This window comes from Etheostoma cragini, chromosome 8 (assembly GCF_013103735.1).
Source record: "Etheostoma cragini isolate CJK2018 chromosome 8, CSU_Ecrag_1.0, whole genome shotgun sequence".
NCBI classification, from domain to species: domain Eukaryota; kingdom Metazoa; phylum Chordata; class Actinopteri; order Perciformes; family Percidae; genus Etheostoma; species Etheostoma cragini.
In genome coordinates, this window is record NC_048414.1 from 15062582 (window position 1) to 15189653 (window position 127072).

Consider the following 127072-nt stretch of genomic DNA (forward strand, 5'->3'; position numbering starts at 1 on the left):
TATTAAAGCATTGTGTACCTGCTCCTGCCTGCCTCCGTCTCTCTGCGTTTGGGTCCTCACCGCACACCCCCCACAACACAATGAGGTTTATGTGTGCAAACATGGCAGATGAAACAATTCTGGCAAAGCTGTATGTCCTTTGACTACATTGAGATAGAGTCTAACATAACCATGTATCACCACCCGTTACCAGCTATTTACATTTGGCCATACACTCAAATGCCAGGGATGCTATGCAACCATAATGGCTTGCATTCTACAACACCCTGTCATAGGGAATTGCCACATCTGAAAAATAGGCAATTATATTTCTGTGGTGACAGTTTAGCCATATACTGTATGTAGTATGCCAAACACACATCCTGCCCCCTGAGGTGGGGAAAACAAACATGTTACTCTGCTCTAGCATGACACCTTTGGGGCATTGCTTAAATAAATGCATTTTCTGTTTCAGGGAGAAGATAAAACTGGTCTATGAGATGTCTATCAGCAGAGGCTTCCCCACCTTTGTACGGAAAGTGGTAAAGGCAGTGGAAATGTCAGTCAGAAATCAAAATCGACACTCAGAGCTAAATGAGGGGGGACAAAACATGCAAATTATATTCCCCTGTCCATCCACATGAGTGTGATCCTGTTTTACTGTCTACATCAACATTCCTTACCACATTATTTAAAGACTACAAGAACGGCATGCCAACTCTTTTCAGACATGTTAGTCTGCCTACAGTCAGCGGTAATTGGTGAGGGCAGATTTTTTTCCCTTTTTGAAAGGATGCAACAACATGTGCAGTTGCCTTCAAACCATTTTCTGAATTGTGATAGCATATTATAAACTTAGTAATATATCTTTATTAGCAAACAAATCATTTCTGACCTCGAGTCCCCCCTCCCATGTCTTCCTGGCTCCTCAGACGTTGCTGTCTTGCCTTTCCTGCTTCTTTTGGCAAACCTGGTGATGTGATTCACAGAACCATAGGTTTAGACGGTGAGGTTTACAAAAACTCTTTTCAACGATACTCTTTGAATCCTACATTAATAATTTAAGTACAGTGACAATTTCCGTAATCTATACGGTCAGAATGGCAACTGGCACTTACTTCAATACACAGGTACCGTAGTTTTGCCAAAATAAAGTCAACCATGTTGTGAGTAGCAAAATCCATTCTGGCTTTCTTTGATGAAATGCCATAAAATATTAAATTCAGAAGAGCTGTCTCGGGCGTTTCGTTATTTGACTTGAGCTGTCAGCCTTCTAATAATCTACCTGGGTTTTGTCTCATTTGTGTGTCCCCATTGAGGTGCCTGTAATCTCCTTCATTATTAATCTCAGAGAGCAGAAATGTCATGCCGGCAGCCTTGGTGCACACTCTTCATCATTTAATTCTTGTTTACCAGCCTTCCTCTTTTGCCCAAGTGAAGCCGCCCGCAACCGCCACAGCAGCATGCTTTCCCCTAAAGAATAGGCTTTTCATCCTGTCTGGCGACAGAGAATTTGCATTGAGATCTATACTCTTCTCCCTGCCGCACGCCCCTCTTATCATTCCCCTAATGAAACAGCCATTGTGCCTTACATCTGTGTGAGTGTGTGTGTTTGTGTGTGAGCGTGTATGTGTGAAGACACCTTCAGAGTCCCTTGAGGACATTTTCTGAGCTGATTTTACCCTCTTTTTGCATGTTCTACTTACTGATTAACGTGACATCTCAGGGTTGTGTACCTGGCTGGGACCCCCAGTTGGAGTGAATACAGATGGAGCCTGGCTGTTTGGGTTTTTTGTGTGATTTATCTGGGTTCTACGGATATGAGCTGAGATACAAGAGATATAAGGTTTAAAAAAGAAATGTTATGCAGGCTACTGGAATTAACCTTTAAATTGATAGTGAATGCAATCAAGATTGAGCTCCTTCACCTTACCCTGCATCAAAAGTGAAATAATATATTATTTCCACAATGTACATGATAAACAAGTTTTCTCTGGTGTCAATCACGTCTATTTTCGGTCGTATTTTAAGCTGGACTAATCAATATTAACAATGGCTCTAATGACTATGTTTAATGCCAAAGTGGTGAAAATTGACATGCGCGCCTGAAGTGCTCCTAAACGCTTACAAAGTCAAGGCACATTTCGGCTCCTAGTTTTGGTTTATCTGCCCGTAACTTTACTGTTTGGATTCACTCGCAACTGTTTCCAATGACAGCTGTTTTTAGTGAAGAAGCACTAAACCCCACAGTGGGCTACCTGACAAACCTGATGTTTTTCTCAGGAGATGGAGGAGACTAAAGCAGAGCTACAGGTTATTCAATTGATTAATTGAATAAGAAATACTTTTACTTTGCAGTAAATATACAAAACAAAGGTTTCCTTTTCACAAAAAGCAACATTTTGTATTGCTTAAATTGTACACAATTTACAGGGATATATACGCTACTATTTTTAAGCACTGGCTTCCACTGGCTTTTTTACACTGGATATGCAAATGAGCTGTTCTCTAAACCCAGGTAAATATGAGTGTACAACACTTACAGCAGGGCTATAACTACTGCTCAGGGGGACACATTTTATGATATAATACACTGTATATAATGATGTCACTGACGTGCCATGTGCCGCAGGCTGAGAGAGGGGATGGTTTTTCTCCACCAGCAGCTTTAAGTTTAAAAGAATTTGTCACAATTTTACAATTCGTGGCAAACTAACATAAACAGTTAGACTACAAACCGACAGCTTCCCTTTTAGCTTGTTTGTAAGTTTTTTTTTTTTTGCAGCTTGTAATGACCCCAGACTTTCTGTCCTTTTCCTCCGCCTGTCTCTTGTCTAAGCCCTTCACTATTTTCACTCTTTCTTCATTTGTAATCCGTGCCTTCAATCTTCACGGCATGTGTCCACATGCCAATATTAATAATCATCTGTGCAAAAACAGTGAACTGTACAATGGGACATTTTTCAGACCTAATCTAAACCCACATTAGGTTTATGTCTTTGCTCAGTGGAAGTGTATTAGAGCAAAAGCCCCTTCAAACTGTAACATATTAATGTACAGTATGTAGCTCATCAAGACTTTTTCTCACAGCCTATTTTCAGGATAACTACAACAGTTTCATATACTCATCTATTTAGTTATCTTTTCTACGTGCAAAAACCATTACCAATAGAAACGATTCAATGTTATTAACATGCTTCTCAACAGTCAGAAGCAGTTAGCTCTTATTTATGAGAGGCCACCTGTCATGGTTTGGTATTTTGTTAAACTGTATATGTTGTCCTTGTGATTGCTATTTTTTGGTCTCATGTTCTAGTCCTCGGTTGCTCCCTTGTCTTGTCTGGTTGTGGTTTCTGTCTTGTGGTCTCTTGTGAGTGTCTGTATGTTCTGTTTCCTTGTATTTTTTGATAGTCTGGTTGTCTGTGCTCTCTTGTCTTTAGTTTTACTTTGTGTGTTTTCCAGCTATTGTGATTACCTGACGTCTTCTACCTGTTTCCCAGCCATTGTGTCACCTGCCTCTTGTTATCTTGTTACCCTCCGTATTTAGTCTTGGTGTCCCCTTTGTCTGTTGTCAGATTATTTTAGTGTTTTTGTGTGTCAGGTAGCCTTTGTGTTTATTCCTCCCGTGTTTGTTGTGTCTCTGGATTCCCTTGTTCCCTTTGTCACTGGATTTAATCACCTGCTACTTATTTGTTGTTCTCCTTTTGTTGGCTTGGACGGTACCCACCAGCTGCTTTCTTGTGTGAAAGACTCTTTAAGTTTGTATTTGCATTTTGCCCACCAGACCAGTTTACCTGTTTGTAAGACTTCAAGTTCATGTTAAATTATTATTTATCCTGCTGCAATCTCCTTGCTTTCCTGCATTTGGGTCCTACAGTTTCCACTAATTTCCCTCACTATGTGTAACAGAGGCTAGGAAATTATTCACACTTCTGTCTTAAACACACTGTCAATCTTCACAATCAGCACTATCCTCAGAACTAAGAAGCGGAATTTGGCTGTGGTTTTGCTCTAATAGACAGAGGCTAACTAAAGCTTTGGGTGTTCTAAATAATATTTTAGGAAATGATGAACTGTTGTCAATGATGTTTTGCGAACTGGTAATTGTCTGACTAATGCATCTTTAAAGTGTCGATTCTGAACTGGCCAATGCAGGAGATTAACAAGTCACATGGACTTCTGTAGTGAGGAGATCTGGGGTCTTCTCTTGCACATAAAGTCCCATAACTGATGGCAAGACAGTCTCGTGCCCTTTCAATGTGACAAAAAATGTACAGTTAACTCAACATTCACATTGCATGTCTCCAGAAAGCATAAAGAATGTTCTGAAAGAAGTCTAGTTGAGTCCATAGCAAGTAAAAGCAGCGCTAGTGACCGGAATGAGGGCTACGTTACACAGCTTGAGAATCCCTGTCAGTCCAGTGATGAGGACATGGATGTCTACCCAGAAAGAGCAGAATAAGGGGAATTTGTCAGACATTTGGCCTTGTTTTATTAGAAATTACAAGCTAAATTGCTCCTTCCATCCTCGACCATTCAAACAATAATTGAACATTTTCAGGAAATACATGACATCAGTCTCACCTACTTTCTTACTAGTGCTGCTGTAACACTGTAATTTCCCATTTTTTGGGATCAATAAATATCTATCTATCTATCTATCTATCTATCTATCTTTCCAAGCTTAATGAGAAGTTGACAGGGCTAGCAATACCCACACACTGAAAAAACTTTTTCTTCGGAAACTTTTTTAAAGTAACTTTAATTATGTGGAGCTCCTGTCCATTTATTTTGGTCAGAATGAGTCCGGCCAAAACCAGAGTACAACCTGATGTGAGGGATTGTACAATTATTGAAAAGAACTTGCTGCTCAACCACACGGCCCCTTCATTAGGTATAATCCTGTATCAGGATTCCTTTGAAGTTGTCAACCCTCTAGGGTCCGGGAGGAAAAAAGCACAAGATTTTGGCTGTGTATCTGACCCTAGCAAATATTTTGCCCTACAACAGATTAAGTATTTATCACATGCAATCTGTGCTGCTTTGTCGAGAGAAAGACTACAAATATTTTGGACAGGATCTAGTGTTTGGCCCTCTTATGAAAGATTTGAATAAAGTTGAGCTAAATAGAGGAACTGCTGGATGGCCAGCTCTACAAGGAAACCCTGTGTGCTACAGCAGGAGACACTTTGGGTTCACACAACATTGGGTGCTTCACTGAAAATTTCAGCAAGAGCACACATTTTTGCAGATATTGTGAGATTGACCGGGAAGCATTTCAGGCCGATCCTCTGGCTAAGGGCCTTGACCGCACACCACAATTGTTGCATATTTTCATGTATGTCGGCCTAGATTACCTCCTTGTCTCGGGCATGACCGTTTTGAGGGCATTGAACCTCAACCACCTTGTTTTAAAAGTTTACTCATGTTGACTTGAATTGGCGCATTAACCAGTTTAAATATATTGGCAATGACGCCAACAACAAACCTTGTGAGGAGAACCCCGGGGCTGGAAACTCGCTGGACATGCAGTTCAAAATTGGTGTTTCCTGAGAATGTTGCCATTATTAATTGGTAATAAAATAAAAAGCCCTGGAGGAGGTATGGCAGCTTATTTTACAGCTGAGAGAGATTGTGGAGCTGGTATGTGCTTAAACCATTTCCACAGGCCAGGTAATATATTTAAGAGTCCTGTACATCAGAAATCAGAGTTTTGCGGGTCATCCACTCAAACCTAAATGTATCTACCTCAATCATTATACAGAGCTCATTGTTTAATTTGGGCCACTCATTCTACGAACACTAGGAATAGAAAGTAAGGACACTTATTTTAAAGTGCCCAATTAAAATCTCTGTGGAACCCTTGCTGAGAGACATCAGCTTTTGCAGTCTTTTCTATGTCCTGGAACACTGTTTCCACGATCTGTTGTGGTAGTAAAGTGTGATAGCCATGGCCACACAACCAGCTTAAGAGTGGTAACCTCATGCACTTATATTTTTCCTTAGGTTGAGTTGATATACTTTTGTTTAGACATCTTCATTTGTTGCAACCATTTGTTCAGTTACAAATAACTTACAGGACACTGGTTTCATTTCACATGCATCATACTTTATTTGATTTATACAAAAGTATCTTTTAGCAAGCGCACACTATTAGTTACTTTTGGATGGTCATGCTGTTTTGAGCTTACCAGTTGGAGTCCACACCGAGGAGGGATCCAGGTCTGCTGGCTTAAAAGGGGTTGCACTTGGACAAGGAGCAGCTTCATAGGGGAGGAGGCCTAATTGGATACTACCACTGATTGATATGTCCAGGGGGGTAGTTTTATTCTCTCTGCAGGGAATTCTGGGGTTTAGATTCATATAGAGTAATTTTTGTTGAGTTAACGTAAGTAAAAGTGTATTTTATTTAGAACACATTTTTAGGTAGGTTTGGCATTATTTGTATTTCTATAGTTAGTTTGTAGTTATTGTTAGTCTTCCCCTGTGTGTTTAAATTGGTCTGATCAGCCAATATATGTCACTTTTGTTAGCACGTCAGGGAACTGAATTTATTGTGGGAGACTACAATAAAAGCAGTCAGTTGCGAAGCTTAATCTTGATCATCTAAATATTCTCATTAATCATCATGTGACAGTAAAAGGGACAACATTCAGTATAAGAGCAACATGTAGGTTGTTGTAGGTCACAATGATGGGCTTGTAGTAGGAAGAATCAAAGGCTGTCATTCACAAGAATTCATTAATGCTTTATCACATTAATGCTTATCAAACTTCACCAATGCAGGCAGCCTACCACTGTGTCAGTTAAGCAGAGCTCCTTAAACACCACCCACTGCCTGAGTATTCAGTTAGGGGTATGTCTTTGCTAACTCTTCATCATTCTTTCCCAACATTTTAGATTCATGTCATCCATTAGTGATAAAATAAAGGTCATCATCCTCAAGACTTTGCTTAATTTGTCTGACAATAATATAATATAATAATTGTCTCAAACAGATCATCACAGCACTTAAAGTCTCGGGTGTGGAATCAACAGAGGACCTCAAATGTGCAGCAGGATGACCTCAGATCTCTTGCCTGTTATCAAGCAAAGGAAACTTCTGGAAGAATTCCAAATGGGTATCAAAAGTATTATCAATATAGTGTTTTCCTGTCCAGTTAAAGCTGCAGTACTTGGTCAAAAACAAAACAGTTTACACTCAGCTGGCATATTGAATAAAGTAGTGATTTGGGCTGGCCACAGACTACACAATTTCTATTGTACTGTAGCTTTAAGTCTATTCAAAACAATAAACAGAATTACAAATACAAATTCACAATTTCTAGTGTTTATGACATGAATTTGCATGCATATGTGACAAATATTGTGAAACAGTGATGATATATTTTATTTCCATGTGCTCTAGAATACACTACAGTCACACTTGATCTACAAATATTGCCAGATGACTCACCACAAGTCTGACTTTGCTCTCTAGTCCATTGCCATGTTCTTCATCTTCACTGTCCAGCATTTCATCCCAGTCAAGCTCTTCAGAACCATCAACACCATGTACTTTGCTTAGCCTAAGACAATCAGCCAACGTATCCAGTAAGAGTCTTGAAACCTTTGAAGTCCTATGGGATAAAATGCTTGAGGAAGTGCAGTTAGCCATTGCCAACAGAAAGAGACCTGCTCCTGACAAGCGACTCTAGATGATACGAATTCTTGTTGATGAAATGAGAAGGTATGAGGTTAACCCCTCATGCAGCGAATGTCTTGTCATCTGCCAAAACCAAAACCTTGTCAAGCAGCACCCCAGAAGTTTTGCTGATATGACAACAGGAGGCGTCATTGTAGCAGGTGGTTTTACGTCCCTGCTTTGTCCAGGGACATTCAAAGGACACCAAACATCAAGATCGTCTAGACAACTCCAGAGGCCAATGGATTCTTACGGAGGCACACAATTTCAGCCGGACCCTCCAGGTGAAGAAACCAATGAGACAATGGAGCAGAAGCGGCAACAACTGGTGAACACCTACAGGCATGAAGGTATTCAAGGTAGTGAGGGGGCAGAAGTGATAAACCTCATGCAAACAGCATTCTGTCTTCAGCGTAACCACAACAATCAGACTTCAGCCTTCCATTGAAGATTTAAAAATCCAGAGGCACTACCTTTATCCCCAAGGGGTCCTTACTGTCACTTTGAGTTACTGACATCAGCGTTCTGTGTGCCTTGGAGCTATCCACTGAAGAATGTGACCAAGGAATAGTGAAGTATTTATGAACGGAACTGAAAAACAAAGATGTACAGTGTGAAGATGGGGAATTGACTCTTTGTATCATCCATCTACTGATGGCCTACTTTGATGAGAGAACAGAGGGACTGATTCTCTTAACGGAGTTAAGTTTTGTTTAGCAATATTTTCTGTGTTTACAATGACTGTACATGCAATTCCATTCTTAATTTGGATACCGTCCATGTTCTACAGATGTCTGCCACAGCAGCCGATGTTGAGCGCACCTTGACCCTCCCAACCAGTCCACGACTGATTCTCCCGGGTTAGTGTCTTAAAAGCATGACATGGAGTACAGAACAAAGTCAGTCTTTGTGTCTCCATCTGTCTAATTTCTCTTTCTGTATCCGTCTCCTAAACTTAAGTTTTATCATGGTCTGTCATGTATGTAGTTCTCTCATCCTCTCATCATTCTTTTTGCTATCTCAAGTTGTGGAAACTAATGATTTGCAATGAGAATTTAGGATACTTGATATAAATACAGTAGAAATTGGGTGGATAGGTATTGCTTGAACAGAGACGCAACTTTTGGTTTTTTCCTTAGTGTGTTATTCTGCGAAATACACAGACATTGCAATGTATACATATTTTGGTCTAAGCACCACAGTTCAGTATGTGTGTGTGTGTGTGTATTGACCTAAATCACCACTTAAACCACGAAAAATAGCTTTAATGCCACACAAACACATCAAGTTGCACAAAACACATACTGTTACAAAAATAAAACAATAAGGGGTGGATTTTTCTGTAAACTACATATCCTCATAAAAGGCCCTTATACCCGTATTTATTTTACATAAATGTTGTCTGCATCAACTGCTGGTGATGGAGTCACATTGGGACATTGGATGATCACCATCGAAAGCCAGGTGTTCTGTGAAGGAATTCAACAAACCTTCATCACAGGGCTTGCTGCAGTTTTTGCCACGTACTGTGTTCAACCCGCAATACTAAGAACGAGCTGCAAGGACACTGGGGTTTGTTCAGTGGTAAATTTTCTATTGGAAACATTATGTTACCCCTCTTCCCAGCTCTGTTCAGAAATATATAATTGACTGGTATGTTAACTTTTACAGTTGTTGCACCTATCTCCTGCACATTTAAGCACACCCTGCTTCATTTTGGCACCCATCTTAATTAAGGAAAGGGGCTGTTCAGACTGGCCATGTCATGCTCTGTGGTGCTCTCATTGAGAAATCTGTCTGTTGCTAACTGCCCAAAGATAAAGTTTCCCAAATATACTGTAACCATGTTTCCTAATGCCACCCTCAAATCAAAGTTTAATAGATACAGTAATAATAACAGCTGATCTGTTGTAATCTTGAATCAAGACTGTTTTGTTTCTCATGAATATTTCATCAAAATGAGATAATTCTCTCATAATTATGAGACACAGGGGTCATTATCATAAGACATCTTAATTTATTATTCAATTACTGTGATAGGGTTCCATATTAAATGCAAATGATCTTCACTTACCATACCTAGTATCTTACATACTTCCTCTATCATTACATTTAGGCATCTCATTGGGATTGATCCTGAGAGGTTAAGAAAGACCAGCCAAGGGAAGGGGGTATCAAAGAACACAGGGAAGGTGGTCCACAAAAAGGCAACAACAGTGAATCCCCATGTGGCCCCTCTACTAAAAAAACGTGATCCCCTTTGAGCGTGGCTTTAATTAGCCAGTATAGCTCAGTCCATCTGTCTCGGATGTCCAGGTTTGTTTTTGGACTCACCATTGTTGAGAGCCAGTTTGATATGTTCAATTGTTATTGTTAATGGAATGTGTGTAATTAAGTTAGCTTTTGCTCAGTTTTCTTAGCTTCTATGCATTTAACGCAGTGATTTTAACCCAAGTGTTGTCTTTGGATGAAGGGAAAAAAGAAAAATAGCAGTAAGGTTAAATGAAGTTGAATTGTCTGATAATTTGCACTCTATGCTTTGCAAACAGTCAAACCAGCCCTATTTTGACCCGGGGAGGAAATACAAAGTTAAAGGAATATAATGTTAGCCATCACTTGTCGTAGTTAAAAAACATTTTCTGACAACCAAGTAGTAATGGTGTTTCATGTATATATACTGAAAATGTGCAGCTTCAATAAGTGCCTAATGTTGTGAGGCAAATTCTTGTCTGAGCCATTTCTGTGACTAAAATAGGGTTTTTTGTTTTTAAATGTAAAACTTTAAAATCAGTAGTTTATCACTGTGAAGATCACATTCTACAGATATACAGTAATAAGTTAATGGTGAATACTGTAAAATGACAATAATTGCAACCAAAGAGCTGGCAGTACAATACTGTAATGTTTATTTTCCACACAGTTCTGTAAAATGTTTACAGTAAACTGTTGTGGATCACAGTAGGTTAACCGTGGAATAACAGTTTCAAGCTGACAACTGTAGCTGCCAGTAGTTTACTATAATTTAAAAGGAAATTTGGTTAGTGTAGGGGAATGAGCAAGCAGCAGTTATGGAAGCACAGTGGTAGGTCTAGTACCCAGTGCTGCACTCCTTTTATACAAACATTATTAAGAATAATAAAACAGAACATGCATGTAGAAGAACATCATGTTTTAGATAGGCCTTATGTTTTAGATTTTAGATGAACTGTCATGTAAGTCTTCCCTTTCATGTGCTGTGTGATAATTTATCCAATTTGAAAACAGATGTAAATTCTCATGATACATTATTACAAATTCAAGCAGGGGATGAAGACCCTTGGTGTTATTGATGCAATAAGAATGCACCCAGATGCTTTAATCCGCTTTTTGTCACGAGCCATTCCCACTCACAGCTGATGTACTAGAACAGCTTTTTTAAATTCGACTGTCAGCAGTGGGCAGCAACAAAAAGGGCAGAGGAATGTGTGGTTGCCTTTTGGAAGGACTACCCGCTGGATGTTGAGGGTAAGTATTATAGGGAATATGTGTAGTCATACTGTACTACTACACTACTATGCCCAATGTTTTGTCTCTTGTTAAATTGCCTTCCTTCAGTTGTGGTTTGAGTTGTATTTAGTTTCATCACCTACCTTTGTACAGTAGTTTTAACTTTGATTACTCACTTTGTCTTTCCCTCCTTTTTAAAACCTTTTCTGCATGCTAGGTTTAATTTCATTTTTGGTGTTCTTTGGTGTATTTCTTTTTCAGAGCAAGAGGGACCCTTAAAACTTGTGGGTATCCTGGCCTAGGCGACAAGAGCAAATGCAATTCCACCCCTGGGCTTCTCCCCAGGACCTTCAGACGATTTTCTCCATGAGCTGCCCCTCAGACAAGGCCGTCATTTAACCACTGCAAACACATGCATTTACTGCCTGCAATTGCAAGTCCTGAATGAATTTGAGGATTTCAAGGAAACTAAGGATTTTGCATTAAACAACTCTCCGGGATTTGGTCAGGAATGCCATCACAGAACTCAACATACATTATTCAAATCTGTTGCCTGCTGAACTTAAACTGATGAGACATTGTTGTCAATAACATACATTTCCTAATACATTAATGGCTTGTTTAAACAATTGACAATGGAATAAGCACTTAACTAAAAAGGAAACCATTTTATTTTTCAATATTGTAGAACAGAACTTGTCACTTGCCTTTCAGGACCGCCACTTAGTGTCCTAATTGCCTTGACACTAACAAACTTGCTCACTAATAGAGTTCACTAGGCCAAAACTAATTGTATGCCATGGTTATTGTCAGTGGCTAATGGGTCTACAGTTTGCAGAATTCTGCTCATAACTGGTCTAAATTCATTTTAGATTTGTCACTTGCAACTGAAATGTTCTGCATTGCCTCTGCACTGTTGAGAACAGCTCTCAGCCACAGTTGAAGAGGCGTTTGTGATCTGTGTGTTAATCTGTGGTTTTTCCACTGATTTCTGAATTCTGCAGTTGCCCTTTGAACTCTTGGCCATTAAATGTAGTGTTGATGAAGTAAGTGCAGTTCATTTGCAGCGTTCAGTATGCCCTCATTTTCCATGAAGGAACAGAGATCCCTGCAATAGAGACAACCCTGTTTAAATCTGGCCACAACCACTCAATCCTCTGGTTGTGAACACTGCATTCAGTGATGATGTCCCTATTTAACCTTCTTCTTTCCAGCATACACTGAGCAACCCCGGTGTTCTCCATGCCATGATCACAGCGTATTCTCAAGGGAAGGCCAACATTCTCTACACCTAGAAGAAAACTACTGACAGAAAATTTGATAATTCATTTTTTTACCATGTGATAAAAAGCCCCTAACAGTTTGTTTAATGTAGTATTGTTTTAAACAATTCTTACGCTGATTCCAAAGCATGCAGATTTTTTTCCCAATTCATGCCAAAGCCCAAACGTAGCCACTTTGTTGATGTAGTATGTTGTATGTGGGGGGAATACGAAGACCAGTTCTGATAGTTGGTACTCCTAAGGTCAACATTATCTTTTCCACTAACCACGAGTTTTGATAGAAAATTATGATGTATTGGAAACATGCATGGCACATGCTTGAATATACTCTCACATACACCACTATAGTCTCTTACATACACTAGTATACTCTCTCACATATACTACTATACTCTCACATACACAACTAAACTTACATACATGACTATACTCTCTCACATACACACACTCTACTCACATACACAGCTATACTCTCACATGCAATGCTATACTCACACATACATTACTATACTCTCACATACACAGTTATACACTCAAACACTACTATCCTCTCTTATACACAACTATACCCTCTCATACATAGATGTAAAATGATTATATAGTGTGTGTGTGTATGAGTATGGTGGTGAATTTGCAAGATCCTGATAGTGTGTATAAGACAGAAGCATGAATTGGTTCCTAGGTGGCCTTTCATACTTATTGTCTAAAATTACCTTATTTCATCATATGTCAAGATTTGGCTGCTGAAGAAATGCCTCATGCTGCCCGTCAACATCCAATAACATGCTAGCTATAGCTGTGTGTTTTACCTATATTGGCATTTGGAAGTATGGCAACACAGCTGGTGGAGGTATGAACCCAGATTTAGGATTAAGACAGCGAGGCTGTCTGGAGGTCCTGGAGGTGCTGAAATCTGAGGTTGAGCATGTCTCTGAGAGTGCACATATGTGTACCACAGAGGCCTTGGCAGTTCAGTGGGTCTGTATATTAGCACTCACCAGCTGTTCTTTCTTATGCCAACTACTCTTTTGTTATGCTGACAGGCTCATTGGCAGCTGCATGTGGGATGGGGAAAGGCACCTGTCAGAATTATACATGGGGCCTCAGCAGCTCCACAAACATCACAACAGATGGAAAATGCTGAAGAGGGTGGCCTGTGTAGACCAAATCTTTTTTGACATTTATTCTGCACACACAGCATTGGCAAGTGTCACTTGGATCTGGGAAATGCAGTTTGCACAGTTGGTCAATGAGGCTGATCTTTGGAGTCAATTATCTATTACTGAGTGTACTGATTCTACTGTAAACCATTGCTGATATTTAATAAACTCCCCCATATTATGTTGTTTTAATAGAATGACTACAGTACTGGAGCTCAAAAATTTGATGCTGCTCTGGCCCCAAAAAGTATGCTCTTTTTCTGTAACCCTGAAACGTTATGATATGACCACAAAAGGTGTGGGGAAGAAAGGTTTTCCCAAGAAATGTGTATGATAGTAAAACTGCATGTTTCAAAGTACAGTAAAAAGAGGGAAAACAAGCCTAGGTAAAGCTGAGATCTTTCAGGTCATGTTTTGTCATAATGTATCATCATAGAGTAAGCAACATATTCTACTTGAGTCTACACTGCTGCATGCTGTTGCTTTCTGGGTGCTCTGTACATCCACACACCGTGGTTCCTGTTTATGCTGATTACATCCACACACAACTGTTTGTAACTGTGTTCATGTCTCTCTCTACCACCAGACTTCTCCTGTCTCTTTTCTCATTAAGTATACTATCACAGCATCTCTTCTGCACAATGAATATTCCATATCTCATATGATGTGTCTGCAGACTCTGCTCTGAAAATCTTTGGGGAATTCAGTCACAGTCTTCACTGAATTTTTGAATGCTGGTCGGCTTAATATTGGGAGCAATACAGAGAACAGAACTTGTACCGCCAAATGAAACTGGAGTAGTATATACTAAAAGATTTAATTTTGTATGTTCCTGACTGGCAGTTTCTTTTAATTTGGTTAAGCATTGTAAATTCAGAAAAACATGCTGATCAGAAGTGATATTTGTTGTTGAAACACAATTTAATAAAATGTTTTTGAAGCATAATCTTCGTTTACACAGATAGTTTCAAAATGATTTCAACCACTTGCCAATAGCTGATTTTTCCTCATTGCATTAATTAATTGTGTTTGTAATTAGACTGCTAACTTGTTAAATAAATGCATAATTAATACTATTTTTTAAAAGTATAATGGCTCTGGGTTTGTTAATCAAACTTTACTTCAGGTTAAAAGCTCAGGGGAGGAGTTATTAAGACATTGCCTGCTGACAAGGCTTGTGTTGCAAAGCTACTGTCAGTCTAAAACAGTACATAAGGATAATCAGCTCTCCCATCAATATGCAGATTTGAGTGATGTTACAGACTTTGAACACACCTCTCTAACACCACAACTCAGAGAGATTATACTGTCCTATTTTCACACGGAATACATGTAACTTTCAAGTTTGATATGTGCATGGCTACATACATTAGGGTGTGCAAATTGATGTTTACTTTGAAATGGTTCATAAAGTATGTAAACCTATCTTAATGAGAATTACCATAGGAACCTTTATGTGATTCATTTGTGTTTTCTAACCTGCTGTTGCAATAATAGTAAATGCTTTCTCCACTCTGTTGTGATTGGTCAACAAAATTCAAACAAGCCACTGGGCAGGCTGTGCTTGCTCAGGCAGCACCCAAAGGCATCATGTAGAAACTGGGCTGGCATTCTCAATCAGTGACTAATTGAGGAAGTTCAAACAGGAATTTGAGCATGGCGTTTCAGGCTATAGAGTTTCTATTCATCTATCACTACGTCACAGGCGTGTTTTCACAAATAGCAGGCAAACGTATATCTGTCTCTTTTACTGAATTCCATTTCAGATGTTGAAAAGAGTATTGTTTTATGTCGACTTACAGCATATTTTGTTGCTCTTCCACATGCACCTCAAAGCTCAAAAAGAGCATCTATACAAACTTCAGCTTCTTTTGTTTTCTTCTTTCTTTTACAGATATGTATGCCTTGCAGGGCAAATTGACAATACACTTCTCATAGATACTTTACTTTTCATGTTATGTATGGTGTGGATTAGTCTAATCATAACCCTATTATCCCATTAAAAGGCTTTGCACTAGGGTTATTGACTGGATGAAAGAGAAATATTATGGCCCTTGTGAATAGGTCTGCAGCTATTTTAACTGACTGCAAGACAGCAGAACAATACCCCTAACGCAGGGAATAAGCGAGGGAATGAAAAAACGCTGCAAATAATGAATGTGCTGAAATTGTCTGGAATAATGAGCCTTTTGATGGGGGGATGTGCTATCATTTGTTGTCAGACGTGGCCCTCAGACGGAGGTACTATTTGAAGATATCATCATTTCATTCAACCTGTCTATTCATATTCAAAAGACCCAGGCGGCAAAAAGAGAAGGGAACATGTGTATGAAGTAGAATATGCAGGAGCGCCATTGTCTGTAAGAAGCAAATCTTTTTGAAATGCATTATCTGTCAAATTACTCTGATATCAGAATGTAATGAGACAGACAGCCAGTGCAATAAAAATCAGACAATAACCTTGTCACATCTGACATCTAGGTGGGTGTGCTTAGGTAAATATGGTAATATAAAGGATTTGATACAACAAACTCTCTCTGCTTTGATATCAGTGTGCATCAGAAGAGCCCTGCATCAGATAAAATGTGCAGAGCGTTGGCCCATTAACTCAGTGGTAATCTTTTGAAAGGTACCACTGATGATTACACTGTGAGTCTCACAGATGGTCTGCTCCTCTCTCTCCCTGGGAAGCCTACAGAAATACTAGTAGTTAATGAAAATGAATGGCCAGGTCCATGCTACTTGATTGCCAGAGCTGCTTTCATCAATACATATAATAAAGGAGTCACACGTCCTAGTGCAACAGAATGGACCTGTGATGTAGAACAAATGAAAATAGTTTTTATCTCATCTGCAGCGCTATATAGCGTCTACTTCTGTTTTCAGTGAAGCAGTTTAACCAGAGAAGCATGATGGGTCATCTGGGACTGGAATAATCCAGCTCACTATGGATTACAGAGTGGGTTGGATTATATAGTTTGAAAGTTTCACAATTTCAACATTTGACTCTGTTTTAAATTTATATACAGTAGCAGATGTTAATAAATAGATTATTATGTTATAATGATTCAGTTTAAACTGTCTAATTGCCCAACAGGCAAACACTTTCAATCAAGTCTTGCATCTTGCATCTGCTGAACATTTGCATGAGTGTTTTCAACTAGAGGGTCCTCTCGCAGAGAAGCCTGCTTCCATGGCCTTCCACAGAGATCTTAATTAGGGTGAAACATAGAGTTTGGATTAGCTCTTTCCATGGTAAGCTCATTCACATACCTTAGTATAGAAGCACAATCTAAATGCAAATTTCCAGCTGATTTTGTTGTACCTCTGTCCTTGGGCATTATGAGGTGAATTTAATAGGTTTAAGGTTGTTTTGTTGCTGAGAGCAATAATTGGAGTCCTACCTGTTGTTCTGATATGTCAGCCATGTCTTAAGTGAGCATCTCAACGATCATGGACTCCTTATGTGGTCTAAGTGATCATTGAGTGAGTTCCATGTTTTGCACAGAGCTTGCTGATAGACCTTAGTATTATTGGGCCGACATTTATTAGGACTTTTTCAATGTAACAAAAGTCATTAAATGCCCACACTATGGAGAGCCTTGTCACTGTATGCCATTTAGTGGACATTGTTTGAATATATGACACATACTGTATGGGACATATAATCGCAGTGTGAATGGCCTTAAATGGACATAAATCCTTAACTCCGGCTGTTCTAATGCCATGCTCTGCCCATAAGGACATACTATGTCAAACTGTCTGAAAACCGGAATTTTCAGGATTCAGTCATCAGATATAATTGGTGATAGCGGTGACCAAGAGACCATCATTATTCCTGCATTCTGTAAAAATAAGAATTACTGAAAATGTGTCTACGTTTTTTTTTTTTTTATTCAGATGCCTCCTAATGGTGAAAGCTGAATTTTTTTAAGGACATAGAGTGGTGTACAATAAATGATCATTATCTCTCTGAAACTTAAAAGGTGGGTTGATTTAAAATAAAAATACAGTTTGTTTATTAATTATAAAGAATTATTAATCATCATTTCACTGAAACTCAAAAATTACTTGTACCTCGAACTATTTTTTCTCATTGTTTTATACAGGAGACTTACATATTGGGCACAGGTACACTCAGTTGCCAGTTTATTAGGTACACCTCGCAAAACATGCAGTCAAATACATCTGTCCTGCTGATTCAACTACAAGGTCAGTTTAAAGGAATTAGTTTGTGTTGCTGATGAACTGTTACACAGGGAGGTATTTATGTTGTTTAGTCAATCCTCTTTATGTAGTGGACAAAGTGATGGAAACACCTTGCATACCACAATGTAATTCAGCCGTCACAAACTAAACCCTCCAAACCATTTAGTTAAATCAACACCTTTTTCAAATTGTTTCAGCAAAAACTGAACATTACAACCTACATGAAGGTAGTATTTATTGCCGTCTGTTGTATTAGACTGCGTTAGTTTTAGCCAGCTGTGCCTAATAAACTGGCACAACGTGCACATGTGTACATCTGTCTAACGTTATCTCTATATGCCACCTTTGAAATCCAAAACAACACAAACCAACAAAAATACAGAATCAACAACAAGTGATCAGAGGACAAAAGAATGAGTTAGTGACAAAAAAAAACAACTGGCAAAATGAAAGACTGGTCTCTTTCTGCAAGGGTTTCACGCTAAATTTTAGGTATTTAGGGGACTTGGAAAAGCTGAGGACAGAAAACATTGGATAAATGTTACACCTGGATGAAAGACACAATTTATTGCTGAGATGAATTGCTATGTGAAGAGGGATTAAGCCTAGTCATTTGTTTAAATGACTTAGCATCCAACTGAAACACCCACAATCTGTTTGTTAATACTGGATATTCATGTTTGCTCATCTGTCTGTCCATAATCCACAGCTTTTTTTCATTTTCTGGTAAAATGGCTCTATAAAACCATATTCATGTATCATCTGATGATGTCTGCTGTTGGTTACGTCTCATGACTCAAGTTAATTACCTTTCCAATCAATATGAGGCTTTAACCTTTTGTGACCTAACAAAGATAATCAGAAAACAATACATCACTGAAAACACCAGTGAATCACTCATTCAGCTTTTCCCCTCCACACCCTTCCACTCTGGGGTCTCAATCACTGAGCTTGTAGATACTTTTAACTGTAAAATTACAAATGTTATTGATGCCAATGCTCCCACTAAAAAAAGTTGTCTTTGGTAAGAAAAATTGCCATGGTGAAATGTCATACTGGTAACAACTGAAAAAAGAGAGTGTCAAAAAGCTGAACGCAGGGGGTGAAAGATTAATCTCCTGGTCAATTTTAACACCTATGAAGAGAGACTTCGCATTTATGATTTGGAACTAAGGAATGCAACGAGGTCCTTCTTTTTATTATCTTTTAAGTATTGTGTGTTGAAAAAAATTGAAAAAAGTCATAGTATAGTAGTTTAAAAAAATCATAGAATAGCATAGCAAAAAAATTGATAAAAAAAGGCATAGTATAGTATTTCAAAAAAAGTATTAGAGAAGTAATAGCATGTCGAAAAAGTAATTTTATAGAATGTTTAAAAAAAATCATAGTAGCGTGTAGTGGAAAAAGTATAGTATGTCGACAAAAGTGATAACAAGGTCATAGTATAGTGTATGTTGAAAAAAGTGATTAAAAACGTCACAGTATAGTATGTCAGAAAAAGTCATAGTATAGAATAAAATAAAGATTAAAGGTCAAGTTAAGTGTGTTGAAAAAAAACATCATGAAGAAAGCCAGCCTGGACTGGGTTTCAAACCTGGGTCAAAGCCTGCAGTGATTACTAAAAAGTCATATGTCATACAAAACGATAGTCTGCAGTAAGTACTGGGTGGTTAACTGTTCGAACCACTACCGTGACCTAAAACTAAAGTTAACTGAAGGAGGGAAAAAACCTCCATCTTGACTCCAGCCTGACTCCCACTCCACTAATGCTTGGAAGTTTTGGATTAGAGTGAACAAGTATTTACTAAGAGGACTGTGCATGTTCCTAAAGATGGAGATTAAAACAAATGTAAAACAAAGATGTAAATCAGCAAAAGAAGTAAACGTGGAATATTATTGATGAGGAAATGAAAATGTGTAACACGTTACAAAAAATACTAAAGAAAGAAGATGCTAAAAAAATGTAATAGTGAGGCCTGTGTGGCATTGTGTTTGGGAATGGGAATTTATTTTGTATTGTTTAATATCTTCTGCACGTAATATGGTCAGAGTAGTATAAGAAATCTAAGTCCATAGTAACGGGCGCATGGGACAGACATTTAGATTTTTGGTGATTTTCAATGAAATCAAACTGAGAAACGTCCCTCTAAATAAGCTGTCCAACATACCCTCAGACTGGGGGAAATGAAGCTTCACATACCATTACATTGGATGCTATTTTCTTATTGCCTGGAATATGGATGCTGTAGTTAGTTTTTTTAAGTCAATCCCACAAACACCATCTTAATGCTGCACTTTATTATGGCCTTAGTCACACTGTATTTGCATGTTTAAATATGCTTGTGTAACCGGTAGGTTACGCACTGTCACGTGAGACGTGAGAAATCACGAGAGGCACACAGAAATAAATGCCCGTCCGGTAAACTCTGACTTTTTTTTGTTGCTATTGTTGCTGCCTGGTTTGCCTTGTGTGTCGTTATCTCTTCCGTGGTTCGAGAGTAACGCTCTGTCTGGTTTGCAGGTTTGCTGGAGGGGACAGCCATAGTACTTTTGCTCTATGTTTTGCCATGCCGGGACAGATTTTGAGCCTTGTTTCTTTCTGTCCGTGCAGTGCATAGCGCCCTCCTACTCACTTAGCTTACCTGTTTTGGTATTTTTAATTTACAGTTGTGTTCAAAATAATAACAGCCCAACATCACTTACCTCATAAATCATATTTTTTGGTAGAAGTGATATTTCTACATGGCAAATAATTTACTAGTAAGTGTTGTAGTAAGAGTCATGGAAAACCAACAGACCCAAAAGTCATGGCATGCATGCTGCTCATTCTGTGTAATGGAATCTGTAATTGAAAGGGGCATGTTCAAAATAATAGCAGGGTTGTGTTCAATTAGTGAGGTGATTGATTCTGTGAAGAAACAGGTGGAAGGAAGGAAGCGAATGTTGTGCATGCTGGTAATAGTGCATTTCACACTGAATACAAAATGGGTCGTTCCAGACATTGCTCTGAGGAACAGTGGACTTTGATTATAGAGTTGATTGGAGAGAGGAAAACATATGAAGAAGTGCAGAAAATTATAGGCTGCTCACCCAAAATGATTTCACATGCCTTGAAAGGGTACCCAAAGCCTGAACGACTTGGGAAAAAATGGTCAACTAGCATTCGCATGGATCAAAGAATAGCCAAAATGGCAAAGGCTCAAACAATGATCAGCTCCAGGAAAATCAGAGAAGACTTACAGTTACCTGTGAGTACTGCTATGATCAAAAGAAGGCTGTGTGAAGCAAAGCTATCAGCTAGAAGTCCCCGCAAAGTCCCATTGCTGAAAAAAACGCAATGGGACAAGTACCGAATAGGTTGAAATTTGCCAAAGGACACATTGATCGGCCAAAGGAGAAATGGCGCAACAATCTGTGGACTGATGGGAGCAAAATTGTTCTTTTTGGGTCTAGGGGCATGAACTGACTTTAAGCCACAGTACACACATCGTATCAATAAACAGACAGGCAAAGGTGCCGGTACAGGTACAGTTGTACCGGCACCTTTGCCTGTCTGTTTATTGATACGATCTGGTTTTGTGTTTGTATTGAGGGGAGTTCATTTCTTTTGGATATTGAGCATATGTTTTAGTGACTTTTAATCCAGCCTGAGTTTTTAGAAACCTAGTGGTTGCTTCAGTTATTTTTAGAGATGTTGACGTATAACTGGCTCATTTTACCAGTAACATTGCATGTTTTTAGTGTGTTATTTGGATTTATTTTGATATTTGCATGTTGTGTTTATTTGCAGTCCCTGTCTTTTATTTTACGATCCACCCATGATGACCACTGCAACCACTGAAATGGTTTCCACTTCAGCAAAATTCTCCTCTCCTACTGTGTTTTGTATTTTTGGTTGTTTGGTCTTTTATTGCATTGGTTCGTAGTTTAACTTATTTGTTTAAGTTCAAATGAGCATTGTTTTCGGGTTTATAATAAATTATTTTGAGTTGCTCAAACAAACCTCGTCTCTGATCATTTATGTGAGCTTTCCTGTGTCCCCGGGACTGGTACCTACTGATATCAAATTCAACTTTAAACTGTTAGGGTGAAAGTGCCAAGGTGGCGTTTTTGATTGTGATACATTGCTAAATTTTGGCTAAGCCTTCCATTGGGCCCTGGTAAGACATGTAAATGTGACCAATGACTTCACAGCTATCTTCACCACATTCTCCCCTCTGAAGCGTTTTGAGTGTCTATGATAAAACGCTATATAAATGTAATGAATTATTATTATTATTGTGCTCCATCTGATTATCCTGAAAAGGCTACTGTTGTTCAACAATACTAGATGAAAGTTTTCAGTCAATCGCTATGCATGTTGTTTTCATAGACTGCAAGAGTGGCCAGAAGGAAAGCAGAGAGAGATGGTGTTTATTTGTATTCATTGTATAATGGAGGAGTATACGGAAAAAAACAGGAGACGCAGCCTCCGATGGGAGGATGTCTTCTTTAACTCCATCACCTGAATAATAATGACACAGAGAAGAGAGGAGTGGTTTCTGTAAACCAACCCTGTCACAACAGAGCCTAAATAATAGTATTTTAAGTAAAAGGGCTTATAGCTTTTAGTCATTGTGGGAAGATTGGTAGTTTCCAAGAAGGCACACGGGTAGAATAGAGGTCTCAGAAGTTGTGGATCTTCTTTTCCTTCACACAAATCTGAACAAAGTGACAGGACAGAGGGGCACAGCCGAATGCAGATACGCTAAAACATGATTCATACTTCTGCGTAAAATCTACGCCTCGGCTACGTAAGTGGAAGACTCAAACCTACGCTGTAGCCTGACATACACTTCTCAAAAAATGGAACTACATGTTTCGGTGACGCATGTCGGTGCGACGCACGTCGGTGCGACGCATGTTAGGGATTGGTATCGTTGCCTTTCCCCCTATTCATTTCCTGGTTCTCCTTCTCCATAAACAACATGAAATCAAGGAGAGGGTTAACTTTTCTTTCTGCAGATTTCCCACCGGGGTCAGAGAACACAGGGGAGAACCTTTGTTTCTCTCACCATGACTTCAGGGTCACTGCTCGCTCCGAAGGTAATCACTGTCCCTCTCTCACTTCTTCCTCTCTCGACCACACACTCCCCCCACACACACACACACACACACACACACACACATACATGCCGGGTATAAGCTTAAGGCCACTTGAGTAGGCTACGGTGAAAGCTCTGCGTGGAGCCTCCGCAGAACCATAAATCACTCTTAAGAGTTTCAGTTCACATTTTCAGTAAATTCTAATGATGAAATCTATATTAAACTCCATTTGCTCACGACTTTATTTCCTCTCTTTATGTAAAAATGTGTTCTGAAGCAAGTCATTTGCGGTTTCATGAATAATGCAAGTGTAAGAAATCAAATTGCAACGAAAAACCGAATAATGTTACACAAGGATGAACATAATAATAAAGCCTCTAGTGTTCATCATCAAGTCTGTCTATTGTTGGCTTCACCTCAGCTGTGTTTTTCTCTGCATTTCACACCTTAGTCTTAGCTGATGGAAACAATCATATTATATCAGCTTACTGATTGCTTTTAACTTGTAAGGAGTAGCATCAATGCAAAATGTGATAGTACAAAGTGTTGTGGAAGATTAAATGAGACTATGTTCTCCGTGAACAAGCCATATAAATGCCATCCCATATAATTATGATTAGGATGAGACATCTCCCCAAAATGTTCATTGAATTAGGAATTTTGATAGAACCCTGAATAGCTTGTGATGAATTGTGGTGAGGATTTATACCTTACATGTTTTACCTTATATATGTATCATATGTATCTGGTGCTGAACAGGGCACATGCTGGGCTTAATTGGATGGAAAGCATGATTATGTTAAGTAGCTACACCTGCTGAGTTGTTCTATTTCCAATCTTCTTGCATTTACACATTTTCTAATGAAATTAAAGGAAAGTGCAGTGGCATGAAAGGTTGCTTAAAGTGTTAGCATGAAGCCAATTGATGCCTTTATGACTTCCTGCTCTGGTACTCAAAAGTGCTGTCCATTAGAAAGCAGAGCAGGAAAGATTGTAGCAGAAAGCATTGGAGAAAACGCTGCTATATTATAATGCATAATCAGAAAGAGTGCCATCATTTCATAATGCAGGCTGACACCTAGAATGTGATGTGTCTCTTCAATCTGAATTTAAATTAATTTGCATTTCATTTATAAAGGCCCAGTCAGGTTTCCTCTTCTATTTCTTCACCTGCATGCTTCATCATGTCCATTACTGGCTTGTTATGAGAATGATCATGTTGCCAAACAAGGATCTTTTGCAGGTTCTCAAACAATATTTACAAGCCATGTTGAACATCAGGTCGTGCTCATAACACTGAATGTAGCTAAATGTTTGTGTGCACTCTAATCAGCTTTACACAAACAAACCACCACACAATGGTATCACTACAGCAACTGTACCAAACACAGTGAAACATGCCTTGCTAAATCAGTTTTTTTTTGTCTATTTTCTAATTTTTCTATTGTCTGATGGGCGGGTCTTTCACTTTCTTAAAACTCTATTTATGATCTACAGAAAATATTTAAAATGGGTATTCAACATTTCTAATAATTATAGACTTTTGTTTGTATTCGTTGATTTGTTTGCTAGGGTGCTGGCTTGGTGGAATAATTATTCAACTTTAGAATAAATTTAGATCATGTGCTGAGTAAATAAAGATGCTTTTTGGTCCTGTGGCTCTTTGGCCATTGAGCCTGACGTGTATATGCCAATGTATGGTTGGTATTTAAACACCTTAATATAAATTGTCAGTCACAATAATGGCAAAAAGGATTGTTATATAAGCATTTGTGTGTTGGTGAGATAATCATTTGAGAAGCCTAGTGGATTATCCTCCGATTTCACACTGTAGACCTCGGTGATCCGCAAACAGGATTAGAACTTAATCTTATTAAATTGTCATTAACCTGGTATATAAAGTTGCAACCCTACTGAAAAATAAATCCTTTGTTCATTAGAAATGTCAAATGTTACCTGCATTCTGCATACATGTCTCCGTGGACTATGTATTGCTTCATCCCATATGTCCAGAATGAGGCCAAGCACAAATAGTTGATGATGTCTGTCGTGTGACAATACACTTTACAACATCACATTACACACCATACACACACAGACATTATACAAAATTTGGAAATATAAATCCTATTTAAATCTTCCAGTAAACACAATTAATCAAAAGACAGACATTACGCTACTCTGAATAGATCTGTTTTAAAAGGTAAAATACAACAGAAAGCCATATAACAGAATCTCTCTAACTGATATTTAAATTTCTTTGAAGATAATATGTTTTAAGGGATTTTTTGTTTGATAGTATTTGGGAGAGAGTTCCATTCACACATTGCTCTGTACCTAACTGAACGTTGATTTGATTTGATTTTCACTACAGGTAAAATAAAAGGACCTCCTACTTTATGCCTCGTTACATAATGATTTGTATCAACACTAAAGGATAGTTTTGTGTATAAAGTAAAAGGTGTCATTTTTTGTTATAACATGTAAAAAAACTGTGAATACACAAATACATTTTTATTTTTAAACCATGACAGGCTTTCATGCATTTGATCAATATGTGACTCATCGATATCCCAGGTTTAAGTTTATGCAATCTCTCAGCAGATATAATTTAAAGTAACACTTTTTGTGTACAAATTGAAAAGTCATACACAGACTACCTCCACGCATACATAGACTACCTCCAGGCATACACAGACTACCTTCACCAATACAAAAAAATCCCTAAACAATGGCCGGTCCTACTACCACTCAAAGCTCACACTCTCCGGCTCCAACACCTCCAAGACTCTCTTCTCTACAATAAACAAATTCTTAACCCCCTGACGACATTTCTACAACCTTCACAGTGGATAAATGCAACTCTTTCTCTCATTTTTTTCCATCCAAAATCAACTCCTTCGCTCTGCTGTCCCCTGTGGAGCTTTATGAACAGCTCCACTTACAGCCGTGATCCCATCAGCTTTCATTAAGACCTGTCTACCATCCATCGCCCCGCTCATCACTACTATCATCAAGTCCTTTTTTCCGATCCGGATCAGTCCCTACAAGCTTGCAGTCAGTCATCGCCATCTTCAAGAAATCTGGTCTAAACCCAGACACCATGTCCAACTTCCTATCAATAATCCTGGAACGTGTTGTCGCTGATAGTTACTAGTTTTGTTGTTTTTAATTGCTTTTAATATGCTTGTTGTATGTGTTTATTGCTTATCTGTTTTTGATGTGTTATATGTGCTGGTTTTGCTGTAAAGTGTTTTTGAGTAATGTAAAGCTCTATAAAATAAAATGTATTGTGATTATATTACATTGTAAAGGGTGTTACGGTAATACAAGTAATCACATTGTTAAATCTCAGAGCACCAAGTGTAAATGTTTCACTCAATGTAACAATTTAGAATTGACTCCACATCACAGCCCTTCAATTGATTTCTCTACACCTCTATAGGTAGAATATTGAGTGAAAGGAACATTAAACGGCTGCAGGGTAAAGGTGAAAGGAAATCCATACATGCAGAGTGGAGATAATGTAATAGCGTAAAGTCAGACCCTTAAGGTTGATGCCGGTGACTCGCTTTAGGTTCCCCTTTAATTGAAATCTGGTTATTCTTTAGTCATTATGGAGTAAAATACATATTCCTGACACAGTAATGACTGCTCCGTTTTTAAAGTCCTTTGACTTTTCTGTAACGGCTGCTTTTCTTTCATCTTACAATAGTTTTTGTGTGATGTTTTGTGGACACAAAGCAGTTTATTATTAAAGGGCAATATACTGATTGAGCCAGTTGAGTTCAGTTACTCTGGCTAAAATAATACTGGTGGCTTCGGGAGAAAATATGTCGCAGAGTACAAGATGGTGGACTAACAAATTCATATATCAATAGCCCTTAGTCCTTTGGTGAAGCAAGTTGGAGCTGAGTCGTAACAGAAAACACAGTGTTCACAACAGCAGCTGCTGTAAAAACTCACGATCCAAGTGAAGGGTCTTCTTGGAAGAGGTTAGGAATTGTCTTCCCATTCAAAGTAGTTCACTTTACAGAAAGATATATATTTTTTTGTCTTTTTGGCATTTCAGGTCTTTGTTTTTGACAGGGCAGCTTAGACATGAAGGGGGAGAAAGAGATGGAACGACATGTAGCAAAGTGACCGCTGTGTCAAGGATCAAGCCTTCGTACATGGGCCCACACTGCACCAGGTGAGCCACCCAGGCACCCAGAAAGAGGTTTTCTTCAGAAATATTCCATCACATTCTCTTCATGTAACCTACACTCACCTACTATCAGTCATATCACTGTAGAATTAGACTTCCCGTTGCCCCAAGCATGCATAAATAATGATAATGACTTACAGGAGCTTTGATGAGGAACCATCTCTGGGTTTTGGTGGTCAAAGTGCCCTTGAAATTAATAACGGGGTCTGAAAAATGGCTTTCTTGTAGCAATTTGTACTATATCCCTTATTTGAAACCATACAGCTCATTATGCAGTTTGCAGCTTGGTAACCCTAAATTGCATAGCTGCTGTAATGTGTCTGATTAATCTATTTCAGTGTTACATGCCTTAGAGTGCAAGAAATAGAATGCTAAATTAGTTTGGGATTAGGTATTTATAATAGGTTTCACATGAGGGGCATGTCTACGTTTTTTTCTCTTCAGAAAACCCAGCTCATTTAACACTTTCATCACAGCCAACAGTTCATGAGGTGGAGAGAGATTTGTGGTTAATTGTGGCATTTGTGGGACAGCCCATTTAGCCCTTGGGATTTACTTTGAATGTAATTTCAACTCCAAATGAGACACACTTCTCCGGTCTGAAACCAAGCTTGGAAATCCACCCATTAAAAAGTTTGTTTGCACTGACTCCTTTGACCATGAATGTTTTTCAAGGTATACAAGCCTTGTCCTTTTCCGTGTTAGAGATAAATGTTGTGGCAAATCCATCATGTGTCGACGGCTGTCAGACTCCGGAAAAAACAATTAAAGTTTCCAAGCATGGGTCGAGCTGCTCCAATAGTCAATGAAGCAACCTCTGTGTGTGGTACCAGGGACGGTACATTCATTAGGAAATGCCATTGAAAAAGGGATGCATGTGGAAGACAATTAAATGACCTACAGTATACAAGATTGAGGACTCAAGCAACTAAAAAGATGAAGGGAAAAGACAACTGATGTGAAAAACAAGAGTACAGAACAAAGTTAGCTAAGTTCACTGTAATTATTTAGCAATAGAAACAACTTGGGTCTAAACAGGAAATGACAGACACCTAAATTGAAGTCACTGTAGTGAGAGAAAGTCACATAGGCTGTAGGAGGTCCTGAAGAACTTCAGTAAACAAACCAAAACTGTGAGCCAAAGCTAGCCCCAGGTCTTTGGCATGCCTCCCCAAAAGTCAACAGTCACACATACACATGCATAACCATATATTAATTTCCATGCAAACAGTCAACACACACGTTCCTGGCACTTGGCCAAGTCGCAGAGACTTTATTGCCACTTATGCTACTGTCATGCCGGTGCATGAAAGTGGATGCCCGTAATAGTCTGTGCAATCAATCAGTTACTATGAATCACATGCTTGGCCCATCAATGTTGCTTGTCAGTGGTGTCTACAATGCAATCAAGAAAGTGCGGAGTATTGAATCATGGGGCATATTGGTCACTAACAATACTTGGCATGGCATTGATTTTAACCAATAGTCCTTTAGCCCTCAGGCACTGGGATCTGGCTCATTGATGAGACACTTTATCAGGGGGAAAAAAGGTCAGTGGAAGTGATTGAAACCCTCTTTTATGAGTGGCAATACAGATGGTATTACTTGTGCATTTTGAATGCTCAATCTCAATGACATTTGCTGCAACTGGGCCGTAAAAAGCCAATATAAGTGTTAGACTGAGTAATAACATCCTTATTTTTGTATGTTTGAATGTTATGCATCTATAAAACATGCCGTGCTATCTTGTATGTGATGGCAGCGGAGGCAAGAGCCCTTGGGGTCTATGTGGAAGATCTTCAAGTTTTTGTTTATGGCTGATGAGTGAGAAGAGAAGAGCTGCCACCCATGGGTAGCCAGAGTATAGATTATTTCTTGAAACATTGATCCACCCAATGTAGCTGTTAGGCAGTGTGTCATTAATCTAGTTTACCTTCCTAATCTTTGAGGAATAGATTCAACTAATTTGCTAAAATGGGCTTTGCAAATTTAGAAAAGTAGATCAATGAATAACTTGGCTAACAGCAGGCCAGACAGTGCAAGCTAGCATGAAGAGTTCTTCCCCTACGTTAATAACTCTTTATTCGATAAAATGATGTCAAATCCTTGGAAAAAAAGACAGTAAACGGCCCAGTACAGAGGAAATACCGAAGAAGCTTGGAGAGCTCTTGGGACTGACTAGTATGTTCCCAAGTTGCATGCACGTCAGTCATTAGCTCTCCAACTACATTAGTTCAGCAAATATCATTTTTATTAATTCTGCATTGCAATTATAATTTTCAACAATTTAATTTTGTCCCACTCCCAGACACAGTGCATCCATGTTCCTTTAGCCTCACTGCATTTAAAACAAAGGTCAGGTTTATCAGTTTAACAGGAGTTGTGTATGTCAGCATCAGCCAATTACATTGAAGTAGCTTCTGGAGTGAACCGTTTTTTTCGTCACAAGTTTTCATTCAGTCGTTTTCTGAACTGTCCTCTTTTAAGTCTGCCCTCCATGTCTTAAGTCTGGCTGTCAATGTTTCTTTAGAGCCAGATGCAAGCCAGTTGTACAGTATGTTGATGAACTAAATCCCCTCTTGAAAGTGCACGAGTCTCGACTGATTGGTTTTGCATAGAAGAAATAAATATATTTGGATTGGAGATATTTAAAAAAGAAATGTCTCCTTGCAATGCCATACAGATTTCTCCAAAGGTCATTAGTATCCCTTCTTTAAAGAGGTCACCGTTACTTATTCCTTTCTTGGTCATATCTAAAATCCCGCATCCAGCTTGCCTGGTTTGAATGAAACAACTACTTCACGCTGGGCTGAATTCTCCAATATGTTCATGTATCCTTTTACCCCATATAATACATAAACCATATTAAGAACTATTGGATGAGCAGTATGTGTTCTTTAGTACTTAAGCTTGGCTGAATACAGGTACAAATGCAATGGTGGCATTTTCATCTCCAGAAGAAAAATAGAACATTATACGTTCTCTGTTGAGATAAACGGATTCAAGGACATTTCTTATCCATTTAAATTTCCTGAGGACTGCTGTGAGTTTCTTAAACAATCCTGCAGGTGTTGGGAGAGGGATATTTGAAATAAATAGATGCTGTTGTGGAGGTTTCTTGTTACAGCGAGGGAGGAATTTGTGTTGGAGAAGAGAACTTGTTGAAACAAAATAAAGACAGGCTGCAAACTGAATTAAAGGTTTAAAGTATTCGGTGAAAAGGTTTAATTGTTTTCAGCAGAGAACAATCACATGACAAGAACAGTCTTCACAATGAACAGAGTTACAGAGTGACCAAAGTTCTGTGCGAATACAATCAGTAATTCACTTCTTTATATCCAGTGCTCCCAGAGGAAAACCAACCCTTGTTTGGAAAACAGTTTAATCTTAGACATGACAATTAGTGGACCTCAGGCAGACAGTTGGAGCTCTTACGTATTTCTGAATCTGCCCCTCCTTGCGTAAAGTTTCTTGACCGGTAATTCTATCTTAGCTGAAAAAAGGACACCTTGTCTCTTGGATAGGCAATGGTCTCTACCTGGGACCTGCTATGATAAACACCGCCCTAGGCAACTGTTTCTGTCAGGCTCCACGACATCTATTCTTCAAGGAAATGGTGTGGAGTCATAACAAACCCAGTTGTCTCCCATCAAGGAGAAACACACAGATGCCAGTTACAGAAGTCATATACTCTGAGAGGCATTGGAGATTTTATTATGAATAATTAATATGAAAGTCATTGGTTAAATGTAATTTTCCATTACAATGGATTTAGGCAATATGTTTATTTTTTAATGTATTTATTCTCCCTATGGATATCAGTAAAGGCATCCACTTCTCTATAGATTTATGTACTGAGTTCATTCTTACTTCATAGTTTGTAAGTGCTATAGTTTCTAAATATATTGTGATTTTGATGCTCAAATAGGTAAAATTAGATAAGAGCTTGAAAGTAAATAAGTATTGGTTAATATATTTATACATTGTGAAATCCTTACCTTACCTTTATAAATCCATTTTAGTCATCCCCCACAATACTTGGGAGCACACCCTCTAGCCTTTTCGCCAAAATTTTACTGAGGATTTGTTGATTGAATTTGTAGGTGGAATAACTTTTTTTTTTTAGCTCTAATTTTTAGCTCTTTTTTTAGGCTCTAATGCCGGCAATGCCAGTCTGCCAGTCAGTCGGGAAACCAGTTACAGTATGTGGGCCAGACTGAAATATCTCAACAACTAATGAATAGATTGCCCTGAAATGTACATGTTCATTCATGTTTTGTAATATATTTGACTTTTCAACTACCATGATTAGTAAAAATGTCATACTTTTGTTTTCCAAACGCCAAACTAATGCCACTTCCATCTTTCTCAAAATGAAAAAATAGAAAAATCTAAATTTGCAATATATCAATATATCAATAATTATATGAAGATGATATCCATATTTTCCAACTATAGGCACTAAACTAGCTATTTCATTTAATTTTCATATGCGTATTCCTCATATTTTTCTGCTTACTGTGGCCAATTCCTTTCTCAGCGTGATACTGAAGGATCCATGCATGGGTAAAGCTCAACCATATATTACATTAATTGTTTTAACCCCTGATACATCAGCATAAAATGCTTGTCTCAGCAGTGCATGCAAATGCGTTATTGATCAAAATATTCACTAGGTAAATGATATCCTTTGTAGCAGGAAAGGTAGAGAACAGAGAGATAGATGCACAAGGTGAAAACAGATTTTCTACCTGGTCCATTTGACAAAGTTAAACGTCTCATTCTGCTGTCATCCCTGTCCTGGTTTGATACTTTGTTCAGTTTATCAAACTGACAAAACACATGACTCACTGTCTTGACTAACTGGAGCCTTATACTAACTCAATAATTCTGTTTTGCAAAACGATTCTTTAAAAGTACCCTTGATGATTAAAACTACTGTGTTGTCACGTATTGAGTAATATGTTTAATCTATGAAAACCTCAAGAGCCCTTTCATTTAATCATCATGTCTTCCTTGCAGCCCTTAAAACATATCAAGCTGTACAGTATGTATGAAGGCTTCCTTTAACTCTGATTATCTCTGGATGCTGTTCAATAGCTATCCTCAAATTCTAAGGTCTTTCAGACCTACACTTGCACAGTCCAACACTCCTGTTCGCCACTCATTACCTGTATTATCTGCACCTGTTTGAACTCGTTACCTGTATAAAAGACCTGTCCACACACTCAATCAAACAGACTCCAACCACTCCACAATGGCCAAGACCAGAGAGCTGTGTAAGGACATCAGGGATAAAATTGTACACAAGGCTGAGATGGGCTTCAAGACAACAGGCAAGCAGCTTGGTGAGAAAGCAACAACTGTTGGTGCAATTATTAGATAATGGAAGAAGTTCAAGAAGACAGTCAATCTTCCTCGAACTGAGGCTCCATGCAAGATCTCACCTGGTGGGGCATCAATGACCAGGAGGAAGGCGAGGGATCAGCCCAGATCTACACGGCAGGACCTGGTCAATGACCTGAAGAGAGCTGGGACCACAGTCTCAAAGAAAACCATTAGTAACACACTACACCGTCATGGATTAAAATCCTGCAGAGAACTCAAGGTCCCCCTGCTCAAGCCAGCGCATGTCCAGGCCCGTCTGAAGTTTGCCAATGACTATCTGGATGATCCAGAGGAGGAATGGGAGAAGGTCGTATGGTCCAATGAGACAAACATAGAGCCTTTTGGTCTAAACTCCACTCGCTGTGTTTGGAGGTAGAAGAAGCCTAAGTACAACCCCAAGAACACCATCTCAACCGTGAAGCATGGAGGTGGAAACATCCTTTTTTGGGATGCTTTTCTGCAAAGGGGACAGGACGACTGCACCGTATTGAGGGGAGGATGGATGGGGCCATGTATCGCGAGATCTTGGCCAACAATCTCCTTCCCTCAGTAAGAGCGTTGAAAATGGGTCGTGTTTGGGTCTTCCAGCATGACAACGACCCGAAACACACAGCCAGGGTAACTACGGAGTAAGAAACATCTCAAGGACCTGGAGGGGCCTAGCCAGTCTCCAGACCTGAACCCAATAAAAAAATCTTTGGAGAGAGTGACAGTCCGTATTGCCCAGCGAAAGCCCCAAAGCCTGAAGGAGTGGGCCCAAGTCCCTGCTGCAGCGTGTGCAAACCTGGTCAACAAATGCAGGAACTATGTTCTGCTTTTCTGATGCATTAAATACTTATGTCATGCAATAAAATGCAAATTATTTAAAAATCATACAATGTGATTTTGGGGATTTTTCTTTTAGATTCAGTCTCTCACAGTTGAAGTGTACATATGATTAAAAAAAATTGCCGACCTCTACATGGTTTGTAAGTAGGAAAACCTGCAAATTCAGCAGTGTTTTAAATACTATTCCCCACTGTATGTCCTCTGCACATAACTGTTGATGATGTAACTGCACACTCTCCTCATGTAATAAGGATGTTGATGACTTTGCATTGCCTAATATTGCATAATCATTTCTTTGTGACCCTTTTTACTGTGTTGGGCAATTTGCCTTCGACTGTTTTAATTTATGGCTGGGTTTTAAATCGTTATGAAACATTACGGAGGCCAAGTGATGCAAGCAATAACATGAATAATCCATTGGCAGTTCCTGTTAGACCGAAAGAGAATGAGACCTCAATCACCATTATACTTAGGGGGAGTGGAACCAGGCAGTACCAGCATTTACCGTTCCCTCTAAAAACTGAACATGCTTTGCATATTGAAGTTTTATACATTGATCTTACCAAGGATTGTGCTTGAGGGTATTCAATAATATCATTGAGCAATTCTCTGCAAATGTATAATCACTTCAATGTAATGTATTGGCCTCCAGTGTTTTTAGTAGGAATCTTCTGTATCCCCACAAAAAAATAAAATATATAATCCGTAACCCCTTAAAGACACAATTGTGAGAGTAGTAAAAGTAATACTAAAAGCTTCTGTTACACAGCTTCTCTATCAAAAATATGAACCAGAGCCAACTTATAAGCCTTTCCTTATAGTCAGATACTGTAACCGTTGCTCGTTAGCTTACAACCCCGAATTGCCTAATGTGCTAATCTTTTGAAACTACTGCTAGGTTTCTACTGGCTTCTCAAAAATCAAACTTTAGATGTAAGTTATAAAACATGTGCAGTCTAAGAATACAGAATTGTGTCGCCCCACTCACTGCACACTTTGTAATTTCTCAGGTTCTCAACAGCTTCTTAGAATAGAGACCATTTTAAATTCCTCATGCAGCACAATTGCCTATTCCAGGCACGGCTGTCAATCTGCCTATGAAATGAAGAGCCAGAGGCTACTGACCCAGACACATCAGCTTTTTTTCAGCCATTTCTGAAGTCTTCCCATTCACACATTCATTTCTTATTTTTAGCTTGCTGCTGCCTTCTAGGACATGGCTCGTGCTCTGTCGTAGTGTGGAGTGAGTGGGCAACAAGAACAGTTTCTGCGAAGTGGTTATCATTACTGGTGCAAAGGCTTAACAAGAATAGGAAACTGTGAATTGAGCATTGAGGAATTTCAGTCAAATAATTTAATAACACCATAATTAATTTGCCTTATTACAAACACTTGTAAGTATTTCCTTTTTGTACAAAATACTAGGGGTAATATGCAGCCCAAAATACTGTATATTTACTCAACACAACAACAAGTAATTCCAATCCATATTATATACTTTAGAGCAGTGTCCAATTTAAAATTCTGCAACTTTTTCCCAATTTAACCTAATTACAAGCATACATATTTTAGAGATACTAAATGTTGCTTTACATACACCATTGGAAATGCTTTTTGATCAAATATTTACTTCATTCGATATATACTTCAGTGTCTGTACTGGATTTTGAGTAATACATTCACGTGAAAGATATGATTCTGTGTTACAATCACCCATTTTCTCATATCAATTGTGCAAATGTTTTGCTAAACCTGTCGGGCAGCAAATTTCATGACACTAGCTGGCTTGGTTGAAAACAAACTGCTCGCGAGGAAATTGTTCCAGTGACAGGAAAACATGCTCATATTGGTAAAGTTACTGAAATTACTTCAATGCTATTACAATGTACAGTAAACAATTCTTTGACAACTCCCATAGCAGACTATATGAAACCAAAGCCTCATGTTAACGTTTTAAGGTAGAGAAAGTGCATCCTTTTACAGACGTCCAAAAATAATAAATAATGATCATATTTTTATGTTTTAAGTATTCTTAATGAACATTTGTTTTGTTTAAAAACAATGTGAAACATACATAAACATGATGAAAATAACCCTTTTCCATGGTATACTGCACTGACAAAAACTCTAGTACAAAACCTGTATGCAAAATTATAAACTATTAAAATAACCTTGATAACATACATACATAGTACATATGTAAGTACCCTGCTGCATTCATCTTCCCCCAAAGTCCTTTTTCCAAGACAATTGTACAAAATGATTGTAGGTTCCTTCTAAAAAGTGTCTGTGCATCTTCCCCCAGGGCGAGAAAGCATGTGCGACCTGATTGTTTGTTCATTGGACAGATATGTACCAACATTGGCTTCACTAAGAATATAAAATAGAACCTGTTCAACAGATTACCCTTCCCCCTTTCCAATCTTGATATGCAGTTTGTGAACCGATAAGGGTTCAGAGCTGACCTGAGTCTGTTTGTCATCCAGCTCACGGTCTTCACCGGAGTGTCTTACATTTAAATATTCACTTCCAGGGAGAAATGAAGACACTAATCATGATATCAGTGATATAAAGAGTGCTGTCCTGGTCATCTTTTCCGTGCAGCATCTTGTTGAACTGACATGATGCTCTGTTTTAACTTCTTTGTAAACAGGTGACTGGCTCTGCCACAGTAGGTGTTTGTGGTTGCCTGTAGCGACGCTTCCAGTGGTTGAAGCAGTGAGGTTTCCATGTCCTCACCGAATGTGTACTGTGACGAAGAGAAAAGTGTGCAGTTATTATATTTATGATTTCAGAATAAAGAGTAGATTTTATTACAGCTTTTTACATCTGGTTGTGTCTTTTATTAAGCCCTTCTCATAATCCTGAAATTACTCAAGAAAGACAGAAAAAACATTTTTTTCCTTTATCTTTTTATAAAATCAAGCCGAGGTAGGTGCTTTTATGCCAGTTGCCTGCTGTGACAGCCATGATCGTAAATGTAACAACTGCATTCAAATCACGAGAATTAAGTGCCACATTTATCACTGTCACTTCAAGACAATTCCATTCTGGATTTGATTCATAACTGTCAATTCAAAGTGTGTTTGGATGATGAATATCTGTTACCACAACTATACAAGAATGGACTCAGTAGGGCGTAACAGCATTGGTGAATTCTAACAGCTGCAGCATTCTAGATATGCTTCATTATTGGATGCTTTTGTGTCACCAAGTGAACCCGCAAAGATAAAAACGTCAAGCTCTTCAGCCAGTTAATATAAGCAACCAAAGTGTTTGTCACATACAGTGTGTAAATAAGGATGCAGGCCTGTTGTTTCTGTATAGAGGTGCACCATTCATTTACTGCTTTAGTAAATAAGAAGAAATCACAATTTTACAGCATCTCATTTGACTCCAGTTTGGCCAAGCACTAGGTAACTCGAAGCACACTTTCTTTATTATCTTTCTTATACTGCATCAGGCAATAAAACACCATTAACAGCCTCCTATCGATTTTAATGTGGATGCTGCTGGTGCGTTGTCCACACAGCCATCATGATGTCTCAAACTAGCATCAGCACTAAACCTTTTACAACTCTTCTGTGGGCATGGCTGCGTAATGGTAGTGCCCTTTATTACAAGCTCCTCAGCTGGCTGGGAGAGCCTGCCTTGGGACCAGAGCTGACTAAGGAGCTCTTGGTGGGATGGAAATGAGAGTTTCCTCCAGAATTGCCTGCTCCAGGCTTTAGGATGCTGTCCTCAAAGGACTGAGTTGGAACAAAGTGGGAGGGGGCCTGAGGAGCTGGAGCAACAGGAAGCACTGATAAAAGCTTTGACAAAATATCACAAAGCTTATGACAACAAAGGATGAAATGCTGTTCAGTAAGACCGGGCTTTTTTTCTAATGAGCTAATTTTACAACAAAGCCCTGTATCTTACGGTTATCTACCTAATACAAGACACATGTTATGATGATTACTAATGACAAACCACAGGACTCCTCCGCCTCCTGAAATCAGAAGTCTGGTATGTGCTGTCTGGGATGCTGTATGTGTGTTTGTGCTGTCGGAGAGACTGAGTGCCCCATAATGAAGCCCGCTCGTTTACTTAATGGCTGAGAACATTGCCCGCACTGATAGTGGCCAGGCCGAGCCCTGCTGAGGTAATGGATGGAGACCAGCTAATGAAGCTTCCCTTACTCTCCTGATTGCTGCCTGCATGTTGACCGGTGCGCTGAAATCAACAAGAGCAGATCGAAGGCGAGCCGCCAGCGCAGCAGTGAGAGAGCTCTCCGGCTGGATTGCTCGCTCGTTGATGACGGATGTGTAGTGGACTTTTAAGCTATAAAAACTGAAATTAATAAATTCTTCTTTTTCTTATTCAAAGTTCTGCATTCTTTTTGTAGTAACAGTAATGCACTGGCAGTGCTCTGCAGGACATCATACCAGCTTAAGGATGCTACAATTCTGAAAATGTTTAGACTTTACAGTATGTGTAAAGAGACAGCCAGAACTCACCAGCTGTTCCAAACAGGCCTCATACAAACCCAAGAGGAGGATATTTAAAGGATGAGGATTGTGATTAGATATCTTTCTTATTATCAACAACAATAGATTGCTCACACTAACAAATACTGTCTGGATCCCAATTCTGAAATAGTTTATCCATCTGTGCCATTGACAACTTTACTTGTGGTTAAAAAACTTTTAAAAGCACATCAATTGGCAACACAGTTTCACTAGCTGACATGTTTCTTCACTTAGTAACTCTAGTTCTTCACTTGATTTTAGTCTTTCAGATGCAAACATTTAAAGCAACCATCCCAGTGGTCAAAGTAGGGTGGGCGGATTTGTCTGGTTTGGAGCCAAGACAGGATGACGGAAATGTTTAACAGGCTATTGATTAGGGACAGGTGGAAGGAAGCGTCTATGAGAGGAAAGCAATGGCCTGGAGTGCCTATTGATAATGTAATGACAAGAAACTGCCCACTGAAGAAACAGGAGACACCAGAAAGAAAGTCAATAAAAATGATTGCTCCTTAGTAAATAAACTAAATAAACAAAGCCTTTTCAAACTTCACTACTGCATACATTAAGTTATCCTGTTAGCTGTGTCTGGAACTCTCAACATTTTGGGATGAATAAATATACTCCATTCAGGAATCTTTTACAAGACATAGAGATTGTTAACACATATTTGTTTCTGTTTAACTGTAGGGGCTCAGAGGAACCACAGACTTCTAGTTAGAGAGGCTGTCTCTACCTTTTGGATGGCCTCGTAGACAGCTCGAAATGCAGGCTGCTTGTCATCATGGTAAACTCCCCTGTTACCATGGAGAATGAAGACACCTTCTTGATCAGCCTGTTGACAGTTGCTGCCATAGATACAGTGATCTGGACGGTAGTTCCACTGGCAGGGGAACACATATAGGCTTTCTGTAACATAGCAAGAGATAAGTTTGGATTGATTAGGATGGTGAATAACTGGGTTACAAACTAGGGCTGTTGGAACAAACTCCGGCAGTCAAATATAATAAAAAAAATAAAAAATAAATCAATCAATCAATACTATTCAAATGTGATTTTTTTATAAACAGGTTGGCTAACATTAGCCTATCTCACTCTTCTCATGTCACGTCTGATGAACAATAAGTTACGAGAGTGAGAAACATAAGGCATTGGGAGCTAACGTTACGTACCGAGTAACGTTAGTCCCGGGGGAGTGACAGGCCGTGGTTGGAAATCGAAACAAGGGAAATAGTTTTAACATGACTTTAAAATGGACATGCACGAGCCAAAATAATTGTTAGCAATAGTTAGCTCATTCTGGTTTCTTAAGTGCGTTGCAAGTTATAGGAGCTTAGCTGGGAGCTTCATGAAGACACCTAAAGTCTATGTTAGCTGCTCTACAGCTTTCAGAGTTTAATTCCACGTGATATATTAGCTTCTAACAGCTGTATTGTCAGTAATGTGACAATCTGGAAGAAACAGGTTGCTTTTCAATTACTAAAATAGCAATGGCACTACCGTTTAGCTTAGTTATCAATGCCGCTAGCATCGTAGCATGTATATGTGACAGCACAAACCTGGATTATGGTGAAATATGATATTAAGAAGGTCCTGGTCACCCCAGGTGATATTGAGTTTATACTTCTGGAGAAGGGGCATCAGAATTTCCTCCCACTTCAGTGCAAGTATTGTCATGTCATTCTAGAAGATAAAATTACAGTAATCAAAAGAGCATTTATATCATTTTGCATCAGGAAATCATAACTCTGCAATTCTGAAAAAACAATTCCTTTTGTCAAAACTTCCCATCAAGTCAAATAACAATTTTTTTGAAATTACAAGAGCGACCTCCGCTGGTCAATCTTGGTGCTACAGCTACTAATAATAATTTCATAATAATACCAATTTCAGACGTGGACATAATACAACTCACATTTTAGATGTTTCAAATCTGCTTAGTACTTCTTGCCATTATAGGTGAGCACTTAACCTTAGTTTTAATGTCACAATGGCTACCATGCTACACTGGTTATATATTAAATTGGCAACGGTACTTAGCAACAGCTGAAAGAAGTTATCATGCTGCAAAACACTTGCAAGAAGAAGATATTCTACCTGCACGTTACCTTAAAGGATTTCTCCCTGAGGCGCGTCATGTTCATGAGCATGACCCCTGAGTTGATTCCCGTCTTGCCATAGTAAGGATGGCGGGCAAAACGGTTGTACCAGCCAATGCGTGGCTCCTCGTGCTCTGGAGCCATGCCTGCTATGTGGCTCGATTTGAACTGAGCAAAAAGGGCCCAGATGTCCTCTACTGGCTGCAAAAAAATGATATCTGTGTCCACGTAGAGCAAAGAATCCACCTCCTTTAGGATCAGCTGAAAAACCGACCACAATAAAACATATGAGAACATTTTGCACATGTGTAATTGTTACAAGTTCTACACAGGAAGGATGACTTTAGACGCACTGGCAGGAAGAGCCTCTGAGAGGCACACGGTTTGAAGAGCTTCTTCCACTCCTTCACATTCTCCTTGGGAAAAGTGATGGGGTAGATGGTGAAGTTAAACTTGGTCTGAACAGTCCTGGGCCAGGAGTCCAGCTTTGAGAAAAGATAAGCACATAGAAACATTTAACCTATCGATATCCACATATTGTAAGAATTTAAGTTAAGATTTTCTTTAAAAAACGATGCATCTTAGCCTTTGGGCCCAAAAAAAATTACAACTGTGTAAAAAAGAAGGCTGTACTGTAAAAACATCCATAAATTCAGAATGGCAGACTGTTTGTCAAACATGCCATGAGTTTACTTTGTACATTTGTGCAATAGTTACAAGAATGCTTTCTTAATGGGATTCTGTATGCCAGTTGACAACACAGATGTAATTATAACAAGGCCATTGCTTTAGTTAACTTTACATCAGAAAATGAATTCAAAACTACAGTACATAAAAATTCTGGTGTTGTTGGGAAGACACTTACAGCATTTCTGAAGTGGTCATGTAGATCATCCTCAGCAAAGATGTAAAAGTGCAGAGGCTTTTTGCTGAGGAGAACAGCAGACTTCAACATGGTAAGAGTCTCCTCTAGCCTGGGGCCACAGGCCACCACAGCCAGGTGACTTCTTTCATTACTATGTTCCTTGAGTGCAGAAACAGACCTCTCTCTAAGAGCCAAGACAAAGTAAAAATGAATCAGTAATTAATCCCAGTTGTTATTGGTACAACAGCACGGATACAAAAGTGCAGGGGGCTCTAGTTATCACCCAAATCTGCATCTCATGATGTTATTAAACTGTAAAAAGACAGATTCGTGAAAAGCCCCAAGAAAAACTAAACATACTACTCCACCTATAAACATTTTGTGTAGAATTAGAAATAAAAAAAGTACAATAGGCATCTCAGGTAAAAATGTAGAAGTATTTGTATTTCAAAATACTACAGCCTCTATCCATGATGATCATAATGGCTTTACACCAACAACTCAAAGTGTTGTCGCTAAGGTGTCAACATGTTTGATTTCTGAGAACTACTTGTACTGTGACTTCAAAAACTCAAGAGTTGCTAGTTTCAATGTATGAGTGCAGGAACAGAGCATTTGAGCTCTGAACTATGAACCTAGGAAGTAGGTGAAAGTTGTGAGTTATAAAGAACAGTGGGATCTATTTATTCAGATGCACACAAAATCTGTCATACCTAAGAGATGATTCCAATAAGCAGTTCACTCCACAAACATCAGCAGGTAGTCTCCGATATGGATTCCAGTAAGAAACTGAGAGTGATTTACACCTGACAGAATAAAAACATGATCTTTTGCATCCTCAACGTTAATTCTCTCTGACATCAGACATGTTTTGGTATTAGATCTGCATTTAAGAGTTAGTTGTTTAACAGGTGGCCGTCTTTTAAATCAAGCCAAAAGCTAACGAGGCACAGAATTAGCTAGCTAGAGAGCTAGTTGGGGAGCAGAAACGTTAATGGTAAATCAATTATCTCGTAGGATAGCTGACAGGTGTAGCTTCTAGAGTTATACAAGAAAGTCATTAGTAATATGTAACACATAAGGTTATACCGTGGGTGTAAAAAAGCACAATGAATACGCTGATTATATTTTCAATTAAATTATTATCAGCCTGATAACCCAGCTAAATTAACCGGGTAGCGTTAGAGTTACGTGTTGACGTCATTTAGCATCTCAGTTAACTAGCGTTTCGACTGCAACGTTAACGTTATTATTTTAGTCCAATTTAACAGTCACGTTAGCTTCAGAGCAACTGCAAATGTATGTTAAGCAAGCCATTAGCTAAGTTAGCTACTAATGTGATCAGTAATTGAATTAAATTAACGCTAGCCAAATTACCTGTCAAGCTCTTCTTCGCGGTGTGGAAGGCCTGTCAGTCCTGGATTTTTCCTGAGAAGGTGCCCATAGTCATGACTGCGCTTGTCGGTTATCTCCTGTTCTTTCAGGTTCCAGTCGTCTCTGTCCTCCAAGGTGGAGGCGAGTTGGTTGAACACATACAACAACGACAGGAAGGTGAAGACCATGCACAGGAGAAATGCTTGAAAATAGCATCGCATTTTGCGTTTCAAGTTTTATGCGCTAACGGAACATGTTTGTTGGTCTCAGCTAGCTACCATCTGTTGTGCTACCAGCTAACAATCTGTCCATAGACAGTTAAATTAAGACCGAAGCTAGAATCAAATAGCACAGTTGGTGTTTACAATTTTCCGCCCCACCCACATCGGTTATAGGGCCCGAGCACTGAAGTGCTAGGGCACTAACGGTGTCCTAGCACGAAGTGCAAGGAACCTATCGTTTTGTAGGGATTCATTTCTAATATTCCGGACCGGCGCTGTCATTTTGGAGGGCTTTAGCATGTAGAAAAACTAATAAAAACTTGCACACATGTCAGACCTATGAAACATGACAGAATTCTGCATTGATTGGTCTGGGCGATGACAGGGTGCTCCATAGCGCCCCCTAATGTGCACCTTGGGTTCGACAAAAGTATTATTTCATCATTCAAACTTTCAGGGAGGCCTTAAGTTGGACATAGTTATTCCGATCTTTACCAGATTTAAAACGCATTGTTCTATTCATTGCTGACATATTTCCAATTTACCTTCATTAGCTCCGCCCAACTGGAAGGCGGCCATTTTGAAATTATGCATTGTCATTAAAAATTCAAACAATTATCCAAAGAAAAAAATCTGCAAGTTACATAGGACCAACTTCTTGTCAGGGCTGTTAAAAGAGGAAGTTGCATATCTGGCAAAGATTTCTGATTGCCAACAAACATGACATCTGTCGGTACACGATCCGTCCTGCCAGCACAATCTTTTCTACGCATGTGCATGATGTTCGCGCATGCGCAGATGATATCACGATGAATGCGGATTTACGACACTGCACGATCCGTTCACAGAGACATTTAAAGACAGTCTGTTCGCCTCCACCGGAAACCTAAAGTTAGTTTAGCTAACCGGGAATTTAGCTAACCGCTAGCTGAGCATGTAAAATTAATGAATGAATGAAAATGACCATTTAAATATGTAACAGCTAGCGGACGGATTGGGTACAGACAGCATCCATGCCAAATTTTGATTGAATTGGCCTTCAGATGGCACTGTTAGAATTTTTATTTTTATTTTTTTCTTTCTGTCTGGGGCAGTAAAAGAGGAAGTTGTGCATCTGGCCAATATTTATTGCAGCTGCCACCAAACATGACACAGTTGTTTCGCATAGCAGCTTGAGCATCCATGCCAAATCTTGAGTGAATCAGCCATGAGATGGCACTGTTAGAATTTCTTCTTAATTTTTTTCTTTGACATATGGGAACCGTACTTTGTTTGACTTCTCCTGGGCTGTGAGTCCAATCTGCACAAAAACTTGGATATAGACTCGGTGGACCCTTGTGACAAAAAACACAATGCACAAGTTATAGAGAATCAACTTCCTGTAGTTGACTGTTGAAACAGGAACAGTTGTGTCTTGGCAAATGTTATTCCAATTTATATGAAACTTAGAATGTGTGGTCTACATGTGACATTGAGCCGCCCCCTATAGACCACGCCCCTTTCATAACTTGCAGGTTAACCACCACTAGGTAAAAAGATCACTCAAGATATGTACGAGAGTTGGGGAAGTCTCCTGGTGAGTTGCTATTATTTAGCAACGCAGAAGTGCCAGCGCAGAAATGCATACAATAATGACTTTTTTACTGTCAGTGTATAGCACCTGGTGAAAGTCAACGTTTTCTTTCTACCTAGTGACAGTGATTATGTTGTTAGTTCAGATTAGTACTGGTAAACTTATCTAGATCTAGGAATAGAAGGCATCATGCTCTCTCCTTTTTATTTGATAAAAACAGAATTTAAAAATACATCCATTTGGAAGCTTTTTAAGTAAAGAGCAGATTGGGTCACACGCAGACAGAAGCACACACACAGATGCACACACACACGGATAGCTGCAGCAAAATCAATCTTTGGCTTTGCAGTGTCTGATTGTCACGCTAATGCATCGCTGCAAAGATTAGCATCTGCCAGTATCCCCGACCTGCGAGGAGGCGAGGGCCCGTTCATCGCTGCTTGCAGCGTTTATATTGACCACAACCAGACCAACCAGACCAATGCTGGGTAAAAGTCACATCACAGAATGATCAGCAATTTATACTTTTAAGTATTAAATGTAAAATTGATGGATGTGTAAAGTCAAAATCAGTTTAATTTTGTGATAACTGTTATTTAACCTACAACCATGCATTTGTTTTATATAATTGAGCACATATGTAGTTTTATTTAGTTTAGTGGTGAGTAAAAAGTACAAAGGTTTCCCTCTGAAATGCTGGGGTATAAGTTAGACAAAAGACTTGTTTGCCTTACAACAAGTGTAAAGCAAACAGTGCAGTGAAGTGTGTAACTCATAGTAGTGAGTGTAACACTATGTGTGTAACTTAAGTTAAATACCAAATCAAATGCCTTTTCACGTCTTGCCTTCATGGAACATATCAGTCATGATGAGAAAAAAGGTTGTTAACACATTCAAAAAAACAAGCTATTAGTTGTGGAGATGCTATAGAAAATCATTGAGGAAAATTGTATTGTTTTACAAACTATTCCAGTTTGTATTGAAAAATGGAAAACATATCCAAATATCTACAGCTTATTTTATTTAACATTATTTTACAATATAAACCATTCTATAGATTAAATCATGCAACCAAGTGAATGAGAAGCATACTTAGAATAATCATTCAATATTTTTTCTTACATGTTACAGTTAAAAAATGATTGCATCCAGTGGTATAAAATGAGAGCCAGATAAGGCTATTAACCAACAGCGTTATGGTTTACTGATAATGGCAAAGTGGAAATAATGCTAAAAAAAAAGATTGTTATGAACACAGGATGCCATTAAGTGCAAATAATGATAACAAAATTCAACGATACACTACAATTCTGAGATGACTTCTTCCTATTTTCTTTCATAATGAGTCATTTATTCTGTGCAGCAAAAACCAGCTCAGTGTGACGCTAACACAGAGGTGTTAAAAACACAAGCAACCACAACATGTGGCACAGTTCCACTGACATTCAGGATTTAATGCTACGGTTACTTTGTCAGTTCATCGTGATGGATCTTCCTGCAACAGTTCTTTGAGTTGAGCATACAGCTTATGTCCTGACTCCTGAATTCTTTATCATCATGGGAAGGCAGTGGAAATACAGTCCCAAAGGAAGCGAATGCTATCATATCAGCATGTATAGGATTATTAATGCATGTTCAAAATTAATCTCTAGTCAAGGCTGTTGAGAGTGCAGAAGAATGGGTTGTGCTGCCTGGGAGTGTGAAGGTTAGTGAGTCTCTCCATTAACCGGCGATTCTTCCACGCGGGGCGAAGAGCACCTGGAGACCCCTCGTTCAGTGTTATCAGAGCTCGAGCCACTTTGGCTGTGTGGGTCTGCTGAGGCAGCACTTGTTGAAGTGGACGTGGGTTTGACCTTCTCCTTAAAGTCTGTGATTATTACAGTCAGGTCTCCAACTGTGACCTCTAGATGCTGGGCGCTGCTCCTGTCTATGTTTTTTAACCTGGGCCTGGTGAGGAGACAAACACAGATAAACAAACGAATTTGAAAACTGCTTGGCTGATGCTAAATATTTTAGGGATGGCAAAGACCAGCAAAAATATCAAAAACCATTGAATATGAATAGCTATTCTGCCATTTCATTTGAAAACATGAATTCATTACCTCGTCTTTTTATAGCTTTTCTTTTTTAGTGTTAGTTCTTTATCACTCTTGTCTTTCTCTGATTTTTCTTTCTTCTCCTTTTTGGGGAGTGTGGGTGGTGCAAACTGCTGATTTGTTTGCTGTGCAACCAGCTGAGAAACAGGTCGTGGTTTTCTGAAAAAAAACAAAAAAAAGGTTATTAGCATTATAGCTACATGTATATTACTGTAAGTAGAGTGAGCATGTGGTTTGCACAACCTTATCTAACAGAATTCTGTGAAATGAACACTGCCCCTCAACTCAAAATCTGTGGCAGTTTCACGGGGGCGCAAAAAATGTTTTCCGGTCTTTGACCCATCCACCACCCCCAACCAACCTCCTTATGCAGATTTTCGGGCTTTCAGACTACTTGCTACCATAGTCGTCCTAATGCTACATCATCTTCTCATTGACGTTACATTGCCATTGTTTTCCGTGGTGGCCACACAGACTTTTTTACACATTGCGTGCCACCATCACATAATGCGGTGTGAACACTTTGTGATCATTTCACTTTTTCATTCTGTGAGACCAGGCTGGGTTTGCACTACTGAACTGTGTAACTATTCAATATTACCAGGTGGAGCAGGGGGGCTTCAACAATTCTTAAATTGGAAAATCCTGGCTGAATGTTAACTCTCCAAAACTCTTAACGTTGAAGGATAGGTTTCAAAATTGTTCAAGGCCATCTTAAAATAGTAATCAGCTTCCCAGATGTGCACTGAAACTTGCTTGCTGTAATCCTTCCTCCTGGCCGTGAAGAGATCTGCTCCGAGGCCAATTCCAATGTAAGTGATGGAGAACAAAATCCACAGTCCTCTTTCTGTGTTAAATTAAAACTAAACTAAGGTTGATCTGAAGTTAAGATGAGGTTGCATAAGTGGGGGTGCCTTCACAGACCTAACTCTTTGCCACCTGCTGGCAGTGAGTTACCTTTTCCTCTATTTAATACACCTTTCCTGGATGGGCTTTGATATAGTCATAATTTTTTGAATGATTATGATACCCGATATGATCTATCCTGAGGGGGGTTACTCTCATCTAGTCTATATGCACAACATTTCACTTCCGGGATTGCTCCGTGCTGCCAGAAATTCCGCCTGATGTCCCTCACTTAGGCCAGATATCCTTTGCCTTGGGCTTTCTTTGGGTTGGCATTCATAACTCTGGTAGATTATGAAGAATATGGTTAACTGCTCCTCAGATCTCTGCAGGGTAAATCCAGACAGCTAGCTAGACTATTTGTCCAATCTAAGTTTTCTGTTGCACGACTAAAACAACCTTTGAACATGTTCCACCAAAACAAGTTCTTTCCCGAGGCTATTTTGCAGTTGCTCCGTACAAAGGTTAGTACCACCCAAGACGACTGCGAATGGTTTAAAGAAATTCGAAAAACCAGAGCACGTTTTTTATTTTATTTTAGAACGCGATGTAGACTCTCCAGACCTTTCTCCGCATAACTGTGAAGGACATTCTGGCAAAGCAACACTACTCTCATAACTCGATTTCCAGTTCACTAGATCCCCTAGCTAAAACTGATGTAGTCTAATACCTGCCCTGCAATACACCCAACCTGTATCATGTTCCGTTTTTAAAGATGTGTTGACTCAACTCTATGGTAATATTGGAGGCTGTGGATTGTGATCGTTAATTGTTGTAGTTTTTACACAGATGTTTTCTATTCAGTCAAGTGTTGAGCTGGATTTACTGCATTTAACCTCCACATTGACTTATTCATTTTCCAAGTTTTCAAAGGCTTCTCCCCCTGACTACTCTCAAAAATCCACAAAGTTCAACCACAACAACAACAACTACTACTACTACTACTACTACTACTACTACTACTACTACTACTACAACAAAAAACAACATTAAACCCATCATGAAGATTAGATTTATTGCAGGGCTGTTGATGATAGATGTACCTTAAAAGTATACTTTTATATCGTACAATTACAATAGTGCTGCAGTGCTTTGTTCCTTAAAAAAATAACAGCTGCAGTTATTCTTACCGGGTTGACGTCCCCTTCCTGACATCACACATCGTGCACTTGAACGCCTCAGCGGTGTTCCTGAACGTGCAGACGCTACAGTCCCAGTACCCATCGTCGGCGGAGGGCTTCGATTGCCGCTTTGGCCTTCAGACAAAAACAAAACAAAACCACTGTGATAACGCCACAATTCAAATGAGCGCAATGATTTCACGGTTGTGAAATGATTTTCACAAAGACACCGCTCTAAAGTTCTTTTCTGCTTAGAAGTCAGTCTTTGAGGACAAGGGAGCTTTCAGCTCACACAGGCAGTTGCCCCGTATTCAACCAGCAGCGAGCCGCCATGAACACTTCTGTAAAACAGCTCCATCCATTGACCGAGCTTTCTATCTCAAACGGCCCGATAAAGTATTTTTTCATAGAAACTAGCGACAGTTTTACCTTGTAGGGCTTTTCTTGTCTCCCATTTTACGAAACTTCGACTCACTGGAGTTAAAAATGATCTATGTTACAGGTGAACGTAACGTATTTATCTGCTATTCAGCTGTCGTGGAAACTCCTGTCGAATGGCGGTCACGTGACACGGGTTCACCCAATCACCTTTAATGTAATCACAACAGAGGCAGAAATAAATGTGATACATTGATGAAAGGCGCTTTGTACATTTTGCAACGTGGTAAGAGGAAGGTGTACGCACGCTTTAATGAGGATTTGGGAAGTAGAAAATTATACTTAACTGTTTATAAATCTGCACTTCAAAACACTGACACATTAGGGTTTTGTGAGCTGTTTTTTGGTTGTTTGTTTGAAGACTTGATAAAGTTTTACTTGCCTACAACAATTTGTAAGAGGTAAGTGAGACTACTTTACCTGTGGGGGTATTTTCATTTTTAAGATAAAGTTAACCTCATTGGCAACCGATGAGGTTAACCTTATCTTAAAATGGAAACTGAACAGTCACAACAGCAAAAAGAATAACAGATGCATGTGACCTTAAAAACTTAAATCACTATCTTAATTCTGACCAACGGTGTGAAGCTTGAAAACAAAAAAATTAAAAGGTATACACACACCATACATCAAGTGAAAAAAATCTATTGTTACACAAATAATCACACACAATGTGGGGAAATAATAAAATTGAAGTAAAAAATGTATCTGAATTACATTATATCTTTATTCTTATTTTATATTTAATTTGTTTATTTGACAGCCAATTTTAGATACATTTAACAGTTAAGACTTCATATAGCAAACCTATGATGACTTTAGAAACTATGACATTGTCATTGATTAAATTTCCCAACTCAGTATTATATATTATTTAGTCAGACTTAGCTCCACAAATGCAAGCTACAACATTAAAACAGTGCTTTTACCCTTAGATTTTTACATTCGAAGGCTAGTATGTTAATAATGTTGTTTAACATTTATAGTTCTAAAAATCTAACACTGAAAAGGGCAGTTTTGCTTTCTAATGAGTACTTTAATGAGCACTACTTTTGATACTTCAATTGTAGTAGGGTAATACTTTTACCTGCAATTGAGTGTTGTTTTTTAAAATTATGGTATTGGTACTTTCACTGAAGTGAACCATCTTCCACTACAAGTCAACATGAGTACGTTTGGACATTCCCATCAACCGCCTCCAGATGGTGGCAGCGCATTTGTTTCCGGAAGTAGCCCATGTTGAGCGAAGAAGAGCAGACAGGAAGATGGTTGTATACTTCCTTTCACTGGTTTACGGATGTTGTTATGGTGCTCGGGCTTGAAATTCATGGCGGTGCTGCTGTAGCTTAGGTTGTCTTGGTTTCCCTTGCTCGTGAACATGAAGAGAAACGTCTGACTGACGTGTAACTTGGATTGAAGTCAATTTCCTTTATCGTTAAGATAATATGTAAAACTGACTCAGTGACCAGGACAGTAATTCAAATCATATGGTGAGTGAGTAGTCTCTTACTTCTTCCTCTGTTGTGATGCTAATAATGTCGCTTTGTTAACAACATTGCAGAGGTTACAGGAATTGTTGGGTACTTGTAAACGATAGCGTCAGTGTGGTCTAGACCTACTCTATCTGCAAAATAGCTCAAATAGCTCATGTTATAATTTGATACTATAATAAAATTGAATTGAATTGCTTGTACCGTGGAGTTTTCTCTTCCAGTCGTACATTTTAGCAAAACGTTCCATTTCACTCCTTGTCATCAATATATTGAGTTCAAAGAAAAAGAAGAGGTTAAGCACTGCATAAGCCACCGTTTATGAAAAGAAAGCAGATCCTTAACAATGATGGGTAAGGTCGGGGACCCATTAGAAGTGTATATAAACTCTTTATTTTAAAGCAAACAATATTTAAAAGAGCGGCTTAATTAAACATTTGTATAATTAATATATACAATTCATTTATTGTATAAATTGAATTTTTAATGTGTTTATTGATCCCCAATGGGGAAACTACAATTTGTCCACACTTTGTTAGTAACCACACAAAGTCCTAAACCCCACACACACACACACGCTCAAGATCTATACATGCACTAATGGAGAGATGGCAGAGTGAGTGGGCTGCCAGCTGAATCAACGTTGAGGGGTTGGGGGGATATAGTGCCTTGCTCAACAGCACCTTGCATTGCTAAGGAGGTGAAGTGGCATTTTTCCAGCCCCCAATCCACTCTCCCTACTTTTTGGTCCACACGGGGACTTGAACCAGTGACCCTCCGGTTCCCAACCCAACTCCCTATGGACTGAGCTACTGCCACCAATGAGGTTTTTTCTATGGTGTAGAGATGATGTTGAACTGAGGTCAGTGTGTGTGCGCATTAGGGGTGTGAATCTTCACTACTCTCACAATTCGATCCCGATTATCCTGTCAACGATTCGATCCGATTCAATATCAGGATGCATCACTATGCGTCACCTCTTTAATATTATTATTTATTGCTAAACATGGTTTTCATCAACAAATTTAAGCAGTCAGATATATGAACTTCCTTTTTTATTGTATCTGCTTTTAAACAAGACACTTCCGTGACTGCAACGGAGTCTAAACACAACAGACAAAAAAAATAAAAATAAAAAAGCAGCGACTAGAAAATCAACAAGTATCATCAATAGGTAATAATTGATCATGGCCTGTCATTGCATTAATGCAGAATTGTCCTCCCCCGCATCGCGATGCAGCGGTGCAATGATTTATTTCGACACCCCTAGTGTGCATGCGTGTGTTAGAAGGCTTTATTTTCTATGTATTTAGGTAAATGTCTAAAATTGTCTGTGGTAAATATGCCTGATGCCTATGTCAGATAACCAAGGCTTTACCCTTTTCCTTTATAGGTTCATCATTCTCTACTAAGAAATTGAGGATACCAGACAGAAAACCTAAATCATTCCAACAGTAAGTTAAAACGACAGCATTTGGATGTTTTATAAGCATAGCAATTTGTAGTCTTTCACACCGATTTCAATGTCTCTTTTGGCTGTGAAACTTGTTTAAGCACGATCAAATGTTGACTGCATATGCTAAGCAATTCCCTATAAAACATTGTGGTGCTTTGTTCTTTGCACAATTTCCAATGTCTTAAAGTTGTAGTCTGTAAGATTTGAGTTAGGTTGGTTCTAGTGGCAGCTTTGGCATTAAGATGTAGTGGTAGGCGCGCATTTGGGATTTCCGGATTTCCTTTAAAAACCAAAAAGATCAGAACGACTGAATGACGTTGGTAGATTGCAGCTCTCACCTGCGCGATGCCTTCACACAAATGCTCCAGTCCACACAGATAGCAGTGTAGTCTCAGATGAGCTAATACATTCATAAAAATGCGAGCAGCGTGGGGACATGCGCAGCCGTGGAGATGATAGCCTAACACGGTCAAACGTGCTAATGCAGCTATCACATTCCCCCCTGGGGCTATTCCAGCACTGTGTGAGCACTTAGCTTTAGCAGCCAAACTAGTGGAGATGTTACCCAGTGAACCCCCAGCCAGGGTAAAGTTAGTGCATTTAGCCAAGCTGCAGCGGGCATCTCACCAATGTGACACAAACACAGTACTAGCCACTGAGGCAGAATGTGACATAAACTTCAACTGATGAAGTGGAGGCCGAGGAAGAGCAGGCAGCAGACCCAGCTTTCCCCTTATTTGTCTCACCCGGGGAGGAAAGGGCCTAACGTCCCCTGGACCAGAGTTGGGTGCCTTACATTGCTAACATTAGTAGCTGACACAACATGGCTAACAGTAAACAACTAAACCCACCTGAGCATCAGAAAGGGCAGGAAAGAAAAACTTGAGCCCATACAGTATGTACTCCCTTTATTGATAAAATGGGGGGGGAAACGTAATGTTACGGGCCGGAGAGAGCCCGAAGTTCCCAATTTACAATGGGAGTACAATGGAACACAGCATAACGGGGAACTGTCAATCTCCACCCGGGCAGACGGGGAGAGACCAACCCCTGCTGACTGACTTAAAAAGCCTAACTAACTGTACACACACATTTGAATTTAGGGTGGGAAAGTCGCCATTGACACTCAGATCATGTTACTTGACAAAGCAGCAAATACAAGTGCTTTCATTAGTGGGTCACAGCACCATTGTTTTAACTCACTATTTCATAGATTTGAAGATAATTAACTGGATGAAAATCAGGGGACCTGTTTTCACCATAAGCCTTTAGTCTGGAAAACATCCAGTGCCATAGCTGTCATTTGAACTAGTCTGACCAACACAAAAACACACTCCTTTTTTCATTGTAGTGCCATATCGACGCGGTCGATCATCAATTAGAGAGGAATATGAAGAGCGCTTTTCAGCAATGGACTCAAGAGAGGTAAGGGAATATGCTAATTTGCATGGTCAAAATGTTTGAGTTGGACTAATTACTGGGGAAAAACTGGTTCTTTAACAATCTTTGGTTTCATGACGCTGTTTCTTATTTTGCAGTCTTGTGATTAGCTTTTCATGACCATGGTATAAAATTGTTGATTGTTCATTCACTTTTTTTTTTTACGGAAGTCACTCCTTAAGGGGACGTCAATGTTTCATGTAGGTCTGGCAATGCGAGATTACCTTTAACATAATGTAATAACTGCAAATTTCTAGCTGTTGATGTAAAGTAGCCATAAAATGCAATGATGCATGACATTTTGTTTACCATCAAGTACGTTATTCTTCAGTTTCTCCCCGCGTTCACGTCTCTCCCTCCATGTATGCCAGCTAGCTGAAATTATGTCTAAATGATGTATCAGGCAAGTGTATATTTAATATTTCATAGCTCTTTCATGATGAGACAATTTGTATCTGTCGTTAGAGAGCCTTGAAATATTGTGAAGTATGAATGTATGCTACATACGTGTTGCCCCAGTGTTGTTCAGGCTTGAATCCAGAAATGAGTTTATAATCAAATGCATTAAAAATATGACCATAACCAACTGTTTGAGATTGATAAAAGTTGCTGTTAATTTTCATTCAATAATTAACATTTGGAGTAAATTACATAGTTCTGTTTGGGCTATATAAGTTGTGAATGGTCATTCAAATTTTATTATGGGTCATCTAAAGCTTTTGATATTTTATCTATGATTAAGTGTGGGAACGCTGATCATAACATACTTTTAGACATTGAAATGTCATAGGAATAGGTAATTGTTTGATTTAAAATGATACTTCCAAACATTCCGTCTACAAATTTAATTTGTTTAAAAAGTAGCTATATTATTTAAAAAGTAATAAATGTGTCATTTCAGGTAAAGGTCCATCGAGTTGTCAATATTGTTGAAAAGAGGAATCCCATGCCCCGGCCACTTGTGGAATTTGACCGAGGTTTTAGTGATGACCAGTGGTACGGTGGTCCTCGGAATTACCCGGATCCAAGAGAATGTCCCGGTGAAGGCAGTTACCCACCCAAAGATCGCCAGTACTTTGATGGCAATTTTCGCAGAAATGCTTCACCCTCACGAAATGTAAGAGAGGCTTGGTATGGCTAATTTATAAAGTAACATCTGTTTTGTGTTACAGGTTGGGAAACAATAAGTTATAGGGCCACAGCCATAGTGAAGTGTCTGTTTAAGTGTTAAGTGTTTAAGAAAATCATTTTTAGCTGATTAAACAGAAACATTATAAAATGGCATACCAATGTGTATGACTCCAAATAATGTATGTCAGAAAGTTAACAACAGAATGGCATGCATTACTTTAATTGGGTTCTTGTAGGCCTTTCTGTAGTTCCCAACAACATCATCAATCATCAATTTGCCGACTTTTCCAATTAAAAGTTCCCCGTGGAGTTTTCTTAACAAATGTATTTTTATATTGAGTATTACTCACCAAAATGTAGTGTTTATCCTTGAGGTCTAAAATATGTTGATTGCATTTCCATCGTCATTTAAGACTTTGTACATTGTTAACATCCATGTCTACAAGGAAACCTCTTCGCAGTTGCTGGCATTGCAGCGTATTTTTATGTACTTCTGCAGCTTGTTGATCAGTGTAAAACCACTGGCAGGCATGCTAAAATGCATCCACCTGGACATAAACCAGATAAACAAAAACAAGGATCCACTCATAGATAACACCTCCATAAACTTCTAGAGGTCAATATCGCCATAGGGAACCTTAATGATTATTGTGATTGTGATTTTGTTTTTTAGGAGGGCCCGCACTCCCAACAGTCTTACGGCAGAGACGATTTGAGGCATCAGTTAGGTTCAAGGTAATTAGTATTGATTCTTCTACTAATTGACTGTTTGTTGGTCACGTCATGATTATCTCAGATTGTCAATTTCTTTACTGAATTAGTTGTGTAATGCATCATACTGCCCACAGGGTGGAGGCAGAGAGCTGTCTTTTAAAGGTGAATATTATTAGCTTGATAAATATTGATTGAAGACCAACATGGTGTGACTTTTTTTATGTAATATCATTGCGAAAATATGGGTTTTGAGTGTTGAATTATCTTTTTAAAGTATGTACTGTTACAATCCACCTTATAGTAAGTAATATAACATCTATCATTACAAAGTGTTGCTTTGGCCTATGCCTTGCTAGAAAAGCATAGCTTTGGAAATTATGATAAAGAAGCATAATTGAATTATCTGTGACCACACTGCTCTTGAGATAGTCTTGAGAGCTTAACCCCACACAGAGCAGCTAAATCCAGCGGGTATAACTCCTACATTAACAGACTCTTCTCACCCCAGCCACTTGAACATACCAACCGTTTACGGGCCCAGGCTCCCCTTTCCAGACTAGAGAGGGGGACAAAGGGCACTAGTGTCTACTCACTCAGCCAAACAACCCCATCCCCACCCCTTACTCCACCCTGAGAGGAAAAACAGCTGGACCACTCCCTCTTCAGTCCAAAACACACACACACACACACACACTTCTCAGAAATTCTGAGCAGTGCATGTCTTGTGTCTCTTTTGGTCCAATCTGCATTCACTTTAAACTTAGATTAAATTTATGTGAGATATATTCAAGTTCCAAATTACCCTAAAATCTGTCTGTTTAAATTTGTTTTCTACACAGAATAGGACTGAGGATTTGTGCCTCCATCACTTTTATTGGAAGTGCATAATGAATAGATATTTTGACAGCCAGGAGGAACAGGAGGAAGGATTACAACAACCAAAATCGGTGACTTTAAACGTGACTATTGTTTAAAGACAGACTTGGAGAACTGTCACAAACTTAAACCATCATTTAGTGGCACCCGTGTAGTAATTGTCCATTGTGTCATCAGAACAGTACAATAGCAGTGTTTATGGTTTAGGAAAAGTTTATGCTGTAGCTTCTCCTGTGACGAGGCAGCTGGTTGCGCACAACAAGGCAGGAAGTCTGTCCGTAGGATCCTTTCTTGCACAAGGTGCTACAGTTGTGATGGAGACGAGGGGAGGAAATATAAACCGACTCACTCTAGCCAAGCACAAGACAAAAACTTCAGGCTGTGTAAGCCCAAGCAAGCTTCTCAGTAATTTCAGTGCGGCCTGAGCAATGTTCATCCATCCCTCCAGTTAATCCAAGTACTCTTATTTTTAACGACGCCATGTTTTTGCTTTGTTGAGTTATCAAAAGAAGGAAAATGAAGACAAATGGTGTTTGTTTTGTCTCTTGGGACCCACAGTTATTTTTAGGCTTCATGAATTGATTGTCAGTATGACAAGTATACTTCATAACGTATATCTCTTCTTCTGCAATAGGGTATGGCCTTTTCAATATGTGTTATTTCTGAATGAAGGTCTGTCTGATAAATGCTTATTTTACTCTAATTAATATTTATTTTTTTCCAAAATGAACAAAACTTTTTTTTCTTCATTTGTAGCCGTCTGATGTTAGTTTTTTACTGCATGGATGGCAATTTAGTGTTTGGCAGAATGCAGGCTGGGTCTTGGCTACTTCAAATAGACCATGAGTCGTAAAAGTTTGAAGCCTTGTTAGACCTGCTCTTTATTTGAGATGTGGCTTGAGTTCAGGCAGAGGCCATGACAACCAGGTGCCTTTGGGTCATTTACACCTCTGGACCTAAAAGTTGTTGTTTGGACACAAGCTTTAAGCCTGGAAAATCATAAAAAATGTAGGTGCACCTAACACTGACTCAGTTCTTGTGCTAGGCCTATCACACGTTAGATACATGCATTTTACATTGCATGGTTGAATAACGAGTTTGGTGACAGTACTTTGTGACTTCAGGTCCATAGTTAGGCTTAACCATGGCTCAGCCTACAATTACAGACAGATAGGAGTAAAGGAAGACCAAAATTGGTCCAGCTGTCTGCCAACAGTTACATGGGCCAAAGTGGAAGATTGCCTCAATTCCACAAATTGATCAGTGCCCCACTGAGACTAAATTTAAGTCTTTGTGGTTTTGTTTTATATTTATTCTGTTTCAATTACTATCGTAAGGCGTTCACTGATGAATAGTTTTTCTTAATGAACCAGTAATGGTGAAAATGGATCTCTTTGAATTCACAATTAAAATACTCTTAATTTTTTTTAATCATATTTTCCTTGGACCCTTTTTTTTCTTTCTTCCATACAGATATTACCAGGTTGTGGAACAGCTTTGCCAGTGATTTGTCTGAATCTGTATTTCTTTTACGTTTTTTAGGAACAGTGGCAGAGGTAGTCCCTATTTCCGCAGCAGAGGTCGAGGGTCAGGCCCTCCTTTAAGGTCAGTGCCAAACAGAAAAGCCGAGTCACTGCCCCCGCATGGTTTTCTAGTATAAATGTATCAAACTGCCAAGAAGGGAGCTTCCAATCAAAATTTACACAATTATTAAAGGGCATATTATTATTATTATTATTATTATTATTATTATTATTATTATTATTATTATTGTTGTATTAAATGACATTCAAACACACCATCTCACTCAATGTGCACATGTGTTTTAAAACCATATTTATGAACAACCTGGCACTGCGAAAAGGTCTTTTTTTTCTTTTCTTTTAAAAATCTCACTCATTAGGAAAGTCTAAAAAGTTATGAAAGCTAGCTAAGTTTTTTTTCAGGTGAAGCTCCCTCAGAAGAATTAATAGCAAATATATCTGCAAATATTCGATAATTACATTTTAAGAAAGTAATATAAATTCACACATCCAGTATTATATCCTTTTTTTTAAGTGAAGGACAATTTTAAAATTATATTTCTTCCTCTTGCTGTCATACCCACACACAAATGGATACATACATGTATAGACATTGTCATCTAAAGCACTCAGGACTCCTACATTTGTTGATTGTTGCTTATTTCCGTAGAGAAGACCACGGTGACTACCGGAGCTCTCTATCTGTAGGAAAGCGGGATCGCTCTCCGGGAAGAAGGGACGCCCAGCCACTAGTACCTGCCCGCTCTGGATCAAACACCAGTAACAGGAGCTTCTCCCCCGACAGGGAGAAAGTCTTCAGCTACCAGCAGACGCACCAACGGCGTAAGTATTTAGCGGTCCATGGATCTCGTAAAGCCAAAGTTTACAGATTTGAAAAAGCTTCAGTTCCAATCTATCTTTCAAAAATAATGAAAGGAAGTGCTATTAGACAAACAGGAAGAGTTGTAGCAATGCTTTATTAATCATGTATGGCATTGACCCTTTCTTATGAAATTGATTTGTTTGTTGAGTCTATTAGCTTTTTTACAAAGCATGTTTATGTCGTACATGGATCCACCCTTCTAATGAATATCAATAATGAAACCGTGGCGTAATAGCCAAGGCGGAGAAAACACTCTCAACCTCTGTCTTACATCTTTGTTTTTAAACTTTTTGCAAGAAACTAGCAGTGACAGACTTGGCTCTCTGACTTGCTGCCCGAGTGGAATGTACGACATCCAATAACACGGCACCACTCTGAACTACCTGGCACTCTGTGATAGGCCACAGCCTGCAAAAACCTGAAGGAGCACCTATAATGGGAGCGCAACAGTGGAGTTGTGAATTTACCCATATCTAGTACAATGTTTGTCCCTGCAGCTGTTATACCCTCTGTAATGAGTACAAAAGAGGCCATTTTCCCATTTCACAGGGGCATACGTATAATTATAATGTCTAAAAGTTTTAAGCCATTCCAGGTGAAGCATCTGTTTTCAGAGGTGGTGTGTAATGCGAAGGGTCAGGGTGTGCTGAAACACGTTAAGATGTTAATTGCACTAACACCACACACACTTTCAAGGCTGGTAAAAAGGATACTCTTGGTTTATTGGGGCGGTTTGGCTTTGGATTCAGAACCTGACCCTTTCTTCTGGGAGAAAGCAGTTCATGCACTAGCTTAACGATGCCTTCAAAATCAAGTCAAGTCAGCTTTATTGTCAATTTCTTCACATATACTAGACATGCAGAGGAATCCAAAGTTTTTTTCCTCACCGTCCCCCATGACAAAAACAGATAAGACAGACACTCTTACCACAAGGTAAAAACAAAAGTGCTCAACAGAGAGGGACATTTTTAACACCAAGACCGTAAAAGGCAACAATATTTACAAGACAACAAGACAAAAAACACAAGAATGTTATGAGCAGAAAATGCAACAGTTCAACAGAAGCAACTCCAGAAGATTTTTTTTGGAGGGGGGTGTGCTGAGTGAGGGGGTAGAGAGAGGAGTAAATTCAATTTCCTGACAACCTGGTGGATAAAGCTGTTCACTAGTCTGGTGGAGCGGGCACTGAGGCTTCTATATCTCCTCCCATGGGGCAGGAGGCTGAAATGAGTTTGTGCAGGATGGCTGTCATTGCTCACAATCATCACTTTAGGTCTGTCATTTGACACGCTTTCTTTTGTGACTTCTACAAGCTTTAGAAGTTTTAATGTATTTATTTCAAGTCCCGTCTTAGCAATGTTGAGCTCCTAAAAAGTCATGGATTCACATTTGATAAAAATGTAGTTTAAAGTGATCTGACATTAGCAATATTATTAGTCTTAGACAAGGCAGTGTGGACAGTAATTTCTTAGGGCGATGATGACGTGCCACTTTGAAGATGCAATAAAACTGTGAGAAAACAGTTGTACTTCCCAGCTCCACTGCCATCTGGGACAACAATTACACCAGCACAGCAAAGTACACACAAATAGACTTTTAGTGATTGGGTATGTATGCTTAGCTTCGTCATGCACACAGTCTTTTTACAAAATCTTGGTCAATGATGACTGAGTCCACCACCTGCAAGGCTTGGTGTAATGTTCTGGTGAACTGTCAGTGGAAAACCTTTGTGTCCTTGTGGACTGTCCTTGTGAACTCCATTCACAAAATTAAAGTCTATTACAACGTGGACTGTCACCTAGAGAGTGTTTTCAAACTAGTTGTGCCTCTGGAATCAAACACGTGGATGTGTGTTGGAATCACCCCTCTGACTAAAACATTTAGCATCTATAACCACCTCCCCCCACATATTTCCAGTATCATAATTAGGCTGGCTACGTCCAACAGTTATTGTCTAAATGTGTCCACTGTTATACCCATTTCAACAATTTGAACATCAAGACCCTCTGTACTACAATATGATTCTGTAAAATAATCGATTGTCCAATTTACATCGATCTTTGGTTGAGTGATCGGATATCCATTAATAAAATCTAGAAATAGATCTTTTAATATATGCCTTTTCACCACGGATATATAGCTAAAAAGTACAGGTTACTTCTTACTTGCAAAATTTACAGCATTCGTTCTCTGGGATTCAGTTTTACATCCAAGGAACATTGGTATTGTAACTGAAATTCCCGCAATCTAATTGACATCTGAGTGTCCAGCTTTTTTGGAGTCTTTGTGGGTCCCTGAGAGAGCACCACCTGGGTTCTGCATAGTCCCCACTGAGACTGCCCATGAAGTGCCCATATTATTAAAAAAAAAAAAACATTTTTCCTGGGATTTGGGGTGTTATTTTGTGTTTCCGGGGCTTCCACACACATACAAACTTGGAAAAAAAAATGTCCATGCTTTTTGAGTGAGATGTGGGTTTCTGGATGTCCTCTGCCTTCAGTCTCCCGGTGAGCTGTGCAAAATCTGCATGACTTTCTACGTCACTAGCTGTGACGAGGTGGCTAATTGTAGCAAATGCTAGTGCTAGCATGCTAGTACGTTCTCAATGGCAAAACTTCTACAACACACACTAGTTCACCATAATCTACAAAACAACAACTTTCATGTCCCTGTTCTGCAGGTCTTCCACAAGTGCACCCTCATTTAGAAGAAGTCTACCAGCTAGTCCTGCCTTGTACTGACCAAAGTTGGAGAGAGAGTGCTTTAAAGGGTGCTTTAAATTAAGATGGAGGTTTTATCTTGTCTTAATCATTGTGGAGATAGCTTCAGTGAAACCAAACAACTTGGTCACATTTGTTTTTTTCCAGACAGATCGGAACCAGTAGAGGACAATATTTCAATTTCGGCACAGCTGAACTCCTCAACCACTATTTCGGGAGAGGATTCAACCAGGGAGTATTAAAAAAAAACATTGATATATATATACTTTCCAGCTGCCTCATGAGGCCTTGGCTTCACGATTGTGCACAATGACGAGAGTAATTGTTTGATGTCTTACAGTAGAAAGGATGCTCCCCCAGGTTTTATTTTTAATACAGAGCAAAATAAGATAAAAGACTGCTGTGGTCGCCCACATGTATTCTTTAAATAAACCCCTTTTGGTGGTCATGGTGGTTTCCCCTTAGCCAGACCTTTTTATTTACAATAGTTATCTGAGGAGAGTCATCTGCATGTTTTCTTCCTGTTCTTTCCAGTAATGATACTTTCTCCATAGATAAGACCAGTTTGCCGACGAGCCACACTCCTAGCAGCTCTGTGGAGGAGACTCCTCACAGCTCTGGATCTTCAAAGGTAAAGCAGCATGTGATGGTAATCGCAACCTGCTCTTACAAGAAACATGTTGCAGTGGGTAAAGAAAAGAATGAAATGGAATATAGCAGCATCTACTGAATTTGTACCGTTGCACCTCATGCTTGAAGCAATCTCAATGACGTGAGCTGTGCAGAGGTGTGTCTATATATATATATATATATATATATATATATATATATATATATATATATACACACACACACTACAATTACCTACAATTATCATCTTTACCTTTTTAATAAGCATAACAACACCTTTGGTAGAACGTATTTTCTCCCTCAGCAAGACAAATGGAGTTTCATATTACATAATCGTTTTTATTGTAATTAACAAAGCTCACGTATAAAACACTTTTCGGAAGCAAATTCGCAGGTCTTAGAGTGTCTTTACTTTATAACTTTATAGCAGTGACAGTGTAACTTTTACATATAACTGTACAGTATATTGTTACCGTATATACAGAACATGTGTCGATTTTGGGCCTAAAACAGGCAAAAACACCAGTATGGTACTGGAAAGACTAAAATTACATAAAAAAAAAAGAATGTTCCTTGATTCCTGGACATTTAGGTCAAGTTTCCTGAAACTGTATGTATAACCAATTGATCTATTTGTGTCAGTGGGCCTTTAATAAGAGAGATGTACTGTATATGTTACCCCTCTTCTGTTTACTGTTGACATGCGGTATGCATAATGAGACATGTACCAAAACAAGAACTTAACACCTGCATGAGAGCAGGGTTGTCTCTATTATTTGAAACACTTTGAAATCAGAGCCAGCTTCTAAACCTGGTGACCTCCGTTCTAACCCTTGACTTTTGACCCGCCAGGAAAGAAGTCCTGCATTTGCTACGGAGACAGAGGAGGTGGTTGCTGCCAGCATGGAGCCAAAGCTGACACCAGAGGAAGACCTCAAGGCTCGCCGGTTGGAGGCCATTAAGGCTAAGGCGCTTGAAATTGAGAAGGTAGTAAGATTTTCTTCATAAAACAAACCTAACTTATATGGATTCTCCATATTGTAACTTGTCTCGCACTGTACCGCTGGGACATTGTAACCCCAAAACTGAGGCTCTGAATGGGTTAGCTTTACTTTGTGGTACAGTGTGGTGGCTTTACCCTGATTTCAAGGTGCATCACGTATCCAGAAAACCTTTTACACTGGCTTTATGATTTGGCTGAGAGTCAAGGGGTTGTTGTAAAAGGTGTACATGTATAAATGTGCCCTTGGCATGCTGAATTTAATAATCAACAAACTGAGAGCTATTTTTTTAGTGTAGACAAGGTGGATAAGTCAGCAGAAAAGTCCTTAGCACCTGAGGTTGTGATGCCTTTTGTGGCCTGCTATTTGGAGTTGCACTTTTTTCCCTCCCCTTCATCGCTCTGCACTACAGTACCACTTATCTGTTCCCGTTAAAGCAGGGCAGGAATTGCCCTGCAGGATGCAGTTGGCCCACCCACAGTGTGGTACGTCTCTTGGCATTAGCACACATATGCTTACCCTGCCATTTCCAACTGCTTCTACAGACGTGGTGAGAGGCAGAAACCTCTACCGTGTCTTTACTGTAACATCTGCCCCAGGCTCAGTTAAACACACACACCGATCCATCGCCGCTGTGTATTGCCAAATTGAGCCGACCAGGTAGTGGGCAGAGCTTTATTAATCTCGCACTGGGGAAATTTCTGCGCTACAGGAGCTCAAAATAATAAAAAAGTACGCACGGAACGGCTGCACAGCAGTTAGTGCTAAACAAGTTTGTCACACCTAAATGAAGTACTCCGTCAATTTCTTGTCTTTCCTGAATGTGCTATATGTCTGACGAGCAAGGTCTTAATACTGTGTATACATCGCTGTTAGCATGGACATTATCACATTTGAAAATCAAACAAATCCTTTTGACATTGTCAACATCCCTGCTTGTGACATTGATTGTCATGGCATTTAAAAAATGTAATCACTACAGGTGCAATGTTCAGCATGCAGGTTTTTTTTGTAAATCTTGTGAAGCAACAAGATGAACAATGGAGCAATTTATCGTATTTTTGGGACTGATGAAGAACAAATTTGAGCATGTACAATAACAACAAATATAAAATCAAAACTTAGCTACCTTAATTGCCTGAGAGTCATCTTAAGAGAAGTTCGTTCATTCATTCATCATCCCAATCAGCGCAAATGAAACATATCCATTTCAACTCTTAGCCCCTCCATTGAGAGGTCCGGTTTGCAACTTGAGTGATTAAAATGGCTCTTTTAATATCCCCTAATGTGTACCAGCTCTCAAGTCATTACCCCACTTCCCTTATTATGCAGGACCCCTGCTTGCATCAATGCTCATTTAAACAGAGCCTCACTAAATGTCCATGTGAGTGCCTTATGTATAATCACACTCTAACCCCCAACCCCCCACCCGGTACCCCAGCACACTCATGTCATGTTCACAATTTCGACCTCCACAAACATCCGATTTGGGCTGAAGCCCACTTTTTAGGGCTTCTCCTTAGGGCCCCCAGTGTTGCTGTTTCTCTTGGGGCTCCAGCCCATCCTGTGTGGCCCCTTAGTATCTGACTTAAAGATCAGCTCATGGCTCCCTCTCTGGGGGGGGGCTCTCTTCAACCTTTTCACACAACAAGCAGAGCTTTCTCAGGTCAAAAGCACCCTTCTGGTTTGTTTAAGCAACATGGTGGCAATTTCTACAAACATTGCAGGCTGATTAAAGTAACTCAGATTGTTCAGTGCTCTAATACATGTGGAGTAATGCTCTTCATCTCACACACATCTATAATATAATATATATGCAAAGTCACGCGCATATAAATGTACGCACATGATAGACCATAGTCTCCAGTACCAATAAGGGAAATTTCATAATTTGAGTTCATAGTTCATCATAAGGCCACTTTTTCCAGCCCTTTCCTCAAGGCTTTCAAGTGTGTAAAACTGTGTACAGGATATAATGAAGTGAAAATGTAATCACTGTCAACAAAGGTTGCAGCTTGGGGAAAGCTTAGGAAGGTTTTGTTTTGAAAGATGGCAAACATAATCAACCCTAAGTGATTAAAGGGGTACTGGTTTGTGGGACGTACACCACATGTTAGTGTCTCATTTAGTCCTTGTTTCCTCTCAGATCTTCAAACCTGGAACCAATCTTTGCCTCTCCTGAATAATGATCACTTAGTGAAGATGTTTAACAAAGGAGAAATCTGCACCCAAGAGGCAGTGGTGTGGAAATCCACCTATGTGATGTTAAATAAAGATCATATGAAAAGGTTAATAAAAGCCTGGAAAGAGACTCTTACAGCATGTAGACAGATGGAAACCTGTGTTGTTGATCGAAGAAAACCTGTGTTGTTGAATGAAGTTGACCCTAAGCTTAGCTGGCCACACGTGTCGTGAGTCTCTCACTTCCATGCGGTCAAGGCTAAAGACTATCATTATGTGGGGCCGCAAATTCGCTTGACATGATGTGCAGACATTAAATCATCAGCATGAGTCCAAACATCTCCCACAGTCTGGGATATTTCTGTCGGAGTTTACGCGACGTGCCTTCCTCTGTTTGTGTACAATGCATGTTGTAATACAGTGATAATAACTTGTATTGCTATAATATCCATAGTCATAATAGTTATTTTACCCTGCCATAACATTTGATTTTCCCTTTAACAAGAGCAAACATGGTTTGAATTGTATGTACTGTACCACAGAATCTGGCTTAGGGCTGCGGGAATTATCAGATAGGTGTGCATCAGTTATCTGAACGTGCTGTATCTAGTTCAGCAGGGGAATTATCAAGGGAGAGAGAAATGAAATTTTAAAAAAGCCATGAAGGAGAATTGAAGTGAGCTAATCATTGTAATTAGCAGGTAGAGCAGAAAATGTAGACCCTTAATTTTCTCCCACCAAGAGGGGTGTATATGTCTGTGTGTGTGTGTGTCATTTTATAATTTCACAATATTATTTAGCCTACTTTAGTCCTAGTCTGAATCACGTAATTCAAGATGAATTGTACACCTGGGATGTTTTTCTCCCTGGCAAGATGTATGCTCAATAGCCTCTCTTTTAGACCTTTGCTTTAGGGCCTTTCTTTTGCTTGAAAACATGTGTGCGTTTCCCATGTGGCACGTGTTTCCATCCTTATTGTTCCAAAACTGAATGTCATGTTGTTTTTTTTCTTTGACCTTTTTTGTGTGTTCAAAGTACCGCCTAGCCAAGCTCCCTGCCCGGTTTTGATGGAAAACATTATCTTAATACTGACTGACAAATTTCTTTAATTAGATTTATACTCACAGTCATATATTGGATTTTCTTTCTTTTCTCTCTCGGTTGTGACAGTCATACACTTCAGTAAATTAAAGATTAAAGACACATTTCCTGCTTAAAACCTTCATGAAATTCTCATCAAGTACAGTTAAGTCATGGAACAGTGATATCATTTATGAAAGTTCTCGTGATCGCTATAAAAGTTGATGGATACATGATCATGAGTTAGCGTAAATACACATTATGTAATGTGTATCTAGGCAAAGACACAGCAATTGTGGTTCTAAATTTGCCCATAACTGACAGAACCCTGGAATATAGCCGTTTAACCGGTTAACCTCACATTCTGCTCAAGACTGGACTCTGATTTAAGTTGACAGGCAGCATTTTTCTTTTCAAATTTAACAAAGCTGATGGCTTGTGTTTTTATTGCATTTAACAGACAGTTAATGTTTCCTGAGATACTGTCATCTGATTTTGTTCTGCGAAAGCCTACGTTCTTGAAATGGTTCTGCAGTCTGAACATGACACGGATATTCAGTTCCTACAGGAAGCTGCAACCATTCAAGTCATTACTTCAAAGAAGTAGATGATATCTCTAGACCCTTCAGTAGAAGTCAACCCTACTGCTGAGTAAATAATACAAAGCATGGTCTCTAAAAATAGATATGTTGGTGGTTTTATGTTTTGGGAGGTAAATATGTCCACTTTGACCACATATATTAGCCGGTTTTTGTTTATGTAAGTGTAATAATATTTACTGGTAATAGTATTGAATGTCTTAGACTTCGACTTCTCTTTATTAATCATTTTGGGATGACTCCTGCGAGGAGTCTTACTTGTAGTGGCCAAGGGTAGTGGCTGTTTGAAGATATGAGAAGCCTTCTGTCTGCGCCAGTGGCTCTAAGTTGAGGGGAGAGGTGATCTTGGCTGCTTTAACTCATCCTTGGAGGACGCCGATGTCCCAGACTGCTCTTTGGCAGGCTGTTGTAGCCCTAAACATCTAGGGTGGCTTCAGTGCAGGGCCTCACATTTAGCCTTTTTTCTCCAGGTGATAAAGATGTTGTGAGCTTGCACCTGGGACTCTAATAAAGGATTTAACAGCCATCTTGGGTCAGCAGTAAAATCTGAGAGGGATGTGAGAGCTTGTTACAATGTGGTGTGAAAGAATGCTACGGCACCAGTAACATACTCTGACACCTCATGTCCTTTTTGTTATGGGTGGACATGCACAAATTCACACAGCTGTTTTGGAAAACACCAATTTACCAGAACTGGGTTTTTTTAAGGTCACAGCTTGGCGTTGACAAAAATCTGGTCTGTAGTAAGTGTCGGATAGAGAGGCTTACTTATTTGTGCGGTCAGTTGAAATTTCCTTTAGTATAATATTACATCTTTATGCAATAAGTATTCTCTGTGCATAAAATACCTATATAATGAGGTGCTCTGTGTTGTACCTAGGCCAAAGACTCACAATACCAGAGCCACTTTTTAATTTGGTGTTCAGCCTTTGAAGTAAACGCACAGTAATAGTCAAAGGCACTATCGTGGTTACAGCCTAAAACTCAGCCCAACCACACCACAAAAGTGAATACTGGATGGCTTTGCCCTTAGGTCGTGTTTTTTTTAGTATTATTATTAGCTTCAAGTAAATTCAATGTATGAATGACCCTTTAATTTATTGCTCTGGAAACATTCAGAGTGCCTCAAGAACAGATCAGTTTATAACGGTCCAACAACAAAAGGTGGACTACAACTGGGCACTACATACTTCATTGTATCATTATCAATGTTGACATTCTTGATGTGATTGTTTTATGTTCAGCACTACAGGCAGGACTGTGAGACATTCCGCACAGTGGTGAAGATGTTGGTGACCAAGGAACCCAGTTTGGACAATCTTCTCCAGGCTCCACTGGATGAGAACCTGCTGGAGATCAAACAGCGCTGCCTGGATTCCCTCAGGCACTTTGTGAAGGAGCTGGATGAGGTATTAGAGCAGCCGGACTCCTCGGCATAAGCCACAGGTCATAAAACAATAAAATTAGTGTTTTAATTATGTTCTTTTAATCAAATAATTGTAACCGATTAATTTTCAAATGTATTATTAAGTAAAGACAGGATATCTGGCGGTGGCACTTTTCCACTTGCTGAAATATAATAGGATTTAAGACTCAATGCTCTATTAAATAATTGTTCCAATGGATACAGTGACATACCTATATATTATTAGTAAAATCAAAGGGCATAAAACACAGTGTCTAACCTCCAGCAGTGTTTTTACCAATGTCAATTTATTACATTAAGTCAATTACTGATGACATTTTAAATGGATATAAATGAAATATTAGCTTGGTCTTATTGTTCTCAATTATTCTGTAAGAACGATAGTAGAAAAAATGAAATGATAAATAATGATACTTTCCTACACAACCTTTTAGTCTCTCTTTAGTGATATGAATTATGTATAATTTGTGATTCCAGCATCTGTATTTCTTGCACATAAGGATGCAAGAGCAACTACTGCTAACTGTGACAAGTATTCTCGTACTAGTATTGAAGGGTCCAATATTATACGCTGTTTCACAGTGCAGCCCTTTTTAAATAAAGTAGGGTATGACTTTTTTGTCTTCTTTTAAGTTGTAATCAGCTTATCATAATTTTAATTTTTGGTTAAACTTTTGTAAATAAAAGCTTGGATTAAATAATGTCTCCTCTCGCTTCGTATATCTATGATGTACTTCTGTGCAGGAAAGAACAACACAAATCCTGATATATGTATAGTTATTTTTATTACAATTATCCTCTATCTTTGCCTTATATTCCAGTTTGTACATTTATACAGATTACAATGATTTGCTTCCAATACAGTGACCCATAAACATACAACTCAACCAGACCTTTAAAATACACACAGTGTTTCTCTTATGTTAGAGCTGCACTAGCCTGGAAGAAAAAAAATTTGAAGACCTTGGGTCAGAGTCAACTTGTCAATTTCAGAACCCCTTATAGAAAAATGGCTCTGTACCAACTGTAAATAGTTATATGTTAATGCCATTTCGGTACAAAGCATGTCATGAACTCAAGGGTATAAAAATAGCCATTTAGTTTTTTTTTAATTCTACAATATATACAGTAATATATTCACTGTTAAATAAACACACTTTAGATGGTGGTTTATAAATATGTATTACTCTAAAATACTTACTAGTTACTTTACTGGCATTATTTTCAAAGCTATGCACACACCTATGAAGACGAAGGAGGACTTGTGTCTTACACAAACACCTGGGTAAATTGAGTGCTGTGAATCATTTAACTGCAAGCAGGCGGTTACTGCATTTTAAACAGTGGACATGAGGCAGTGAGTGGCTGAGCATTACTCAAAGCTAAGGATTAGAAACAAAAGTCTACGAAATTATACAGTTTTTCCCCTTGTGCCCTTTCTTCTTTTTGGACTTAGTCCGTAGGCCATAAGGAGGGGAGGACATGCCTGTCATAGGGCTGGGCAAGTCATCAGTGTAGTAGTGTCTATGGGGCCTGGGTTGAGGGATGGGCTGACCCAGGAAAAAGCCTTCTTCCTCAGAATCAGAGGAGGAAGAAGAGCATGTGGAACACCAGTCATCATCATCCCCATACAGCTCCAAGAACCTTCCCATGGCTTGGCCCTGTAGCCCGCAGTCTGACATGGCAGCAGGACTGGGGTGGCCGTTGAAGACTTCTTGCCTCTTGGGGCCGAGGGCGTTCCCTCTATGGTCCACTTTGTAGCACATTTGGGCTCTCTCCTTGGGCAGAAGGTTAAGAGCATTGTCAGAGCGAGACTTGCGACTGCGACGCCTCCTGTGATGATGATGATGGCGACCAGAGGAAAGCTCATGGCCCTGTTCCTCAAAGTGGTACACTCTCCGGCGAGTCCGTTCACTCATAGGTGGTTGGCGCACTGGGAGCTCACAGTTGCCATTGTCCACCACGTCATCAGAGAACTTGACTTGCTGCGGCCTAGATTGTGAGCGTGTTCTCCTGAGGGCAGGGATATAAGGTTTGGGTCTGTCCTCTGGGAGAGGCACCTCCACTTCTTCTGGAACATTTTCCTCCTGCTCCGATACAAGGCTCTTCAGGGAATTTGCACTTCTGTGTAGCATAGAGGAGTTAAGGGTTCCCATGTTGCTGGTTTTCTCACAGTCTTCTGTCTCCAGTTCATGGAAGCCTTGCAGGGAATATACCAAAGGTCTACAATCACCATCTACTGAGGCCCCTGGAGGGAAGAGAGAAAAAGGATAAAATAGTTGCCCATGGACTTGAGACTCTGTTTAATAAAACAAAGCATTGGCATCCCATAAAATATAATTTTCTAGGATCTGATGCATCATGTCACGTCTACTCACCGGTAATATTGGAGAGTGCCAGTGAGTCCATAGAGTCTCGGACACTCTGATCTGTCTTCTTGAACTTGTCCGTGATGCACTCCAAAGAGTCATTATACCATTGTGGCTCCTCTCCCTGGAAGCCTCCTCCAGCCCCATGATCCAGCTCCAACTCCTGGATCTTTCTGCTGCTCGCCGGACCCGGGTGGCTACCATAGGCTGAATCCCCTAGCCCATCTTGTGACTGGGCCCAGTACCTGTCAGCCTGGTACTTCTTACTGGCCAGGCTACCCCTTCCTCCCCCACCACTGCCAGCTTTTGATGACTCCTGCTTTGCCTTGGCATCCTTTTCAGTGATCCATAAATCTGTGGGTCTGGAGTCATTGGCTTGCTGAAAGACCTCATGTTCCCCAAACTTTAATAGCAACTGAGTCATGTAGTCTTCATGCTCAGCCCACTCCTCCTCTTGGTCCTCAGGTGCCTCAGTGTCCTCACCGCGTCCCCTCCAGAAATGCTCATCAGATAAGTTCATGTGGGCAAGCTTGTTGGTCAGGGTGTCGTCAGCGTTTCCACTGAAGCCAGGGAACTTATAGTTGACAGAGGGTGAGAAGAGGAGCGACTGTCGGCATTGATCGGCTGAGCGACTGCTCTTGCCCATTCGCACACTGCGGCGGGATTCACGCGAACGTGCTGACTGGAAGGCAGAGTCGGAGGAGTCAGAGGCATGCACGTCTTCCCCAAGGCTGCAAGCCTTGGAGCAGTAAATGCGACCCTGGTGTGGCAGGAAGGGGCAGCCCAGCAGAGAGCTCTTACACTGGGCACAGCTGAAGCAGCATTCAGTGGCATGCCAGTGGATCCCATCATAGGTCATCTGAGCATGGTCAACACCTGGAAAATGAGAAATGTTAAGGTGGTTAGCAATACTACTTTAAAGTCTAGACAATCATGACAGGTGCTGTATTTTATCTCTAGAAAATCTATATCTTACCGATGTGTTCTCCACAGGCCTCACAGTACTCAGCATAGAGAGACTCAAAGCAGCCACAACAGTAGGGTCTGCCGTCCTTCATGATATAGCGCTGCCCCCCCAGGATTGTTCCACATTCAAAGCAGGCAAAATGCTTCATGTGCCAATGGCGCCCCTCTGCTTCTGTGCACTCATCAGCAAAGATAATCTATAGACATAGATGCAAACCGCATTAGACAAAACTGCCACCTTTTGCCTTTTTGGCTGTCATCAGTCTATATATTCATGTGTATTTATTCAAGACAGTAGATATATAAATTAAATCTTATTGCTATCCCAGAGTAATTCTGAAAGGGCATAAACTTCAAACTCTGGATGTTTTTCCTTCACCACATTCTCAGAATTTCAACATTGTGGTTTTACCTCGTCGCAGGCTGAGCAGCGTGGTTTGAGTAGCTCAGCATGGTGCCTTCCACAGTGGATCTTTCCATCATGGTAGAAGTAGATCAAATCCACCAGCATTTCGTTGCATGTGGAGCAGGCAAAACATGCAGGGTGCCAGCACAGCCCAGGGCCTGCCCTCGAGGAGAACACTGCCATTTCTCCACCGTTGATGTTTTCACCACACTGCAAAATGCAGACATCAAATGGTTGATTATAACATCCTGTAATGACTACAGTTCCAAAACGTTTTGTGATAAGATCATCTGAACCCTGCATGTGATTACATCTATCACACAATAGCATGGATATTGCTGTAACACAAAGCCTAGCTCATAGAAACTAGAGCATCATATTGATGGGGTAAATATGTGGCACATTTGTTTGTCTTTCTGTCCCTGTCTTCCTGAGCAGGTCATCAAATTAGAATATATGCATTTTTAAATCAACTACAGTGACTTTGAATTAGGAAAACAAGAAAAAGCATGGATTTCTAGTGGAGAGCAACATCAATGGGACTATGTTTTGACAAGGTTTATGAGCGCCTTGTGGCTGCTCAATGATCATTGTAAATTCTAAGTGGAAAACCTTTCATGAGCCTCTCCAAACCACTCAGCAGCGAGGTCACTCAGCATCGTTGCAAGTCCAGCTTGTGTTTAGGGATGGATCCCTTGCATACCATGTCTGACACTAAGATCTTTATTTTAGCTTTCCCTCTCAGGCTTTATCTTAAATGGGACTCAGATTAGCCAAATTACAAATACATGTACACAGGACAGGCATCAAATATTTTTCAATACTTTAAGTTAAAAGGGCTTTGAGTTTAATAAGAATATGGGGTAGATCCTGGTCTTCAAAACAACTTTATACTACAAACACTCTCCCAGTCCTGTGCACAGTTGTAAATGATAGATGCAAGACAAGCAAACTTACATGCTCACAAATGCTGTTCAGAACATTGCGGGGCAGCAGTTTCACTGTGCCCCTCCCCAGTGCTTCCTTCTTCCTCTGGACACTGAACATAAGTAGCTCCTTCTTCTCCTCCTCACTGAGGGACTGGCAGTAACGCACCTGGAAAAGGGTTGTAATAAGTTATGAGTACGAAGGCCAATTTTACAATCACATGCTTTTACATCAATGAGTGGGACTAATTAAAGGTCAAACAAATACTGAAAGAAACCAATCTGCTGTCGGTTTAAGGGGCCTTTTTATATTACACCCCTTTGGGGGACCCAATTGCAAGACTGTCGGCCACTAATAAAGGTTATAAACTTAGGTAAGTATGAAAGAGGGCAGAGTGCATACCAGAACATGCTAAACAAAGGCAACTCTTGACCCCAGCTTGCCCTCCTTACACCCCCTGCATATCTCCACCCACAGTTCGCTGATTGAGAACATCATTTTTACTACAGGCCTGTTTGATGTTTCCCAAAGCCTTAACAAGAGGGAAAGCAGACGTTTACACAAACAAAACCTGTATTTAGAGTGAAATCAAGAGGACGAGTAACAAAGGAAGAAAGACAGCCAAGTTGAACTGCGGTGCCGCAGTGGTGGTGGCATCACACAAAAAGCCTCTTTCACCCAGCATCCCTCTCTCCTGATGAGCAGTCCTCGTAAAAACCACTGCTATGACAGGAATCCTGCTGGTGGGGGCTCCCGGCAAACATCATAAAACCATCAAGTCAAAAGTCACATTGTGCCCACACTACATGTCTACAAGATTGTGGATCAAAAATCCCCCAGTGTGGTGTCAACGTAAATGCCAAGGGCTCCCATTAGTGGGATGGCACAGAGATGGTGAGGCTGTTAACACTGTGGGTTTTGTGGGAGAAAAATAGGGCTACTAAAGAAAAATGGAGTGTAAATTCTCTCTGCAGCCGTGGCACAACTTAGAGGACCTGGGTTGAATTTTATGATACTTGGCATTAGTACATGCAAATGAAATATTCTCACCTCATTATCATGCGGTGGAAGTTGGTAGAGGAGCTGCTTGATTCTAAACTTCTCTCCAGGACTGTTCACATAGGGGATCTTATCCTCAGGCAGACAGGAGAAATATAACTGGACCTGGAGAAATCATGGCATAAGGAGATTAGACATAGAAACCATCTGACACAAAGCCAATTCAGAGAGCCCCAATATTAGGTACTAGCAGAACACTGCTGAAAAACATTTAGAAAATCCCAAATCCATCAGTGATGATGAGGAAAAAACTAACATTTTAAGGTTCAATATATCCCCACACCAGAAAAGTGAAGCCTCTTCCAAAAAATACATTCATTTCAAGAATGTGTTGTCATCAATCAAAACATATACTGTATGAACAAGTTAGTTCCAAGGAACCAGAGAACGCCACATTAATTTGTGACACATTCTGGGATAAGTCTGTGTAAAGTCTATGGAAGACTGACTTTGTGGAATCAAAGTGTTTACCAGAGTTTTTTCTAACCCTCAAATCAGCTTTATTCAAAAGCACCACCTTTGATGATGGCACTGGAGAAATAATGTTCTTCATGAATCTGCATTAAACAAGTCAAAACAGGTCAACAGGTCAAACCAGTTTAAAGGTTTTATTTCTCCAGTATCATATGCTTGTCTCTATAGGGACAGGACAAAGCAGCCTGTCACTGTGGCACTTTGACCCTTGGGGCTGACCACTGAAAACTAAACTTTATGAGGGAGGGGCTTTTACAGCCAGCCAGATAAAGAGGTGGGATGTGCTTGTCTTGTGTGTTGGGGGGGGGGGGGGGGGTTCCTGCAGCTTTGGCCGTCTGGGGGGGGTAACAGCAATTTACCCTGACAATCAACCTAATGTTTGCCCCCCACCATAAAATATGCATTTCCATGCTGCTATTACCCCTCATCCAGCTCCTTAAGGGCAGCTATCACCTAGACCTTATGTGTGTCTTCACTGTAATGATGACCCATAATACATGGCCCATTCAGGGCAATGGCTGCAGTAAAGGCTTTACAGTTGACCCATGCATTCCTAAAACAAAAGGCCCTCCATATTTAGGATTTAAGGTTCTCTGTCGCTGCGAACCCGTCCCGTCTTGCCCATCTCTCCCTCATTGCTTCCATGTGTGTTGTTTAAGTGAAGCAATGAAGAGAGATGGAGGAAAGGAGAGAGATGAGGAGAGAATGGGGGGGGAGCAAGGAGGGAATGCAGCCGATTTGGGAAAAGTGCCACATCACACTGGCTGCCCTGCGGACACAACTAACAGCCCAGCCTGTGTTTGTGGAGGAGAAGGCTTGTTAAAAGACGGCCCCTTGATTCGTGATCCTGCCAGCAGCAGTCAGCTCGACCCACCAAGTCCTCCTCTTAACAGATCTCTGATAATCACAAGCAGACTTTGCTATACCGCAGTTAGTAAATAAAAGTACACACATCCTGCTTGTAAGTGACTGCATGGTAGAGCCTGACATGTCTGCATCAAACAAAGGGACCAAGAAAAAGTTTTATGAAACATGTCCTCTGTCCCATAAGTGCCCTTATCCAGACACTCTAGTTGGTGTGTTATTCCGTGATGTACCGAATAGCATTTATCTGGGCCAGGCAAATGGACTAGAAGGGAGTAAAAATCAGGTCAGAGCTGTTTTTACTCTCTGTCTGGAGGATAAACCATAATTCGCTTTAGTAACGATTTGTGAACCAATGCAATAGATACCAAAATAAAAGAAAACAATATTGTTCAATACGTTTTCCTTGTAGTTCAAGAAGGCCAAATCCTAACTAAGCAGGCTTGTTCAAGCTCAGCTCAGAATGAATGTGTTTTATGAACAATGGCAATAATATTAGTCCAAGGTAAGCAACATTTTGCTCACCTGTTCAGGCCTAAGGCCAGGTGGTACCCAGGCGTACTCCTCCAGCGCACAGCCTGAGTCATCGTCAGAGGTGGAGCTGCGTTGGAAGCCAGAGGTCAGCTTACTGACTTTGTGCTCCATCATCAAATCTCGCTTGCGGGCCCCGCCCTGGAAGCAAGCCGCCGACACTGCAGCACTCGCCAGACTCATCAGAATCTCTTTTTACTAGACAGACAAAGCAAAAAAAAAATGGAAGGATGGGGTGGAGGAAAGAAAAATAAATTGGGGTAAGGATAAGAAGAGGAGGGAGGATTGTAGACAGGAAAGAAATGTTGGTTAACAAGCCATTACATAAACCAATCCCCACATAATGCTATTCTCACTCCATCTAATCCAGTTCTCTCAAAATGTAAAAAGAAATCTCTAATTGTTAACCACTGCCTGAATCACACCATCACTGTCTCTTTCATGAGGCCAGCATCCCCCCTCAAAAGCCCATTATGGTATCTGAGCAAGCTTTTCTTGGTTCACTTCTGGTGATGAGTCTACTTCATAAAGACACTCACAAAGAGAACTATAACCTTTCACTGCTATTGTGGCGGCAGTTAAACATGTACCCTCTTCATGTGGCTTTTGCGGATACAGAGACCATTAGGAAATTCCCAAAGCTTCATGAGGTGACGTCGGATCTCATTATAGTATATAGTTTATAGTGACAATAACAAGCAGTTACCTACTCAAAGCTGCTTATATGCAAGCCCAGCTTTGGGCAATGTTGCACAGACCTCACATTCCTTCCTATGCTGTGATTCAGTTTGCCATCAAGTAAAAAGCAAGAACAACACCAGACACTGGCTGTTACATTTTTAGGTTTCACCTTATCTGATGAGCTTGGGTCTGAATGACTCATCATTCAGCCTGTTGAGGTGCTACGTCATACTTTGTTCCAAGTGGGGCCACCACATGGGATCTGATGCTGGCTTGATCAGTTGAGCCTGAGGTCTGTATAAACACTGGCCTTAAGACAGGGCCACCATATGGGGAATGTCCACAAGCCTGGTCTCTCCCTTCATCTCCCCTTTTTCTTTGGGGAATAAAAAGGGGGTTTGTTTTCCAACCTGCCGCAGTGAGTGTCTGATTATCCTTTTATCTTATAGATAGTCAGGACAATGCCAGACAGGTGAAGTAGTACAGAAAGATGGATAGAGGAGGACGTGGATGGATGGGGTCAACAGATACTCGGTTGCACACTGCCAATGCAACAGAGGGAGAGACATAGAGCAGGGAGATGAAAGACTGGCACAGTGTTCATCTATGTGTGTGGTGGCAATAGTCACTACTGCTTTTCTTTACATCCCCACCAGCCACGACTGTACTGCAACAAAGATAGTAACAATATAAACCAGTGCATAAATGGATTAAATAAAATTTATTTTAAAAAAAATAAAAGAAATAAAAAAAAATCTGTAATGTCTGTTAAATAGCAACATTTTCCTCAAGGGCTAACATGCCACAATGCTAATGGTCAAACCAGACCAGGTAAGGAAACTTAACCTGATTCAGCAAGTTATGAACACCGGTTAGTTACTAACCAGATCACTCATACAAGCCTGCTCTATTCCATGTGCTGCTGTTAGCTTTGCAGGACCAAGCAAACATGGAGATGATGAATGTGTGTCCAGTTGTGGTCATCTCTCACAGGCCGAGGGCTCTAGCTGAGATCAAATGGGAGCCCAGCCAGCGTCCAGCACCCCCCACAAGCCTCTACCCCGTATGTCCGGCAACGGCACCAAGGGCCGCACAGAGACAGCTGGCAAAACCAGACGCACTCAAAGCCTTTGAACACCGGCGTGACAGTAAAGGGGCCTGAAAGTTTGCGCTCTCTCCTGGAATGATATATATGCCCCTGGGTGTGTGCAGCTCCTAAGCACACATGAAGAGGGAATGCACACATTTATGCTGGAGCCAACACTGGCGTGCGGACATATAAACACAGGCTACTATAGAGACAAGCTAATCCACATATACACGTCAACTTGTCAGTCAGCTATACGCACATGTACCCTACTTCTTGTTTAGTGACAACTCTTTCTGAGATATTAGTAAACCAGACCCTCATGTGGATGATTAACTGCTGCACACACAGCATGCGAGAGGTGGCTACTGGCTATTCCTGTCAACCCACCTTCCTCAAGGACAAGTCAGCCCTGTGGCTTCGCCACCGTCAACGGGCATGGCCTCCTCTAGCCTGCCCATAGTTAAGCATGATGATTAGTGGTGGCAGTGGATTCTTGTGCTTTTTTGGGGGGGAATTTGTGCCTGTATTAGACCACAAAGTGTCAAGTCAGACAGATTGGCTTATGACATGTCCCATTAAAACAGCTATGATGTCCTAAACAAAGGTGGCTTTGTGAAGGAATCCACTGAAGACTTGTCCCATCAGAGCCTGTTTATCTCCCTTTAAGTCTTTTTTGTCTCTAAGATGTGTATCTCCTTATACATGACAGTTAAAGCCCTCAAACCCAGATAACCCGACTTCAGATGATAGAGGTGGGGGGTAAGAAGACACTCTCTTGTTCTATTCACATCTATTGACTTGCAAATGAGACCAAAATAACCTGCAAAAATGTGGCCTTGTTTGAGAGTGTCTTGGGTTTCACATGGGAGATAGCTAACTATAGGCAGGTTCAGTCAGGAGCCCAGAGATTCAAATTTTATAAGGCATCGACTCACTCGTGCGCTACATTATTGCTTTCACATGTTGGCCAAGTCACCGCAAGGATGTCTCTAGCTCAGCCAAACCTGACTCACAGGAATGTCAGGCTTGAACTTAAGATGTACACAGTTTGATGTGAGGCAAAGGGCCTTACAACCACATCTGCTTGCATGCTAATTTTTCCATTAGATGTCTGGCAGTTCATTTCCTCCCAACTTCGCCCAGAACGCTTCCTTAACTTTTTGAATGACGGAAGCACTGAGCCAAATAACTTAACCATGCTTATACTTACTCGCCAACTCACTGATTCATCACTTGTTCTGGCTTTTTAAGTTTTTCTCCCAACAAGGGACCCATGGTTTGTGAGCCTAAATTTTCATCTCCCACTTCTTATTGCACTGCTCCCCCTGCCCTCCTCCCACACTAGCCAGACCCCTGCAGTCCTAAATGTTTAACAGCCCCCCGCTCTTTTGTAAAGGTGCTTGTTAACATGGCTTTGGGAGCTGTGGCCCTGCATATCTGACTGATCGGCCCACAGAGGGCCAGAAGGTGGTGGGGTCGCTGTCAAATTGAGGCTAAAACGGGGTGACTGACATGTATGAAAATGTTAATGTGTCTTGTTCGACAAAAGAGATGAAATGTAAGTTGAGGCAGGGGAAAGAGAAGAGTTGGAACACATGCTTGCTTTGAATGGTTTTCAGTGAATGGAGATTTTAAAACATCCCACAAGATATTGGGAATGAATGAAGTTGCCTGTGTTCTAGAAAAAAAGGTGCACAATGACTCGAATAGTCTTGTTGCACATAAAGCTTGTATTCCAACAAGCTCTATATAACAGGAGGTCAATGAACAAGTGGGGGCAAACTTGATTTATTAAGGAACAAAAATAACCAGATTTGTATTCATCCTTAAAAAACACAGCAGAGACTGCATCATGTGTTAACTACAGTGTAATGTTATTTATCACTTTGTGGTATACAAATCTCTCACAGGACCTCATACTGTGACTGACCCATAAATATAGCCGTCAGTGACATTTTTAAAGAGTTTTCAGCAACACTTTAACTAGAGTGCCCCAAAAATCCAGACACTGGAGGAATGGATTAACAGCCTTTGAGAAACTGCACAGGGCAAATAAGCAGCTTCTGGTCTGAATTACTGTCTATATTCCTCCAGTAAGTGGATGATGGACATGCACACAACCCAACACAGTGCACTCTGTCAGTTTGGACTGGCCCAACATGTTTAACTTGGCTCCTGCAAGCTCAGCAATGCAGGCTAGGCTCTACTTCAAGAGAAAAACAAGAATTTCTGTTCATAATCCTTGCTTACTTGAGCTTGAACTGAGACACATCTGTTTTCATGTCAGAAGAGATAAGCCTTAACTTGCAGCATTTTATTGCTCCCTCTATATACAAATATCTATAAATGATAGTCTGTCAACTGCTGGCACCTAAAATGTTGTATCCCTTGAAAATAATTCAGAGTGATCTTACAAACTACCATCATCATCGTCCAATGCCAGATCAGATTAGTTAGACAATTCGATCTGTTTGTGACTAAGCAGCTTCACACATATAGCTAAGTAAATCAGCATTTTAGATTAAACTTGTAATTGAATGATCTAATTTACTGACTAACCATCATAAACTAAAAAAACAGAAAAACAAAATTGGGGTGTTCATTAATGGCATTTCTGCCTGCAGAAGAACTGAATCCAATCAGATTAAAAATGCAATTGTGGAAAAGCTGCTGGAAAGTCTGAGTGTGACTAACAGGAGACCCGGAGAGGAACTCAGTTTAGCCGTGTTGAGGCGCTACATGGCTGGAGTTTGGTCAGCTTCTTGAGGCCTCCTTTCATGGCCAGAGGAGTGTTTTTTCAAGACCAAATGGATGGGAGTGACATCCCCACAGAGATCTACACTATGGGGACCACCTGCATGCACTGGCCAGACTGAACTTAAGATTCAACACAATGCTGCTGTCACATAGTGGACTTCAAACACATTTACATCCCAGTAAATTCAGTTTGCAGTATAGGGGACCTTAAATCAACTTAAATTTGAACATTGGCACCCTTTACACAATCTGAATGAAAAAAGAATCCCTCTGAAGGCAGATTTTGACTTTAGCAAAAATCAGATGTTGCACAAAAAATCCATCTATACATGCAATGTGCTGTATGTCTTGTGAATCATGCAAAACAAAGATTAATAATTAAACCATCCTCCAATTAAACTAAATAATCCAAGAGACTTTGTGTACATGTCTTCACTTTACAAATCGCCATCAGGGTTAAATAAATTCTAGTACTAGTAGAGAGGTGAAGATTAGGTATGGTTTACTACTCTAACATCTCTACTTGCTAGTATTGTTTTTTTAGCCTCACTACAAACAAAACCTATTCCTAAAAAAAACTAAAAACAGATAAAAGATTCAGTAATTTCCCTGCTTGTCTTACCTCAGTGTAGGCCAACTCTCGTGAGGCGAGCAGAAAAAAAAAATCTTATAATCAAAATATCCAGTCCTAGATCATTCTTCAGCCTCCATGTCTGTATGCAAGATGTTCAGCACTCTGATTCCAGGACAGAAGCAGTCAGCCTTCTCTACCAGAGCTGTCAGCAAAGCAACAGCCCATATCAAAGCTGGGACTGTAAAAAGTCAGTGAGATGTCTGAGTGCGTGGGAGAGTGTGTCTGAGAGGGGTGTGTGCGTGTGCGTGTACATGAAGGAGCTCAACCAGATGGTCATCCCACCCTTGTCTCTCTCACCCACCACTCCTCCTCCTCCCTCCCACCCCCAACCCAACCCCCTTAACCTCAGCCCGGCCCCTTAACCTCTGAACAGCCAGTCACGGCAGGGTATGGAGGAGCGAGGCGTCTCCCCTCCTACTTCAAACATGCTTCCAAATGAGCTCCATGCAGCTCACTGTGCTTTTAAGTAGCACATCAGTGATGGCAGAGCTCGTTTTACCACAATGACCGCCTCGTCTCCACAGCAGCTTTCACATGACATTATCCGTTCTCCTTCCCTATCAAAAGCTCAAAGATGTGGGAAAGGCGGTGAACATAAGAGTCAGCACTTGGTTTATCTGGCAATTAATCTGGTTTGTTTCTCTTCTCTCGTGCGCTAAAATGTCACAAAGTTACAGAGAGCTGTTTGCTAACTAAAGCTTTATTAATACAGACTGATTGTTGGATCAGGTGAACAAAAGATGCTTTTTTCATCCCACTATTAAAATATTTGTTTCCATCCTTCTACAATAACCTGGCTCAGCCTCACATAAGCCTTCCATATAACTGAACATGATGTCAGCAAGTCTAAATTATCAGTCCGGTTGTCAGACCTTTAAGATGAATAACAGAAGGCCTTTACAAAGAACTGATTTGAACCACAAAGCTGTAAATATCTGTTTAACTTTGTCTGCACGAGGGTTAAAAAGTCCCACATTGTTCAGCTCAATGCAAAATGGATAATGTAACTGTGTAATGGGAATCCCAATGGAGACACCCGAGTTCACTAAAATGCTATAGACACTAGACATTCAGTTCATGGCCTAACCAAATAGTCCATCAATTGATTAGCTGATTGAAAGAAAATAAATCTACAACAATTTTGAAATATTTCCATTTTCTCAATCTGCTGCTTTTCTTCGTCTTTTTTGCAGAGACAAAACAAGATATATAAATATGTCAACTAGAGCTCTGGAAACTTGTCTTTGGCATTTTTAGTTGCAAACATAATGCAGCTGTATTTATCTTCCTATCCCAAACGTGAATAACCAGACCTAATATTCAGGTCAGGTTTATATAGAATCAGACGCCTGTTCTAGAAAACCCAATTGTCCATATCCGCCCGGAGCCCATCCAGGGAAACTCCCCGGGATGCAGTTGACCTCTGCCTCTCCTTCACCTCTGCAGCGATGTCAGAATGTAAGTCTCTTCCTGTTGCTTCAGAAAACCAAAGTGACCAGTTCAGGTCAAACTCTGGACAGTTTGCAATTTTTTCATCCTTTTGTGGTTGTTTTGGTTGCAATGTCAAAGTGATACTTTCCCCCCAAAAGGACATGTTTTATAGTGGACATAATTGTGTCTAAGAGAACTAAAAGGTTTTTCCATCCTTTTCAACACAAGGGTAAACATACTTTAAGACTGTGAAACAAAGCAATAGAACATTTTACTAGGAAGCAAGGAATCTATTAAACAGCTAGAATTGTGTTCTTTATTAACATTTTAGAAGCTGTTTAATTTTATGGGGATGACGTCTGGATGTAACACATGCGGACAGCATTTACACGTTGGGGTGTTTAAGTGGGGCAATGGTAGTATGTAGCAGAAGCAATGAAATTGTTTTTTAAATGTATGTTCCATAGCATTAAATGGAACTAGCACTACGGAATATTTGATTTTCATGCACAATTATTTAATTATTTAAGACAAATACACAGTATATTCACAGCTACCTTGCTGCAAAGTTCACAGTCTGCTTTAACCAGATCACAGCTCATGGCTGATATGTTAAATTAGGACAGCAGAACATCATTGTCTATATGCTAAGTGGTCAGAAAACCTAGTATTGTTTAATCAAAATATCAGAAAAAAAAAGAGAACATCGTGGACATTCATTCCTGGTTTAGCACACCTTTCATGACTGACAGCATGTGACTTTGCTCACCCACACACCTCATGTTCACACCATTACGTGTTGAAATATCATAGTGTGGGTGGTGAATGGTGACTGTCATTTCACTGACATTTAATAAAATAAATAAATAAAAAAACAGCTTAGCCTCTATTGATGAACGTTTTATCCAAACCAGGAAAAACACGATTGAATAAATGGATATTCTGGGGCTTATATACTAGTATTTGGTATTTGGGTGTCTGCATGTACCATTGGTATGTGGACAAAGCCATTGTAGCAGCCAAGGCCAGGGGGGAGAGGCAACCTTTCACAGCAGAGCTCAGGCCTTTGTGCTGGTCCAAATGACTCTGAAGCCTGCTCTATTAGCAATTCTTAGAGGGGAGGGACAACACAGCATCCTGTCTCTGCAGGGTGCATTCATGAAATGCAAAGTTAAGATGGTAAACTAATCTGGACAAAAGTTGCAGAGCTTATATATAAAGGAATTGTGCCCAAATTACTTCTAATGTAGAAATGAATCACCGATTCTGTAATCCACATGTAAAGGTAAGGGAAACAGTTATTCTCTTTTCAAAGTTGCAGAAGAAAGTTAAATAGCAGAATTAAAAGTGCAAAGAAGTAATCGTAGATATCTCTGAAGTTCAACTGTGGAGACATCTTATAGTGGAATTTTGTCAAAGAGACTAGGGGACCTTTGGCATGAACTAATGCAAGGACAACTATTTATAGGCATCTGTGGATTATCATTATGTATCCTAAATGGGAACCTGAATCAGAATAACAACATCCTCAGTCTCATTCAGAGATTGCACAACTCTATAGTTAGAGGTAGCTGGCTGCACAGTTCAAGGTTTGCGTCAGATGGTTGAATAATATAAAGTTGGACAAGTCATGCATGCCTGACCTTTGACCTTAGAGAGCACTAGGTGACCCATAAATCTATGGCCCCAGGGCTTTACGGGTCATTCCCCTGTCATAGCCACAATGACCTGAACAGCACCTCACACCTGGTCTGCACCTTCTCACCACTATAAAAAGAGGAAAAAAAACGCCCCATGCAGCGTGGTAGCAGAGGTGAGCAGCATGCCCTGACAATGACAGGTACAGAGTTGATGGTCATCAAAACCAATGCCCAACAATAAAGCCAAATTCTTCTCTGGTCCAAACGCGTCCCTGAAGAAGGGGACCCATAAAATAAAGCTTCTAGTCAAAGCCAAACGCTACAGCTTACAGTACGCATGTAATCCCCATGTGAAACATTGTGTACAGAAGGACACTAGCATGAATTAAAGTCTTAAGTAGCCTGTTTAAAAAATATACATACAAGTCCCAAGAAATGCCATAAATTGGGGTACCAAAGGAGGCAAAGGGAAGGTCAGTCTCTAACTCACCGTCATTGATGACCATTGTTGAGAACAGCTCTCACTGGTATGTGAGCTACCTTATAAAAAGTAGGCATTCTCAAGGTTTAAATGACTTGCCAACGGGTATTAGCAGGACACAGGCCCAACAAAAGCCTCAGTTATAAAGGCCAATAAAAGCCTATCACTCTACTGTAACAACAATCCTTTTTAAACCCTGAAAGAGGGAGGAAAAGGTCAACTGGTGGAGCAGTCAGCGCATTGATATTGACTGAGCTAGATTGGCGCTGACAAACTCAGGTCAGACAGTGGGCTTGTTAGCCCTATAACCCTCACATAACCCCTTTTACTGTTTCACTCTGGAGGCAGCTGAGGGCAAAGCTTAGATCTAAGCTTAGTTTCTGACAAGAGACATTTGTAAAATATTAAGGAGAAATATATTCTCACTTGACACTTGACCTTACTAAGATCATGTGTTTGTCAAGGGCGCTGAATAGTAAAATCTAAAAGAAAAAAGGACAGGATTCAAGGTTTATTGGATTGAATTACCTCTGAGCTTTTCAACTCTAAAATCTAATTTCTTCCCAAACAGCAACAAAAAAAGTAACATTCCTTAAATCCTGAGTCCAAAACCATGCTGTCTGTTTCTGATTATTAAATTACATTTGTATAAAACCAACAACATGTTCTTGTCAAGTAGATGTTGTCACTTTGAATAGCTCTGATTTCATGCAAGCAATCTATGAACCTATCACTTATATACCTATTCATTTCTGATTCTAATTAATTTGCGGTGCCCCTGTTGTGTCAGGTATTATGTAATGTGACATGAATGTCCAGTTTCCATAGAGTAACCTGTACTACATGACATAACACCTCTCTGCTGAACAAAGCCCTGTAGTTTCTACCCACACTGGTAGTTTCTTCCCTTTATCAAAAGTACACCACTGTCTGCTTTGCCAAACATCACAGAGATGTACGATTGGGACGGCTCATATTTCACCCTCAATTTGACACCCTCTCACCTAGTTGTAAAAGCCGAACTTCATTGGGAACAATGGGAAGTGGAGCGACAGAGCTCCTGAGGCTGTTAAAGGGAGGAAGCCCCTTTATTTGAGGACACTATAACTCAACAAAAGCCTGTGGCTGTCTACACACAGAGCGGGCCGAGGATGAATGGGCTGCTCTTACACTACTCACTAGCACTGACAAAAGCACTGGATCAGCAAAGGGCAAAGCCTGTCATGTGTGGTCTCCATGGACAAACTGAGAATATAGATATATACAATTACAAAACCGCCCTATAAATACCTTAAACCAATAAGTTCAACCAACAGGTCTCTGTTTTCACTATCATGTTTTATGTCTTCATTGAAACTTTAAAATCCAGTCCGGTTTTCCCTGGCCTTCATTGCCATGCTGTGTGATGCCACCTATTGAAACAGCACCCTGTAATGTCCGGGTTCAACCTTTTACGGCTTCACTACATTTTTAGCTCATGACCTCACACTTTCAGAAAATCTAGCACACCACTTAAACCTCACACCTCACACATCTGGGCTTTTCTCCTCAACTTTCTCACAGTTCAACAGTATATCCTTCATTTGGCAAGAAAAGTATGTCCTGTGTGTTTCCAGCCCTGGGCTCAAACAGACACATGAATGAGACCGCCGAAAAAAAAAAACAGGCAATACTCGGGCATGAGTGCACAAGCAAGTCGTAGCAGGAGAGGACGCTGTTTTTTTGTTTTTTTCAGGAAGAGAAAGTTGGCAATTTCCACACGTGGAAGCATTTTCCTGAGCTGCACGGCTTCAAAAGGCAAACCATGGAATCCAACAATACGCTGAAACAGTTAAGAGCTGCTCAGTCAGGATCCCACTAATGATTAACATTCCTGGAGAAACACTCCGTTACAGTCTTTTTAGAGCATTCTAATTAAACACATGCTCCAGTGCCACAGCACAGAGGGAACTCTGACCACTGAGAGCGGGGACGCTTCTTTCTAGCTCTGCTTAATTGGACACAATTTAAGTCATTTAGGTGGTAGTAAAACAGCAGAAAGAGCAGAGGAGAGGCCCAATGATCGTTCCTGTAAGGCTCTCTGTTGCTGTGTTGTTGACCCTTTCACCTCCTCATGTGAAAAAAAAATCTAGATCTACTCTCTTTTTGACTTTTGACAGTTTATCGAGGCTGGTTTTATATGTGCGTCTTTCAGAAAGAACAAGGTTACATGTTTGGAGGTCCTACATCTTGGGAGGCCCACTTTTATATGTGCATCTGTTTGCCACATTGAGTTGCTTTTTTTCCCATGTTCTTTGTGGCTTAGACATATTCTTTTTGACACTTAGGTAATATACTGTCTATAATGAATTGCTGAGACACAATCTTTTTGCACGGTATACCAGAATGATAGCAAACAATTGGAATGGAAATAATTTGACTTCTTCCACTATTTAAGCAGCATGTTGACTTAGATTGTTCCAAGACCAAGAATGGTCAGATGATTGAAACATTTGTCCTGTCACCTTTTTGCCCATGTTGCATTATGTAAAGTTCCTTTAAGAAAGTATAAACCGTTGGGCAACCTATCGGTTTAAAGGAGCAGTGTGTAGGATTTATGGGGATCTATTGGCAAAATCTAATATTAGTGTATATCATCTGAATAACGAATAGTCATATCTACATAGGCAGCGGTTCCTCTTCCATGGAGCCTGACATTTTGCAATTGTTTTTTTTTTACAGTTCCCAAGAACAGATGAACCAAACACAACGATTATCCAAAGAAGTTTACCTGCTACCTAAAGGACACAGCAGAATACTACATGCCTGGAAAAGGAGTGATGAGGGAAGGGACTCATGGTACACGGTTTGTTGCAATCTACAACCTCACCGCTAGATGCCACTAAATCCTACCAACTGGTCCTTTAAATATTTAAAGCACTGACAATGTAATCACAACCTAGTTTAAGTCTTATTTGATCTTACATGTTGTTGCATGCAATTTCCTTTCCTTTCCACTCTCTTTTTTATCTACTCATTTTATTCTTATGTAAGATAACAAGGCCAGTGATTACTGTGACTTTAACAACTTGAGTTGATGGCCTGCCATGACTGAATGAATAATACTGCTGCCAAAACACTGAATTGTAAAATAATATTTACAAAGGAACTATATTTAATGTGAATTCATACCGTCCAGATACCAGATCCAAGAGCATATACGTAAGCTTGCCTGTGGACAAAAGAATACATGTGTAAGCTGAGTATGCATGTATGTATGTATGTTTGTATGTACAGTATGTATGTGTGTGTGCGTGTGCATGTGTGTGTGTTCAGGTCTAGTCAGATCCAATCTGAATCCCTTAGGAGGCCTCAATCAGTTTAGCAGATATACAAGCCAGACATGGGGTCATTATTGCCTGGGATCTGTGTGTGAGTGTGTATGCATGTGTGTGTGTTGGCACAATATGTGTGTGCAATGGAAAAAGGGGCACAACTGGCGGCCTTATCGCCCGCCAATTAAGGATACCAGTCCTGCCGAGTAAAGCTTATTCTCAGTAACCTCACATGTAATACGCCTGTTTCTGTCAGCATCAGTGTGTTATTTTTGGAGCTGCTAATACTGAGGTCACTAATGACACCAAACCATTTTCTGCATCATGGGCCAGCATAAAGGAACATGTCACAGATTGGGCATACACGCTGTGTGTGTCTTAAAAATTAACAACCCTTTCTGTAAAATGCGAGATGCCTTTTCTTCAAGATTTTTTTCCTTTCCAACATCACAAAACATTCTCCCTGAATGATCAAGTGTGTGTGTTTGGACCAAATGCGCACACCAACAGATGTACACATCTGGTGAGCCACTGCTCTTGTTTTCTTTGGGAGCCCAGCCCCGAACAGGAAGACAGTGTGAGCATAGCAAAAAAAATCCCAGCTCTTTGAACAGGCCTCTCACTAGGAGCTGCCGTCAGGTTGTTGTGGCCAAACAAACTGTTTCTGAGTCAGCTCAGTGGGCCCATTGTGGGCCTCAGGCTGCTTCTCTGCAAGATATGTCCTCAGTTGGCCTTTGTCAATATTGACCCATCTGCATGTCATCCTACAACATCGGCCTTTACTGTGGTGTATTTGCAACTGATGCTAATAGGCTTACATTCCCTTTGTGTAAAGAGAGGAATTCTATTATAAAGTAGTAAATGCTAATCATGACTCTTGCAATAGTAAACTTAATAATAGCGGTGAAAACATGCAGTAAATATGAGCGAGTGGAGGTGGTAGAAAACTTTGACAGTCCTCGTCCTTGACCTCAATGTCGCAAACCAATTTGGTGTCAAATGCATTTAAAAAGGGCATTTGAATATTGTTCTTGATAACTAATAATGGACAGAGAAGTAATGCTTTTTATAAATGCCTGATAGGAATTCCTTCAAAATTAGACTTCCCATTTAAATTTTAGTTGTAATGTAAAATTAAGAAAATATGTTTGTGTCCTGGCTTTGCACACCTTGCTGTTTTACACGTGTTTAATTACTTAAGTTATAAAGGCCAGCATTGAAGCAAAATGCCTAATGGCCCTGACATTGCTGACCATTGGCAGAAAAGGCAGTCACACTGGCTGGCTCCCCGAGTTAGCCCAAAAAAGTGCCTCGGAACACACCAAAGCGATGCCAATTGCCGACAGCAGCTGATTGGATGAACGCGTCACATGGGTCTGGTTTCTCCGGAAATTCAAAGCCAGATTGTCATTGCGGCTCGTTCAGAATAAAGTCTAATATTTTACTAAAATAGTTCACTGAAACGTGTTTCTGAAAACATTATAAGCATTAAATAGGCCATGCAGTTTCATCTGTCTTTATTTCTGATCAACAAATGTCAGTTTAAAATATTTATTTCAGATTTTGAGAGAGTCTAGTCACGCTCATCCTGCCCCTCCTGGTTAGCACTCCACCAATCAGATTGGTCATTTGAGTCCGACTGGCAGCAGTGCCCACCTTCTGACCAAGCATGGTCTGTCGACCAAAATGAAGGCCGCCGGCCCCTCCGACGGATGACAGCAAGGAACACACCAAACAGACCCGAGTCACCGACCCCACCAGACTGTCCGACGGCTGATTGTCTGGTTAGTGTGTCAGGGCCTTAAAACTGATGCATTCTTATATCTTATATCTGGCCTCCCTGCTTTGCATGAAATTACTTTAGCTGTATCCCAACCATCAAAAAGACAAGCACATTAAAGTATGCATAATGTAGATGGACTTGCAGTGGGTCCAAACATTGTTTTGAGCAATTGGTAAGTAAATCGTGCCAGTTGTTATGAATTTCCAGTCAGCTTCACTTCCAGACCTGTTCTTGATATCCAGCCCTGTCATTGTGCACCGCTTCTGGAGCTAAACTAATGTAATGCTTGAGATGAAATAAGAAGGGGTCTCATACATGAAGTATCTGGTGATATACAGAGCACTTGTTATTCTTGGGTCCCATTAAGGAATTATCTTTGAATTAGCTCACATGAATAACGCCTCTGTTAAAGAGAAAAGGAAGAAGAAGCAGCAGCAGTTTAAATCTTTTCCAGTGTGAGCTGAAAGAGGATAAGGTATTTATTTATTGCTTTGTGATCTTTTTAATCTTCTTAAGATGTATTTTAGGAGTTATGCAAATTGGTTCTTACACCTAAATCCAACATTGTGTGTTTGTGAATATGGCCAATCTCTTGTGTGCATATATTTCTTTTCAAACATATATTATGCCATCACAAAATATGACAGGATTAACGTTTTAATGAGGAAATGTTCTGAGAGGAATATTTTGGTGGACTGTCCCCACTGTCTGAAACAGTGACTTTTCCAAAAAATCTTAGAAAACACCTTTGTTGTCAGTCCAAAACCCGGTTGACCTTTTCTATATCATCCACGCTTACTGACTTCACCACTGTGACAATGCCAACAGGAAAGGGGGAACAAGAGCCACAAGAAGGGGAAGGGTGTGTGTGTGTTTTGCATATTATCAGCCGTGGGTCCGGAAAGCTTTGGCTGAATCCCCTGTTGTGTGCTGGGGAAATGAGCTAGGCTTTTTAATGACTATCTCAGGGTAACATGTTTTCTTTTGCTTCTAGCCCTTGATGATGTGATTGCTTCGATGGCTCCCTATAGCTGTGGAGGTCAGAGGAGAAAACACCCTCCTGCAGTCTGCCATGTCTAAATCAGACTGGGTCAACTGAACTTTCCGATATTAACCATCTTTGTATCTTGCACCATGGCTATCATGCAGGATCCAGAGCTGAGCATCATGCCTATACATGGTGGTGGTGATAACAAAACATGTGTGTCAAGTATGACTTTCATCATAGTGGTGGTCTGATAGTTAGTCCCGCAATTATGCTATGTGGTTACCAGAGATCTGCTGGGGCATTAAACTCCAGTGTGAGAGCCAAACCCATTTTCCTCTAACATCATCCTGCATCTCCTAATAAAAAGAGTTGTGCCTGGAAGCGCTAAATCACTAGCTACCTTTAATCACTTTAGAATAATGCTTTGCATGTGGATTCAATGTGTGCCACTGCCGCAGGCGCGGAGTCTCATGTATGATGCCGTTAGAAAGTTACAGGAGGGAGAATTTTACGGCATGGCACAGACAGCAGCCTCCACGTTGATTATCCTAACTTCTACAACAGCAGTGTAACAGTACCCTAAATTTGACCGTCCAGGCCACCGTCCATTCAGCCGAGCCCACTGACCACAGATTCCGGGACCACCAGCGTTTAAACAAGCCATATTTCATACAGCCTCCTGCCAACCTACCACAAACAGTTTACAGTCAATGCGCTCTTCTCTCTGGAGTTTGTCTATTGGCAACCCGACTCCATGCCACATCTCCCCATCCAGAGTCTTGAAAGACTGGCGTCCTCTGACAGCTCCTCACAACACACGGCCCTGTCCCCGTCTGCTTTTAGTCCTGCTGTAGTGAGCTGGACCGCGTCTGGGGATAAAAAGCTGCCAGAGTGTTTGGCTTCCAGGCGATTTACACAGACGCAAGGGTGATTCATTCTAGCTTTGCACAAACAGACCGGTGTGTACATTTCACTGGTACTGGGCTTTTTAAATCAACAGTGGGAAACGTATACACACGGGCACTGGAACTTACATTCTGCTCATTCACACTCAGCTGGGTATCTGTCTTTAGGTGTCAGAGTGCATGCGTGTGGCAGCTATACACACACATATAGGTGACCACTTTGTCTCTGTCCATGTGCTTGTCTCGGACATATGCGCGCATGTGCGCACAAACACACACACACACACACACGCAACAACATGCCCCACTTCTTGTGCCTGAGACTGGCTAAATGTCTGATTTCTCTCCACCTCCACCACTCTTGCTGTGCACTAATGTGAAGTGTGCTAATGTTTAGCTAACTACTATAGTCAAAAGGTACATTTTGACGTTCATACAAACACCAGGCCTTTTCTGCTGCTGAGTCCTACATCCTCCATGCAATTTGGTACTCAAATAAACCGTCAACATATTCCACATTTATTAACCGAGCACTCATAAACATCCAGTTGGCAGAGAAGGATTAGGAACGGTTTCTTTATGCTCTGTCCAAGAAAATGTACGCAAAGGCCGGCTATTTTATTTCCTTCTGTTCTTGTGTTCTCACATGTATAACAATATGCTTTTAAAGTCTTTTGATTCTATTAATGGTATCTTTGATTCAATTGAAAATGAGATGTGAACAAGTGCAGTGTGACATGTGGAGCTGCTCCAAAAACACCACTTCTAAATCATTTGGTCTATAAATAACTTAATATTCACAGCAAATTCTCACCTGCAGCAGATTATTGAAAGTAAGAGCTCAGTTCCCGTCTCCCCTAAAAAAAGCCTTTCACGCTACATCATCTATCTGCAGCTGTGAAGCAAGAGACCCAGATTTGAACAGATATACACTATGTTGATACAACCAATAATAGTTTAGAATATGTATGACAACACAGAACTTTTATTTCTGCATTAGATGCTGGGTCTCAGGTGTTGGCCATCATTTTGTATGCCAGTACTTACAATGGCTTGTGTTGAACAGCTGTCTTTAACTTGCACAAAACCTCAAAAGTGATTTTGTTTACTCTCATTTTGATAAATATGTGAAGTAGTTCAGGTTGTAAAGACAAGACTGCTGATGAGTTTCTGAGACTCCTTGGCAGTGAAAGCGTCAACCTTTATTCTAGCCACTAGGTGACACCACCACCTTGGTTCTATGCTTTGTCCCCTCTGTATCTGTGTCCACATCACTCACACTCACTTGGAGAATTTCTTTCAGTATCCTCTTCCTTGACTGGCCAGGGAAAAACAAATACATATGATAGCATGGTTAAAAGTGATGCAATCATGGATGGAAGTGACCACGTTTCAAAACAACTTGTTCTGCAATTACAGCAATATTTTGACCTGGCGGATCGCACTTCAAAATAGAATGCCGACATTGTACAGAACCTGCATTTCTTCCTTTGTACTCTCAACATGTTCCAAGGTATAATTTAATGTATTTTTTCACTTGTGTAGTCCTGCAATACCTCAAATTACTTCCACAAGCCATCCCTCGTGTCCAAATAAAGACCATGGCATTTCCTGAGTCCGTCCTCTCACCTAGCTGTCAGGCTTCAGAATTGTTCTGGGACCAGCAGTCATCTGTTTCTGTCAGCTGTGGTCATAGTGGCAGATTTTAGGCCAGTCTGACTTTGCTGCTTTGTTGTGCTTGGTCTGAGCCAAGTGGGTATGTTGTTCTCGCAGCCCCCAAGGGACATAATGGTTTAAAGTGATGTCTACTGTGTTCCTTTGAGAGCAAAATATTATCTTAGACTGCCTCGGTTAAATATTAATGTAACTGTTTTCCTGTGCCTTGTAGGTTTAGCACTTTCTGTCACAGCTGAGAATAGAAGTGTTTGAAACTTGAGGGTGTGTCATTGTTCTCCAAAGGAAACGCTTCATGGCATGTTTAGCTCTGCGCAAGGTCCACAAGGAGTGATGAATTCACTCAAGCAGCATGCAGGGTTCTTTTTCTTTAAAGAGCTGACTGCACTGCAAACATGCCCCCATAATAAGTCCTCTATGCTCATGCTCAATTTCAATTTTCTTTAGATTTTTATCAAGAAACAGTGCAGATCACACTCTCAGAGGGATAAAACCTGACGCAAGAAATTCTCTAGAATTTGATTTGTAGTTCAAACCAGTTGCTAGATGTGATCATTTACTTAAATAAAAAATGAATCTAGATTAAATAATTATTAAATAATCTTTTTGCAGCTAGTGCAAATTTTTGGTCAAGCCATTCCTTATCCACCATGGTTGGACTTACATAAAGTGAGAGTGACTTGTCATACTGTAGCCTATGTGGCCAGGGTTCTTGACCACATTCTCCCTCACTCAACAGCACTCTTGACAGCTATGGAGCCTTGCAGTGGCGGACAAGCGGCGGTCACGAAGTGCCGAGCAGTTGTCACCAAAGTGACAGGCGACAGCTGAGTCCATACATCTGGAGGCCAGGGGGACTCCACACTTCCACCCGTCTCTGAACCAAGCTTTTTCAGCGTCAGAGAAATGAGGTTAACATGCAGGGAAAGTGAAATGGTGCTGCGTAAAAGCGCAGAGGATTGTAAAATGAAAGCCAGTGTGATGACTTTTGGGGGCTGACACAAGAAGCCTCTATAGCATCAGTTCAACTGTTGGAAGTTTTGCTGTTCTATCTAGGCTACCATGTATTGTTGAAAGCGCTTAATTGTTCTTATCAAAACAAAACAAGAAGTCGAAATTGTCTTCATCACTACGTAAAAGCTGAAAATAAAGTGACAACAACAATTCTAAATATAGACTGGTGCAACGAAGTGAAATTATTTTCAAAGTGGCACAGAATTCTGAAATAAAGTAAGACATAAAAAAAAAAAAAACTGTTAAAATGCTCACCCCCAAAGCGTTTAACAGCAGTGAACAGAATATCCAGAACCAATATTCCTGAAGTGAGAAAAGCGTTTCACGCTGCGTCTCATTGGCATACGATGAAATGTCCAGAGAGGGTGCACCACTATGCCGCAAAGCTGAACTCGGAGCTGTGCAAAGCGATAAGCTCAAACTCCAAATACTGGCTGCATTAGAGAGGAGCGCTGAAAGAACCTAGTCTGACTTCACCCGCTGTCACCACATCTCAGTCATTACAGCGGCGCACGGTGCGCTATGGTGTTCCTCTCGGCCGTCACAGTGGAATGGCATTAGCGTTGCTCCCTGCCTATTGGCTCAAACAAGCAGCCCCAACCAATCCTGGTGAGACGGACCAGTCTGGAGCTCAGTGGACAAATATTCTTGTAAATTTAACTCCTGCTGCTACAGCGGGAAGTTCCAGAAGTGTTTGCGTAATTTAAGTTTATTAAAACTACTAAGTGAGTTAATCTTCCTCTGTTGCCTTTACCTACAGGCTGTCCTTACCTTTATATGAACTTTTGACATTATTAAGGCTATATAAAACACATTGTGAACTTTAAAATCGGATGTTTCTCTGTTTTAAAAACAATAACAACTCCACTAATTCATGTTCAAAAATCACCAGAACTTTGTAACCAGGTATAGAAATATAATATTTTTTTGCAAACCTATTTGTCCCTATTCCACCAATATGAAATGTTTACAATGTGCTTTATGTTCTTCCATACAGACTGTTACACTACTCCTATTTACAGTGTGCCATCAAAGGTAAGCTTATATGCTTACACTGAAAAGAGGCTATGGCCTAGCTGTCTATTGAGTTAGACAAAATGTTCTGGGGTGATCAAAGATTTGAAGAGAAAGGCAACCACCCATAAATCAGTGCATGAGCACAATGCAATTGTAAAGATCCGGTTTGTGCTGCATTCAAAGTTACGCAAAAGGTTGTTTTCTGTAGATTTCATTTTGCTAGCAGGAACAGCCCACTGTTTCCATTAATTTTATGGCACCATTGCAGTCATGTGTGCTAACCACATGTCAGGTTGCCAGTACATGACAACTTAAATACCACTGAGATACGATTTTTGACTTGTGGGCCTTTAGAGAGTTCTTTGACCTCCTGTGACCCAGATAAAGCTTTTCCATGACATCAAGAGTGACACTGCTCCCCCAAACAACTAGACCAAATCTGGATCTTTTGTTGCATCTGAAATTGAGATCTGAAGGTGTTTTTGGAATTCTGCCATCTCTGAAACATGACTGCTGAAATGTGAAACATAAATGTGACAAATACGTCCATTTAATTGCGTGCCCTTTGACTTTCATGGCTCTCTTTCTCACTGGAGCAGATGCTACATCTCTGACTGACCTTGGTTACGACCCAGTGACCATCACATAGATCTGAGTGCGTGAATGCATCATAAGTAAAAACAGCTTTAGCAAGCTCAGTCAGTCTGGTATTCTCTACACAATCCTGGCATTCAGCAACAGAACATATTGTTGAGTCCAGATGGACATACATGTAATAAGCTAGTATTTGTTATTGTACTTCACTGCAACCGCTCACTGTGCATCTTCTTTAGCAGAGCTACAGATATGAAGATGGTTTATAGAATTGAAGCTAATCTGAATGAGGTCTCACATGAGTGGTACCTCGTTTACCCCATGTTTACCCAATCACATGGGTAATTGGTCACAAAGAACTAAGAGAACTAATAATAATAATAATAACAGCAATAATAATACATTTATTTTATGTAGCACTTTAAAAGGTACTTAAAGGCACTTTTCATGGTAAAAGCAAAGAAAAAAAGGACAGATCATACTTTATACATCCTAATGTACAGAAACAAGACCTACATTAATCTAACCGTAAAATGATTTTCTTTTTATCTTTGTCCTTTTAGCATCAGAGCTTAGAGTTTTTGATGTACTTATATACAATACATACTTTCTACATGTAGATATTTTCAACCTAAATCTATTTATTTATTTATTTCAAAACTGAAGTCTGACTAGGATAGAGTGGGTCAAAAATAAAAGATATATCCCTGCTAGCATTATCTTGAACATAAGTTAAAGCACAACATCTGAAAGAAGGACAGTTCTACAACAAATGAGGTGTGTATGTCCGGTTTCTGTCAACACAGCACTGAAGTAAATAGATCTCATTTCAAACCACTGACCATTTTGCAGGGCCATGTTGCCTTAAACCAGAATGTTCAACTTGCTCGACCTGAATGTTAAACCTCTCTCAATCACTTATCTTGTGTCTTTTCAGAGTTTATCTCCAGCTTATCTAATGGGATATTTATGGCGGTGTTGGGAAAAAACAACTGAGCAGCATCACTTGCATGACTTTGACCCGTAAAGGTGATCAGCATACTTTCCAGAATATCTCTCGATCATATGTGACATGTGACTTTCCCCCCATGAATTTATTATTACAAATTATAATCCTGTTGAATTGTTCGCTTAAGTGCCTCACTTGGTCAACAAACCAATGTTTTTCAATGTTTTTCCCCATAGCAGCTGTTTTGTATTTGTTGTGCTGTGTGACAGAGCACCAATGAATGCGTTGGTTAAGTTGTTGAACCCTCTAACACGATTAGGAGCTTAAGGCATTGAAACCCCTGAAACAGGAGCTCACCAACATATCTGCTTTAATTACAGAAGATGATGACTTTCTTCTTCATAAGTGCTATTTACTGTTTGCATGTAAATCCACGTCGGTGCAATGACTTGACAATTTTCTTTGTCGTTCTTTGCACTCTTCTGTATCTACCTTCCAGAACATTTGTATTTAAATTGAGGCTTTTTTCCTATTAATTATTGAAAGAAAATCCCTAAAGAGAACCAATGTGTTTTTCAGCTGTGCAGAAACAGAATGGAGTATTTTTCAAAGTCAGACCACTGATTTGGAGACCCAGTTTTACAAGCTTGTGGGACTTCTGCATTCAGCTTTAGTAATTCCCATTTGTATCTCTATTTCACACTCAGGAAGTGTAAATGCTTCCAGTTAAGAGGTAAACAGTGACATCCATTCAAGAACAGAAGTTTTAGTCATGTGATATTTGGCGTGAAATTACACTAATTCAGCTGCCTAAGAGTTACAAGTCTCTATTTAAGCCACCAACAGTAATGCAGTTATAACCTTGGTTGCCAGGTTGATTGAGTGTGGTCCTAATCAAGTGGCTCGCTCTGCCTTCCATGTTTGCTCTACTTTTTATGTGTGGCTGCATGTTTGCTTGGGCTCAGGGTGAGTGAATGTGAAGCTGCATGTGTAAACTAATTTTGCTGAAACGGTTTGATGCAAGTTATGACTTCCTCTAACCTGCTGGGGTATTAGCAGGAATAAGTGAGCTTAAGAGATAGGGATTGAAAACAAACAAACAAGTGACTGGGACAGAGGATGGAAGGGAAATTGAGGCGGGTCCACTCGACAGAGCAGCTGGACCTCTTGACCAGTCACCTGGCTGCTGTCCATATTTAAACACTGGTGACCAATTAGGGACCACTGGTCACCCCAGAGCCCCAAAAGGCCCAGCTTTACTCAGTCTGTTGTTGGACAGCTTGTCACAGATTGACAAATGGGATCACATTACCAAAACAAACAAGTTAATGTATGAGCTGGAGATAAAGCGCACCAGTCAGTCTCTGATTGGTTCCCACTGTTTCTGTAGAATCCTTAAGAGAATGGCAGTAGTGGACTCCATGGTCTACTTGATCTGCTAGAAGAACAATGGGCTGTTGGCATTCTATTTCGCTTGCTGATGAAGCACTCTGTAAATACCAGACCATTATAATTGATATGTTACACTTTAGCCTTTGTTGTCTCTAATTGGCTATTCTGAAATTCTCTTAAAATAAACACTCACTGAAACAAGAGAAGGCTTGTTTGCTGACAGCATGCTAATTATGGAATTGTTACAGGGTAGAAGAAGCAACCAACTGCTTGCAGTGGTATCATGGTATCCTCTGGCCTCTCCATCCCTGTATCTCTATTGGGGTTTGCTTGTGTAACATTGTTTGTCAATGGTGTACAGGCAGAGCAGGAGGGAGTACAGGAGAATTCTTTAACCATTTGGTAGACGCTTTTATTTGGCCAGAGCGCATGCATTTCAGCAGTTATTCAAAGTTATACATAATATATTTTCCGATATTGTATCTGTCATCTGCAATCATACCTCTACTTTTGTCCCCAATAATCCTTTATGAAAGAGCTGCATCCTTGAAAAAAGGTCCAATCTTCTACTGGTTTTACATACACCTTTGCAGTTGTTTCTATGTCATACAACCATCCAAACCCTATTAAAGGCTGGCCAGAGGTGGTGCTTCTCCATAACATGACTTTGATCTTTGGCCAATTTGTGGGGCCTTATTTTGTGTGATTTCAGCAGGGAATGTGCACGTTTAGGTGGAGAGTCTGAGCAATTGCACTAGCTGACGTACAAAATGCTCTCCCAGTCCGAGGCCAGCTGACTGCGGAAGGTTTGTGGGCCTCTAGGCAGGACGACCAGGGAGTTGGGTGAAAGACAAACACTGAGAGGGTTTGACCGAGCCATGCCCCCAAACAGATCTGTCTTTAAATGCATGACCATCTCTTTTCTAACAATTCAGTGTGCTTATTTGTTCGTGTGGGCTAGCTTCCCTGCTAAATGTTTCACGCCCCTCTAAATGTTACGGCTTAAACATAAATTGTCATAGGATCAGACCCTGATGTTGGGTTCCGTTGCTTTTTTTCCAACTGTGTGGCCACCCTCAGCCTTTCATTGTTATCCCAGTCACTGAAATGCTTCTGCTATTAATTCCCCAGCTGTGGATTGAAGCTCCTTTAGGCATGCTGCATTCCCCAGGCCGTCCTTCTGTCGCCTGTGAGATAGCGCAGAGCACACAACCTGCACTACTATTAAGATTCCTTATGTTACCCAGATAAGGGACATAAGAGGGCCTCTGCTTTCCCTCTGCCTCTACTTTCTTCTTGTCTCTATAATGTCTTCCTTCCTTGATTCCTCCTTCCCCCTGTCTTCACTAAGGAGTCATGATGCACCTATATTTGCTCAATCTCTCCCTCCCTGTCTGAGTCTTCAGACCTCATCCAATCATAACTAGCACACTGGCTCCAGTGTTAGGTTTCTGAATCACTGTTAGTGGCTCTTTGACACTGCTTTTCTGGAAATCCAGACTGCAACCAACACCTCCTGAGAGACATCTCCCCCAGCAGTTATCCCCTTTTTAAAATAACTTGGGTAGACTGACATTATAGTCCAGGCAGGCTTTTATGTATAGATATAGCCAGAGTGTTTGATTGCATAATTGCAACTCCAGGACAAAAACTGATGAAGAAATTGACACCTTTATACACTTAACACAAGCTTAAGAATTGCTGTGGTGGAGAGATGACGCGTGGAAGCTACTTGCATAATTTATTAACCCTCGTATATAATCCCTTTTCAACATTATCCTCTCTTTACTTGGCGATGATAACCATTTGCAAAGGTCTGACCCAGTGGATAGTGTCTGTACATTTACAACTGCAATCCTGTGCAGATTTCAGCGCCACTAGGCTGTACTTTAATGTGTGTCTGTGGAATTCAACGTCAGGTCATATTGCTTCAGTAAAGTACCATCAACAGCTTTGTTCCGCCACAAAAAAATACATTAACAAAATGAGGTCAGCCACACTTCTGGGCGACTCCTTACGTACCACACATTACTTTTTACAGACTTATTCGAAGCTGCAAAAAGGCCAGGAAACAAGATTTACAGCTCTGGTTCTAGTATCAGTACTAGCAGGCATGGGTTTCTGCATTTTTCTTCAACTTATGACACCGTGATCGAGGAATTTGCTCTGATGAAAGGTGTCTGTCCATGCAAGGCTTTTTCGTGATCTTGTAGATCAGTTATCCTAAGGATCATCAACCTGGGACTGCGCCAGCACAACTCTGTCTGCACCTCTGCAGGACTGACAGGCTGATGGGGGAATGTTTTTTTGTGGGGTGGGGGTTTACTTGGAAAGGTAGTCTGAGGGTAGCAGCCTCTCAGAGGAATCTGCCCCACTGCCTGAATTCCTTGCTCGACAACCTGCTTTGGAGGAACAAGTTTCAATTGGAGATGCTTTTTTGTCCAGCAACGGCTTTTATGCAACTCTGGAAAACTTAGGGCCCCTGTGCTGCACCCCTTTCCACAATCGCTTAAATTCTCCTTTCTCCCTCTCTTCATTCCTCCCTCCCTCCTTCCAACCCTCTGTCCCGTGGAAATGCGCCATTGACAGATCTTTATCAGTAGCCCCATCCCTGCTCGGGCTCGCCGCTTGCCTTTGTTTTATTTCACCGACCAAGCGTTGAGCCAGGATGAGGGATTTGTGTGCGCTTCCCTCTGCAGCTCTGCTGCCCTAATGTGAAACTGGTGTATTTGTGGTCGTGACAATCCTTTTCCACTCTATGCATGTTGCTCTGGATGATAATAACCTGGGTCTGAGCCTGGGGGACAACAAAGTGTGGTCAGGGTCAGCCGCAGATGGTTGTGCCTATGGAGGATATAAACAGCGGAAATGTCAAAACATCCCACAGACAAGAAAAAGGAGAGGGAGCAAAAGACTGAAAAAGTGAAAAACAGAATGGGGGTATGAAGTATGCTAACGAGCAAAAGTTAAATAGAGATAGAAACAGCCATTACAAAGACTCTAAATATAGACAACACGTAGAAGACTTGTGGAACTGCCCGCTCGTCCTTGTTGGTGTGATTATATGGTAATGGTGAATGGAAAGTATGTTGAGCAGTTTATAAATCACAAGGTTGTGGGCAGGAGGTGTCACCTTTCATCCCCCTGGGCTGGGGACAAACTGAGGTTGGGGTTGGATGAGTCTCCAGAGAGAAACAATTCCACACAGACACTCAGGCCTTGTCAAACTCCTAAACTACACTACATTACCCAGAAATCATGGCCACCCGTGCTTGGCAGCATTATAACACCATATTTGAAGCCAACTGCTCATGATTTCCTGTCCTTTTAACATGCTGTTTGTTAATATCTCTTCATTCATTTCAATATCTAAAGAGACTCATAACAGGATGTCACTTTCACTATGCAACGTTTTTTTAAGGCATTTGAACAAACAAAATGGTATAACTATAACTTCTCTTCCCTGAAGGAGAGGAACAAGGTACAAAACATACAGTATTGGATATTATGCCCCCACGTAGCCTTACTGAAGACACCTGCATTCACGCCTATAAGGCAGATCAGTCATCCTTCAGTGCAATGGAGGCTCTTCACTGAGTCCAGCTGCGCAGTGGGGCAACCTAGTGTTGTACCTCGTTCCTCTAGTTATAGAGTTATAGTTATAACTTTTTGTTGCCTTTTAGTCAATTCACTTGGTACAGCACATATAGTATTGGACATGTGTTCATGCCCCAAAGAGCACCCACCAAACCGGAGTCAAACCTACGGCACTCTTGTGCATCGCAGACCGGCAGATAGAACAGAGGGAGCAACCAAAGGTGACATCCATACTATAGCAAAATCGGACAAAAGCGTGCTGCGATGACCAGCTGGCTGCAACACAGATGTCACTTACACATACCCCTTTAAACAAAGACCATGATGTTGCTTTACCCCTGGTTGAATGTGCCCTCACACCGTGAAGCAACGGACAACCCCTGCTGTTGTACGCTAGGGAGATGGCCTCCACATCCAGTGAGAAAGCCGCTTTTTAGACAAGGCCCTGGCTGGATTTGCAAAACAGCCAAACACCTGGTCTCATACAAGCACATGGTTTGTAGTACACGCACCGGGCACAGGGGATGCAACCTCTTTGGATGAAAAGGGAGGAGGGCAGAAGCTCAAAAGTCGTAGAGCTATAGGCTGTAGGGATAACCTTGGGTAAATATGCTGCATTTGATCGTAACGTGAACTGGGTTCAAGAGGGATGCACAGATTAAGCATGAAGGGCGCTTCCGCGCTTTGCAGAGGTCAAATTGTAATTTCCCCACTGAAAATCAATACAAATTATAAATAGAGATTGCGTCCAAACAACACTTGTTTAAAACACTTGCATCTTTAACGGCCCGAGTGGCACTACTCCGATCATAGACGCCATCACACCCACTATGAACTAAAGAAAACTGCTGACTGCTGCTGCAGCTCAGTACTTGAATGTGCGACACTCTGCCCTGGTTTATCTGATTTGCAGTTTTTTGGAGTAATAAATGTATTGTTTATTGAAAATAAGGGACAGCAGTGTCTCCTTGCTGCTGTAACCCTTCTCCACTCCAGTCCTAGAGCCAGGAGGAGTGTGGTCTTTTTCACCAAGGCGCTGAGCCCCCCGAAGGCCCGGTGGCGGGCCCCTGCACCAAGCAGAGTGTCGTGGGGTTGGACCAGCTGATTGCTGCTTCACCAACTGGGAAACCTCGACCCGCTGGCGGTGCTGCCTTCTTAGTGGTAGGTGGTGGTATCGTGCGGTGGTATCGCAGGCTTGCAAGCGGTGGATAGCTGCTTGGCTTTCCCATTACGTCTGGGGAGGATGCTGCACAGAGCCTCGGTCTGCTTCTTCCTTAGCTCAAACTTCGCCTGAATAGCATTGATTGCCCAAACAAGCCCTTAGCAGACACTGGCTCATCCAAACATACGGCCCTGTCCCTATTCAGAAAGTTGGAGAGGGTCAGCCACAAGTGTCTCTGTGCAAACACTGTAGCTGCCATCCTTCTGCCCAGGGAAAGCGCTGCAAAGCGGGACACACAACTCAGATCTCGTTGAAAAGAAGCACCAGCAGACTGTTGGCCGGCATTGCTGCCCCAACTCCGCCAGACACATGGCCTGATTTGTCTGAAGCATGGTGACGGAGCTCAGCGCACGAGTGGTGCCTGCCTACGCTCAGTAAACCTTCTCCAGCTGAGAAATGGAGAACCACCAGTGCTTAGATGGTAGGGTAGTGGGTCCCACCATGATTGTGGGACTGGGCCAGATAAGCCGCCAAGAACGGCTCCATAGGAAGAGGATTGACCAAGCAAGTTTACCGCGCGGCGGTACAGTGAGAAGAAAGATGTATCGTCCTGGCCAACCGGCACCGCAGCGGTGGTGCACTGGCCCAACAAAAAAACCTCCAGTTAGTCCTCCGATAAACTACACATGTCCAAGCCGATGTCCAGCCTGTCTTTGTCAATATGGCAAGCAGCTAGCACAAGCTCGGGCTGGCTAGTGCTTTCAGAGAGGGCTCCGGCCTGACCCGACTAGCCTGTCACCATACTCCTTATCAACGGGGGCTTCAACCAAAAGCTCCTCACCTTACGACACAGACAGAGCAGAATCCCTCGACTCAGACAGGAGGGGGTCCTGCTGTGCGAACGTAGTCTTTCCGAGTACTTTCTTTAGAAAAGAGACCAGTTTCTCCAGGGTTGAGTGCTGAAGCTGGGGATGAAATGCACAGGACTTGGACTCAGCCAACTCTCCTAGCGTAGAGAAGCCGCACCCCTGAGGGCGGGGGTTAACAGAAGGAGTCTTCTTTGCCTGTTTAGGCTTTGTGCTCATAGCGAGACACAAAACCAGTGGATAAAATAGGCACAAAATGTGCGCTTAGCGGGTAGCCATTGGCTAACAGCAACAAGAGCTGTTATGCTAACCTGGAGATAGTAACACACAAAAGAAACATAGCTAACTACCAGTAGCTAACTAACCCGACTAGGCAGAGGTGTTCTTAGCATGGTAAAGAGGGCAGGACCTAGCATACATCACCACAGATAATCTGTTTTATAGGCGTGAATAAACGTGTCTTCACGCAGGTCATGCGTGGGCGGGATACCCCAACTATATGTGTTGTACCAAGTGAATCACCAGAAAGGGAACAACGGATTTGGTAGTTTTTCTGATGAGGATTATCTCCTCCGTTCCAAAAAAATATACTCATAATGCCTTTTTCACATTGATGGCAGTGAAAGTAATGTCTTATAAGTGCCTGTGCCCACCAAACACTGACGACTAAATGTGTGAATTTAAGGAAGGAGCCCATAATAGACAGAGTATTCACTGTTTTGTTGGCTTGCTTGCTGTTAGTAAGCATTCACACACACTCACACACACACACACACACAGACCAAATAAGTGGCATCAACTGCATGACTAAGAATGTCTCCTCACGAGATAGTTTTCCTGTCAATCAGTGCTTTCCTAATCAGACACACTATATCTGTGAATGTCCCCATGTTTCATTTGATCGCCTTTGCTCTCAAAACGATCTGCGTCTCACACTCAGTTAGAATTTAATGAGGTGGGAACAATGAAAGAAAGCCACAGGGCTTCTGTGCTTCTCTTAATGACCCAGCTATTACTATTGTCACAGCACATCGTTACCATTTCCACTGTGTGATTCCTATTGTAAACTGTACTCATTAAAAGTGTCACTAGAGAGATTTCACTTCTTTAGCCTGAAACAAGCCAACATGTGGCCTTTGAGGGACGGATCTGTCTAATTAGCCAAAAAGAGGTTTCCCCCCTGAGATCAGCTTCTAAAAACACACACACTTGACCTATCGAAATTAACAAAACAATCCTCCATCTGTGCCATGCAAGGAATAACTTGAATCTGATATCTGAGGAAACAATCATTACCTTTGATCCTGCATGTGTGTGTGTGTGTGTGTGTGTGAGTGTGCGCGTGTGTGTGTGTTTATGTGGCAAAGCCTCTGTATACATACTCCCTTTATAAAGGTGTGGAAGGTTATGTTGTGTTGCAGGTTCACACACACACACACACACACACACACACACACACACACACACACACACACACACACACACACACAGTTACACAGTCACGGGTCATGCTGGAGATGACATGTGGGTGATTGTGACTGAGGAAACAGTGATGGATTGTGACTGAAATGCATCAATCAAAACCTGATTTTAGTCTTCCACACAATGTAGTCACGATTTGCAACCTGTCACAAAATGAGGGCTTTGCTTTAGATAGGTTGCTGTTAACATTAGGTGACAACAAGGTGACCTAATTATTTCCCGTTTCACACTGCAGATGAATAATGTTTGGGTCCAACCTTGACAGTAAAGCTTAAAATCGAGGACTGTCGGCACTTACATTACTGAATTGGAGTCTTTTTACAGGCTCCTTTCTTTAAGCAACCCGTCAAAATTAGATTAGCATCACATTCTAATAGCAGTGAGAAAGGGAATGTGTCCTATGTCCACATTAAAGACCACCTACTAAATTGTAAGCAGAACTACACACTTATCTCCCATGTCACATAAAACACTGTTTTCTAAAACTATTTTATTTTTGGCACATGGCCAACACTGTAGAGAAGATCAAAAATGTCAGGGCTCATAAAATCCTCAGTGCAAACCAAATTGGTAGTTTAAATGTAGTACATAACTCAGCCTGTTTAAGAACCTTATTGTATGCAGTCTATATTAGGCATCATCTGCATAGCAGGGAGTAGAGAGGTCAGTCCTACTGTAGTTTTCTTCGTGGATGTAGAACATAAAACCCTAAATTTCACATATTCTTGAATATAAGCCACAGCTTGACTTTTTAAACAACTGTTATTTGACTTTTAGGGTCACAAAAGTGGTGTTAGCTTTAGAGTTAGTAGGCCTTCTGTGTGCTAAATGTCTCTTTGTGTCCCATAATTGTAGAATCAACCATTAGAAGTCACTGACCTTGAGGTTTTTTAAGTTCGTCATACAACAGAGACCACTTGGATCAGTGATAGCAAAGTCTGAGAAGCTATTAGGGGAACAAAAGATGTTGCCACTCAGATGGTGTAGCAGAACGTCTGTGTATACACCCCTGTCAACAGCTCAGTTTCTCTTATTCAAGTGCTCATCCATCAGTTTAACCCAACACTCCTTTACTGTCTCCTGCATAATCAGCGCGGTGTGGAGTGATCTGAGCACCCAGGCGACCAACTGCCGCAAGCAACGGAGAGTGTCATCACCCTCCTTTTCCTACTTCAGGCATGAGGCATTTGAGACACTGCTGTGGATCATGTGCACAGACACACATGATATTACAGCTATACACTTTCAGGTCAGTGAGGTGGAGGTTGGAGTTTTGGTGCTGTGTTTATCACTGAGGATATAGTCTGTCACCATCATAATGGAATGGGATTTAAAAACATGCCTGCAAGAGAGAAAAAAAACAGAGCTCTCTACAGCTTGGATGAAGGAAGCTTGTTTAAGTGCTCACATGTTCAGCAGACACATTTTTTGATGAAGACAAATGGTCATCTTTCAGCCGGCACTGAAACAGCAATTGAGTTGGACAATGGGGCCGGTGTCAAGCCAGTGTGAAGAAATAAATACAGGGTGAACTAGTAGCATAATTCATTGTCAGGGCAGACCTATTGTGATGGGAAATATTAGGCAGAGAGTCAGCATGAAGAGAAGGATCACACTGCAAAAATTGTCCATCTTAAGCTCTATTTTTAAAGAGGGACTGTTCTTTCAAAACACTGTACAGTACTGTGGAGTACTGTAAATGAAGTACACAGAAAAAATGCGAATATACAATAACTTCACCAAACTCTACAAAAGACCAATGCTGCAGACTGATGGAAATATAATTTATTTCTCTTCGCATACTCAAATCAACAGACATGTTGACATCGACATGTTGACATCAGTCAACATGTCACAACAAAATGTTCCAGTTTCCATGCTACTGCTGCAGTGTGCATAACAATGTTAGCTCAGCAAACAACAGACAAACATAAAATACGGTATTCAGGACAGGTTACAATTACAGTAAAAAACAAAGAATAAAAAAGATCGTAAAAAACTGAAAATACAGTACAGAAATTACTAGACTTAACTGCTGAATTTTTATACTGCTAAACCTGAATGGTGTGTTTCCAATTAAACAATCATGTGTTTGCGTACCTGATGCCTGTGTTTCACGGATCGGCTCATAGGTGTAGTAATTTCACAGTCAGTGCTTTGGAATTGCAAGGAAGTAACATCATGACATACTTCTGTGTCTAATGTATACAAGTGTGTTTAGTGTTTTTCAAATCACTGTGTATTGTTTGGCAAACAGTGTGAAGCTGACATTATGCTTATAGTGGTACACATCTGGGCCAATGTTTTGCTCCTCAAGTGTAAAAGATTGATAACTGTTTAATACTTTTGATTTCAGTGTGTAAGCAATGGACAAGACTATTCAGTGCAGTTACTAACCCTAACCCCTGATCAACATTACAATTAGGCATCAGAGGGAAAAAAAAGACTTGTTCCAGATTGTTATTGCAGTGATGCCACAGAACAATGCCAGACAGATGTCACTGTGAATGAGACACACACTATGATGAGAGGACTGAAGCGGTGTCATGAATGACCAAGTTTAAGAGGCATTAGTCACTCTGCAGACTGTTTTCCTAACCATTCTTTACTCAGCCATTTCACTGGCTCCTTTGCTTTGCCCAAGCAGGAGATGTCATCAACATACTTCTTGGCTGGCAGGGTAAAGAAGCGGAGGAGTGAGTGAGTTTGTGTGTGTGTGTGTGTGTCTCTGTGTGTGTGTGTGTGTTTGTTAAACAGAGAGCAACAAAAGAGAAAGGAAGAAAAGAGGTGATTGTGCCCAAACATAATTAGTTCACCACAATTTTTTAAATCTTCCTTATGACTAGACTGCAGACTGTTAAATAAACAGTTGCAAATGAGAACACCAGCACCACATTGTGATGAAAAAACCCCAATATATAATAATGTTTGGTCTAAGTGAACACCAAAATTACCCAAAACGTAGCAGCTGCATGTTAGCTTTAATAAAGGCTGTCATTGTATTACATTAAGATTAATCTTAAATTACCCCTGCTGCGCCAATACCTCCAAGATATCTTTGGTTGGTCCCTAATAAGATGCATTTCAAGTGTACAGTGTCATAAATCCAAATTGTAAACACAAAAAGGTCTGACAGTCTGTACAGATTTATGTTGGGTTCACGCTCAGAGGATTAACACCCTTTTTTCCTGAGCACAAACCACAGCTGAAATAACCCAAGACTGCTCTAAACCCTCAAGCAGTCAGCGTCACTTCAAGTAGTGCAAGAAAGTAGCATGAATTATATGGAACATTTTCTTTTCATGTGCTATAACAGTATGAGGAAGAAGAAAAAGGTCCTACCATGGTGTCATCCTTGCAGGATATGATAATATATAAGCAGTATATTGAATTATTCCACTATTAAGATACAACCAAAGGAGGGTGTGTATGTTTTGTTTTATGGAGGGAGGGATCCAGCGGCTGGAACAGTGATGATTCAGTCTGATTGTTGTCAGAGCGGCCTGACCACCAGCTGTGTCCAAACAACCCACACCCTCTGCCTGTGTCTGGGAGCTTTGACTGGAGTGGGTGGTGTGGGCTATCTGAGGGTGTACCAAAAGCTCTCTCTCTCTCTCCCTTGCTCTCTCTCTTTCTCTCTGCTACAGTAACTTCTGCTTCTGACATGGGGAGGCCCTGGACCCATCCATCCTCTTCTTGACGGGCAGAGGAAGGTAGACAGATTTGGTTTAGGCTTGCTGCTTTAAAGTCATAATGTTTGACATTTTTTAATTTTAAGAAATGTCTGTTATCTCCCTGTCAGTTCATATAACACTGTGATTCAGCAGTGATTCCCATACTCAGCCGATGTAAGGTACACCTCATATTTCTATGGTGGGGGATGTGCATTTTACACTCTCAGTGGCACTAAAACTTTTGTTTTTTTAAATACAGCTTGCTTGAGTGATTAAGAGTCAAACTTCAACTAAATAAAATGCAGGAAAATGGCGCAACAGTACTAGACACAATCATTGTTATGCTAGAGTATGTTAGAGTGATGACAATTACAGAAACTAGCAAACGTGTCATCCAAATTAGGAGTAAAAACACTTTATTTGTAGGTGGAACAAACTCATGGAACTCCTGATTTGGTCCCTCTTTGGCTGTCTTTACAAAGTTAAATAAGTGATGCATTTTGAGCAATTAAAGGGGAGCAATGATAAAAACCATCTTCACTGGGCAAGCTGGCTCGTCAAAGGTTTTGTTCAGCATTACATAGATCTTCCCTCAAAAAAAGGAGTCAGGGGAGAGGCAGTAAGAAAAACCTGAATGATATAGGAGAGCTTTTGCAATGCAGATCGGTTCTTCTTAATAGATGTGAGCTTGGCAAGCTGTGATAAGGGACCATGTCTTTGACAAGGGAGAACAGGCAATTCCTTCTCGGGGGACTGTACGGCATGTGCAGCCAGACATCCATAGATGACTACAAGAACTAGGTTGACAAATTGAATGCCACAGATGAGTAATGACAAGAGACTTGTAAAAGAGAGATTGTCAAAGGAAACAATGGGCACAATATTTCCTGCATGCACTGGTGCATGTGCATTGTAATAGAGAAGGGCTGTACCTAAAATACCTAATGCAACAATTCTACTTTGCAGTTTACCTTTTGAAAAAAAGGAGTTGCAATGTTGGAGCTACTATTATATCTTTATGTTAAAAATGTATCAAATGATAGTGTAAAACAGGTAAAACACTGTAGAAGAAATCACCAGAATCTGCACCTCTGCTTGGCTATATGAAGCTTTACAGTGAGTTTTAGATAATGTTTTTAGCTTTCCAGCTCGGGACTTTACTGTTTTGACTCTTTCTTATTGCTCTCATAGTGTCGTTTTCAGCCACAGCAGAATAAATTTTTTGGGGAAAAAGCTGTATAATTCCACTGTAAACTACCTGCACAGCACCAAACAGCTAAGCTATAGATGTGAGAGTAATATCACTCTCCTCATCTAACTCTCAACAAGAAAGAATATTTTCCGAAATGTCAAACCATTCTTTGAATAATCCTACTACTACCAGCATTCCCTTTTCCCAAACAACTGGATTCGTACATGCCGTCAGGCTATGGGTAGGCTAGAGTTCAGACTATGGATATTCTGATTTTGCAGGGGACCATGTAGTGCAGACTTGCTAAACTTACATGGTTTGCCCTTCTATTACATTTGACAATAATCTTTCAACGCCTCTGTAAACTATGTAAACACAAAAACCCGTGGCTGTGAATGGACAAAATGTAGTTTGAATCCAATCACTCCTCACACTGACTTCTGGGGATACTGTATTAGTAACTACAAAGAAAAGGACCATGCTAAGCCTGCCTAAATGTGCGAAGACAATAATAAACTTACAGTCGGCTGCGTGCTGAGAATAGTTCTGTGTTCCCCAACACCTTTTCCCCTGACTGGCTATGTTGCAGCCAAAAACATAGCAAGGGATTGAGTCATATGGTTTCACTTTGAGGAATATACTTTCCTACAAGCACTCTGAAACGCTTGTGTTTCCATTTTTGTAGGTGTGGTCTTCCATTTAGGTCACAACAGAACTCAGAGGAGAGGAATTCCCTGTGTATCCATGTGAGGGAGGGTTTTAATGAACTGCTCAGTGATTGATATGGGGCAAGTAAGCTTACTTTTTCATGGAGGCATGACTGTTACTGCTTCATTTTTGGGAACAAGAGATGCATTACGGAGCACATATTAAGAAGAAATAATGGTGAACATGTCTAGTCAACAATCTGATGACATGCATAGAGAAGAAATCCAGGATTTCAGAGCCATGATTATCCACATATAGGAAAGAATTGGAACCATACATGCACAACTCTTCATCAGGTTTTCATAAGCCACATACCAAATAGTTTTTCAACTGTGCAAATAATGCACTCATGGAGATCGAGTGGGGAGGATCATCCAGCCAGTTCTCCCACTCATACCCCACACTGTTATCCCAAATTAGTTGACTTTACTAGTATGTGTGGAAACCCGTTGCCTAAAATTGTCTAAGCTTTCACACAAGTTGAAATTTACAAGTTGTATTAACACAGATTAAGACATAACTGTAGACAAATCAAGTTTACATTAGTAGTCATTACTAAAAATCATTAGCAAACAGATTATTTTTGGATGTTAAGTCAGTGTTTCCTCTATGTTGATTTTGTAGTGGCGGCCCACCGTGTCATGATCCCTGCCACCACGGCCCGTCCAGTTTAACTCCACATACTATTGTGTTGATGTAGTGTACACTGTTGTTAAAGCTTTAGTGTGTAACGTTTTGATATTTTTTAATGTTTGTTACATACAAGCCAATGCCAAATGAGTTGCTACAAAGCTAATTTAGACTATTAGCTCCACACAACTCTCTGCATTTCTCAGTATGCCTAAGTTCAGAAACTGTGTTGTCACCTCATAGAAAATCGAGTGATGCTTATTCCCTCTTCTAAAGAGTGCATCATGTTTTTTAATCCTCAGTTTCCTCCTTGGTTACTACCAACTGTGTGGTGTGGGAAGGGAGGGGTGGGGGTTGTGCGTGATCACAGAAGGCTTGTATCATGTGGATGCTCCGAAACTATTGTTGTCATTACTCAGAATCCCTCATGGGGAGACAGAAACTACGCACTTCAGCTTTAAACAATCATATGAACAACAATTATACACATGAACATGAACTGACTAATCATTTTGTTATAACAGTATGACTGCAGGAAATTGAATAAATTTGTCAAAAAATGAGGGTAAAAGCCCACAGAATCAACATATTAAATTCACCATGATTCATAAAGACTATAGACTTTCACTCCAAAACTGAATGACTTGTTTTTAATCTGTGTCAAAGAAACAGTAATATGTTTCACCACTAAAACCATCAGTCCCCACCCGGATCTCGGTCATGGTGCAACAATAAATGTACATAAACATGAGCACTAAATCAGCCATACAAAACTAAAACCAAGATAACATTAATGCACATCCAAAACATTACCATAACATTATTAAAACACACTTTAACCAGGACAGAAACTATTCAGAATATTATTCCCATGAGCCTTTGCACCACTTCAATCATGACAGTTCAAATAAAGAAACTTACAGTGCTCATATTATGCACATTTTCAGGTTCATACCTGTATATAAAGGGAAATATATCAGGATGGGTTTACATAGTTTAATTTTCAAAAAGACAACATATATTTGTTGTACTGCACACTGCTGCAGCTCCTCTTTTGTGTTGAGCTCTCTGCTTTAGCTACAGAGTGAGGCCTCTCACTTCTATTCCATCTTTGTTGGGAGTCGTGAATGCACAGTAGCTAGATAGGGACTACTAGCCAGTCAGAAGCAGAGTATGAGGGTGTGCCATGCTAGCAGCTAGGCGAGCATTATAACCTGTGTTACAAAGTGACACATGTTTGTCACGGAAGTAAAGGCTGTACTACAACAGAGCTGTTTCGAGCAGTTTGAAGAGTGTTTTCAGTTGGAGATGGTGAGTGCCTTTGGGGTAGACCTTGGGCTATTTCACTTTGTAAACCTATAACGTACACAAAAAAAGACATATGACACAATTAAGAAAACGGAAAAAGTAACCACACTTCAACATCCTCTCTTATCTCTGCTTAATATCATCTGTGCACTCCATACTTCAGCTGATTATTACAAAGACAACTAATGTGATTCAGTAATGAATAGGGTTTTCAACAAAACATGCAAGAATAAGTAGTGACCCCTAAAAAATGTAATTACAACTAAATCTGGGTTTACAGTGCAGAACAGCTTTCTCTGATGAATCAAGTGGATGCTCTATGGCATTTGATTCTGCTGGCTCTGAACCAGATGCACCACAGCATATAGCTTGTTCCAGACAGCAGAGGAAGAGGAGAAGAAGAAGAAGAGATTATTTTTGTCAAAAACTGGAAGGTTGGTTTGTGATTGACCTTGTTACATAATACATATCAATTTAATCTCGTCTCGGGCAACTAAAAGTAACCTGTAGACGATACAATCTTATCTTGTCCTCAGAGAGTGTACAGTCGGGTCCATAAATATTGGGACATCAACACAATTCCAATCTTTTTGGCTCTATACACAACCACAATGGATTTGAAATGAAACAAACAAGATGTGCTTTATCTGAAGACTTTCAGCTTTAATTTGAGCATATTTCCAAATCCGGTGAACAGTGTAGGAATTACAACAGATTGTATATGTGCCTCCCAATTTTTAAAGGGACAAAAAGTAATGGGCCAATTGTCTGCTAAGCTGTTCCATGGCCAGAAGCAGATAAAAGGTCTGGAGTTCATTTCAAGTGTGCTATTTCATTTGCTGTCAACTCTCAATATGAGATCCAAAGAGCTGTCACTATTATTAAAGCAAGCCATCATTAGGCTAAAAAATGAAAACAAACCCATCAGAGAGACAGCAAAACATTAGTTGTGGCCAAATCAACTGCTTGGAACATTGTTACAAAGAAAGAACGTACCGGTGAGCTCAGCAACATCAAAAGACCCAAAACACCACGGAAAACAACTCTTCTATTCTTCACCAGAGTGAGTAGAGAGGGTTCACCAAGAGATGTGAACCATTGGTGAGCCTCAAAAATAGGAAAGCCATATTAGAGTTTGCCAAACAATAAAGTGTCATGGCGTGGGCATGTATGGCTGCCAATGGAACTGGTTCTCTTGTATTTATTGATGATGTGACTGCTGACAAAAGCAGCAGGATGATTTCTAAAAGTGTTTCGGGCAATATTATATGCTCATATTCAGCCAAATGCTTCAGAAGTCATTGGATGGCGCTTCACAGTGCAGATGGACAACGACCCGAAGCATACTGCAAAAGCAACCAAAGAGTTTTTTTAAGGGAAAGAAGTGGAATGTTACGCAATGGCCAAGTCAATCACCTGACCTAAATCCGATTGAGCATGCATTTCACTTGCTGAAGACAAAACTGAAGAGAAAATGCCCAAAGAACAAGCAGGAACTGAAGACAGTTGCAGTAGAGGCCTGGGAAAGCATCACCAGGGAGGAAACCGAGCGTCTGGGGATGCCTATGCCTTCCAGACTTCAGGCTGTAATTGACTGAAAGGATTTGCAACCACGTATTAAAAAGTGAAAGTTTGATAGATGATTGTTAATCTGTCCCATTGCTTTTGGTCCCTTAAAAAATGGGAGGCACATATGCAAACTGTTGTGATTGCTACACCGTTCACCTGATTTGGATGTCCTGAAAATAAAGCTGAACATCCGCAGTTAAAGCATAGCTTGTTTGTTTCATTTCAAATCCATTGTGGGGGTGTATAGAGCCAAAAAGATTAGAATTTTGGGATACTTTCCAAATTGCATTAGCAGATGTTAAACATGTTTAAATGTATCTTTTAGTTTTTGCTTTAATACTAAATGTTGGTGTTTATGTTTACCTGACTGGATCCAGTCAGTAGTATAAGTATTTAGATCTTTTTTTATTTGTCCAATGTGTAGGAATGCCTTCCATCCAGTGTGGAGATCATATATTGTAATCAGCTCTCTCGCACCACGCAGGTCAAAGTACGCATTACAGCTAAGGTAGCCGGAACGCTTTGAAAAGCCGATCTTGTTGCTCTTTTCAACATACTTTTTTTTAATCCGGGCAAAGAAGAAGACTCGTGTTCCTAAAATTTGTATTTTGAATATGTGTGGTCCATGTTTCCTTCTTCAAACTTGCCGTGGCCGGTAAGCGATGACACCCACTAGCAGCACTAGATGAGTTTATCTTGTGACAGCAAAAGGCAGAGCAGTAAATCTGTATGTCCCTTACTGGCTAACGTATTTCAAGATGGCGCATGACTATGGAGCCTCTACCTCAATTCACGCAAATGCAAATGTAAAATTCAAGCCAAAAGGAATACTTGGAATTGATGGTGGTGTTAAATATTTATGAAAAATGAGTTTGCATACTAGCAACACTGATTTTGATAATAAACAACTAAACACGTTACACACTGGACCTTTAAGTAAAGGTATCAATACACCAAAAATTACGAGTAAAAGCCCTGCATTCAAAATCTTGACATAAAAGTACTCAAATCTGAGCAGCAAAATGTTAGTTACACCAGTTAAAATGTTTATTATACAAAATGGCCTCATAAAGTTGTATTACTTTAATCTGTAACAATGCATGATTTCTAAACTGATCATGTGTTTTGGATTTAAAACATTGATCTGAAAAATAATTAAAAACCACATCCTTCAAAATGTAGTGGGGTTAAAGTATAAAGAATTATACACAGAAAAAAAACTCAAGTACCAAAATACAATAATTGAGTAAATACACTGTCTAGTTTGGTAATTAGCAATTCATTTGAAAAACAGTTGTCACATTTTGACCCCAATACCATTTGACTGGTTTTGAGCAACATTAGCAGTTTTCTGGGGTGTTTGTGCATGAGTAGGCACTTTTCTGCATGTATGCATGTGCTTGCGTTTGTTTGAGCCGGAGCGTGGATTAGGTCTGGTCTCTGGCTCTCGTCAGCACATGCCGGACACGGCGCTCTGAGGCCCTGCATTCATTCCGTGTTTTCATTCCCCCACCTTTGAAATGTTTTCTCAAGTCTTCGCATTCCAGCAAAAAAGTGCTAGCATTTACTCTCACACACACCTGGATTGTGGCATTTCATTTGATACCCAACATTTTTCAATTATGCAGCACAGCCCAAAAAATATGTACCATTTCTTCTTCAGCACTAAACAGTTTTGGCACACAGGACAAGCAAACAATCTGTAGGCGAAGCATGATTAAACACATATTTCCTAATCCTTCATGTATCATATAAATCTACATTTATCTTGGCCATTAGTGCTGCTGAAAATAGCTGTATGAACATGATTTTCTTCCCTCACAGAGGGGCCCTATCACTCTGTTAGCACTGTAAACTGAAGCAGGAACTATCAAGGCCTGTAATTACAGTCACATACAGAAGGTAAGAAAGCTAAGTAACATTCCTGATCAGAGTGCAGCCTGGATAGAAGACACACAAGACTTCCTCCAATACACATTAATTTATTAGTTTTTCATTAGGGAACTCACCCTTGGTTTGATCCTTGCTCAAATAAAGACTTCTGTCGGCACACAATCCGTTCTGCCTGCACAATCCGTCCTGCGCGTGCGCAGATCATGATGTACAAGGATTTACAACACTGCAGGATCTGTTCCACAGTAGCGGTATGCCGTTAGCCTCCACCGGAAAGCTAACGTTAGTTTAGTGTATGAACATATATACACACATATACACACACACACACACACACACACACACACACATATTATATATATATATATATATATATATATATATATATATATATATATATACATACATACATACATACATATACATAAATATAAAATTACTGTAAAGTCTTAATTTAGCCGTAGCCTGCTTTTCTCACTGTTTAGTTTGAGTAACGTTACTTTGGACAATACCGACAATTTCCAATAACCAGTTTTGGGTTTTCTACTCCTCAGTAGGAGGTTTCATGAAGCTTGGCATAACATTGTTATTCCATGTTGAATGACTCTTTGATGGGCTTTTGCTTTGATCCAGATGACATCCTCTGACATTCTGGGACTGACCAGCCGACAGGAAGCTGCTGGCATGCTCTGGCACATCCTGAGTGTGACCAGCCGCTCTGCAGATGGTTTGAGCTGGACGTGTTGTGTCATCTCACAGCCCTCTTACCGGAATGAGATTTGGCTGAACGCCTCCTGCCCTCAGCAAATCGTACCACTACAATTAAACTTGTCATTCTGTTTGGATTTTTTACATCTGGTTCTACATTTGGATTTAATCAAGCCCCATTGCTCATGGGATCATGCATCTGTCTGTTTTGCATCTGTCTGTTTAATTCTATTTTCTTCTTTTTTTAATGAAACATATAAAATTCTTTGCACAGATAGGATAAACAAGGTTGCTGGATTGCATCCAGACTGAATTTAGCCATCATGGGTCACATTATTTGGCTTTTAAAATTCAACAATGTGAGCAACATTGTGGGTTTAGTTTAGTCAGCTAAAAAAAAAAAAATCAAGGGAACTGCTTAATCAGCCTTACCTTTTAGAATTGTATGTTCATTATGGCCTGCCTTTTCCTTTCATTCATGGTTCCCAAATGATGTATCCTAAGACCTGTGGTGATCCCCTGACTTTTCCCCTGGTACCACAAGTGTGACATTTGTGGTTTTGGGTGAAAGGTATCAATAACCATCAGATGGATTGCCGTGAAATTTGTTAAAGACCTTTATGGTTTTGCTCAGAAGGATTTGTAACAACTCTGGTGGTCTCCCACGTTCCATGTAACACTATCATCAGGTCAATCTGCTTAACATCAGCATGCTAGCATTGTCATTGTGAGCAAGTTGGCATTCTAACATTAGCATCTAGCTCAAAATTCCTCTAATTAAGCCTTACAGAGCTGCTAGCATAGTTGTAGAATCTTCTTATGTCAAATGCTCCTGGATGGATCAATGGTCTACAATCTCACTCAGTTGGCGTAATATTTCCTTTAGGCAGCAGAGTGGCCCAGTGGTTAGCACTGTGGCCTCTCAGCAAGAAGGTACAGAGTCCAACCCTGGTCGCCCCAGGCCTTCCTGTGTGGAACTTGTATGTTCTCCTTGTGTCTGTGTGGGTTTACTCCAGGTCCCCTGGTTTCCCCTGCCACCAAAAAACTTGTTCCTCTACCAAGCTGATGTGTGGTAAGCATCTGGCATCACCCAGGTGGGTGGTGCACATTGGTGGTGATGATTTACAATAAAATTTTAGCTCATCTCTAAACCAGAAATAACTTCATGAGCATCTGTATACTGTGCTGATTATGAAGGTAACAATTTGATTTCTCTTGCTTTGATCTCCCTGAAGTTACTTCATTGATTAAGATAAAAAGGTTGCATTTCAAGCAACACTTTGGTCCCCCTACAGGTTGGAAGCGGAATTGTCCCATTATGTTTCATTGGAACTACAGATCTGGCAAACTTGCATGGTGCGGTTATGGCCAGCAGAGAGCCTTTGAAGCGAATGCAGAAATGCCGTTCACTCTGTTATGAGATGATGAACCACTGAAACAATTTTGGAAGCATTACTTTAAGTTACAAAAAGTTCTAAAGTGTTGCCTTAATCCTTTACAAGCAAAGCTGTTAAATCACTATCCTTCACCACAAACAAGAGAAAAGTCCTAAACTTCTCCATCTGTGACTGTGTTGTCATGTGTTTGTGTTATACAAGCATATCAACTGAATGATTTGTCTGATTGCTGGTGTGATAAAAGGGTAATGCCTCTACATATCTTATTCCTGAGAGGCATGGATGACTGTCTGTCTCGTAGCTGGGTAGTTGCCCCTATGGCATCCTAGATCACAAAGTTGACCTCATACCAGAGAGATGTGCTGTACTGACTGGGAGCTGAGATTCTAGCACCACACAAACAGCCCTGAACAGGGCCGGTTTTCAAAACAACACAGCCGGTTCTGTTTCCTCACACTGATGATGTGATTTGTGGATGAGTTGAACAAGCTTCCACTGCATCAACAGAAGGTTACCGGAGGCGGTGACTCTGCCAGACCTTAATAGTCCACTGCGTATGTCTTCTTCCACTAGTTTTTTTTGTGATCAACATTTTTATTGCTTTTCAATCCAGAATGATTTCATACACATATCCGGACCAAACCAGGTTTTCACAATTGTTTTCTTTGCAGAGGTACATCCTGAAAATACCATTTCAAACTGAATTTGCTTTGATTGATATCAGAATTATCATTAAGGAGACAAAAACTGGATTTGGAACATAAGACATGTCAAGTATGTTCTCTAAAACAAAGTTTACATTAAGCCACAACTTAAAAATAACTGGACAGTCCCAAAACATGTGTAAAAATGTTCTAGGTTATGCAGTGTTACATATATGACAGTTGTTTACTTGTAATTTCCCCTGGAATGGGGTGTGATGGGGTGTGATGCAGGCTCTATGTGTCTAGAAGTCAAACATAGATTGCACCATATTCTCTCACTAGTCTTGTTTCTGATTTTCTTCCCAGGCCTTCGAGTGGTCACTCTTCCTATTTGGAAAGTCCAGTTTGGAGAACCTAAATACTTTCACTTTTTGCAGAATCTTGATATGATTCGGAACTCAGCTTCCAGCATAGTTTTTGCTGGTGTAGTGGTTCCGGTTGTGCTTTGTTGTGGTGGGAAGTAGCGCTGCTATCCCAACAGAGATCTCTTTCACATAGATTTTGGACAGCAGGAAAGCCAACAAGAGGGGCTTTCATTTTAAATCCTCTGAACTGGTTGCTACTGTACCATCATACTTCCTATGTACCTTCCCCAGTGGAAACAGATCCTATCTTTTCTTATCGTGGGGATAACTTAAGCCACATTTATTTAATTCCACTAGTTTGCAATGGCAACAGTGACTCACATCATTACATCATATGAGCAGATAGAGATACATAGTGCATAGTGTAACTATTAAAAGATTCAACTTTCCCACAAATTAAGATAATGCACCAGACATCACAACACATGTTAATGTTTTGACTTGACTAAAAACAAGTCCCTTCTCCATTCAACAAGTTTCAAACACTCACTTGGCTCCATAAGTCGGACGGGTGAAAACAAGCTCAAGGCAAAAGCGGTGGCTCTGAATGTAGGGGAAAATGAGCACGACCGCACAGACTTCGGCTTGGACATGATGGTTGTTTACTGCCAGGAAAAGCAACTCAGCTGAGGAAACAAGATCATTCTGACACTCTCCCAACGAGTCGAGGGCTCTAAATTGATTTTTATAATGTTTCATATGGTTGTAACTTGGATGAACGGTGCATTACCCACTTAACAAAGGTAGGGTTTGGTATTTTTTTAGTTTGTTCCAATACCAGTGATAAAGCAATACTTTTAAAATGGTGCCGGTGCCTAAACAGTGCCTCAACTAATACTTTTAAAATGTGTTATGGTTAGGGTTATTTTTAAAAATATGTACATATTTAAACGTGTTTTTAGCCTCTAAACAAAGTGCCTCCCCATGTGAAGTGATTCCTTCCGAGTGAACACAGCTAAACTGTCTGCAGCAGATGTGAAAAACTGCATGAAGGTTCTGCTACTTCAGCTGTGTTTAGTTCTGGTGTTGAGACAGCAGTTAAGAGTGCTAAGGGGCCGTCTACAAACTACAACACAGAAAAGAGCTAAAACTGAAATATGTAGGCTATCAATTTGATGAATAAATAAGGTAGTGTCTCCAAACGTACCTCAATTATAACTTGTCTCCTGCTTGTTGTACTACAGCACTTACTATGGCACCTTTTAATGACATTTCAACATATTTAGAGGCTGAAAACATGTTTAAAACTTGCCCTGTTTGGGCAACCTCTAGCTCACCCAGTAAAAGCGTTCACCCCATGTAGAGTCCTGCAGCGGCCTGGGTTCAAATCTGACCTGCGGCCCTTTGCTGTGTGTCATACCCTATCTCTTTCCTGTCTATCTACTGTCAATAATAAAAGGGAAAAGCCCCAAAAATAGTCTTATAAAAAAAAAAAAAAAAAAAAAAAAAACTCACCCTGTTTAAGCCTGTTGGGTGCTAACTCTAGCAGGGGTATAACACAGTGTAGGCAGCACCAATTGTTTTCGTTTATCTCTCTATTGACTCCTTTAAGAACAACTTGTTTAGTTTTTTACAATTGCTAACACACTAAAATTACATGCGCAGCACAATTATTTAGACTGACACACAGAGAGCAAAACTTCCTCTCAAGTCTCTAAACAGATGTTGTGCTTTACACACATTTTGCATTTCAAAATGCACTGAACACAGTTTCCTGCATTTCCTGCATAACGATCTGACATAAAGTCACATGTTTGCTATTTCAAAACACTGCCATTCAAAATGACACTACATGAGCTACTTGGCTAATTACATGTGCCACCTGGCCAAACACCTCAATGGTTAATTGTCAACACTCCAATCAGGATGTAAGCACTATGAAAATAAAAATATTTAGGCTGCATTGTCCAAGCCCTATATAATTCTTTAACTTATTTTTTCAAGAGGACTAAGAGATGACACCATGGTGGAGGAAGGGGCCAAATGTTCACCCGGGTACAGGAAGTTGGAATTGTAAACTTGGTTTTGGAACATAATGAAATCAGATTACGAGAAATCCAAAGCCACATCATTCGAGACAACACCTTATTCAACCACATTCAACGAGTCAGTCTGTCCACATTGGCTCGCATTCTCAAGCAAAACCAAATGGGAATGAAACAACTGCATAAGGTGCCGTTTGAGAGAAACTCTCAAGGAAACAAAGAGGTCAGACGAGCATGTGTGGATGTGAGAACTACATTGGCTGCAGCACACTACATGCAACATTGTTTCCCAGCATACAGGACAACACCATATTGACAGATCTTTGTTCCTGGCCAACGTGGCAGGAACAGCACAATGTGCACTGTCACCTCCAGTATGCATGGTGTCCTCCACCGTCATGCCAACCTTGGACCAAACATTACAGCCCATATTCTCACATTTCTGGCCAGACTTCACAACATTGTCATACCACCAGAGGGTATGAATGATGCAGACCATCAAGGAAACCGGTGCGTTGTAGTATGGGACAAAGTGAGCTTTCATCGGGACACTGCAGTCCAAAACTAGTTTGCTGACCACTTCACATTTCTTGTGCAATACCTCCCACCATACTCACTATTTCTGAACCTCACAGAAGAGTTCTTTTTGGCACGGCAGTGGATGGTATACAACCGGCAGCCCTTTGTGCGCAAGCCTCTTGTGCAGGCTATGGAAGAGGCATGTGATGAGATTGATGTGGGTGCAATTCACGGATGTATAAGGCACTCAAGGCGCTTCTTCCCTCGATGTCTGGCAGGGAAAGATATTGCCTGTCATGCTGACGAGGCGTTGTGGCCAGACCCGGCTGTGCGGCAAGATGCTGCCTAATTATTTTTCTTGTCTCTGGTAAAAATCTGGTAATATTATTGAAGTGTGTGCCATTTCATGCAAAAGTTTGATTTTGATAATGCTATGTGTAGTTTTGGTGGCAGTGCTTCCTGCAGGTATTTTGCAGTTTGGGTGTGTGGTTTTGTGAATTGTGTTACGTATTTTGATCAAACCAGACTAGTTTACAAAAGTGTGTGTTAGCAATAGAAAAACTGTAAAATAAAAATGATATTAAAAATGCAATAACTTATTTCAATGGTAAATTGCTGGTAAACAAAAACAACCACTAGATGGAAAAAGGATATTTTACAATAACTTTGAATGCAATGAAGAACTGATATCCGCGTTACTATTCAGTCCGGTAGATACCGGTATATACCATATTAGCAACGGGTGTTAACATGAGTCACTGGAAGGGAGGCTCTCCTACATGATATTCTCCATAAATATGAACCCTCTACAACTTTGTCAATAAGTATCTGCTCTTGACAGGACAATTTAAAAAGGACAGACATAAAGTTGAAGAGTGGCACAAGGGCTCAGATGAACATCATGATGCTGAAGTTGGCTGGCTGCTATTGAATTATTTCAAAGTCTCAGCAGTGTTGAACATGTGAAAGGTTTGAGCGTGTTACTGCCTTGAGGTCTATAGTCTTGATTCATATGGACACAAGCTTGTATCTTCCCTTGGCCCTTAAGGCGTCGGCCTGGTTCCCAACCAGTCATGGAGGGTCTGCCCTCAGAGCCACGAGGTTCACCACTCAGTGAACTCAGTGCCTAGGTGTCAAGGGTCAGGAGCCCAGGGCCAGGCCTCAGCATCTGACAGTTATGCTTACAGATCATACTCAGCAAGCTGATTTGTGAGGTTTACACAGAGCACAGGCGGGATTGTCAAACAGAGCTGTTTATGGCCTAAGTGTACCTGTGTGCTGCCCCTAGAACATAATTTACAGCCTATTATTATAAAACTTCAACACACAGGATAGTTAACAACAGTGACAGGAAGCTAGTAGTAAAAAGTAACAGAAAAGTGAGGAAATATTCCTGACCGAAGAACAAAAACAGCCTCTTAAATTACTGGATTTATCTTCAGGCCATAAAAGGTACAGTAAAGCTTTTCAACTTTACAAGTAGCTATAGTGAAAAGCTAATCATCTTTTAAAGAGGGTCAGCAACAACAAAGTGGCCCACTGCAAATCTTGTCGAGGCTTTTTAAAGAGTGCTCTCATAACGCTTGCTGACCCCGGGGTAGAATACACATTCCATTTGGCCTTCATGACTCGCCAGTAATTACCCAGACTGCCCCAGGGCCTTGCTCACTGCCTTGCTGGCTAGCTGGCTGGCTGGCTTTACTAGCCAACAGACATATAAAGAAACATGCATGCATGAAGCTTGTAGGTGTTTTAATGGGTGTGTTCGGATTTTTCCATTCTTATTCAAAATGTTTTTGTAACTGATTCACTAAGTGAATGACAGCATTGGAGCTTCAGTGCTTCCTTGCATACAGTCATTAAGGTGTGTTAACCACTGAATGCTGCTGTTGGTTGCAGTAGTTGTTACTGTCTGCAAGCGTTGACGCTGGATTGACGCACTGACTTTCTGCCCTCATACACACACACAGGTCTGATTGTCCTCTGTCCGGCTCCACTCCCTCATTATCTGTATAACTGCGTGTCTGAGACCTTTTGCTCAGCAGCCAAACCAAGCCTCCACAATGCAGACAAACATCCAAACCATGATAATTTACCTTTGGGACACACATACGTGTGTCTGGCATCAATAATTTGGTTAAGATGTTGATCCAATTCTGATGTTCATTACATTTTGTGGTAATCTTAAAATTAGGAGTTTCACATGGAGCACTGAGAATCCAATCTCTCGATTAAAATTTGCTCTATTGGCATGAATGTAATTAAGTCATTTTCCCAAAGCATGTTGTACAAGGTTTACAATGTAAGTATAATCATTCCGATTCTATAAGACTTCTCTCTCTCTCTCTCTCTCTCACACACACACACACACGCACACGCACACACGCACACACACACTTTTTTGGCCTTAATCACATGTACAGTGATGCTTCTGTGTGTCTGTATGTGCAGGATTTTGACTTCCCTCAAGCAGGTGATTGGGCAGGGATTGAAATAAAGAATCAGGAGAGAATGCTGAAAGAGTAAGGGTGGTCAAATTAAATGAAGTGAGGACTTTTGGCAGAGCAAGGCTGTTAAAAATTTAACAAATTTGCATAATCTGCTAATTTAATTTAAGAGAATCAACAGAATGACTGCAAGCCAAAATGTTGCAAACATGAGGAACCTGAAAAGAAAACATAACAGAAAACTGGTGGCATAACAAAAACGTTTTACTCTAATACATAAAAACATCCCTCTCACACACAATAATCCTTCAAATTTAGGTTGTCTCAGCACAGCAGCCAATTCAGCCTATCAGAGTGACCCTATCTTCAGTCTAAATGGTAAATGAGAGCCAGCGCTCATCTTAGCATGAAACCATTTTTTATTGGCTGGGGTAGACTGGAATTTGTGACAATTACAATGTAAGGTCCAAGCAAATTAGCGGCTACTATGGCAAAGCCCCACAACACCTTAAGTTCCATCAGTGTGTCACCCATAAACTAAGCATGTGTGAGCCTTTAAGCATGATAGATGTAGAGGAGCTGGAAAAATTTCTGAGCAAAAAGAAACAAGCTGAAATGCAGCTTCAGAAATGCATTAAACATTCATTTCAAACTTGAAAATCAGTTTGGAAGCCCTTCGGAATAGTTTTATAGTACAAAGCTATGTTGCCACATGTTGTAGCAAGTGGTTTTAAAGGACTAGGGGAGACTTCTGGGCTGAATGCAGGTACTGTTCATGCGAGTTCCTCTCAGAATACATGTTTACTCAACCAGTCACATGCCCAAATCTAAGCAGAAAATAGCAATATTACCATTTTTCAGACAGATTAACCCTATGATTCAGGTTAACAGCCCTCCAGCGCAGGAAATTCCTGTTTCACATGCTATGAGGGACTCTGTCTTCAGCCACAATAGGAATTTGGATCTGTGCTTTTACAACCTCATGTGAATGCAATCTTTCAATTGAAGGAGCATAAAACATAATTGTTAAAGTCTTGCTAATGGAAGAGTTTCTATAAATGGTTTCCATGTCAGACATTTATCATGTTATATATGGTTGAAATACTGAACCACACACATACATTTACAACTGTTCTTTATGGAATGGCAATCAAAATTATTCAATTCTAAAGTCAGAAGTCATAACTTTTTGTAAATCGTCTGGCACAAAAATTGAGAGGACATGCAAAGTATAAAACAAGAGTGCAGTGATTTGTTGTGCCACATTAGGGGTGTTCGGCATTGAAGATATTCCTGGATCTTTGGAAGAAAGTCTGATAGGGTGAATTTTCCATGCTTGTGTGCACCCATAGTCTGTGTAAATAAAGGGAAAGGGCTGGTAGGGCTCTCGCTAGGCCGTGCTCTCTCTGCTCAGACCTTATAAGGTGGCTTGCTGATCAACAGAGCAGTCACTGGGACATTTGATCCACAGAGACAAATGGAGAGCACTTGCACTGGAAACAGTGTGCAGAAAGTCTGGGGAGGGGGAGCTACCGTGGTTAACCAACCTGTATGTATCACTGACATTTCTCAAGGAGTTTTCCAAGTTTGTTCTGAATGTGTGGAGGGGTGACTGCATCTGGAAGATTTTTATAGTATAGAGTCATCAATGAAGATTTAAATCATTTCACTTTTTTTGTGAAAAGAAAATTCAGTGATAAAACAATATAACAGAAAATCGCTCTAAGGTGAAATTGTAACACACAGTATCAGCTTATGTTTCCCCACAGGCAACAGTTGCTGATTCACTGTAGCCGATGAGAAGGTGCTCCAAGTCTCACCAAGACTTCAAGATGAAAGAAATGAACATGTTCATTCCCAAGAGCTGTTGACAGCAGAACTGACTTCCAGGTCAGGATGGGTAAGGATCATCGACAGGGTTCAGACCTTTGCGGTAACCTACAGAAAAACAGCTGCTCCTGAGCTCTCCTTCCACCCATTCTCCATCACTCATCCTATTTAGCAAGAGCTGAGTCAACTCAATGAAGTGGACACTCCCCTTACCGCCAACCACAAACCCAGACAGTTTACTGTTATCTCAAACTTACATCATCAATGGTTGAGAGTCCTGGATGTTTGTTGGGTGACTATGAAAGCTTACGTCAGAGATTTCTCAAGACATCTGTTTGCAAGAAATCCTCCTGTTGGTGCTATTTTCTTCGCCATAAGTTGAACCTGAGAAAGTGACAGTGAGATGTGATCATGCAGGCGCATGCGGGGTCTCAGGTGGCACAGTGTATGTGAAACAGTGAGAAAAAAGTCAAGCAAGATGTGCAGGAGGTAAGAGAAGGAAAGACCACCAATTGCACAGCAGTGAAGCAAAACATCACACATTAGCACCGTCGCTTCACTGAATGGCCTTAAACTGCAGCAGCCCAGTTGACGGATTCAGCTTGGTGACCTGGCAACCTTATCAGTGAGTGTGGGGTTTGATCACTGATCCCTCAGTTGACCCCCCGCAGGTTCCACATCATATACGCCAAAGGCGGCGGATACCTATGATGCAGAAACGCTCTTAAGACATGGCGATAAGTGAGTGACAAGCATGTGTTGCAGCTGTGTGGCTGACTAGTCCAGGATGCAGAGGCAGGTGTGAGGACCAGACCACCTACAGTTGGAGCTGAAAGGAAAAACTGTTAGCAGCCCCCCCTCTTCTTAGTCCCCCTCAAACAGTGCAGGTGCACCAAGACATAGCAGTTAGCTCCAAGTCTTAATTCGTCCCATCTTCTTCTGCCTTGCTATTTGGGCTTCATATCTCTCCATTTAACACCAGAATGTTAATTATCATTAATGAGGCCCGCAAATTGGCTCCACATACAGAATATGGGTTGAGACCAGTGTTTCCTAATTGTTTTGGCTTGTGACCCCTTAAGCTGCATTCAAGTCATATTATTGTTCAGACCATAATTATGAGCAGCCAAGTGGGAAAAATAACATTCACACAAACTTGGGAGTTGAAAACAAAAAATTGTCAAATTTGTCAAGCTGGCGCATAGCTCACCTGGTAGAGCATGCACCCAATGTTGACCAAGTCCTTGCCAGCGGCCCATGTTCACATCTGACTCAGTGCCCTTTAATGCATGTCATCTCCCCTCTCTCCACCCTGTTTCCTGTTTCTCTTCAGCTGTTCAACATAATGAAAAAATTAAATTTGTCATTCTATAGTTGCTTTGAGGGGATACTATATTGCAATATCTTTTGGTTTAGAATATTTGTTCATTATATAT

The 127072-nt window shown here is 40.4% G+C and overlaps 4 protein-coding genes and 2 long non-coding RNA genes across 10 annotated transcripts; 3 read left to right on the top strand and 3 right to left on the bottom strand.

Moving 5' to 3' along the window:
- The first annotated feature begins 11084 nt into the window (after positions 1-11084).
- Positions 11085-11591, top strand: LOC117949474. Its single transcript, XR_004657693.1, has 2 exons — positions 11085-11167; positions 11411-11591. It is a non-coding gene; the product is annotated as an uncharacterized LOC117949474 (long non-coding RNA).
- A 23057-nt stretch (positions 11592-34648) lies between these two features.
- LOC117949438 (glucoside xylosyltransferase 1-like) lies at positions 34649-42515 on the bottom strand. 3 transcript variants are annotated; one of them, XM_034879737.1, is made up of 8 exons: positions 42159-42515; positions 41495-41587; positions 40782-40965; positions 40270-40401; positions 39926-40117; positions 39377-39500; positions 38554-38726; positions 34649-36058 (listed from the first exon to the last, which is right to left on the bottom strand). In XM_034879737.1, the coding sequence occupies exons 1-8, from the start codon at positions 42374-42376 to the stop codon at positions 35897-35899; spliced, it is 1278 nt and encodes a 425-aa protein (XP_034735628.1). In that variant the 5' UTR covers positions 42377-42515; the 3' UTR covers positions 34649-35896. The 3 variants fall into 3 exon arrangements, with proteins under 3 accessions (XP_034735628.1, XP_034735627.1, XP_034735629.1); XM_034879736.1 differs by having other exon boundaries at positions 39926-40177; positions 42159-42503; XM_034879738.1 differs by lacking the exon at positions 41495-41587 and having other exon boundaries at positions 39926-40177; positions 42159-42501.
- Positions 42516-45283: 2768 nt separating this feature from the next.
- Positions 45284-48736, bottom strand: LOC117949460 (YY1-associated factor 2-like). The gene is made up of 4 exons (XM_034879767.1): positions 48502-48736; positions 48082-48207; positions 46052-46204; positions 45284-45896 (listed from the first exon to the last, which is right to left on the bottom strand). The coding sequence occupies exons 1-4, from the start codon at positions 48525-48527 to the stop codon at positions 45656-45658; spliced, it is 546 nt and encodes a 181-aa protein (XP_034735658.1). The 5' UTR covers positions 48528-48736; the 3' UTR covers positions 45284-45655.
- Positions 48737-49847: 1111 nt separating this feature from the next.
- On the top strand, positions 49848-67866 carry LOC117949447 (periphilin-1). Its single transcript, XM_034879750.1, has 10 exons — positions 49848-50000; positions 51394-51454; positions 52808-52881; positions 53798-54013; positions 54701-54762; positions 57160-57222; positions 57811-57983; positions 61298-61374; positions 62226-62360; positions 67479-67866. Coding segments are annotated over exons 2-10 (996 nt in total). The 5' UTR covers positions 49848-50000; positions 51394-51453; the 3' UTR covers positions 67674-67866.
- On the top strand, positions 63358-67373 carry LOC117949478. The gene is made up of 2 exons (XR_004657697.1): positions 63358-66431; positions 66487-67373. It is a non-coding gene; the product is annotated as an uncharacterized LOC117949478 (long non-coding RNA).
- A 557-nt stretch (positions 67867-68423) lies between the features above and the next one.
- Positions 68424-94268, bottom strand: prickle1a (prickle homolog 1a). Of its 3 annotated transcripts, none has more exons than XM_034879685.1 (8): positions 93904-94268; positions 75251-75454; positions 73379-73492; positions 72359-72496; positions 71408-71611; positions 71006-71192; positions 70039-70905; positions 68424-69908 (listed from the first exon to the last, which is right to left on the bottom strand). In XM_034879685.1, exons 2-8 carry the CDS (start codon positions 75437-75439, stop codon positions 69064-69066), a joined length of 2544 nt encoding a protein of 847 aa, XP_034735576.1. In that variant the 5' UTR covers positions 75440-75454; positions 93904-94268; the 3' UTR covers positions 68424-69063. The 3 variants fall into 3 exon arrangements, with proteins under 3 accessions (XP_034735576.1, XP_034735575.1, XP_034735574.1); XM_034879684.1 differs by lacking the exon at positions 93904-94268 and adding an exon at positions 93299-93498 and having other exon boundaries at positions 69064-69908; XM_034879683.1 differs by lacking the exon at positions 93904-94268 and adding an exon at positions 80407-80660 and having other exon boundaries at positions 69064-69908.
- Between the last annotated feature and the right edge of the window lie 32804 nt (positions 94269-127072).

Bases quoted from the DNA above. Each gene is read 5' to 3' on its own strand.
- LOC117949438 (XM_034879736.1), bottom strand. From the start codon at position 42,376: ATGCGATGCTATTTTCAAGCATTTCTCCTGTGCATGGTCTTCACCTTC. The intron at 39,501-39,925 runs GTAACGTGCAGG...TTTATCTTCTAG, and splicing joins TCAGGGAGAAATCCTTTAAG to AATGACATGACAATACTTGC. The intron at 38,727-39,376 runs GTTTGTGCTGTC...GCTATGTTACAG, and splicing joins CATATTTCACCATAATCCAG to AAAGCCTATATGTGTTCCCC.
- LOC117949460 (XM_034879767.1), bottom strand. From the start codon at position 48,527: ATGGGAGACAAGAAAAGCCCTACAAG. The intron at 48,208-48,501 runs GTAAAACTGTCG...TTTTGTCTGAAG, and splicing joins GACAAGAAAAGCCCTACAAG to GCCAAAGCGGCAATCGAAGC. The intron at 45,897-46,051 runs GTAATGAATTCA...TCTCCTCACCAG, and splicing joins AAAAGCTATAAAAAGACGAG to GCCCAGGTTAAAAAACATAG.
- LOC117949447 (XM_034879750.1), top strand. The intron at 57,223-57,810 runs GTCAGTGCCAAA...TTATTTCCGTAG, and splicing joins GGGTCAGGCCCTCCTTTAAG to AGAAGACCACGGTGACTACC. The intron at 61,375-62,225 runs GTAAAGCAGCAT...TTGACCCGCCAG, and splicing joins ACAGCTCTGGATCTTCAAAG to GAAAGAAGTCCTGCATTTGC.
- prickle1a (XM_034879685.1), bottom strand. From the start codon at position 75,439: ATGAGTCTGGCGAGTGCTGCAGTGTCGGCGGCTTGCTTCCAGGGCGGG. The intron at 71,612-72,358 runs GTAAGTTTGCTT...TGCATTTTGCAG, and splicing joins TGAACAGCATTTGTGAGCAT to TGTGGTGAAAACATCAACGG. The intron at 71,193-71,407 runs GTAAAACCACAA...CTATGTCTATAG, and splicing joins GCTGCTCAGCCTGCGACGAG to ATTATCTTTGCTGATGAGTG.